This window comes from Ooceraea biroi, chromosome 7 (assembly GCF_003672135.1).
Source record: "Ooceraea biroi isolate clonal line C1 chromosome 7, Obir_v5.4, whole genome shotgun sequence".
NCBI classification, from domain to species: domain Eukaryota; kingdom Metazoa; phylum Arthropoda; class Insecta; order Hymenoptera; family Formicidae; genus Ooceraea; species Ooceraea biroi.
In genome coordinates this window covers 3,230,696-3,343,462 of record NC_039512.1, presented here as the reverse complement: position 1 = coordinate 3,343,462, position 112,767 = coordinate 3,230,696, and the positions used below count along the sequence as shown (strand labels likewise).

General features: G+C 39.5%; 12 protein-coding genes across 17 annotated transcripts; 11 read left to right on the top strand and 1 right to left on the bottom strand.

Annotated features, from left to right (window-relative positions):
* The first annotated feature begins 303 nt into the window (after positions 1 to 303).
* LOC105277724 (adhesive plaque matrix protein-like) lies at positions 304 to 2,904 on the top strand. The gene is made up of 2 exons (XM_011336311.3): positions 304 to 318; positions 911 to 2,904. The coding sequence occupies exons 1-2, from the start codon at positions 304 to 306 to the stop codon at positions 2,492 to 2,494; spliced, it is 1,599 nt and encodes a 532-aa protein (XP_011334613.2). The 3' UTR covers positions 2,495 to 2,904.
* A 7,467-nt stretch (positions 2,905 to 10,371) lies between these two features.
* Positions 10,372 to 15,469, top strand: LOC105277601 (DNA translocase FtsK). The gene is made up of 6 exons (XM_011336060.2): positions 10,372 to 11,953; positions 12,154 to 12,430; positions 12,731 to 12,939; positions 13,269 to 13,712; positions 14,787 to 14,992; positions 15,077 to 15,469. The coding sequence occupies exons 1-6, from the start codon at positions 11,657 to 11,659 to the stop codon at positions 15,159 to 15,161; spliced, it is 1,518 nt and encodes a 505-aa protein (XP_011334362.1). The 5' UTR covers positions 10,372 to 11,656; the 3' UTR covers positions 15,162 to 15,469.
* Positions 15,470 to 19,328: 3,859 nt separating this feature from the next.
* LOC105277602 lies at positions 19,329 to 22,094 on the top strand (the record flags this gene model as incomplete). The annotated part of the gene is made up of 2 exons (XM_026971051.1): positions 19,329 to 20,997; positions 21,260 to 22,094. Coding segments are annotated over 2 exons (2,259 nt in total), but the record flags the coding sequence as incomplete, so codon positions are not given.
* A 2,876-nt stretch (positions 22,095 to 24,970) lies between these two features.
* Positions 24,971 to 31,823, top strand: LOC113562306. The gene is made up of 2 exons (XM_026971322.1): positions 24,971 to 24,985; positions 27,116 to 31,823. Exons 1-2 carry the CDS (start codon positions 24,971 to 24,973, stop codon positions 31,361 to 31,363), a joined length of 4,263 nt encoding a protein of 1,420 aa, XP_026827123.1. The 3' UTR covers positions 31,364 to 31,823.
* Positions 31,824 to 32,980: 1,157 nt separating this feature from the next.
* LOC105277727 lies at positions 32,981 to 37,124 on the top strand. The gene is made up of 4 exons (XM_020031068.2): positions 32,981 to 32,986; positions 33,487 to 34,822; positions 35,177 to 35,644; positions 35,980 to 37,124. Exons 1-4 carry the CDS (start codon positions 32,981 to 32,983, stop codon positions 36,597 to 36,599), a joined length of 2,430 nt encoding a protein of 809 aa, XP_019886627.2. The 3' UTR covers positions 36,600 to 37,124.
* An 827-nt stretch (positions 37,125 to 37,951) lies between these two features.
* On the top strand, positions 37,952 to 39,669 carry LOC105277603 (tol-Pal system protein TolA-like). The gene is made up of 5 exons (XM_020031069.2): positions 37,952 to 37,969; positions 38,262 to 38,495; positions 38,634 to 38,830; positions 38,961 to 39,198; positions 39,366 to 39,669. The coding sequence occupies exons 1-5, from the start codon at positions 37,952 to 37,954 to the stop codon at positions 39,453 to 39,455; spliced, it is 777 nt and encodes a 258-aa protein (XP_019886628.2). The 3' UTR covers positions 39,456 to 39,669.
* Positions 39,670 to 45,432: 5,763 nt separating this feature from the next.
* Positions 45,433 to 53,011, top strand: LOC105277604. The gene is made up of 6 exons (XM_026971050.1): positions 45,433 to 45,557; positions 46,341 to 46,411; positions 46,505 to 46,740; positions 48,096 to 48,415; positions 51,720 to 52,170; positions 52,464 to 53,011. Exons 1-6 carry the CDS (start codon positions 45,537 to 45,539, stop codon positions 52,760 to 52,762), a joined length of 1,398 nt encoding a protein of 465 aa, XP_026826851.1. The 5' UTR covers positions 45,433 to 45,536; the 3' UTR covers positions 52,763 to 53,011.
* Positions 53,012 to 53,109: 98 nt separating this feature from the next.
* LOC105277605 (valine-rich protein) lies at positions 53,110 to 58,502 on the top strand. Its single transcript, XM_026971302.1, has 4 exons — positions 53,110 to 55,621; positions 55,847 to 55,966; positions 56,383 to 56,492; positions 56,600 to 58,502. Exons 1-4 carry the CDS (start codon positions 55,492 to 55,494, stop codon positions 56,795 to 56,797), a joined length of 558 nt encoding a protein of 185 aa, XP_026827103.1. The 5' UTR covers positions 53,110 to 55,491; the 3' UTR covers positions 56,798 to 58,502.
* A 3,566-nt stretch (positions 58,503 to 62,068) lies between these two features.
* LOC105277606 (proline-rich protein 4) lies at positions 62,069 to 68,056 on the top strand. Its single transcript, XM_026971049.1, has 7 exons — positions 62,069 to 62,150; positions 62,630 to 62,753; positions 62,897 to 63,066; positions 63,240 to 63,373; positions 66,440 to 66,467; positions 67,188 to 67,469; positions 67,913 to 68,056. Exons 1-7 carry the CDS (start codon positions 62,139 to 62,141, stop codon positions 68,054 to 68,056), a joined length of 894 nt encoding a protein of 297 aa, XP_026826850.1. The 5' UTR covers positions 62,069 to 62,138.
* An 811-nt stretch (positions 68,057 to 68,867) lies between these two features.
* On the top strand, positions 68,868 to 70,641 carry LOC105277607 (repetitive proline-rich cell wall protein 1-like). Its single transcript, XM_011336068.2, has 2 exons — positions 68,868 to 69,095; positions 69,595 to 70,641. Exons 1-2 carry the CDS (start codon positions 69,081 to 69,083, stop codon positions 70,312 to 70,314), a joined length of 735 nt encoding a protein of 244 aa, XP_011334370.1. The 5' UTR covers positions 68,868 to 69,080; the 3' UTR covers positions 70,315 to 70,641.
* A 570-nt stretch (positions 70,642 to 71,211) lies between these two features.
* On the top strand, positions 71,212 to 73,693 carry LOC105277608. Its single transcript, XM_011336069.3, has 3 exons — positions 71,212 to 72,307; positions 72,722 to 72,989; positions 73,281 to 73,693. Exons 1-3 carry the CDS (start codon positions 72,158 to 72,160, stop codon positions 73,391 to 73,393), a joined length of 531 nt encoding a protein of 176 aa, XP_011334371.1. The 5' UTR covers positions 71,212 to 72,157; the 3' UTR covers positions 73,394 to 73,693.
* A 153-nt stretch (positions 73,694 to 73,846) lies between these two features.
* Positions 73,847 to 95,948, bottom strand: LOC105277609 (1-phosphatidylinositol 4,5-bisphosphate phosphodiesterase). 6 transcript variants are annotated; one of them, XM_011336071.3, is made up of 20 exons: positions 95,650 to 95,948; positions 87,081 to 87,135; positions 84,285 to 84,514; positions 84,084 to 84,143; positions 83,434 to 83,571; positions 82,033 to 82,112; positions 81,476 to 81,611; positions 81,278 to 81,378; positions 80,661 to 80,827; positions 80,022 to 80,232; positions 79,295 to 79,553; positions 78,788 to 78,988; positions 78,464 to 78,659; positions 77,987 to 78,144; positions 77,695 to 77,901; positions 76,986 to 77,358; positions 76,571 to 76,732; positions 76,322 to 76,499; positions 75,553 to 76,003; positions 74,665 to 74,736 (listed from the first exon to the last, which is right to left on the bottom strand). In XM_011336071.3, the coding sequence occupies exons 3-20, from the start codon at positions 84,453 to 84,455 to the stop codon at positions 74,665 to 74,667; spliced, it is 3,321 nt and encodes a 1,106-aa protein (XP_011334373.1). In that variant the 5' UTR covers positions 84,456 to 84,514; positions 87,081 to 87,135; positions 95,650 to 95,948. The 6 variants fall into 6 exon arrangements, with proteins under 6 accessions (XP_026826726.1, XP_026826727.1, XP_026826728.1 ...); XM_020031139.2 differs by lacking the exon at positions 95,650 to 95,948 and having other exon boundaries at positions 87,081 to 91,679; XM_026970925.1 differs by lacking the exons at positions 87,081 to 87,135; positions 95,650 to 95,948 and having other exon boundaries at positions 73,847 to 74,736; positions 84,285 to 84,455.
* Positions 95,949 to 112,767: the final 16,819 nt, after the last annotated feature.

Genomic DNA, 112,767 nt, shown 5'->3' with positions numbered 1-112,767 from the left:
TTGATGGCGATCGAACGGTATTCTACACATTTTCACTGCTCCACCGGGGCGTGCACTATCACTTCAGAGCGTACATATAAGAGCAGAGAAATGTTAAACTAGTTTCCGCGATTTTTCCGGCGACCGGGTATAAAGGAGAAATTCGATGTCCGCCGATGTGTCATTAAAGGTGGAACCGTCGCGTTGGTCTGATCTGCGAAATCGTCGGCGGACGGAGTGTCGAATGAGCTAGCGATTGAAACGGTGGGAAGAACGTGGTCTTATAATTATCCGATAAGGGGCGATAAGTGAATTGTGACAGAGATGAAGCGACTGATGGTTAGTATCATAAATTAATAACTTAATTACTAGATGGGATTTTATCGGTTTATCGCGATGATTGCGTTTAGTTTCTTTTGCGCGGTCTAATTGCAGACAAGTGTTTTAAAAAATTCCCTCACGTTTAAAAATAATTTTGTTTTGTAAAATTTTTGTTTCGGGTTTGAAAAGAATACAGCTTTCGTGTGTGTCGGGGAAATTTAGATTTTATGTAGTACGTGCGTGTATACATATTTTTTAATGCCGCAAAATTAAATGCACAACAAACGCAGCGTAGTCAATTAATACATAGAGGAAATTTTATGCTTTTTATTAAAATGTCGAAAGAATAATATTTCTATACAAACTACATATTATGGCATTATCAAATTCAATAAAATTTTGTGCAAAACGACTGCATATTAATATATTATAATATAATAATATAATAATTAATATTTTAATTCTTCAACACAATTAAAAATTAAAAATTAGTTACACTTTACCTGTGTTCGATACGAGTAAAAGTAATTACTCATAATCTACTTTTCTAATTAGTATAATCACGTGAAAGTAGCAACGATATTTTACACAAGTACATTCAAACTTACAGATACTGCTGTTACTGTCGCCGGCGATCTTCGCCCAGCCGCATAAAGGCAAGGACCCGAACGAGGAGCCCTTTCTACCAATACATCCCGTCTACCCCTACAGCCCCAAGTTAATCAAGCGGGATGCCGAGCCTGAATTGATCTCGCAATTAACGCCGGAGCTGTACACGCCGAAAGTCGACGCCAAGGATTCCTACAGCTCCAGCTATAGCAACAGTTACCAAAGAGACTCTTATTACCCCGATTACTCGAACTCCGATTACTCTAAGACCGAACCGTCTGCCTCATCCGCGTACCCTACGTATTACAACAGCGACCCAACGTACGCTACCATCAACGCGTACTCCAACTCGCCGTACGCTGCCTACAATTCGTATCCAACTCCCGCGTATACGGTGAACCCCGCCGCCTCGTCATATCCCACGTCTTCGTATCCTGCCTATTATTACCAGCCGTCCTATTACTACCCTCATTACTTCAATCACGCGCTGTTCCCGCCGCCACCGCCGCCGTCATCGTCGCCATCATCGGGTGTCGACTATCACGAGACTCCGCAGGACGCGCCGGCCGAAGCGGAAAGCGATAAACAGGACAGCAAAGACAGCAAGGAGACTAAGACGTCGAAGGAAAGTGAGGCGAATCAAGACGCATCGACAGGCCAGTTCGTGGACGGTGGAAACTACATATCCGGCAGCTCTCGGGATCTCGACGTGCAATCTAGCACGTACAAGGTAGCTGGCCCCTACAACCAGTTGGAGCGTGACGTTCCTGCGAAGAGCAGCAACCTGCCAATCCCGTTGCCGAAGACGACGTACCGGGTGATCAGCGTAGCAGGACAGCCGGTTGGCCCGGATTACCCGCTGCCCCCGGCGTACGTGAAGGCGCAGCAGGTGGAGCAACTAATGAGCCAGACCCTGGCCAAGTTGCTGGCGCAGAAGACGCAGCAGCAGGCTGGCCAGCCCTACGAGGTCAGCAGGGACTCCACGAGTGGCGTCAACGACGCGTCTTATGTGAACCAGGACGCCTACAACCCGAATCAGGCGACGTACGTGGCCGTTCCGAACACGAGGTCCAAACCCGCCGTGACCTATGTCATCAACACTGACGGTACCGCTAAGGTCAACGAGGAACAGCCGAGCCTTCAAAGTTCGCTTGAAAGTTCTTCACCTCAAAGGACATCAGGCAAGAACGCGAAGTACTCGAACGTTCATTACGGTCGCAAGCCGGTTTCGTCAAGCACGTACGTGTCACGCGGGGATCGCAACAAGCATCATCATCATCATCATCATCGCGACAGCGTGGTCAGCAGTCATCAGCCGGATCAAACGGGCGATTACGGTGGCTATGACGGATCACAGAGTTATGGGGGCACTGTTGGCAGCAAAGAACAGAGTTACGGGACCTATCAGAGCCAGTCGAGCTCTTATCAGAGCAAAGATCCCGCCGTTGTAGCTCAAACACCACGATCGTACAGTTATCAGTACTCCGCTTATGATTCAGATCAGACGCAGCAGTCGTACTCGCAGCAAGATAAGATCAATGCGGACGACGGAAATTTTGGTACGAAGCAGTACAATAAGGGATGATACGCTGATTCGAATGGTCTTAAGATTTTGCGATGAAGAATGGAAAAGTGATGCTGTTACTGTATAAGAAGTAAACTGTTGTTGTTATATCGCTTTATCGTTATGGAATTGTTGTTGATTTGATGCGATTTCTGTCTCTCTCCTAGCACATTTTCTAGATAAGTTGTTATGGGTGTCTCGGATATCAAGCACTTGTTGTATTTATTAGTATAATAATCGTTAACATGTTAGTAAGAATTTGATAAGCACGATATAATTTGCAGAAATTATCTGAATTTCCGATATTTCCGAATTCCAATATTTAATTAAACGAATAAATAAACTCCAAAGGCTTGGATCAGAATCTACAATTTTTATTTATAAAACTGTAATGAACCATTCGTAATTAAAAAAATTATTGATATTTAATAGTCGATCTGTTTTTCTTTGATTTCTTTATAACTGCAGATAAGGGACAGTATGAGAACATTTTAATTATAAATATGTAAAATCAGTGACTGTATATGTATATATCTTTCACTGACGAAAAATCCAAAACTGAATAACAAATAAAAAATGTATGGATCGCTATGAATGATTCCGAAACTTTTTCTTGCTACATATATTTTCTTACTGAAAAATACATTTAAAAACAGCACTGAATAATTCCTTAAAATGTAATACAATTAAATTCCATTTTATGTACTACATGCATAATTTATTCGTTGAAATTTCAACCGGAAAGTAACTCAGAAGATCAACCACTCTATAATTTCTCGATTTTTTCAAGTACTCCATTTAAATAAGAAGTAAATTGCCTCTTTCTCTTAACGAGCACTAATAAGAGTGACAAGCTACGTTAAACTACACTTTTTATATTTTATATCGCGAGATATGTGAAACGCATACATACATATGTTCTGTATACTTTCACTAATTCATTAAGTCAAGCTAAAGCCGTTCCTAAATCAAAGCCGCCCGTCTAATCTTATTGATAGTTATGAATCGGCAAATGAGAACTCGACGACTCGACTCCGGCAAGTCCAAGTGATTTACTTTCGCGTTAACCGGCAAATGAAAGGCATGCTCGCACAGGTGTACGGTATCACGCTGCTTAATACGATTGTACTTATATCATCTCGTCGGGATCCAGCTTGATACTTTCTTTCGCGCCAGCAGCGAGTGCCATTCTTGCGTTATTGTGAAAACGCTCGAGGTGTTGATCGCAATAGTTTATGACACGCGAAAAAGCACGGATGCGGCGAGTTAATTGTCGTATTTTTTTCTCGCAAAAACGACGCTCTTTATTATTAATAAGCATTATCAAACTTCCTCGCGACAAAGATTCGGCAATCCTCGATAACATGGACTTCGTTATATATTTTTATATAACACAGCGAACTCTTCCTCGCAATCAAACAATCGCTACATTAAATTGGACTCGATATTATTCGGTGACGTAGATCTATGTATGATATGATTACACTTACGAGCCTTTCGACCTACCTACGGCCGATTTTTAAATGCCCGTTTTGTAGTCTTAAGTCATTTTAAATGCCCGCTAGTAATAAACGATCCTTTATGTTCCCTTTGACGTTTGTACTCCTTTCTCTCCGATGTAAGCGACGACGACGACGAGCAGTCAGTCGGTTTCCCCCTGCGTTTATTTTTGTACTTTACTTTCGTTCAATGAGTGACAGACTCCTTTCTGCCGTGTGTCCTACCTTGACGTTAAAATTATATGCATGTCTTCGCGGATCACGCAATGCACATGGAAAGTCCGAAAGATCAACATGCGGAAATTCATCGCGAGAGAGAAAGAGAGCGAGCGAGGGGATGGTGAATACCTCGATCTCGATCGAGATCTCGAAGATTGTGAATACATTGCGATAATGTAGTCTGATAATTAACAATCGCTCCATGTCGAACTCCTATTTTCAATACTTTTTACAATGTTACGGGTGTAAATTTCATTAAATAATATAATTTTTCATTCTTTTCTTACTACAGATTTGATTATAGAATATAAGACACGTGATTTGCTTCATGAAACATTAACGTTTTATTATCACCGAATACAGCAAACGCGCTTGAATCTGAAATCGTAGAAAACGTAGTGTTTTAATTACGCGCAGCCGCTCTTGGAAAGTTAACGTTTACGAGAGGACGATGTAAATTACGGTAGGAGCCTGCGACGATGCACAATGTTGCGTTATCTCGAAATTCTACGAGGCAATCGGACAGGACGCGCCGCATTTCTCCGCAGTCGCTGTCGTCGTCGTCGCCGTCGTCGCCGTCTTCGCTAATTAATCTTGCACTCGCTAATTAATCCCGTTACTGCCTTCTCCTGCCTCTTGCCCCTGCTCGTCCCCGCCACGCCGTGCATCTCTTTAACGCCGCGCTAATTGATCGTTTGAGGATTTCGGACATTCCCGCGCCGCTCGCGACGTTTTAACGCGCGTGCTAGTCACAGCTCCGCGCCGAGCGGAAGAGATCCGGATCACGGCAACATCCGGTTGATCGTTCGGGCGAGGCGCGCACTCGATGGAAAAGGGAAGTGAGGCTCCGCAAGATCGAGCCGCTCTAATCAGGTCCGGCACGCCAAAAGGCGGCGAACGGAATGAGGAATGTTCCCAGACCGCTCTTCCTCGCGAGGTTCACGAAACTCCGTTTAGTGAAGCTATCCCGTCCGTAAATATTCCGCATTATTGTAAATATCCACATCTTCCTACATTTTTCGATGTGATGAATATCTTGAAAAATTTGTAGAAAATGTGTGAAATGTATGTGCATGCGATAAAGATATGAGAATACGGAACACTTTAGCGATTCTTCAATGTTATCCTATAAATTCCGAAATTATCTGGGATAAAGAAAGCTGTAAAAATCTCATGGACGGGTAGATATTTAGTACACAAGTGGCATAAGTATGCTTTTAAATCTAACGGTAGGAAATAAGGTATGCAAAAGGCGTACACGTTTTTATTCAACGCTCTGCAAAAATGTAGGAAAAGAATTTCAAGAAATTACAAAATTTTACAAAATAATTTTACAAAGTCTACAAAATACAATTGTAGGTAAAAACAAGATAGTAATTAATCAGTTCTTTCAAATCTATTTGGCGTAATCGAAGTTACGAAGACGATTCTGACAATCGAATCGTACGCATTTATCAAATCGATCCTTTTGAAAATTCGAGATCGAAATTAACAAAACATTAGAAATACAATTTTTAGAAAATTCGAAATAAAATTTATGAGAACAAATTATGAATTAAACTTTCAGGATATATTTCGCGTAATCGAATACTTCATGCGAGGGGGTGTGACGGACCCTCACGACGATCCTGAGCGTTCGCGCGCGCCGCAGCAGGTGAGAGAGAGCGCCATGGTGCGTTTTACTTTATTTTGTACATTCCCCGTGCGCGCTCGCGCGCGTATATGCCGATATGGTCTGAAATAAAATAAAATCGGATGGACCAAGCCTGTTACTTTCTCGGCGCAGCGACTCGTCGAGCCCGATCGGCGCACCGGGTATACCTGGTGACCCGAAAGCTCGGAGCGCACTGCCGCTCGCACCGGGCGTAAATTCTGGATAACGAGGCTGCAGCTTTTGGCGACTGTGGTAGAAAGTCCGCTTGTGCACACGCAGCCGCACGATTCGCTGCTTTTAACCGAAACATTATTTTCTCTTTATGCTTATGAGCGGTCACGCCGTCGCGCAAGCCGACAAACATTACTCGCCGCGTTTCCGGCACTAGGAAATGTTATATTAAAAAAAGGAAAAAGATACTTTAACGCTAGGCATTAATTTATGTCAAAAATGCGCGCGCGCGAGAGAGAGCTACTCTTTGTTCGGCAGTTCTCTGCAATTACACGCGAGCTTGTTTCTTTGAGCCTGGATGAGCGTGGATGTGTTGGTGTGGTTTTATGTTCAGTTTTATTACAGATTATTACAGATTACAGAGATGATATCAGTATTAAACAAATTTTAGATAAATATTAGAATTTTAAATGATTTTATGATAAATATTTTTTAATGAACAGTGCATATTTTACTTCGATGATTTTTTAGATGTGAAGATTACAGAATAGCTTTTTTCAGAAAAAAATTACGAATGCATCTTAAAATTATATATATTAGAATAATGATACTAAAGTTATAAACAAAGCAGTTTTTATTCACAAATTTTTGTCCGAATAACGTATTAGAAGAAAGTTTCAGTTTCGTCTCGCTTTCAAAAAATTTATGTAATCAAAGTTGATCTCGGATGGATGGCATAATTGATTGCTGTGTCAATAAGATGCTACCAGAAAAAAAGTAAAGAAAGAAGAACAGAGAAAAGCATATCGATTTTATTGATTGAGCATAATGTATCCCAGACGTGTTACTTTACGATAGAGATACGCATGCGAATAGCAGTCGTATCTTTAAATTACCCTCGCATAATTGATTGAGCAAATTTCGAAAGCGTCCTGCAGCGCACGCAAATTCGGCGAGTATAAAAAGTTTGATGAATCGCGATCGCGCGACACACGATCGTAGGCGAGGATCGATCTCGAGAAAGCAAGCACGATTATTCCGAAAAGGTCGGGCATTTGCATTTTTTGTCGTTTCTCACTGGCTCGCGCGAAGCTATGACCGTCGTCGATGGTCATTGGATCGCTGCAGCGCTTCCGGATGTTCGCCGGATCGCTTTTCCCTCTTTCCTGCACGCTTCGTGCGTTCCATGAAGGGGGCACCGAATACCGGACTTCGAGAAAGTTTTCTGACTTAATTGCAGTTAATTTGTCCCAAGTGTTGCGCCGCGCTTTGCAGTCGACGATCGCTTGACCGGAGTTGCACAAGACCCGCCATCCACACCCGCTATCGGCGTAGAAAGTTCCGGTACCGTCTGGTTCTCTTCTTCCTCCGCCTCTTCTTATTGCTTCTCCTCCTGCTCTTCCCCGTCTTCCACTTCTTTCCTGCTTTGGCAGGTGGCCTGGGAATGCCCGAGGAAAGGGTCCACCTTTGTGCGACTCGATGGAGGAACGCCTCGGCTTCTGTTTCACGAGAGAGAGAAGGAGAGATCAACAAAGAGATCGCGAGCCATTACGAGACCTCCTTTCCATCCTGGCGATCCTTTCCCTTCCGTGACTCCCGACTGCATCGATCACTCATTTTTGTCAAGAATCCGCGCAAGAAAAGCGGATTTCCTTCTATCCTCTCCGCCCCTCCAGTTCTCCACCCCACTGTCTGTGACGGGATGGACACTCGCCGGTGATATGGGCTTTCCGTTTATGAATTTTCAGAACGCTTTGCCACGCTTTGATTGAAGCGATAAATCGCGTCGGTTAACCGCCGCTCGATCTCGATCGGGTGAACTGACGAAAAACTTTGCTCCGATATCCAGTGCAATCTTTTACATCACGCCGTAATGTAACCCCACGGGCTGTTGGCGAGGCAGCGCTCTTACCAATTACGTCATTTAACATGAAAATAATTCCTCGTTAGATAATTCTAACAGTCGCGGGACAAGTAATGCGAACTTGCACTATGTAATTATTACTTAATATTAAAAAGTATATCGTATTGTTTTATAATATACATATAATTCATAGATTATCGTGACGAATTTAAAATTAAAAACAAAGAAAATTATAGATATACGTAAAAATTGCATTCGCTGTATGTATTTTATACGTCATAAAGATATTTTAGCAGCAATATCAATTTCGGTGATATAAATGAAATACATTCCAAAATAAATAGCAATATTATTGTCGCTGTTTTGAAGACAATTTGCAGATCGCATTGTTATGAATAACGACAATTGTGTATAAGTTTATGTACACGAGTAATTTTCGATGATGATGTATCTGCTTGACATGAACTCCGAAGATACGCCTCTTTGAGCCGGAACGAGATCGCGTGCTCATATCTCATAGCTCAATCTCGCATACGACTGTTAGACACGCGGTGGTGAGAATAATCCGGCTTTTCCACAATTGCGTACGCCATTATATTGTTCAATAATCGGAAACTGTTACTTCCTGCAGAGGCCACATCGATCATTCTCTCCATTGTTCGGAAAAGGCAGCGACGTGGGCGCTTGTTTCTCATCACGAAGTCTGAATTAATAGACGTTCAATTGTACCGAAAGTCTCTCGATAAACATCACTCTGACCTCAAGCTGAACGAGTCGCAAATTGCATTTCCGTTTGCCAAAATTTCATTTAAGATGCCCAAATCGACCGTGTAAGCGCCTTGCGCAACGTCTTACGTAAAGATTTCGCTTCACCAGAGGACCGATCTCAGATTTATACATCCCGTATCTCCGCCATGGCGATGTAATCGGTCGGATCTGTATTCGTCCGATTTATTTTATATTATAATAATATTACATAGTTCGCCGCGGTCGCTCCCGCTCTCACCGAATGCGCGAGCTCGAAACGTACTGACTCGGCCGATTAGCAATTTAATGAACGGAATAATCGCGCGGGGATAATTAGCATAATTTTACAGCGAAAACGCGATGCCGGCGATATAAAAATTATGAGTGTCAGCGAGATGGTGTTACCATGCATTTTACCGGTAATAGCACTTAGCGCACCTCGTTCCTTAATGCACCACGTGCAAGCGCGATCGGCAATTCGCGAACGATTACACGGATGAGATGAGTGTATGTACGAATGTGTATGTGTGAAGGACGATAATAGTTAACACGCGAGCCCCGGTTTGATCTGCTGAACGATATATCACGTTCCCAGGAGATTGCGATTTAATAACTGACTTTTTCCGTTCCGTTAATTGCGTTCTAACGACGCGTCAAAGGTTCCATACATCTTCCTACCGGAAGATTGCTTTTCCTCTGTCGGTTTGATGGATGCAAAATAAAACGCTTCGCGAGCAATAACATTTCCTTATCTATGTATTAATTAGATGCTAACCAGTGTCTTCGATGGCGGAAGCTGTATGCATCCGGAATTATTCGATTATTTATTTAACTAATAGTATGTATATTTAACCATTATCGTTAATGTTAACCATTTATATACATTAATATTAAATTAAAAATTATTTTGATAATTATTTTAAGTAAACAGTCTTACTAAATTAAATTTATTAAATTAAATAAATCTTTGAATTAAAAATGTCTATCTAGAAATATTAATTCTCTCATCATTCTATTACGTAACGTTTTATTAAAAAGAATGTTGATTATATATAAATATTGTGACTGTTATATAAAAATGATTTCTCAGAAAGTTGAAAATAATGAATTCTTGGTATCGGTAAATGCATTGCGATGTACGCGTTGGGATAGTGAGTCTTTCTAAGGAATGAGATCCAGTCACGTGCTTTGAAAAGGCAAGGAAGCAATTTGTCGAATATCTTCACTTTTACTCGGATCGCGGTGTATTCTTTACTATGTGGTCCACAGCCGACACAGATTATCACACACGCTTTAATCAAGTGAAGTGTAGCTCGACAGGGGATGCAGCGGGTAGGGGTAAAGGCTATATAAGAGAACGCACGTCTGCTTCGGTTTTATAGTAGAGCTAGGTTCTTTGTGTTGTGTCTGTATTTTTTGATATATTTGCGAAATGGTGAGTATGCCGTCTCTTAAATATTTCTAGTCGATTAGTTCAGTGGAGTAAAATACCGCAGATTATATTACCGTTTGCGGAAGGAATGCACACTCTTGCTAGCAAAAAGCATGTTTTATAACAGAGTCTTGGTCTCTATAGATACTTGGTGTGAAAAACTTTTTCTTTTAAGGAGTATTCATGAAGCGAAATTGTATGAGAAAGTATAATATTATAGAAACAGATTCTGTAATCCATAATATATTATGTCATACTAAAAAAAATTTTATTACAAATTTGAAAACATATAATATAAGAGTTTTAAATCTGTAAATTTGGAATTTATATAAAATATTTTGTTAACTGATTTACCAAAATTGACAAAAAGTAGAATTTTTTATGTCACATAAGTTGTGAAAAATTGTCTATTGTGTAATATGTTTTAATTGCAATAATTTTTAGTTAAACAATTTTCAAAAAGCATAGAAATTTAGTATAAATTATGATATGCAAAAACCATTCTGATTATTAAATCTACATTATTAAAGTTATACTTTACTAGAAAACTAAAATTTTTATTTATACTCTTTGCTATATATACAATATCTTTAAAGTTGTTGTAATTATTAACAACATTATTATACATTACGTTTAGAGACATGAAATTAAAACTACTCATTTATCAAATTGAAAGAAAAATTTCAATATAACTATACACAATTCATAAACTTCATCATTTCATATTATAATAAAAGAACATCACGAATAACGATTTCAATTCATACATTTGTCCCACATAAAGTAATCGCTTTTGCAAGTAACAATAATCGGCAACGCTTGCATGAATATTTCCGTGTTCGTGCGTGGCTTGTTTACGACACACGCGAGATGTGCCATAACGTGCGCGAAAAGATGCATGCAAACGCAATAAAAAAAGAAAGGGAGAGATGTATACTTGTGTGCGTGCGGTGATACACTTGTTTGGGGGGGAGGGGAGTGGTTTCGCCCCATTCGAGATGGGACGGCGCGCAATCTATATAAGAGTGGTCCATGCCGGATGTTTGACCCAGAACTTCGCGCGCAGTGAAAGTGTGCCCGGTGCAGATACGTATTCGCCGGAAACGATGATGGTGAACGCATAATACAATTAGTCGATAACGGACGATCGTTGATCAGTTCGCGTATAAATGAATCGATTGTTATTACGCATTATCTCTGGCACTTGATCTCCGATTAATTTTTCGTTCGACATTTCGTTATACAAGAAGACTAATTAGCTTAATTAAACTCTCATCAATTACATGAGACGTTACATGATAAATGACGAAGGAAAGACGTCGCGAGGAATTCACGACTCAGCGACTCTCTCATCAAAGCGTGTCGAAATCGATTTGAGCTGATATCTCATTGGCATGGCGTAGTTTTATGTCATTAGCGTTCTCGAAACTTTTTAAATGCGTAATGGTATATTTTCTGTACTTATATGCATCAAGAACGCAGTTAATTTTTTGCATTGAAAATATGTGGCGATCATGTTTCTTATATTCAGAAATTGTAAACGTTACTGCAGACTTCTGCAATAATTAGATGTCTGTTTGAAGAGGGACGCATTCGTATGATCGATAGTAATTTTAACTTTCACCTTCAATTGCAGAAAATCTACTTAATATTGGGTCTGCTGGTAACGGCTGCGTGTGCCGAGAAGAAAATTAATTTAGAGGACATAGAGAGGGATAATCTGAGGGCAGAGAACATAGCTAAGACCGAGAACATTCGGACTGATGAAACGAAGTACGTCGTAAAACCCAACATTTATCAGCAACAGTATCAGATATCAAGCCAGTATAATGGTTTAAACGCTCACTCAGAACCGTACGTCCCGGTCCAGCAACTACAAAACATAAAATATAGCGTAAGACACATCTAATTAATTAATTCATTAATTAAAAACTTATTTTAATTAATACACATAACATTCTTGTTTATCTTACATATTTTGTATTACAAGATTTTATATTATAGAAACTGTATACTATGAAATTCTTTTTTTGCATTATATGCATTTTCTGTTTCTGTTTTTATTTATAAGTTTTTTAATTTTATTACGGACAGCAAGTGCCACCCGAAGCGTATGTACAACACAATCAATACGCCGTACACGAGGTGCAATATAAGCAGCCGAATCAAATTTTGCCACAGCAGAATCTTCCGCCGCTGCAATATTATAGCGGATATCAACAGCAGGCGGAGATACCCACCAAAAGTGTTGTTCCCATCGCTTTTGAATCACAACGATTAAATTATCACCCGGAAGTGGTTGTAGGCAATCATATCCAGAGTGTTCAGCAAAAGGCGGTCACGGAAAAATATGCAAAACCCATCAATAAAGGTAGAAATCAAAACATATAAAATAATTCTAATATATCTTTTTTGATTCCTTTGTTTTATTATTTATAACTGTTTTTAACTTTAATCAGGTCTACATGAATATTTTATTGATTCTATTACAGAAAATTATGAAACTAAATATTATACAATAAAGAAAGAAATGTTGCAATGCTTAAATGGTTAGAAAAAGTAGTATTGCTTAAACCTGAAGAAAACACAAATCATTTAATAAAGATTAAATTTGCTTTGCTAATTATTGAAAGTAAATGCATAAAATTTGAATACACTTTCTCGTTTGCAGAACCTGTTTACGTCGATATCCCGATGACTCAGTTGCTTTCATATTATCCCCATCTGGATATTAATTCCCTAAAGACCGTCGGATTGGCGCAGTCTCCGGCTCAACAAATTTCCGTACCCGTATATACTCCCGTGTACAGTCAGAAACAATTGATACCACCTGTAAAAACACCCTACCCCTCGGTCGTGCCAACACCATTCACAACCAAAGTGAGTTTATTATTAAAATTAAAAGATCTATTTAATTAAAATGTTAATTAAATTTTAATACTCGAATTTAATAATTATATATTTCTTTTATATAAAAAGACATAGAATAATGACATATAAGATATAATTATATATATTAATAACATTTTATAAATCATTATAAAATATTAAAAAAGAAAAGTTAATTTATTACTAAAAATTTTGCGAATATTTCACATCGGTTTGCGAAAACTCATTATCGAAAGCTTCCAATCGAAATTTGCTGCGTCAATTTGCAAATTTATAGCATAATATTAATAGCGTTTGTCATATTATGTAATGCGTTTCAGGTAACAAAAGGATTGTCTCAAACACTTCCGCTCCCGTCGAAAAAGCTCGCCTCGGCTCCTCCTGTGCTGCCGACACCCTTATATATCCAACCCCAACCCCAACCTCAACCCCAATCGGTCACTCAAGGAAAAACGCTGTTGCACACGCAAGCCTACATCGTGCCTATGCAGCCGCAATATGTGCAGCAATTAGTTTACACGCAGCCGGGCATAGTTTACAGCGATCCCACTGCCGCTTATAGCAACCTTTACACTCGCATACCAGCGTACATTCAGGACAACTCTCTACACGGACAATCGAATCAGTACCAGGAGCAATCAGTAGCAGTGAATCAGTATCAGACCCAGCAACAGATATACGTTACACCGACGATCGGTCAGGAAGCACCGAAGGAAGTCCTGCAGGAACAGATTGGCCAGGACTTTCCGCAGACTTACGTGAAGGTTTGTACGACAGATCAGACTGGTTACTAATTACAGGTTTCTATTTTCTTTTTATTTTATAATATTTTAATAAAATATTATATATATCTAATCAAAATTATACGGACAGTTGGAACCTAAAAGGCGGTTGCCGGTGCGTGTATTTCAATTACTCAATTTATATTAATAGAATAGTATAATATAATATAATAATAGTAGTATAATATTCTTTTGTATAGTTTCTTTAGTCTTTAACTATCCGCTGAAGAGGATCGAAACAGGATCCTCTTCCTCAAAAATTCGACGGATTTGTACTACTACAATTGAGTGATTGAGATACGCGCATCGAAAATCGCGTTACAGGTTTTGTTTACTCATATAATTTTGGTTGAAAATCAGATTGAATTTAATTAAAGTAGATTCGATATGATTGACGTTCCTGAGACAGCATGACGTTTACGGTTTGCGTGACTGTTATATTTATAGGGCATTAGTCGAGTCGAGTTTTATACTGAAAATAACAGTTTTACATAACTGACACTTTAGTCACCTAGGTAATTGGAGATTTTAATTACGAGTGACATCGTTAGCGGACTAATTAGCATAGTTTAATTAGCTTCCTCGCCGCGCAGTACCGCTGTCGTGTATCGCATACAACATGCATTTTCCACTCGCGCAATGGTTTTTTTATATTTTATATTTTTTATATTTTAACAAATAAATATGTGGCGTTCTTATAAAATGAATTAGTAATTAGTAACTTGCAATAGATAAATAATTACTATTATTGAAATTAAAAATAACAAATAAAAATAAAATCTACTAAAAAATACTATTAAAAAAATAGAGGAATATCCAATTGCGGGTTTTATAACAATTGTAATAATCAAAAGCGTAAAGATCACAAATTTCAAAGAGAAATAAATTGTAGAAATTTAATAGAATTTAATAGCATATAACAATTTAAAAATTTTACTACGTAATATTAGATATTTGTATGTGTGTATGTGAGAGCGATCGAGCTGGTTTAGAGTTTTCTTCCAAGCGTTTCGCAACGTGAGACAGTAACTTAAACTTTACCTGGCGTTTCAACAGCAGGTGGCCGAGGAGCCGAAAAGTTACTTCGTGCCGCCGCAATTGCCCGCTGAAAACTTTAAATCCGCCGTCACGCAATTGGAGCCCGTTCCCTCCGAGGATGAGCAACCGTTGCCGTTGCAAGATCACTCCTTGCCTTCGGCACCAAGATCGCTGCTGGACTCATACATCCCAAGCAAGATCATCGCCGCGCAGGACAGCGCTAGGTACGGCTATAAGGGAGTAACAAATGAGGCACACGTTAAAGTTTGTTATTACCGTAATTACCCGCCGTAATCGTGTCGTTATAGGTATAGGGAAAGGCCGATAAAACTGGAGGGGGGGTTTCTCCCGTCGAAAGTGAATTTCGCACTTAAAAAACGCAGGTCTGAGTGACGCGGCACGCCGTGTACGCCATAACGATTGACGAATGTCACACCTAAGGGTCAGTATCAGTTGGAGAAGTCGATTACGATTAAACAGTGCGATCACGACGAACGAGGCACACGTGAACGACATGAAGGATGTGCCGCCCGGGAAAGAAAGAGAGAGAGAGAGAGAGCGGCGGCATCATCGCATCTAGTCTCTCATCGAAGATTATTGCGCACATTTTTGTACTGTTTTCTTTTACACTTTTGTAGACGCCCTGCGGTAAAACGGCGTATTTTGTTTACGATTTTTCAATAAAATTTTGTAATGAAAGATACCTCGTGGCATTCATTTCTCAACCTGCAAAAGTCGAGGGATGTAACGTAACAGCTTTATAAATGTTATTTTGATATCTTACTAACTGGTTTAATTACTTTCATATTTTGCTGTCTTCGCGTGTACGTACGCGATGTTACTTGCATACTCCGCTCCATACTTAATTAATAATAAATCTATGTTTCTCGTATTTGCGAATTACTGATGAATAATATCTTCTTTATTTTAAGATATATGTATAAAATATACGTACAATATTTTTTATACATGTTATTTAATCAATTTTTACAAATCAAATATTATTTGATTCCTGCCCATACTAGCATTTGGATGCAATCTTACTATGTAAGTCGTATCGCATCATACAATTCTTTCCATATTCAAGATTTTCATTTCTTATTCTTTAAATGTATTTCATACATATTTATAAATAATTAATCATAAATAGTATATAATTTCTTTAAAAAATTCAGGTATGAGATAAATTAAGTCAATAAACCATTAAGCCATGAAAATCACGCCATATGGAGGCCAAATACACTTTTCTTCGCAGGTTTAGACTGGACGACAAGGTCATACTTTTATTACGACAGAACTAATGTATTACCTGTTAGGATATTATTAGACTGTCCACATGTAGTTATTTCATAAGTTTACATAACTACAAGACTCTACTTCACTCTGCCATCAAGTGAAAAAGGAAAATCGAAGCAGCACAAAATTCTATTTATTACCTCAACGATCAATGCGTTCAATAGGCTCGTATGAAATACCTACGTTGATTAGCGGCGAACTGACTTACGAAGTTACGAGCCGCATTGAAATGCACCACATTGACATCGGGAAACTACACACATACCATGGGAAGTGTGCCTAATCTGTCGAGGAACATGCGTACACGTAACTATTTACGCGAACGCGGTATATCAGCGTTCGAGTCCGCACGAGAAAGCTGACGGAGCGACGGAGATGAGCCCAACGGTGTAGACGCGCGGAATTAATCGCTTGAAATTTTCATTGCTGCTTCGCAACTTTATCATTATCCCCCGGTAAACGTGCTTTCTTTTTGCGTAAGCGTATGATTTACCGCGGGATCTTGCGCGCAGAGACGATGTGCGCTCGTACGCTGAAACATTGAACGCGCGCGGCGCACGTGGTACCTTTGAATTTATGATAATTCATGCTTCTGCTAAACAACGCGCCTTATAAAATCGCTGGATTTCTCGCAGATAAGGCTCTAATTCCATGTTTCAGCCTGGTGGTTCGCCGGCGCGCGATCTGCGGCGATCCACATTGATGCGGATCTGAATTATGGGGCGATGTGTGCACGTACGCGATCGCGAAGAAAGCTTGCACGATTGGCAGCACGCCGATCTGCCAGACGTCGCTACGCTACTGGCAGGTGTCTTCCCGTATCGAACGCGAATAGCGTTCGTCTCGCTGTGGTGAAACTATAATGACGGTGTCCTTCTCGCACCAGGGAGCGAGGGCATATAAGGTGGGATGTTCTGGCCTCAGCTTCATCAGTACCAAACACACACGACAAGTCCGCCAAGCCAGCAGGTTTAAGGTCGGTCGTCATGAGTCTTGCTAGAATACGCGTAAGTACCTGAATTGAAGTTATTCTGCACGATCAGCTCTCTGTGCTATCTTTCCCTTCACTCAAACCCTTCTTCCGTTTCCTGTCGAATGACTGTAACGTTAATAATGTTTATTACTGTCATGAAAGATTTTAATTGTGCCTCAAACAGAATTCTCGCACATCGTTGCATGTATTAATTACTGCAGCGATTCTTTCAATAATTTAGTAATCCTCATCAAAATCTGTGAGAGATTTTAAATGTGCCTCAAACAGAATTCTCGCATAGTTTTGCATGTATTAATTACTTCAGCGATTCCTTCAATAATTTAGTAAAGCTTATCAGAATTCGTGAAACTTTGTGACAATGTTAACAAGAGACAAGAGGTGATGGCTTTTTATTAATAAAATATGCTAATAAAATAGAAATGTATTGCTTTTTCGTATTATCTGTTTTCCTATTAACATTTTTCTTTAATTTTTATCTTATTTTTTACTTTATTCCATGGGAAGCACGTTTTACTAACAATGGCGGCTCATATAAGATCAATTATATTACCATTAACATAATAATTACATCCTCTATTTCTACAACAATATAATCGTAACAAACAAATCGTATCACCATTATGCTAAACCGATATTTTACGCGCATAATCCAAAATTAACTCCGGTGAGAATAATGTTATCGATAAAATTGATCGCACGGAAAGTTAGTGCAGTGTACCAGCTGTTCCACGTAAATTCAATAATCCCCTTCGATTTTGAGGCTTTAATGCCGAAAATCCGTAGGAAATATTTTAACAGGAATGCACAGGTGGAGAGCCACGCAATGTTGCTCCAAAAATTCTTTTTTCCCCGATCAATCGATCGCTTCCGGGATTCGGCCGGACGTAATTGCGGTGAAAGTGCTTCGGATTTTTCTCCGAGCGACGTCTCGTACGAAGAGACGCGACGATAAAGCAGCAGATACTCTTGAGTAAGTCAGTGAAAGTCCGTGAGGATGAGCTACGCATCATCCCGTCATCGAGCGGTCCGCTCGAGCATTTCGGCATTAGGTAACGAGCGGTTTCATGCCGCGACGACGCGACGTAACGAGATCCGCATGAAATTTGACAATTCCTCGATCGATTGCGACACGGCGCTCGCATTTCTTTTTTACGTTTGTGTCGCCAGCACGCGTAGTTGCGATTGACGAATGTCCGCACTTCGCCACTTTCGACCGACACGTGTCCTTTGTGAGCGTGTGTCGAATATTTATTTCGAAATTATTCAGGGTCATTAACAAAAATTAGTTTGCAGCTTGACGATATAACTGGTTTAAAGAAATGAAAGCAAACTCTGACACGCGATGTGTTCAATCTGTTCGAATCGAATCGGAATCCGATCAGAGCGTTTATGTCGATATTTTTATGTTTACTGGTATCACAAATGTTCAATAATTTTCGCATTTGCTTTTTTCTGAAAAAGGATTTTTGTATATGAAATTAAATATTATAATTATTATTATATTATTTTTCTTTTTAGCGAATTATCAAGTTTATTTCGAATATTTCCTTTTGGACAGATGTATTATATCTGAAAGTATCTGATTTTACAACATAAAATAATTGGACATTAAATTATTTATATTATATATCTGACGCTTTGTTTCATTTGCATTAGTATTATTTATACATATATGATACGCTTATCGCGCTTTCTTCGCTCACCTAGTTTCAATCGATATTTTAATGAAACATTTTCCTCACCGCATAATCAGTTTCTTTTAACTCATTGAGACGTCATTAGCAAATTCCTATCGGTCCGGTTTACGGTTGTTTGTACCTTTATCGCTCAAGCGGAAAGTAATGTTTTCAGCCATGTATCGTCATCTGCGAATGGCGACGTGGACGTTTGAAGAAAGCGGTGAAAATCGTAAGCGCGCAACGAATGAAACCCGTTTTAACGACGCGCCGAACGACACACTTGACTCTGACCCTACAAAAGTATCTTTCTTGCCCCTCTCGCTCCGATAACATCTCCTCAAGGACGCAATGCATTCTTATCACCATAATTACATTCATAATCGGATTATCGCGCTCGAAGGACGTCCGACAAATAATTCGTAAGCATGATGTCGGATTTACGCGCGTTTTAAAGTGCTCATTCTTGCTACGAAGAAATTCAAGCGGATTTTTCTTCGGGATTACAACGCGATCGCGCAAATACGCGCCGGGAGGGGAGAGGTGAAAGCGAGATCGCCATCGCCGAAGCATCGGGATCGATGACCAATACATTGTTACGTCTCTTTCTGGCACCGATTCCTTACACGTGGCCCTGACTTTCAGATCGCCGCATTCTTACTGGTTCTCGGACTCTGCAACGCGGAAACCACCGGAAGCGGAGAGATCAAGGTGAACGACTCGATCGGGCGTTCTGTCGGCACTGCCGACACCCCGAGGTCGGATGCTGGGAGTAGCGAAGGGGCGCGGGGAGATGATGAGGACGGGGAGGAGGACCTGCCAATCTTACCACCAATAATCTTGCTGGACTTTGATAACGGCACGCAGAGCGACAATGCGACCGATGATAAGTCAAAGCGCACCGTGAACAACGACCTCGGCTACGGCTTCGATCGGAACGCCCTGCACGCACCGCGGAAGTATAACTACTACTTCCCCGCCGGGAAGACCACCGTGAGCATTGAAGAATCCATCAGCCCGTTCTTGCCGCGGACTATCATCGAGAAGGTGCCGGCGAACGATCAGAGGTCGAGTTCCTTCTCCAGACCCGGGCAGCAGGAGAACAGGCCTGCCCCTGCAACGTCGACTCATCAGAATCCCGCGAACTTCCGCTATCACGATCAGATGAAATCCCGACCGGTGTTCGGGCTGCGAACGAAGCTGACGAAGATCTCCAGCCCCGAGCAGTACGGAGGATTCTCCCCGATCGCAAGACCCACCGAGACGTACGCGGAGTACCAGGGCGAAGCTTATGCATCCACCACGCAGCAGCCCGTAGTGTTCAGCCGCACGGAGGAAGCGGGTTACGCCACTGCAAGGCCACACGGTGGTCAAGGTTACACAGTGTCTGGCTCGAGTCGGTACACCTACGTCACGCCGAGTCCGCAGTCATATGTCGAGGTGCAGTCGCAGCGGTACCTGGGTCAGGGTAGCCAGAATACGATAAACGTGCAAGGTTACTCCAGACCGGCGCAGGCCCCGGTGGAATCATCGACACCTAATTCCGTCGATCCCAGCGTCTTCTTGGAGAGTGTGCAGTCGAGGCTAAATCCTCAGGATTATGCTCGACCGGGCACGAACGCGGTGGAGTCGTCAACGCCCACACCCAGCGAAGGTGTGGAGAGTGCAGGAGCGTTCGCCAATCTGCCCAGGTACACGGTGGAAAACGGCGTCCGGTATGAGAACAAGATATTCTGGAAGTATCCGGACGGCAGGGTGTCCGACGTGCCGCCCATGACGTACGAGACCTACTCGGAGTACCCATCATTGGCTGCGCTGCAGGCTGACAAGTCCTCTCAGGACGCATCGCAGATCTACGAGTCCGGGCCCATAACGAACAGCGTGCTGTCCCAGGGCCCGGTACAGTTCCCGCTGGCGCCGGAGTCGGGGAATCCGCCGACTCCGTTTATCTCGGCCGATTCATTGTCCAATTTACCGCAGCAGCAGGTGTACCGATTGGGCTATCAGAATCTCGTCAGCCAGAAGCAGATTGTGCCCCAGCAGAGCAAGGCTGGTAGTGGCCCCGCCCCTGCGTACACGGCGTCCTCGACCACTTCTCCACCACCCAGGAGTTCCCTCAGGTCGACCGGGAAGAATCAGAAGAACCGGCACGAGCCGCCGAGGCGACCGATCCTGAAGTACATGGTGAACAGCCCAGATCCGGAGTACGCTGCGCCTTACACCATGCAGAATGCTCCAAGAAGCACGCCGCCCGTTCAGTCAGGTAAATTGACACTTTACGTCTTACTGAATCATGTATTTGAGAGAGGAAAGAGAAAGATTGAAAGAGAAGAAAAGAAAAAAAAGAGAGTGGAAGAGAGAGGAGAGAAAGGATGATGGAGGGAGGGAGGGGAGGGGCAGAGAAATAAATTAATTTGACCAACGCTCGTCTGCTATGAATACGGTTTACGGCTATGAATTCTGTGAGTGCGCCGATTGTCGCGAATATACTATGAGCGATCGTTCCAACATTGTATTATTTTTAGCTCGCGGGAACTCAGCCAGGAAGACCAACGCGGGTGGCAGGAACCTGGACAACTATTCGAACTTGCAATACACGGATTTGCTGAACTACAACCCATCGATCTCGCAGTACATCAAGAACCCCACGTCCATTCTCAACGTACAGCCCACTTTCGTGCAGGCCGGGAGCTCCCTGATACCAGTGATCATCCTGAGAGTGGACGGCGTGCCGCCCATTCAGCCCAAGGCCACGCCGAACGTGAACTTGAAAGCCCTCCTGCAGCAATATCTCGTCCAGTATGCCAAGAGCATCGAGGAACTAGCGCGACCGTCCACTTACGATCTTGGTAACGATCAGTCCTCGAAGGACCAGGCATCGTACGCCACAACTTCTCTGCGGGAACTCGCGCGATTGGCACAACCTGGCGGTCAGGATCTTCTCGGCAATCCTACGGAGTCCTACATTGGCAAATCGAGCTATGAAACGAGCAATTTGGATGTCGAGAGGAGTCCCGCGGGAAGCAGATTCGGCGAGCGTACGGCGGCCAGACCGAAAGTCAAGAGCGTGCAGATTCTGGAGGATCCGAGATTCAATTATAGAGTTAAGAATTAAATTGCGCGTAATCGAGGAAGAGTAAGGCCGCGCAGGTATCTCTTGATTTTCGTGTCCTGTTACTATGAATTTTTATTTTAATTTTATCAGAGACATAATGTAAAGGCATCGCAAGTTTGAAAATGCACAGTCATGTTACTAATTGACATTAATAATCGCGATGAAGACGGAGAGAGATTTTAATTTAAGAGCAGGAGAGGTTTTAATTTAAATTGAAGTCTTTATTTGCATTGAAAAAGATAATAATTACGTTATAAATTACATTTAAATATAAAATGTAATTTAAATATAAAATTATTTATCTACATTTTAATATAAAGTTATATATTAATATGCAGATAAATAATTATATGGCAGAACACGAAAGTGAAGACGGAACGATTAATCGATATGGCGATACGATATTAGCTACCGGCAATGACACTAAACCCGAAATATAGAAATTTTCGTATGGAAAAGTATTTTCTTTTTGGTACTATTTTCTACATGAAAATATATGTATTATAATAATAATGTACATATATATATATATATCTACATATTTGGCACACTACCATTTAAATTTTGCTGAGACGCTTCGTGCCATGAAAAGATTTAAGAAAATGACAAGAGAAGAGAGGACAATCGATAATCGGACGCTATGTAGTGATAGTATTTAATATGGGATTGTGCAATATATTATAATGTATACAATATGTACCTGCGCTACTGATTTACCGAGGATTCGCGGAGTCTGTTACTATCTCCTATTATTCTCGAGAAAGCAGTAGTAACCAAAGCACACTCGCTGCTTTGCGAACGTACCTATGAAAAATTAGCCAAATTTCCATACTTCAGAAAGGTACCTTATAAATCATAGTGCTTAAGGTAATCACAACTTGTATACTGCATTATTATAAGCCAATAAAATAAGCAGATAAGGAGTGTTTTTACACAAATTGGGCTTCTATCATTCGTGCCTAAAACTGTTGTATTAATTCCGGATGCTATAAAAACTTCTTAATGTTCTATACTTTTTAAACCAACTAAATTTTCAATTTGCATTTTATTAATCATGTTTTGTTTCCTGAAAAAAAACATTTTCTATATAAAATTTCCGTATGTACATTTTGTGCTATATTTACCAGTAAGTTATGCTCCCTTAAATGTATGGTGATATATCCTATTAAATAAAGTTAGTTGCAAGCGTAAGTCCATCAAGAGTAGAAAGCTATGTACTAGCAGTTACACATACATATGTATATCTAAAAACTGTATTTAATCAGAATGTATAACTGCTAATTACATGTACATAGCTTTGTGCTTTGCTCTATTTCCAGTTTCTTTTGAAAACATTTCGTTCAGTACTTCTTTTATCCATAATTTTACGTACAGAAAGGATGCTTTAGTGAAAGAGACACGAGATCATTAAAACCGAAACATATCTTGCCATAAATGTAATAAAAAATACCTCTAACATTATAAAGAAAAAAATACAAGAAAAAAGAAAGGAAAAGTAGAAAGAAAGGAAAATTCTCTTCAAATTGGTCACAGAAAAACTATGTTTAACCGAACATCCGACAATTCCAAGACACCGTATACGGCACGCCACAGCAGCGTACGTACGTATCATCTGATTATCGGAAAAGTCGGTAAATACCCCTTTTACCGGAGCGCACTTGTTAACTTTTCCCCATGCGATCCCCCTACGATGTACATGTACATATAAGTAAAGTAAAAGTGTCCGCCCAGGTAATAGGAATTGTTATCGATCTGCGTGGTGCACATTAGCGATCATCGGGTGCAATTACGTTGGCTCGATATTACGAGCGGCGCGCTAAAAGCTCTCCCCTCGTGCGCTCTTCTCCATTTTTCCTTTCTTTTCCTCCCTTCCATAAGCGTAATTCCCGAATTAGCGTGAGGATACCGGCACGCTGGCGCGCGCAGATACGTATCGATGTGACCGGTGCCGTTGAACCAGGCAATTAACATTAATTGTCTGGCAGCCGTGCATAAAGGATGCCCAGCCCGCTATGGTCGCCGTTAATTCCACGTTTTCACAAGGAGAGGCTTCGCCGATGATATCTGCGCGTTCTCGACGTACACGCGCTGGCACGGCAATTAAACGCAAAGCGTTAAGCTCGGCCACGAGCGACCACCACACGCGGGGAAAGACTCTTTGTCGATTCTTCGTCTGCACGTCTGCGGACATGCACCTTCTCCGCGCCTCGGAGACGACGAACACGGCATCGAGAGGAGGAGTGGGCGCACCGGGCGTAATGCGTGTGTTCTAGAGCGCAGAAATCAGGCGGGAAAGGTACTGGCAGGCCACGGCGGGGGGAGGAGGCCGAATCCTCATCGTATCCTCCTGAGCTCGGACGCAGCGGACACCGAGATCTACGTGAGACTCCGGAAATGAAGAACGCAGCAGTATCGATGATTCATCAGCGATGGTCATCTGCTTGAATGGATCCCACGGTGCGTTTGCAAGTACCTGTGCTGATCTATCAATTGGCGGATGTCCCGCGATGGTTCCCATAAAACCGTGATTATCCCCTGCGTTTGATATATATCTAATAGATCGCAGTCCTTGCGCGCGAACTGGGAGCAGGGTGATTCCGTTGGTCGGACGAGCGCTAGAGTATTATAGAGTATTTGGATAGTGCAGAGAAGAGGAAGAAAAAAAGAGAAAAAAGAAGGGAGAGAGCAGCAAAATGATATCTCTGCTTCCGTAGATGGTGATTCCGGTGTGCTCGAGTTCCATAGTAATGATGAGCGGCCACATCCCGCGCGCTGCGCACGCCGGACAATAATTTCTCTGGGCGCGCTCGCGTGTCGCGAATGAAAGTATCCTCTCCGCAGCCGTGCGGTCTATAGGATAATATTTAGAACGATATTTTTCACTCCTGGCCACCGGACTGTATAAAGAAAATCGCGTATCTAGTATGTGGCTCAGTACTCGCGTGGAGGCTCGCCACGCAGGGTCCTTTACTATCCAGACGAGGATACGGGAACGGATGCTCGCAATCCACATGTGCAACGCAAAGTATATGTAGTGTGACACACACCGGTCTTTTTTAGTCGTGATTTCCGTTCTTGATCTCTGCAGGAGCTCCGACGAGAGTCAGCACGTTGGACAAAAATGATTTTGTATTATGTAAGTACTCGAATCTCTCGGGGTACTCTGTGACAGTGTGAAGTTCTTCGTTGTGCTGTGAGAAAATTGATCGCTTCATTCTCGTGCGGATAAATAAATAAATGAGAAAAAAAGGCTGATGTATTGAAAATTTCATACGATTCATGCGAGATGATGAACGTCATGTCGTGATATTTCCGACTCGAATGACGTATCTCCTCGATATATGTGAAAAGCAGTGTGAAATATTTTTGCGATTTGATTATTTGAAAATGCACATATAATATATATTTTACATAATATTTCATTTATATAAAATTGTATATAATATTTATATAGCATAAAATATATAAAGAGGAAACGTGTTGGAAAAATTGTACTGTTTTAATTGTTTTTTATGATTGCGTGACCACAAGATAATTTAGTTATTATTTCGAATTTTTTCCGTTTTTCTGGTATTGTACTGCACCGTTGTGGAAATATTGGTTTTGCACCGCAGCAGAAATTACATTGTATAATCTCAAATATTTTTAATATTTTTCCATATTTTTCGCGTTTTTAACATCTCTTGCACTTTTTATTATTGCGTGTTAATATGAGTATTATACTTTAAATACAATGTAATTAATGCATGTTTTTGTTACAGCTCTATTAACACTTTGATAATGGAATTAATAAAATATGGTTGAATAATTTTTTCTTCTTTTACTTTAAAATTTATAATAACTTTTGTAACTAACGACATAATTTTAGAATCAAGGCACAGTTATTTATTCTCATTTATTGCATGTATTAATGAAGCAAATGAAATTAAAAATAATAGTTGTTTTCCAATATTAATAAAGCTAATTTAATGTATATTTTTAGAGATACTTTAATATTTACATCACAATAGTTTTATGAACGCTTTTGATAATTACATTTTCATATAAAACTTGATTTAACATTTTCTATATATCACACAATCAATGTATGTATCTATCTTTCTTTCTCTCTCACTCAATTAAATAATGGAATTCGACGAACTGAAATAAATTCGAGACTGAGTAAATTAATTATATTTTAAGTTATGGAAAGATTACCACATATACTATATGATTTTATTGTAGTTAAACGCTTTCGAAATTTGATCGTCAAAACTACTGCCAATTAAGTAAAGACATGCGCATTAACGATGTTCATTTCAATCGACAACTTCGACCGACTTGTTTAACGGTAGGCATGAAGAATTACATATCTTAAATTGGCTATGTTTTCTCCGCAATTACTTTTCACCGACACTCTCTAGGCGGTCGGGTTGTGCATTAGTTTGTCGGTAAGTTTCTGCATTTTATAAAGGAAAAAGTCATTCACAATGCAGATTGTCCCGCGTGCATCAAGAATTGCATTTTGCTGCGATAGCGAAATTGCTAAATTAACAATCATGCTCGTATGGAGACCCATTACTGTCAAACGGACTCGAATGCTTATGAATCAGTGAGAAAGTCCACGAAGATTTGCTTCCGTGCACATCCAGTCCTTATTTCTATCGCACACGCTCGCATTTTACTTTTCTAGTCTGCTTTTCTTTTCTAGGTCATCTCCTTGACGAAACAGCAATTATCACAGCTTACTAACATGTAGCAGCTATCCAAACTTTGCAATGCATATGATGCTTTCTTTTTAGTAAAACTCGCCATGTTATAAGATATCGCAATATAAGATCTTTAAGATATCATGCTTTTACAGCATCATTATTTTCGGTATTTTATTGTTAGCTTAATATTAATTATGTTATTATGAAGTTAATTGTGTAAAATACTGCAAAAATGTATGCAAGTTTTTAATAAGAAATTCTTTAATTTGATTTATATAATAGTTTCAATAGTAATTCATTTATAACAAGCATTTTTAAAGAAGCAGTTTTAAACCAAGTTTTGCGTTGCACAAATCATTTTACATCATATGTACATACTATATGTATATATTATATCATATATTATTTTATATACTCTTTTTTAATATATTTTTCACATTTCTATATGTCATTTAGCGGTTTACAACATTTTTACTTAATTAGACTTAATTAGAATTTTTATGAAGTATACAAATTTGTCACTTTTATCTCAAATTTTTACTTTAAAGTTAATAACGCCTTTCCATTTCGTTTAGGTGATATTGCTATTTCTCAGCTGGCCGCTGTCAAGATGCACAAAAGACGTCGGCTTAAATAGCGAAGAGATATTCGATCAGCTCGCGACAGCGTCAGAAAATATAGCACACGCAACGAGACAAACGAACGAAAGCCTGAACCATCCTCGGGAACAACTTTCCAGCGTATCGTCGTCACTAGACGCAACGCTGCACTATGAAAACTCTAACGGTTTCGTGCCCATGATACCGTCCGTATCTCCATCGTACGATCCTGATTCGTCATCGTTACGGCCCACTGATCTCGGGGATAACCGGTCTGAGCGGAACAACGCAACGAATGCCGTAAGTGCACCGAATAACTCGGACACGAGGGACGAGAAAAAGCTCGAGGAGGACTTAGCGTACTCCTCGGAAGCGAGGATCTTTCTGAGTTTCCCTGGATCGCTGACCAACCGCAGGTCTTTCGATTTCCAGGCGGCCGGACCGAATGAGTTTGAGCTGCTGAAGGTCAGCAACGACACCCCCGCGGTGGCTAATTACAAGGATTTCTACGAGAACATGCGCGGCACGGTGAACACCGACAGCACAGAGATTGACGAGTCGTCCTCTTCAGGGCGCGGACAGCGGAGCAAGGAAATTGAGGGCTACGGGCACGGCTATGGGAACCCATACGCTCAATTCTACACGTATAACAACGCGCAAGATGCGAAGAAAACCACTTACGAGCAGGAGAAAGTCACCGGCAATTATCGTCTGCAGGATACCGCGAACTACGACGGTCACGGGCAGAGCACGACCAAGAAGAATGCAGCGGTGGCAGCGGCCCCGTCCTCATCAAGGACGAATTACGGAGTCAACGAACTCGGTAGCACCCACGGCGGAACTTACGACAACGTGGCGGAAGCGTCAAAGACGCATCACAGGTTCTCGAGACCGGTGGTGGTCGCCGAGCCGAGCAATTACAAGGTGGACACGAAGTTCAGCAGCCAGCTGAGAGGCGCCAGCTCGGATAATGACAACTACAAAACGTCGCGGAAGTTGGAATCTTCCAGCGCGGAAACGTCGGAGCACTTCGAGGCTTACGGCGGCAACGACAAGCAGCGCAGTTATGTTCACTCGGACGACTCCAGGAACTTGTCGGACGAGAGCGTGGAGTACGTCGAGCGGCCGAGGGTGAGGGTGCAAAAGACTCGCAGACGTCCCGCGTCGCAATCTGATTCCACGCGGAAACACCCTAAGGAACACCAAGTCACGGACCAAAGCACGGAGGAGCAGGACAAGGTGCATAAGTACAACTCGTCGAAGCTGAAGCCACAGCGATACCGGGTGAAAGCGAACCCGTGGGCCAACGATCCGACCGCGAGTAACCTTGACGAGAGCGTGGAAGACGCCAGGCACGACTCCCGCGGTAGCGGCGCGGGCACGAAGAGCGCGAAGGTGCACCACGCGTCTCGGCCGAAGCACATCGGCACGTGGAGCCACATCTCGCCGAGCCTCGAGATCTCGCACTCGAGCGGAATCGAGCTGGATCACGTGGAGAAGCCGAAGTACGTCGTCCCTGTCAAGGTGAACATCGTACCGTTGGCGAACTTCGATCACGCGACTGCGCTCGGCAACAGCCAGGGCTTCGACGTATCGAACGCGATGCTGCAGAATTTCGTGACCACCGCGCCGATCAGCGCCTTCAGCACAACTGCGCCCATCTTGAGCACGCCTAGTCCGGTCCTCGCACAGAATCTGCAGGCGCTGCAGAAGAACGTGCAAAATCTGGGGGTCTCGTCTTCAGTGCCGGACGTGATTGTCGGCCAGAGCAGCTTCCAGAATCCCGTGCAGACGGTTCTGCTGTCGCAGCCGACCGGCCAGATAAAGATCGCGGACACCTTGAGGACGAACTACCACCTGCCAAGCACTATGACGCCGGTGTTCGCTCTCACGTCTAGCCTGACTCCGGCCTTGCAGAGCGTGCCGGTTCAGAGTGACGTGACGCCGCGAACGACCTTTGCCGTGACGTCAACCCCTGCGCCGGTCGTTCAGCAGCTGCCAGTGAATCAATTGCAGCAGCTGATCGTACCGCAACCGACCATCCAGACATTCCTGCAAGCTCCTTTCCAGACAGGCTCGGGGTACCAGATCCAGGTGAATCCTCATGGACTACAGGGTCAGAATCTTGTCAATCATAACTTGCAGGTACAGAGCTTGCCGACGACACCGACGCTGCTGTCCACTCAGCCGGAGAGCAGGATTAACCCAGAGTCCGCGGATTCACAGGGCAAGAAGGACGCGTACTCCACGTCCGGTACAAACTTCCTGGCCTCGGCGAGTCTAACCGTCGGTCAAAACGAACAGAAGCAGGCGACTAACACCAACTCGTACTATCTGCAGCAACCGGCAAACCCACTGGAGGGCGTGGTGAACCAGGTGAACGTCAACATGACGCCAAAGACAAAGACGATCCTTCAAGCGACTCAAGTGATACCGACCATCATACAGCCCGGCACGACTTTGAATGGCTTGGCTGTGAACACGCAGCAATTGGTTCCAACTAATCACAACCTGCAAGACTCCAATCTTATCCTGCAACGGCCGCGAGGTTACATCAAGCTGCAGACCGGCAGCGGCGTGGACAATGTTGCACAGCAACAGTTACAGGTTCAGTTGAACAAGCAACTGGTGAAGAGCAACCGGTTGCCCAATGTGATCCTGCAGGCTGCCGATAGCACAGCCAGCCACTCGAACAGTGTAAACAATGCGGTCGGCATTTCTTCTTCAGGTAGTGCTCACCTTCCGAAGGTAGGCATGAAGAACGTGGAGATCATAAATCCAAACATCAAGCCAAGCCCGATCGACACGACTGTGAACATGTTTGAGACGATGCACTATCCGACCACGTTCTTAACTACGCCTATCCCGATCTTCAGCACGGTCACTCCAATCACTCCACATACCATCAATCTTCAGAGCTTTGTGGACTCGCTGACGGAGAGCGGCGCTAAAAGCAAGCAAGTTGGCACCTTGGACTTGAAGCCGTCGCAGAATCAGGAACGACCAGTGTTCAATCCCATAAACTTTGTGCCCAACGCCGACATCATCAAAAACCAGAACACTCTGAACAACAGGTTACCCACTAACGATCCTGTTCAGCAAGGCTTGAACCTAGTGCCAGTCATGCCTGGTGGAAACTTTTTCAAGCCGTCGCATACAGCGCAGAACGAGCTGGTGCTGAAACCAAAGCTGGCTTCGGACCTGCAGAAGTACGCCGAGGAGATGTTCAAGGAGTCCCTGAAGACGATGTACAACTCGCAGAAGTGGAACAACGACAGGAGGCAGCAGCAGGCGAGCAGCCAGAACAATTCTGAGGCGAGCGACTTGGCGAAGCTGAGGACGGAGCTACAGAAGTTGCGAGCTTCTCTGTCGGAAAACAAGTACAGGGACGTCCTCGAGGCGCATCAGAGCGAGAACAAGGTGCGCGCGACCGACGCGCCCAAGTTCACCAAGTCCGGCAGCAAGAAGCCGGAGATGCTGCTGGCGACCCTGGAAAACATACTGAAGACTCGACCATCAGGACCGATACACATTTTCCACGGCACTAACCGACCAAATCACAAGCATAAGCCTCCCGGAGATTCGGACTTTGATGGTGACTTCCACGATGACTTCGGCAGCGCCAGCCACTTGACGGAATATCTCACGCCACCAAGACAGAACTCCTTCCACAAGAGCCCTTTCCACGACAAGCCAAAGAAACGACCGGGATCATCGCGGTTCAAGAACGGACCACGGAAGCCGATAAGATCGAAGCACTCGCCGCCCAGGTCCGGATTGGAGGCATCCTCCAGCAACATAGACATCCATCTAGACGGCCCGCGTTATTACGAGTCACCATTCGAGCACGATAGCTTCGAATACAATTCTAGGCACCAGTCGTTCTTAGACGCGTACCCGTCGCTCACCACGTCGTCGCCGGAAATCTTCAGCAAAATTCTGCGCGAATTGAAGTCGTCGAGCAAGGAGTACGACATCAACCATCCCAGGATGCACAATCTCCTCGGCCTGCTGATGAAGAATAAACAGTTGCCGACCAGGAGCACGCAGAACTATTTCCGCGACAATGGCCAGCTGGGTCAGTACTTCGAGAGCCAGAAGCGCCGGCAAGCGCTGCAGTTCTTCGACGACAACCTGAGAGATTACCTGGAGAGAGCTGACGTTACGTCGCAACAGACGTCCGGCCCCAACAGGAAGGTCTATTCAGGGAACGGTGCCGCGTAAATCCGCAATCAAAAGTACAAGCGACACGTCGAACGCTCGCTGGATCTGCGCGTGACTCGTAAATCCGCTCGCGAGAGAAAGAAAAAGAGAGAGAGAGAGAGAGAGAGGGACTAGCATTTAGGTTGTAAGTACATTTACCCTGCTCGGCGATTTCTTCCCGTCCACTTTACGTATAATATACATTAATGAAAGCTGCATCGCGCGCGCCAGCATCGATCGCGCCGCTCACACTGGGTGTCTTAATTACAGCAAACGATATTTTATACGGAAGTTGTAAAAATCGATCGTGGGTTTCGAACGCGTTCGCACGGAACACTCGGGTTCGGGGGAAAGGAAATTCATCGATTGTCTTGGAGACGTTAGCGAGTACTGTATTACATTGTACTGTATTGGTGAGGATGGTATTGTATGTACATATTAACTTAAACAGAGAAATACACACGTATTGTTATTTTTACGGCGTTTTTTACGGTCTCTGCGTTTTCCACCCAATTTCTCTTCTCTTTCATTTATTATTAATTTCCTCGTTGCGGAGGACGTAAATCAGGAATAAAAATTGGATCATGTCTTTCATTGAGAAATAATGCAGCGGATTTAATTAGCAGTAAGTATTTAATAATATTATTCAACTAGCTTTAAATAATGAAATAATCGTGTAATAAAGCATAAATATTTTTTATTACTTTGCATTTAAATTATTTTTTGTTCGATATTAGAATCGTGTCAGTTAACAGAAATGTGTACGTTAAAGTTTTTCGGTAAATTCTCAAGTTATAGAAAGAAGGAAAGAAGCATTCACATCTTATTATGGCATATAAGAACCATTAGATTGTACATTTATTCGATGGAGCCAATGCACATAAATCCATTGGAGCGTTTTTATTGTGCAAGAGTCACTTTCTCGAAAAATAACCTGGAAATGAGACAGAAATTAGTTTAGAGGCTCCACTAGTTCACGAAACTATTATGATGGATATGCTCGCGCAAGTTTCTCAGAATAATGGCCAGTAATGCAATAATTCCTCTGGTAAATGGTGCGCTTATTATTACTTTTAGGAGATATTCAATAATATTTGAAAATGTGTATTACGTAGTAATTTATAAATGACTTTTCTTACCGAAATAGTTTTAATCACTTTTTACAATATAATACATAATAAATACTTTATATATTATGATAGTTATACTTTTTCCATCGCGTATTAATTAAATAAATTCAATTATCATTAATTAATCAAATAAGATCGCTCATTACAGTACAGATAATATGTCAATAATGATAAAATTTGTTTACTCATTACATTTTACTTTGCCGCACAATTATATTATAATCGATATCTTGCTGATAATAATAAGATCTCAAAAAGAAATGAGAGAAACATAAATTAATAATAAAAAGACAGATCAATGGCGCGTTATGATCATGGGCTTCACTGATCAGGGAGAAGCGAGACTTGACTCGGTTTTTCTCGATACGCTTTTTGCTAACTTTAGAAAAGCCCAGCCCATTCTGTTGTCTCGCATCAGTAAACGCTGAATATAAAAGATGAGAGAATGTCGGTCGCAGCCAGTTAACGTCAAACTTTGGTGTCTGCCCGTACCGACTAGACGGGTATCATGTTGGTACGTTTCTCTAACAATAGCCTCTTAACAATTGAACAACTCGATAATCAATAATTTTCAAATAATCAACGCTTTGATCATCGTACGTTTTGATCGTCGATCGTTTATGTGTAATGTAATATTATAACAATAGTGATTTTATTCATAACTGCGCAACCCGCGTTTGATCTTGTCAATATGTTACATTGTGTGATAGTATTGATTTTCTTCTCTATACACATTCGTGAAGTCAATAATAGCATTTTTAATTTATGATAATGTCGAAAATATTGATAAATCTTTGAAGCCACTTTTTCTACATCGTTTTGTGCACTTTCTGTAATTTATGTCACCTTAAAATGTAGATTACTCAGATTATTTCAGTTCATTATTCAAATCGTTACGCAGCACAGATATTAAAATTCTTAATTATCTTTAGAATTCATCAGAAATCAGTGATCTTCAGACACGTAAGATAAAAAGGAGTTTCACGTGAAAATGAGACGTGACAAATATTGCAGATTACAAACATCGTTCTCTTTATATCCGCGGTATGCTCCGCCACGAGCATTGCTACCTCGACTGGCACTTCTGTCGCAACGTTCACCAGATCGAGGCGCGGCATCGTGTACTCCAACCCCGAAATCCGCAACAACCACGACTCGATCATGGGAGTTCAAACTACGCCAAGAGTCGCCTCTCTTCAGGATGTCAACTCGGAGTCGCCTCATTACAGAGGCGTCAAGGCTTCAGACACTCAGAAGGTTCCCTACGCAAGCCCGAATCACTCTGGAGTCGGTTCTGCTTCTCATGCATACGGCAGTGTACCGCCAAAACGGCCGCTTCCTTACGGTTCTTCTTCTGCCCAGCAGATCGAGTCTCACCGGAAGAGTCCCCTCGCTTCCTACTTTGATACCTCGAGCACTCCGAATACGTACAGGGCGGCGACAAGCGCCGAGAAACCTCTGGACGCGTCCAAGCTGATCGTCTCGCCGTCGCTGTCGAATCTGCAAAGCGAGTCTTATTCACCCATCTACGATTCATTCCATCAGGATAAGTCGATTGAGTTGGCCGGCTTCGCGGACTTTGAATATCCGTCGTACACCGGCATCGGCAAGCTCATCTCCCAGGACTTTCAGCATCAGCCAGGCGCCACGTTATCCGCCGTACAAGTGCCGGTGTACAAAACCAGTTATCCTCTGTCAAAAGCTGGCGATTACGCGCGCACGTACGCGCCGAGCTTCCCGTCGAGCGGCGCAGCAACGTTGCATCAGTCATCGGACAAATCGACCCCGAGAACCAAGCAGAGAAACGAGGCCACCGTGAACGTGAATGGCAAGAAGATCACGGTACCAGTAATTCGGATACAAAGCAATCCGGACTTCGACGAAATTTTGCCCGCCTTCGAAAGCCAGCCGTTCCTCCTGCGCACGAGCTACCAGCCGGCCGAGTCCGATGTGGACTTCACCTTTGGACCCGCGTCGAAATTCAGTTTGACACCACAATCGAGAAACGTTTCGCCGTTTTTGTCCCCGCTGTCGAGCTTCCAAGGTCAGGTGGTGCCGATCCAAACGGCCGGCAATAGCGCGCAATTTCCGCGGTACAAAGGCGCCTCCATCGAAGTTTACCCCGTTCCGAGCAGTCTTCCGAAAGCGCAGGGTAGTTACGAGTCTCTTTATAGCCAGCCACAATTGCACTTCAGCAAGGAACACGGTAGTCAGCCGGTTAACGTACAGCAAAATACCGTGCAGTCGTCAATCTCGACGGAGGACGTACTAGACGACGTGGAGATCATCAACAAGAAGAACCCGGAACCACATACGCCTCAGCCTGACGAGGACGACGACGAAGATGAAAGTTCGTATCACTTTTTCAGTTTTATTGTCTATTAAGAGAAATTGTTGACGTGTACAAACGTCAATTTATACGTGTACGTAAATTTATTATATTGATCTTCTATTCTTAATTTAAAAATAATGCAACTTAAAATGCAACTTAAAATACAACTTAAAAATGCAATTTTTAGATTAAAGATACAAAGAAGGAGTAAAAGAACATCATATTTATATGAATGTAGTAATTAATAATGTAGTATAAATATAGAATAAATATATCTATTAAGATGGATTTATTAAAGCCGATTTATTATAAGAATTTCAAACTAGCAACGAAATATTTAAACATTTATTACGAAAAAGAAAATTATTTCAGGATTCACAAATCCGGAAAAGGAATACGAACACAATTCCGAGAATGACAGTGCTGAGCAGTCGGGCAAACATTTTAAGGAGCCACCCACGGAAAGCGACTTCAGACCTTCAACCTCTTTCCCCTTCAAAGAGTACGACGAGAAATTTGGCAAGTACAGAGCGCAAATTGATGATGAGGATTCCGAGAATAAACCACATTCTCGTTACAAAAATTATTCAGCAAATGATGACGACGAGGAAGACGAATCATCATCAGAGGATCGTGCTGAATATGTTAAATCCTCAAAACCATCACGTGATTCATATGAAGAAGAAGATGAAGAAGACGAGGAAGAAAGTCGCAAGCACGAGAGACACGAGGGATCCGATAATGACTCCCATAAAGTGGAACCCAAGCAATCCAAATATTACGGAAAAGACTTTGAGCAGGAATTTGAAGAATCTTACAGGAAAGAATTGCCGAAACATAGTAAGTATTGTTAATAACACAATAATTTGCAACTAATGTAGTCTAAGTAGATTTATAAAAATTTAAAAGTTTAAAATTCTGTTATTTAAAATAAATCGATAATTTTGATCACAAAATATCATAATTTTATCTTTGAGATTCTTGTATGTATAATTGTCATGTATGTCATATTTATACAAAAACATACAAAACTAATTATTTAATTTTTCGAGAACTAATTTCGAAACTAATTATTTTACTTTTACGTTAAATTATATTCTTTAATTAAACTACAAGATTTTACGCTTGTATATAAATATAATCTGTAAATAAATTAATTTCAATGTTATTTCCAGAATACGTTCACGTGAAAGAAGTGCCAGAGATAGACAGTTACAACAATCCGAAGCCTTCTAGACGGCAACAAAAGGACGACAATCGATCTCGCGTAAATCACGAGCATCGAGAAGAGTCAAAGAACTATGGGTCGCGAGTTTCTCATAGAAATCGCAAAACGCCGAGGACAGGCTATAGAGACAATGCGGCTTACGGCACGGATGTGTCAGCCAACAAGACGCCCAGAGTGATCTATGAAGAGTTCTTCGGATACAAAGACCCCGAAACCGGAAGATATGTCAAGCACGCGAAGACTGAAGCTGTCGCGATCGAGAAGTATTTGCCCGCAAAACAATCCCCCAAGGAGGACAATTATGTTCGCGCTACCAAGTATTACAAATTCAAGAATCCCAAAATCGCCGGCGGACTCGCTTACAAGAACAATCCGAATCTGTATCTTTCCGCGAACGGTTGGAAATCGGATAAAACTTTGCCTGAGGAAACGCTGCCCGGATCGAACGGCATCAGGCAATTGTCGGATCCTAGCGACGGGGCTTCCTTTTATGGGATGAATGTGGTGAACGGACAGACACGCTCTCTCACGAACGCGGAGATCCTTCGTGACTTGATGGGAATCTAACAAGTGTAACGAAGTAACCAAATATTAAATTAATATGTAATGTATCGAGTAATGTGTATTGTTTCGTTTAAAGTTCTCTCTTGGCGGAATCTGGGCGAATTTTCTATGAAAAATACCGTGTGAGGAAATATAAATGTTTATATGTAATGTAAATTGATAAAAGCGTGCGCGGATCGTGCTCGGATCGTGAAATAAAATGCATATTTTATATTCGTTAATGTGTATAATTGCTGTTATGCTCTTGGTTGTACACATTGTATATTTATGATTTTATAGGATAAAAATGTTTTCATATATTGCTTTTATCTTTTATGCTGGTTATTCATTAATTAAACTTTTGTTATATATGTGCTGCTTATTCAAGTTTATACAATGTTAACGATATATATAAATATAAATGACTCGTTATAAGTTATAACAAATGTCTCATTGTCAGTGTTTCAACGAGTATTATTAATTGAATCTACAAAAATATGAAAATTAAAAAAAATTCAAATTAATTGATATGTTACAGAAAATTTAGGAATATAATTTAGTGTGTAGAAGTATAATAAAAATTAAGAATAAACAAATTGTTTTAAATCGAGAACATAAAAATATAATAGCATAATAAGCACTTATTTCCACTTTTCAATATTTTAATAGGATTATTTTGAGTTCTTTAATATATAACAATATAATATTATTCCCTTTCCTGTATTTTATTATTTCATATTTCAATTATGTTATAATAATTTTGTTATTTTCATTAATTTTATTACAATATCAGTTTATGAAATTAATTTATATTCTTGCAATATTAATTTTATTTCCTTGCAAAAGTTATATTCATGTATGTTATATTAAAATAAAAAGCAGTAAACATTTCATATTTAAATAGTTTTATATAACAGTGTCTAGGAAAGTTAAATGAGTGTTTAAACAATATATTATACATATATGGCGACATATAAATAACATCTTTCAAGAAAAGCGCGCGAAAGTTTCCTCAACATCCATTAACTAAATTTATCCCACGTACACGGATATTAGGGATAGCGGAAGTGTTTGATACGTACTCACTTCCTGAATTCGAGAACGAGATATGATCTTTGTTCATCAGCTCCGAAGACGTAAGTGGACTCGTGTCCAGTGATTGTATAGTATACGCCTTTCAGAAAATTGTCATTAGGTAATGAAGACCTATAATTCTGTTTGCAATACGTGAACTTTTACGTATACCGGTAATAGATTTAATTAATTATATGATTATTCCGGGGATGACTAGGACATTCTCTCCCCTATCGTAAGCTGTATATATAGCAGTGATCCAGCGTGAAGAATTCAGTATCATCAGCAACATTTCTCGCAAGATGAAGATCTTCATAACGGTAATCAGAAATTTGGACACTATCGATTCCACTAACTTCAAATGTTTTACGGATATTTTATTATATCATATATTATTATATATTTTCTATATTTGAGACTATATTGAATGAAGAAAATTCCTTCTGGATTATCAGAATATTGATTTATATTTTCATTTGAAGCTTTAAACAATGTTTCGTAAAATTGAAAAAAATATTACTTTGTTAAAACTTATTTCGTTAAAATTTTTAATTTACATGTATTCTAATTTATACGTATTTTTACCGAATACGTTTATTTATATATATATAGCTCGTAGTCTTTTCTGCTCTTACCTCCATGGTGGAGCTGAAAGAGCAGTCGAAAAAGCAGAAGCGCGGAGTGGCGTTCTTTGGATCGCCCGACTTCTTTGGGATTGTGCCGGCCTTCGGTTCTTCGTCCTGGGCTCCTACAAGTTTCGCAGCTTCCGCCTGGAATCCGCCAAGCACCCCTGACGTAGCGCTTGCGCAAATTCAAGTTCAAGCCACGCACAATGTGGCACTCCAAGTACGTATAAACATATAATCACGATATTTTATATTCAAACACAGTATAATTATATATACGATAACATTCAAATATACAGTTATGATATTACATCGCGGGTGAGATTTCAAAAACTCCATTTATCTCCGCTGTCGACAGGCCCTGAAGGATCCGTCGCCTGGTACGCCCAGCATCGCGTATCCGCCGGAAGTGCTGAGGGCGATTCAACAGGCAAAGGATGCGACCAACAATGTTGCTATAGCGCAGCATAAAGTCGCGGAAGCGAAGCAGGCCGCGTTGATCCAACAGAAGGTTGCACTGGCGAAGGAGGCAGCATCGAGAGAAGCTGCTGCGAGGTAACAGAGGGATAATTAATGAATTTAGTCCTTTTTCTCGTCAGTTTCGTCCGACGCATTTTTTGTGATGATGCGTCTTGTCGCACGTGTCTTATTTTACGGTGCATTTTCGCGCTACTTCTTTGTGCAGATCGCAGGAGATCTCGCAGCACGCCGAGGCCGAGGCGAAAGTTAGTGCTCGTCAGCTCGTGGCGATGCAGCAGAGATTAGCCACCCTGAAAGACGCGGTGGCAGCTGCACAAAGGGTGGCGGCGGCGAGGGAGGCAGCCGCAGCCGCGGCGATCCAAAGAAACGCGGCGGAAACCGCCGCGGAACTGCAAAAGCAGGACGTTGACAAGCAGATTAGCCAGAGCGAACAAGAAGCCAAGGTAGTGTCATAGATACGTCTTCCTCTACTGCATTTTAAACGTTATGTATTCCATATTTGAGATTTTTTAATTTTAGATTTCGTTCTTTCTATGTTATATTTGTTTTTGTTTATAATGAAGATGTTATTGCAGTTTTACTAATATAATTGCGTTTGTCATGTAAATAGGAAAAGGACATACTAGCTGCGAAAGAAAATGCAGTTGCAGCTGCGGTTCAGCAAGCGAGTTTACAAAAATCTATTCATCCTTGGGGCTAGAAGCTGTATCATAATATGTTATACATTGTATTTACACGTATCAATATGAGTATACGTTACATGTTTATGGTTACATGGTGATGGTACATGAGGGGGCGTAGTCTCGTGAATATACACCTTTATAATTGTTATATGTCGAAATTGTTTCTTACTAATAAAAATTATATACAGTTTATTTTACGGATTTTTAATGAGTAATTATACCTATTTCTTGTATGAATTACTTTATCTTCTATCAAATGAAACCTTAAAATAATAGGTATTTTGAATATGCATAAAATTATATTTTTAATATTGATAAAATATATGAAATTAAAATAAATTAAACGTATGTTCTACGATCATAAAGTTTTTACATATATTCTCGGTAATGAAGCAAAATTATTATAATGTATTATTTATTATACATTTTTGAATGGAGTGAAATATTATTACCAACAGTTGATTGAGAAATCTATCAAGTCACATAATTGTGTAAATTGATCATTAAAATTGATTTGCACAGTGATATGAATAAGTTAATGTCTACATAAATGAAATTTATGCAGCTTGCATCCGTATTATTAATAATGCTTCTGTGGCTAAGGATTTTCTATTAATTTGAATTCACTCTTACCAGTCGATGATTACTTCTTACTTTCAATGATGTAACATACCGTCTACCGGCAAGAGAGAGTATTAGTTACAAAAAATATATTTACGAAGATTTTTTATTTCCAATCTTTAATTAAATAAAAATCTACTTGTAAGAATTCTTTATGTAGAAAAATTTAATTCTAGCAAAAGTGTTTAAACAAAATATTTGTTGTTATAAAGACATCTGATTTTGTATAACAAATTTTACATTATAATTTAATGACATTTTTCTTACCAATTCTTCTAATAGAAAATCTATATCAATATTTTTTTTCTCAATTTTATTTTATTTTCGATGAGGTTTAAATAAATATATATCCAAAGAATATATCACATTACCTAAGTAAACATTCAAATCAAGTGCAGCTCGAATGAACGAACAGTAATTTGCGTCCATAATAGTAATGAATAGCAGCATATTATTATACATTTGCAGAAAGTTATTAATGTAAAGAAGCATTTACAAAAAAGCACTTAAAAATAAAAGAAGAAATATTAATAGGTAAATTAAAGATACTAGATCATTAAGCCTTGGAAAGTTAATCTAGTATGCCGTCTAAGTAGTAAAAACAATATACATGACACGACTCCACGTATGCGTTTTCCTGGAATGAAAAACTCGAAGAATGTTGTTTTCCATTAATGAATGCGACAGAGAAATCCTCGTCGATTGTAATAAAAACCATGTCTCACTTCATTGGGACGAGATGCGATTGTGAATTGCGGATTACGTAACCCACGTGTTGTATTCGTGTGATATTCGATCATTATGTCGAATCAATCGGAGCATCGCCGTTACAGCTGGTCGCCGTTGCGTGCTCTTATTAGTCGCATGCGCTTGTTAGGCTTGGTAGCTCTTACTTGACTACAAATTGGCGGAATACAAGGACATTGTACGTTGAATCCGGATCAGAGGGTCGGAACGTATAATCAATCAAATTAGATGGATTACATTGGAATGGTTGGATACGTGACAAATCGACACTACCGATACCATGATATCGCGTTCTAAATATAGTGTGCGTTTAATCAGAATGTCGCTGGATTTCAGAACAAATTAGGGCTATTATAGTTATGTGTATCGCGAACGAAACGAGTTAAGTTATAATATGTACGTAATCATTATAATAACTGTATAGTTATAATCATTATATTAAAAAAGAAAAGATATTAGATCACAGTTAGTAGGAATGGCAAATGATGCAATAATTTTAAAATTACACTTCATTAACACGTAACGTTTTTTTTGAGGATATTATATATTAAAGTAATTTATATATATAACATCACATTTATTAGACACACATTTTCTCTTCTTTAATTTATTATATTTTGTGAGGCACCTAAAACAGGCCACCTGATATCTCGGCTGTTATTGGTGATAGAAAAAAATGTGTCAGACCAAACTTGCATGGTTTCGAGGGACACATAATTTGTTCTAAATAGTTTTTTATTAGGTGGACGCGTAGAGGTCATATGAAGGTCAACTTCGTTTTTTTAAATGGTACGATATGTTTTTTTACGTGCCATCTAGTAGAGCGTTTGAAGATGTGCACATTGATCTACGGGTCAAAATCATTCAAGATCACTGAAGGCTAAAATTTCTAAGTGCTAGAACTTTTTCATTTCTGAGTTTACGGTATTTTCAATAGCAGAGAACTCTAGGTAATATAAAAAATAATGATATGAACAACTCAGAATTTCTCGAAAAAGACAAAATTTCTAACGGCTAGAACTTTTTCATTTCTGAATTTACGGTATTTTCAATAGCAGAGAACTCTAGGCAATATACAAAATAATGATATCATCAACTCAGAACTTCGCGGAAAGAGAAAAAATTTCTAAGGGCTAAAACTTTTTCATTTCTGAGTTTACAGTATTTTTAATAGCAGAGAACTTTAGGCAATATAAAGTAAATTATTTTCCCTTGCAGTTGGCCTTCAGTGACCTTGAATGATTTTGACCCGTAGATCAATGTGCACATCTTCAAACGCTCTACTAGGTGGTACGTAAAAAAACATATCGTACCATGTAAAAAAACGAAGTTGACCTTCATATGACCTCTACGCGTCCACCTAATAAAAAACTATTTAGAACAAAGTATGTGTCCCTTGACACCATTCAAGTTTGGTCTGACACATTTTTTTCTATCACCAATAACAGCCGAGATATTCAGGCGGCCTGTTTTAGCTGCCTCACCCTGTATATTGCGAAGATCTGGTTGTAAAATTGAAAAAACTTTTAATTTAAGAAAATCAAAAGTTTTTAATTATTAAAGTAAAAAATTAATTCATGAGGAATAATCACTTCAAACTACATCTACCCATCAACATTTAAAACAGCAAGCATTTCGCTCTTTAGGGTGTTTCACACGCTCCAGTTTCGTTCTCCAAATTCCTCATTCGCCCCGTCTAGAGTTTCTCTCACAGGGGACAAAGAGAAAGCTCTCGTGTATCCTTCCCGAAGCAGGACCGAATCTGAGCGGACAATGGGCGTAAGGTCAGTGTTCAGTTACGTGGACCGTGACTGAGAGATCAAGTGGCTACAATATGCATCCCGCTATCGGGTGTCCAGATGTGGCTACTGCCAAACGTAAATAATACGGTTGTGCACACACTCGTTGAACATACCGGAACCCTTTCACTCTCGCCTCTTCCTTTCTTAGTTACTTATCCAGTTTCCCCGGTGCGTCCATCTCGTGCGTTGCCCGTCACCCACCCCTGCGCTGCCGTCTCGAGAGTTCTATGAACCAAGATGCAATTACGGTGTAAAGGAAAGTCGCTCGATCAAAGTCACTCTTTCCGTGCCCCCCGGGCTGCGCCGCGCCCACACCCCCGTCTATTTGTGAGGACAATGAAACGCTCTTTCGAAGTTGCGAAGAAGCAGCGAAAAGGCGGATCGCCCGTCAGGTCTCCGATGCGAATGTTGTATCTCTTAGTGGTATCGATGACAGTTCGGGAAAGCAGGAAAAACAAGATACACGTCGACGACTGAAATATGGATGGATCTCATGAGAAGCTCGGAAATTCGATCTGCCTTCTACCTACGCTTGATCCCGAAGCGTTAAAATGTTTTGCTGGGAGAGCTTATTTTAATAAAACTTTAGAATTTTATACTTGTAATGTTATTTAAATTATATTTAAATCACGATTTTTAATGCGATTTAATTAAATTGCAACATAAATGATTTAAATTACATCTCTTTCATATATTTTAATATAATATCTAATATCATAATATAATTATGATATTAGCACATTTTATAATATTAATATTAATCGAGATACGATCGAGATCGTCTCTTAATGATTGAGTTTTTATTAATTACTATCATTTCCTCTCAGAACGAGATACATATCACGAACAGAATTGCTGGAGCAACGAATGAAATTAATTGAAAACAAAATTAAGATCGGAAGAAAGTGATGTGGGAAGATCGGGTGACCTAGAGGCTGGATTTCTGAATGAACAGGAGAAGAGTTCTCGGTCCGATTGTCATTAATTTTTGCGATCGATCATCCGTGCTGCGTCGCCACGGATTGCCGCAGTAAACGCGATCGATCGCGAACGCCGCCGTATAACGATCGAGGAGGCTCCACCTTTCACAGAGAACCGGATAGCACTTTCATTGGTTACGTCTTTTTTCGCCGTTCTGCGGTCTTTTTGCTAGCTTCTCCTTCACCCAGTTTTATTTGCTTTCCTTTCTTATTGCGTGCGCGAGCCACTCTCACTGTGATCTAGCTTTAACCTGATTTTTTAATAATGCGTATTGGCGCAAAGTCAGGCGATACTCTCAGATGCACGGTTATTAATACCTGCAACGTGAATGACAAGATCCTTACTTCGTCAGATACTCTAAAAGTCTAAAAGAACACACACGTGTTCCCTCTTCGTACAACATGCTGCTCCTTCTAATTGGATTCTAAATGTATTTGTGCATTTCTTCTGTACAGCGAAACCGGTCGGAGAAACTCATCTTTTATCATTTCGAAATTACAAATAATTGATACGCGGACGAGGGATTTTTTTATTTTTGCAAAAACGAGAGATCGAGTGGATAACCGTGCGATAAATATATTAGAAATAGTCTATAATACAGCGAAGCTTCTTATTTTATCTTACGTCGATTTATTTCACTTGTGTTTACAATAATTCGATTAAAAAAAAGAAAAAATTGAAAATGCAATAACAAGTTGTTGAAAATATATTAGATTTATCGAGGATATGTATCACGCGCTTACTTTCGAGATAAAAGAAAGACATTGCGATGTCCTTGGCTTTTTAATTAGCGCGTTAATTCCTTTTTAAGTTTCCGCACGTGAAATTAATTTTATTTAATTACATCGCAAAGAGCACGCGTCTTAACGTGTCGCTGCGTGGAGAATGTAACTCGCGTCTGCGAACAGACACAACTCCTCTCGTACGAGTGACTACTGTGAAATATGAGTTTTAAATTCATACCTGCATAGAAGTTGCACTTTGTTGCAGAAAGTTAATGTGCGCGCACGGACGTTCTCGTTTCACCGCGGCATGTTGCTATAGACGTGTCATAGAAGAAGGATGAAGAACGCCCGTCGCGAAAAGAAAATCATCGTTCACGGTATGTGCAAGCTAATAACCAATTCGTACGAACATTCATTAATATTTATAAGACCGTTCCAGCAGTATGTTCCGGTCGAGGTCTTAATACACTTTATTGCTAAGAGGCCGATGGCAATCCACGGAGTGCGACTCGAGTCGTAAAGATCATTCGATCACTCTTGGAATCAACCCTCAGGGAGCAAAGAGAGCTACAATTGGTCGCTGCGTCTCGATCGAGCAATTTACGTTTGTAAATCCGTAACAATAATGGGCAATTTATTGAATTATTTATTCAGCATATATTATTTTTCTTTCGTACTAATCGGCACTAATGTTCTAAATTTATAGGTCAACATAAGCGATATCAAATTTTCTTTTTCTCCGAGAAATACTCATAACTAATTTAGTAATAATAAATGAACTATGTACCATTTATTATCTAATTATTACCAAATTATTTAGCTACATACATATACAAGAAAATTTATTTGTCTGTCATTTCTACGGTATAACAATACCAATCGCTCCCGCAGAGCATCTCTGCTGAGGATCGCTAGCAATTCCATAGCATCAGCTGCAGCGTTGATTCGCGGTCGGATCGCAAACGCGTTCTAATCTCGGCTCGACCATCCCAAGTTTCGATCGAGTAAACACGAGCGTGAACTCGTTTCCGATTTGTTAATATAAGTGCGGGCATGCGAGTCTGGTTTCCACGAGAGACATCGGCCATCCGGATGAGTAGGGGAGAGGGAGAAAGCGCCATGTATAAGAACGAACGGTCCATTGGAATCGACGCGTAGTGTCCCATCCGTGATCCCGTTCATGCTTGTATACGGTTCATCATCGCGACGCAATTTTTGAAAGATGCTCCGTCTGCACTCGCTAGTAAGTAGAAAAAGACCGATCGGACTGACGTCCCTCCGGAGGTGTGCACGAGGGGAGAATCTCCATGGGAATCTCGTGGGAGTGGAGATTCATAGCGCCCGATTCTCGCGCACGGATTCCGGTTTTATGGCGAACACAATAGCGCGAAATGGAAAGTGTCTGTCAATACTTCCGTGCGATACATGCGAGGACATCGATTCAAACCTTGTGGATCCCGGATGTTCCGTGAAACGAGTGATGATTCGGATCTGACAGCCAATAATCCTCCTTTTGAAAAAAAAAAAGATGAATGTTTCTAAATGATGTTCGCTCGTGAATATATAAAGATTGTATTTTTTATTTGTTTTGGTCTCACGTTTATCGTGGAGCTGATATGCAATCGGGAATTTCTTGACGTGACGAATAAAAAAAAAACAGTGACAAGCTTAAGTTCGCATTTAAAATAATTTCTCAAATATGTGATGTTATTTAATTTACATTTAAACATGAACAAATCCATTTAGATGAAAAGAAATAATACAATTTACTACAGATATTTAATACATGTATTTCTGAATTTTATTTTATTGGTTACGTGAAACAATTTTATTTTAATTGTATTTTACCATGAAACAAACAAACAACAATATCATAGCTTTTAAAGATAACGAAAGGCATTCTTAACGAGTAGAAATTTCAACAATTTATTCCTTCTTTACGATCTCTGTTATTATAATCTTTGTGAAATTGCATTATACGAAAACCGAGGCTAAGTTAAACTAGGTATCAATTTGATTGTTCCAGGTGCTCGCTGCGTGTTTATTAACGAAAACAACCTATTCCAGTCTTACAGAAGCTAATTCTGGATGGCATGGGTAAGTAAGCACGATGAGAGAATCTGGTCGTTGTATTCATAACTCCCGTGGCACATCTTATTGTGTTGCCACTAATTACTGCATAATTAATAGAGTGTCTAGTTATGGAACTATGAATTACGGCTCCACCGGCCACGATGCAAACATTCATCAGGATCTCTCCTCTTATGGATTATACTCCTCTTATGGAAATGCCGCTGATTTTCATGGAAAACTAAACCATGGATTTAGCGAAGCACATATTCAACATACGCTCGCTCAATCTGTGCCGATCAGCGAGCACGTGGAAGTCACGAAGCCGGTGGCAGTGCCGGTTATAAAAAATATCGGTAAGAGTTCTCGACAGTAATAAATTAAATAACAAATGTCAGGAAATGTTGCAATAATATTCAAAATTCCGAGAAATGATAACTCAAAGATTTGCTTATATGCAGCAACAATATTTTCGTAACACTATCTCAAATTTATAAGTGATAATTATTTATATTTTGTTAATTATTTGATAATGATATATAATGATAAATGTAGACAGATGATTATATAATATATATTAAATATTATAATAGCAATATATAGTCGGTAATAACAGATAAGAAATTTTACGTTTAATATTTATAATGCTCGTAATTAAATGGCATAGTTTTATCGGAAACAAAAGAAACGTCGATAATCACAACTGATAATCGGCAATTAAATAAAAAATCGTTTTTGCTTCATGCATTACGAACAGAAGAAGGAAACGCGTTCATCGGATATTTAATCCTATATTTTGAATTGACTGCAAAGTAGCAGCTATAAAAAGAATTCTTATCTAGTTTATCGACACGCGAGTTTGAGAGAAGTTGCACTTCCGTCCGAATGCTAAAACGCGTTACGAAACTTCGCGGCAGTAACGAACTTCATACTGCATACTTCACACTGCATTTCCTATTTTCTCAAATGAATGTCTATTAATGTAAATTTCTTTAACGTAGGAATTTCTTCTGTTTTATCAATTTTAAAGAAATTGACATTTACCGAAATATACATTATATGGAGCATTATATTTAACATTATGTCAGAATTATGCATTATCAAACAATAAACACTAGATAATCTTATCATAATCGTGAATTAAACAATCGTAAAGCTTCGTGATTGCGTAGCATTATTTGCAATAATATAAAAAAATATTTAAACAGTTTACTGATATTACATCATTAGCAATCAATTGTGACTCTTCTGCAATTTTTCGTTTCATATTTTCCACTATGTATTATTGGTCACCATTACGATGACCAAGATCGATGAAAATCTCATATCCTTAGTAATGCTGGATATTAATTTTCCATGGAGTTGTAAAATATCTCCATTGTAAGCTCTCTCATATAACAATACGAGGAAATCGATTTCTCTCCTCGAAAATTCCGTCTAAGAGATTGAGAAACAGATAACAGGCTCAATTTTTCTTCTTCTCCTATATATATATATATATATATTATTTATAAGGCTTAGTTTTTGTTACTATAATACACTATAATCATATAATAACATATCGTACCATACCATATAATATATTATAACACATTATAAAAAATATATGTATTATGATAAAAGATATTATTATAATACATAAAAATTATATTACTATATAATTTTTAGATCATACAATAATGAATGCATAATTAATATTTCCTCCCCACAGGCGTTCCAGTGGCGCACCCCGTCACGATTCCTGTACCCCATCCTGTGGCGATAGCCGTTGCTCAGCCATACCCTGTTCATGTACCGTACGCCCAACCTATCGCCGTGCCGGTTGTGAAGACTATTGCAATTCCGGTCGAAAAGAAGGTTCCGTATCCGGTGGAGAAGATTATTCCGGTGCCCGTGGAGAAGGCGGTGCCGATCACCGTGGAGAAACACGTGCCGGTTCCGGTGGAGAAGCCCTATCCAATCCATATACCTGTCTACAAGCACATTTTCCATCGAAAGACAAAGAACAATATTCACGCCCATGGTTGGGCATGAGGAAAGTTCTGGGACGAAAAATTGAGATTCTCCAGCGATGATTGAGAATTGATGGAATGAATGGCTTCTTCAAAAGTCGGATGACACGGATGCAACAAACGCGCTGTAATTATTTTGATTGAATTCGCAGGATACGCGATTCGTTGTTGTAACATCGTTGATATTGTATTTGTATATGTATAGATTTATATACAGTAGATGTAGTAGTATTTCTGTCTAACTTTTAGTTTCTATGATTTTTGTATTAAGCTTGTTGTCGATGAGTGTATTTCATGTTATGTCTGTGTTATGTCGGCGTGTGCTGTTCAGTTTCTGTTATTATACCTCAAATATTATAATAATTACATTTAATAAAGGTATAATTTTGTAATAGATGTGGAATTGTGTATTTAATATTAACTTACTCTTTTTATGAGATAGAAGCATTAACAATAAATTTGATTTATACAGAAATAAGTAATAAAGGAACATAGATTTATTATATTTGTATATCCAATGTTTCTTCAATCCGTTTTTGTTCATTTTCCTTATTTTACAATCTCTTTATTCTTTTGTCAACATTTTCTTTTTAATTTACTAAATCTCGATGAAATGATTAATCGCGAAGAAATTAATACAGAAAAATACATATAATAATATTTATACAAAAAGTATTTTTTTAAATACATATAATCAAATTATTATATAATAATATGCTTCTTAACATAACATTTCTAATTCTAGAAAGATTATACATGAAAATACTTTAGAAAAATTTAAATAATTTTATTCATAATTTTATCCATCATGATATACTAGTACATTTTCTCGTATCATACATATAAAAGTAATACAGTATAAAAAGTGATTGCAACACTTTATGTAAATCTGTTATATATATATATATATATATATATATATATATATGTATAATCGCAATACCTATAGATTAATAATAATATATAGATATAAAAATCTAAAACTATATATGATAACGTTATATAGTACATGGAGTTGACGTTACGTACATTACGTGGACGTTCACTTCCTTTCATTTCCGCGTAATTTTATGCAGATTCGTATGTTAGATGAGATCATAATATTATTCAAATTAGCAATTAACTTTATTAAATATTAAAACGTATTAGCGATTTATTGGAGATCGTTTCCTGGATAGTTTTTACAGAATGTCCTTACTTATGTCCCGAGCTAATATGCTTGATTTATTGTTGTATACGAGCTACAATTTGTATCGGATTCTTCGGAAGTAGTCACAGTTCAGCGAACCAGCAATTTCATTTCTCTTCCGAGCTGGAACGAAGCAAAGCGTGAAAGTATTTATAATTCCACATTTTTATTGTTTCTATTTTATTAAATTCACTTTTATTAACGTGATAGTTGGTTTAGAGTGTGTTTTTAATGTACTATGTCTTCATTGTATTAAATTTTTATCTCTTATATTTATTATCTATTATAAATATATCGATATCTATTGATTAGGTAGATTATATTCTCACAAATTGATGATTTTATCATCATCTTTGCAGAAAAAAATATTATACTTTCAACATATGTAATCAAATATTTTCATATTTCGTGATTTTCCTCTTTTTAACATTAAGTTATTAAGGCATTAAGCTATCAAATTCAAATAATTATGGCAGTTTAAGGGAAAATCGCACTAGAGCCCATACATTAAATCACCAGAGCGCATTAGCCGTTTTTCCTTGCTAATTACCATAATAATAATAATAATTTAGTGCGCCATGGCATCATTCACACGTTCGGCATTCTCTCTTCACGGTTAGAGATTTACCGTGCTAAACGCCTTCGCATGCGTGCATTTGTGCTCTAAGAATTCCTTCGCGTTTGGCTATCAAATCATTATTTGTCACATAACAATATTAATAGTTTCGTGGTTAGAAGTAATAAGATCTGCCTAAGTGAAAAGATGTATAAAATGCGCGGACATTAACGTCTTCGTCGAACATAGGCACTTTTTACTTTCATCTTTTAATCTTTTAACATTTTTTAATCAGTGACCATTCTATCATATTTGAAAGCTCTAAAACATATACAACATAAAAATCAAAGTTTGCATGACATTTATCTTTATAAAAGTATTTTTGACTATTTATCTTGTTATTTATTTTATCAAATTAAATTACATGACGCATTTAACAAACAGTAATTAATGATGATTTATAGTAGATCCAACACGCTTGGATTGATGCGAATGTTCCGGCGATTACGATACAATTATTGTCTCTATAATACTCTAATGGCGCAAAAACGCGCGGTAATATAACAAGAGCTATCAGTTAAAACCGCGATATTAAAGTAATCAAATGGACCGTGGCGAACAGCGGTCTCACGATGAACGATGTGCAAATTTAACGAATAGTGTGGAATATGTCCAATCTATGGTAGACGATGGTGGGGCAGAAACCGCGCGGTAAGCGCGCGGCGAACGTGAAAATCCGCGGACACTCACTGCATAAAGGCTGCAACGGGATAGGAAATGTCGGATTCGCTGTCAATGTGAAGGCCGCAAGGACATGGTCAATTATTTCGACGTCGCGGCCACGGCGAAACAATTGCGCCGGGCGAGTGTAATTCGCCGCACTGCGAGGCGAGACGAAATCACATCATCGACAGTGAAAGGCCCCGTGGTATATTAAGACGTGAAATGGCCGAAGATGTATCAGTCGTAGAAGAGACTTGCGCTGCCAGCAGCGGTGCACCGACCGAAACACTGCCCCAACATGAGCAGAATCGTGAGTAGACTTGGAAACAGCGTAGATTGGAGTAAACAGTGGAGAACGGCCGACGAGAATACGACCGGGCAAGCGAAGCCCTCTTCGGGACAATCAGAGATTGATCAGAGCGCAAATTCGCTCGGTCCTCTTTGTCTGGCTCGTTGTTGCTCTTAATGAGTTGAACTTTGTCTATCTTGTTCTGCTCTTGCTCGCCTGATTAGTGATCAAAAATCTTGGAGTCTTGGTACATTCTTGTGTTCAATAGATAATGCAGTTAATGTTTAATGTTTGCACGGTGCTTAGGATGTCTACGATAATGCGATCGATTTTGGATATTTATACAATGTCAAAGAGAAATTGTAAAAATGGAAATGTTGAGGAAGAAGTAATTTAAAATCGTTTTACAAATTTATTCTCATGTCATGTGCGATATGGACTATTTTTATTATTGCTCTATACATTACTGTATTCTATTATTGTATTTCATTGCTATACATTGCTATATCTTGTTGCTATACATACTTGTACAAGAAAAACACACTATGCGCTTTTCGTCCTCGTAGGTGCTGTTTTCTCTGCTATCCTTGGCCGCGGCCACGCCAGTGATCGTGAACCAGGACAACGGATACTACATGCTGCAATTGTTCAACCCTCAGCATGCGATTGACCGCTCCGATCAAGAGATCGCCGGTACTTCTGGTAGCAGTGGTTACGGTGGTAGTTACGGGGGTGGTTACGGGGGTGGTTACGGGGGTGGATACGGAGGTGGTGATTTCGGCGGCCATGGGGGTGGAGGATTCGATGGCGGCTCTGGTGGACATCTAGAGTCCAGCGGTCTTGACGGCGGTCACCAGGATTTCTCCTCCGGTGGTGGATTTGATGGTGGTCACGGTGGTGATGATGGCGGCCACGGGGTCTCTCTCGATGGCGGACATAATTACGTTCATAGTGTTCCCGTCTCCGAGCACGTCGAAGTGACGAAGCCGGTGGCTATACCAGTCTACAAACACGTCGGTAACGTGTCCACTTATTCATTTATTCTTCTCGATTGCAAATTATCGACAATTATTTACAAATAAAATTTGGAAATGATTTATAGATGTTGAGTAAGTTAAAAATTGTGGTGGTTTCGATAAATGACGTTACAACTGCTAACCCAAAAGTTTATCGATTTTTGTAAGAGAGGAACCACCATAGCTCTTTGACTCATCCAATATCTCTGTTGTTTAAACATACCAAATATTTTTAATACTTTTTTTTATTATTTCCAAAAGCTTCTCTTATTATTTTTATGAACTATGTTTCAGGTGTACCAGTTCCAAAATCCGTGCCAATACCCGTGCCACATCCGGTGGCAGTCGGTGTTCCGCAGCCCTATCCCGTCCACGTTCCCATACCGAAGCACATTCCCATACAAATCGTGAAGACGGTGGCAGTGCCGGTAGAGAAGAAGGTTCCTTACCCCGTGGAGAAGCACATACCAGTGCCCATCGAGAAACCAGTCCCCATCACGATCGAGAAGCATATTCCCGTGCCGGTCGTGAAGCCGTATCCCATCAAAATCCCCGTGTACAAGACCATTTACCATCACGCGAAGAAGCATTAAGGAATGTGCGGAATCTACGGAGAACTTCCATGGGGAAGAGAGAACACGCGCTATATTAGCCTGAAACATTGGCAATCCGCTTCAGTTTCTTCAGCTTAACGAAGTCCATAGATTAAGGCCACATTTACGTTAACATCCATGTTTCTGTTAAGGATGTTGGATTGAGGGAGCGAAGGTGCGGTTGATCCATACAAAGTTACTCACATTACGTCACATTACGAAAAAGTTATGGCGGTTACCCTATATCTTGAAACAGATACATGTCATCTGAGAAAATTTTTTGTAAGTTACAATTGAACATCTCGGTTTTACATAAGGGAACGATAAATAATTTTCAAACACGTTAAAATTGACGGGGAAATGGGAAAAGGTTGATCCAATCGCACATATTATTTATATTCATTCGTTTCAATATTTTGTGATAACGTACGCGTTACCTTTGCGATAAAAATCGTTGTCTAAAGACTGACTGTTTGCGGACTCGAATTAAAATGAGATATCGACTTTTACTTATTCTAATCCCTATGACGTCACCCCTAATCGTTGACAAGGAGAAAGTTCACGAAAAACAATCCAACGTTCGTTCCGTTGGTCGACTTGCGCTCATCGGCTGCGATTTGTTTTTTTGTATATACGTGTAAGAGCGCGCGCACTGAGCGTCGCGCTGCATTGTTAAGATAGCTCTTTTTTAAACGTTGTTGCTCTGTTATTTTTAAATAAAATGCTTAAGAAAAAGAACATGACACGTTTCTGCTTTTCCTACTCAGTGAAAGTCTACTATCGATTTCATCGTCGTTATTTTCGCGCGTATGCCAGAAAGTGCCAAGGCAATTTAATAAATCAAGGTAACGAGACGAGTTTAGATTAATTATGTGTAATTAAGCAGCACTGCTCTCATTTGCGATAATGACGAGCGACCCGAGTGAGCCTGAAATATCATATCAGTCATGGTCTGTATCAGTTATGTTATAAATATCGTATCAGTTATGGTCTGCATATGAAATATGCAGATAGCGCAAATGTTTATTCTAATTAATTAATAACGGATCGTTTTATATTCGTCAGCCATCTGCTCAATTTTGATGACTCATATGATATAGGGAAAGAAATTACATTTTATTATGTATTGTTTAAATGTGTCATTTTATATTATAGAATTTATAATAATTTATAATAATTAAATTATATATCATAAAATTATTGTTTGTTAAATGTATATTTATTTCCAAAATCAACTGAAGGAAATTAGTTTAATGTGTCTTTTAGAGGTATGTAAATGTCATTTATAGGCTTTAAATATGATTACTTTGCAAACAACACCGTAATATAAAATAATTATTGGCTGATTACGCAGGTAAAGTCATTTTTGATGTTTTAATCAAGTGGGAAATTTGTGTTAGCGATAATAGTAGTTAATCAACTATCGATTGCAATCCGTACGCGTTTCCCTACAAGTTTTAGAACGAGAGGAACTCGTGGTAGCGGCTTTCACTGCAATTTTCGATAAAAGCATCGGGAATTCCGTGGAAAGTGAACGTTAGATTGATTCGCTTGCAATTGACGCGATCATCATGATCGCACGCGGCAAATCACCCGCGACACATCAACAACATCATTGCCAGATCCAACAAAATAAATTGAACGATTCCTGCACTTCATAATGAGAAATGCATAATAAGAAATAAAGATAAAACAATAAGAAACAAGATGCAATGTGCAAATGAAAATATATCTAAGATAAAACAAGAAGATGAACAAGAAAGTTTATCTTAAACAGGAAAGCAACATTAAGCGATATAATACGTTATTATTAGTTATGTTCCATTAATTACTAATAATAATGTTTCAAGAGCATTCAATCAAGAGTACTTAGAAACTTTCTTTCTTTAATTATAAGTCTACAATGACTCAGTGATCTTTCGTCGCATAGAAAAATCGTGTCACTTAAATCTACGTTCTGCGCAAATGTTGACAGCTTCATAGCTGGAATTTCAACTGTGAGGCTGGAAATTCCAGAAATTTAAAGAAAGCGCAAAGTAAAAGCAACACTTCCATTAGCGAGAGATTTTTTGAAGATACCATACGTACTTCCGCATTATTACGAATTCGTGGCCCGGTCAGGAAGCCGAGTATCCAATATCCTCGTTGAGGAAACAAAATGATTGGAAACACGTAATTGTGCTGGCGGTCGGATATGAGGTGTTACGTACTCGCGGTGATCGCGAGTCAGTTCCAGAATCATGCCATCCACGGCATCCTGGTGAATGGTGTGGGGTATCATTCCAAAGAATAGTGGGGTTGTTCTTGTCTCCCTGCGCGGGCGGTATATAAGCTGGCGATCAAAAGAATTTATCCCGAGTGCACTGCTGATTCATGGACGACAAAGGCGTCTACAAGCTTAAGCGATGCAAACGATTGTACGTAACAAAAAGTTGTAAAAAAATTACCCAGCTGTCTCTCAATGAAGTAACGCGATGTCACGCGCACGAATGTCGCGTTTTAGCTTTGCAGTTGTCTCGAGACCGTAGCTTGACTGCCTCTACTTAAGTGAACTCACAACGTTGACGAAATACTGACGTTGTTCTGTGCTATTTGTGCCGCGCATAGTTTCCCGTTGCTCAAAAAGGCCGGGATTGGTAGAGAGAAAGTATTTCGACAATGTTCTCGGTGATGTTTGTAGTTTATCTGCAATTCTCAGTGATGTTCACTATTGCTGTTTGTTTAAGATTATGCTGCTGGGGGTGGTTACCTGCTCCTACAGTTCTGAATGGGGCTTCGGTGGTCATGGCGATGGAGAACTCACGCTAGGAGAGATTTCCATAGACCATGGCTTAGGTGGTCTTGAGCTGGGAGGAACAGGTTTGGATAAATGGTTCTTGGGTTCGAATTTACTATAATAAATGCATAATTTAGTCTTTCGTAAGTGCGCCTTTTACTTATAAATCGTGAATTAGCGACAACGCTGTCAACGTAGTTCGCTTATTATAGCACGTGATGTTGCAGCTTGTTATACTAACTGTTATACACGATTTGTCAGCACAAATTTTTCATGAGTAAATATCAGTGGATGCTTTTGAATTTCAGGCGGTCATTCTTTGGAATTCTTGGGCAACTCGCTACTTAATAAAGTTAGCGGTTGGCATTCTTCTTACGGCGATATCGGCGGTTCTCATGGCCACTTAATCCCCGTTGTCAAACATATCGGTAACGTAAATCGCGTAAAGATTTTAATATAACACTATATGTATATGTACATATTAATTGTTTAGTAACATTAAGTATTAACGCATTAAACATTAACAAAGTTGTGTTTTGAACCAAATTAATTATAAAAAATTTATTAATTCCAAAATAAAAAGTAATTTAAAAAACTTTAACTAGATAATACTTTAACAAAATTAAACTTTGAAAATACGTAATAATTGTACAAAACTTATACAGATCAGATGGGGTTATTAAATTATTAAATTATAGATTATTAAATTATTTGACAATATATCTGAATCAATCTGAATCAAATTCTGTTGCTTGTAATATCATAATATTTTATAATTAATAATAATATAATTTAATAGTGTAAATTTTTTAATAGTATAATTTTTCTTTTGCATGGACGATAGGAATACCGACGATCAAGAAAGTACCAATCAGTGTTCCACATCCAGTGGTGGAAACGGTTCCACAGCCATACCCTGTTGCCGTAGTGGTACCGAAGCCCGTGCCATACGCGGTAATTGCGGCATAATTAGTTTCAGCTGGAAATTAGCTTCACAATAAGATCACTCTCGCCATTATTCTCCCTCTTCTCCTCCTGAAGTCTGTCTGCTATGTTCGCAGGTGGAGAAGCCGATAATTAAGACGGTCGAGAAAAAGATACCGACACCCGTCGAGAAAATAATTCCGATTAAAATCGAAAAGCCGGTGCCGTTTCACGTGGTGAAACATGTGCCGGTGCCGGTCGAGAAGCCAATTCCAATCAAGGTCCCGATCTACAAGACTATCGTGCACAAAGTCAAGGGCCACAAATCGCACTGATCATAAATCTGCGCGGATTACACTGATTCACCGATCGTACAAGTACTGCGATATTCAATCTTATTGTTATAGTTGTTGATGTCTCTTTTGTACTTTTTATGTTTAATCGAGGATGCATGTACACTGTGTAAAAAGAAAAAAGATTTTGCATCATAATACGTTATTTATTTAAGTGTTGACAGCAACAAAATAGCATGTTCTTTATTTCCATATCCGAGTTTCTAAATGCCTGTTTCCATAAAATAAACGTTTATACACGGCACGTAGTTACCCAATCATTTCTCGTGTTACGTTACAGCTTGCCTGATACTAAACTCTAATATGACGCGGAAATCACTATCGGAAATAAATCACGTTTTATTGAATCTCTTATCAATATGCATTAGCAACGCCGCGCCGTCGCGCAAGACGCGAACAAATCGACGAGCAAAAATCGCGATATTCTCACTTAAACGGCAGCTTCGGTAATTGAATCCGCCACTTGAAATCTCGTAGCAAATCGAGAGGCGCGACGTTAACGGCCAGCGAGCTCGTTATTTTTACGATCACGTCATCGTAAATTCTTCAGATCTGAGAGTATCGCATCATATGTCATGAGAACTTAACATCAATTTCTCAGACGATGAGATTGATCTCGTGAAGATCAAGCCGTCTACTAACGAACATTATTAGGCCAGTCACGGTATAATGAACGACATGTGAATTTCATCGATCCCGGGATGGGTACCAGAGCTGCATGCTCAACGTGCGACTCGCGTCATTTCCTGCGTCTAACGTGGAAATACCGAGAGCGAAATGACGCGAGACAATCGACGCGGAACTTCAGCGCGGCTCGATCATTCTTGCACAACGAGGTGTTTGAGCTGATGATTTAGCGCTCCGTTTGAGCAGTTCTTAAAATAATTCTTACGACACGACCGGATATCCGCGTAAAAAATTACTTCTCGGACCACTATTAATAAAATACTGTTACCGTGAAGAATTAATTTCCGGAAAATGCGTTATTCACGTGTGTAGAACAGTATGTGTATGCGTGTGTATGTGTGTGTGTGCGCGCGCGCGCGCGTGTGTGTATGCTGAGAATAAAGAGCTCTCTGTGCAGGTTCTATCTACAATTTCTTAAACTGTGCTCTGTGCTTAGTAATGCTCAACGTGCTTAAATCTACTTAGCAGTATCGTCAGGACACATATCCGCATTTCACTTTCTGGTTTCCGTGTATTTCCTCAGTAGCTTTATCCGCATTTACGCACTACACACAATATCGCGTATGATACTGTTTGTCTAATTGCAAAAGTAAGACAGAAGTAACAGGGGATCTCGCGTCGCGAAAGAATTGACATGGCGAAAGTGAAATATATATATAAATCCCATTTTCCCCCTTTCATTTGGTGGAAAAGTTCGCGCGAAGGATACCATTTAATCGTAACATCCCCCTCGAAGCGTGGAGATAATCGACGAGCGTGAAGAACAAATGGAACAAATAAAGCGAGTTAAAAGAGATTGCATAACGCCAATGTCTTCCTGTAAGCTCGCAAAGAAAGGAAAAGAAGAAAGAAAATACAAGAGTGGCGAGCACAAACGCGGCAGCGATAAAAAGTAGCAGCGAAAGGGAAGTCCGCAAACCACTTCTTCGTCCAATCGCAGTGGTCGCTCGGCCGTAAAAGGAAGAACAGCGATTTCTCATACAATACCACCTGAAAAAAAGAAAAAAGAAAGAAAAAACGTGGAAAAGAAAGAAACGTAAACCTTAACGTTTTAATCCGAGCGGCATTCTCGCGGCGATAATGATAATGACCGCGGTCGCGCGGTTTTATTTCTTCATTTCCGATTATGCGCATCCCTCTGAGGTCGGGCCGTAATGCCCGCCATTAAACCGTTTTAATTTTCATGACTCAGCGATGGCATCAACGGGCGTAATACGAGAGCGAACAGCGACGATTTCGTTCCGTCCGGTCTGCCGCGATCGTTCCATAAACACAATTTTGCATATGCATTATCATGTTCATTATCATGTGCATTATAACGCGTAGCCGCGGGTGACATCGTAATTGCGTGCTTTTCCGGCGCGGAAGGGAATCTGACTTGCTTTAATTACGGGGGAGGGCCAGGATCGATCAAGCAAATTTGTGTATGCGCGAATAACCACGGGCAGTTCGAGCGGAATCAGGAAAAGATTTAATAACCTGATTTAATAGTTAATGTACGCGCGATCACTGCTTGTACAAGTATGAAAGGCACCTCTTTTTTGCGGTACAATCGCGCTGATTGGCGGCGGCAGAGCACACAAATCGGTTTTGAACTTTACTTTCGCCGCGGGCTTCTTCCCCTGCTGCGAAAACTTTTTCTTTCCACTTCCTTCCTCCATATTAACGGTAGATTCATTGATTTATTTCCGGCTCGTTATTACACCGCGTTTGCGTGAGAAGAGTTAAGAGACCCCAGTAAGGTGGATGAATCATATCCCAATTTTTTACATCAAATCTCTTTCAGAAGGCTAATGTCTCCTCTTTTTGTAGGTACGAAATGCTTGTGCCGCACGTAAAGGAAGAAATCCATTATATCTAGATTCTTATATTATTATGCATATATTTGTAATACCTTATATTTTATATTTGTATATTATGTTGCAATTATTTCTATATAATTTATATTTTTTATTTATATGACATTGTAATATCAATACTATAAAAATATATCGCATATTATAAAAATGTGCTTCTTCGTCCTGTTAGATTAATTAATTATTTAAATAATGCAGTTTTAATTTACTGAAGATAATAGAGATACACACATATAAACTGATACTATTATGATATTATCATTTCTGAAAACTACAAGAGACAAAGATCGAGTGGTTTAAATGCAAGATTTCCATCAATGTCGAGGAACATGATCGACTGGAGTAATACTTTCTCCAACGCTGAGGTTACAGATCAGGGCTTCGTTGGTCATTGCCATGTATATCGAGAACAATTGAGATCTAACTGAACCATCAGTCTGAGCCATAAACTTATAGTATAAATCTATGGTCTGAGCTGCGTCTTGAGTGACAGTGACATCGTGAATCTCCACGATGATGATCTTATATCGTACGATCGTAGATTCGTTCAATTTTCCATGGAAGGCAAATTAGTGACGTTGCTTTACCGTCGACACTAATTGAGATGAACTCCTTCGTTCCAGAGTCGCTCCGAGTAGTTTCTCCGCAAATTAGAAACGTGCATGTTTTTTTCTCATGCGAATGACGAATCTGTATGAATAATTAGTTAATCAGGAAAGCTCGTAGAGTAACAATGTACGCTTCGGAAAGAACCGATACGAGATTAGAACGACATTATAATGATAAACTGCAGGCCATTCCTTCGCCATTAAATGTTTTTCCGCGCTTGTCAGAACGTTCACTTTAATTAAAGGTTTTTGTATCGAAATAACTTGGAAAGCGCGCTCCGTGCTGATTGATGCACTCCGTTGCATCAATCAACACGCGAAAATAATTGAAAAAGTGTCTTGACACAGTAAACGTATGATAAACAATTGATTATTAAAATGTATTAAGATATATTCATGGAATATACTTTTATGGGGTATGGCGTAATGTATTATAAAACAGAACAACAATTGTGACTAATATTTGTCTCAGTCAATCTTAATTCTTCTTCTTCATTGTGACTGATGTCTCAAGAATCTTTGCATGAGACATTTTTATATGTGTAAATTTGTAAATTTTTATATTTATAAATTTATTCTTCAAAGTGTCGTCATCGTAAAAGGTGTTTATGGAATTATCTGCTTATTATTTTTTATTCATCAAATGGATCACGTCGTGCAATATGTTTCTCGTTACTAAACTCATTTTTTAACCAGTTTCACGCCACCTTTCACAATTGAGTACGTTTCGATCGGCGTTCCGCGCGAAACCCTTTCACGGGGCGTTGTGCTTCATACTTTCATTCCGACGTGTCGAAAAATCGTATCGTCTTTTCACATTTCTCTCGACAGAGATGTGCTTCACGTTCACTTCCTGGTGAGTCCAAAAGCTGCGCGCAGAGGGAACGTCGGCACCTCGCTGCGCGACTGCCGCACGGGATGCACTCCGTGCAAGTGAACGGAAATCGAATTCGCATATCCGGGCGCTCCGACCTTCACCGAGGCGTGTCGGCGTCGCGGAAAAAGATCAATGATAATTTTGATCCCGCGGGAATTAATAGCATGAATCGCTCGTAACGTCGATTGCACGCTCGCTCGAATTTTCGGGTCATTCACGTCGTAGCTATCTAATTTATGCGACCACTCCACATGGGAATCGGACTCCACATCGGGAAGTCTCCGAGAGCGTACACCGAGGCGTTCACTTCCGGTAAACGTTCCGGGACACGTTCACGCTCGCCCGAAGCTATCCACGCAATTCACATTCACCCCGTCTTACTTTTTGCACGGTTACCCGCGGAGTGCATGATTTCCTCTCCAACAATGGAATTGAAGCCGCGAGAATCGCGATGCTAGCTTTCTTAACTGTATTAACAGTCGCGTCCGAAATAATGACTGTTTCATCGCATCAGCATAGGATAAAGAAATTGCAACTACGTGTTTGATGAAGTGTTTACGCTGTTATGATGAATCATGTGAAAAATGACGAGGCGACAATGCAATTACGAATTTTACGACCGTGAATCGCGCATGCAATTTTATATTCATGTAGCTTCGTAACTTTATGGAAAATATTTTGAATTTTGCGTATATATAGAACGAAGCAAGGAATAGAAATTGATGAATAGATACATAAAGAGTTTTCTACGAAGTAAATTTACATGATTTCGAGTGATTTACAACTTTTATATTAAATATTCGGGAAATTAAAAAAAAATTGTATTTATACAAGAGAGAAAGTGAATACAAACGAAAGCCGAATACACTGTGAGGCGCTTCCTAATTTTGCAAAAGAAAAAAAGTAAATTTGCGCAAAGTGGCGCAACTGAGTCATGGATTGTTACCGTCTGCGCTTTCTCTGTTTCCGACGTTTTATAATATACATAATCACCGTGAGAGACTTCCGCGAGAGAACTACACGGTGCAATGGACCGTACGTCAAAAGAAGAAGGTAATGGCACACGTACATTCTTTTCATACTTGTCGGTGATAGAGCCTTTTCCAATATGTGACTACTGTTGCGTATGATGTATATTGCAACGTAATATATTCTGGGAAGGGTTGATAGTCTATGGCAGGATTTTAGTGAAAGGTGGTAGAATCGAAGTAAGTATATAAGCCCCGACCTTTGGGACATACGGTCACTCGACGCTCGACTCCATGCACCACCATTAGCCCCATAAAGACATCAACATGAATCAGATAGTAAGAGTTCAGGCATTAATCTGCATGCTGTGAAATAAATATGTGTTATACTGTGTTAAATATAGTTGACTGATCAAATTTGAAAGTGTCAGTTTTTAAATAAAAAAAAGCGAAATATATTTATTAGAGTTGAATTTCTATATTGTGCAGTAATGATGCAATTAATAATAAAATTAATATTATTTTGAGATATATTTACAAATTAACTCCAGAAATTACTTCGCCAGTGTTGTTTAATGTAAACAATTCAATTGATTGACCGTATCTAATTTACATTGTGCCAGCTACGGTCAATCAATTGAATTGTTTACATTATATTTACAACTTTTTTATGAAATTTTTCTTAAAATTTGATTAGCACCAATTTGATTATTTGATAGTATCTTTAGCTGTAACATTAATGCTAAAAGAATGAAAATTTTAACGTATGCATGTATTAATCAAACTGTATTGTGTATACAAATTTCGATATATTGCAGATTCTCTTATTGAGTCTCGCCTCATTCGGCATGGTGTTGGCTGGCCATCTCGACGAGGACCATGGTGGTTCAACGTACGAAGAGAAAACAAAGACCATAGAAATACCGATTATTAAGAAATATGGTAATTTTACATTAAAATTTTTCATTAATAAACTAATTAAAATTTATTAAATTTTTTTGAATTATTTTCTTCACTGCACTACTTGTACTCGAACACAAAATTGTTTAGAAGAAAGAGATACTATTTAACTTTCTTCATTTCAGCTATACCTATTCCACACCCTGTACCTGTCGAGGTGCCTAAGGAGATCAAAATACCGGTGCCTCAACCCTATAAGGTACCGATCGAGATTCCTCATCCTTATCCAGTCGAAGTCATCAAGCACGTCGAAATACCCATTGAAAAACCCGAGCCTGTCGTCGTCGAAAAGCATGTAAGTATAATTAGAATTTTTAATTTTTAATAGCTCCTCACTATATAATTGTATAGCCTTATTATACAATTTGTGATCAACAGGAAAATAGAATCAATAACAATTAACATGTAAAATTTTACGTAACAGATATATAATTGTACAATTTATTATTTATTATAATTATTCTACAGGTTCCTTACATAGTGGAAAAACCGTACCCCGTCTATGTGGAAAAGAAATTCCCTGTGCCAGTGGCGAAACCATATCCCGTCCACGTGCCGATTTACAAGCACGTGATCCATTATACGTCTAAGGGCAAAGGGTGGCATTAAGCCTCACGGATGTTAGGTATTGTCTATAAATCGCGTTCCTGCATCAAGAGCTTCTTCATCAGGACAATCCCTTGCAGTCGAAATGATGCATGAATGCAACTTTCCTTCATCCGGACCTTTTTGCGATGCTACGAGGAGTTCACGAGATCATTTAAATAATTAGAGATTTAAATAATTCTGTTGTAAGGCTCGTCGATCAAAACGGAAACAGGATGTCAACGCGTGCATTTAGACAATTCACCGAGCGCGGAAATTTATGGAATTGCGCGTCGGTGTGTAGATAGTTTTGTTATATATTTTCCTTTTTTTACTATTGTTAAGTTTGTATTGTCTTTATATGAAATCGTACTCGTTTCGTTGACTGTCAATAAACGATGTCAATCATACGTATTCTGTCCAATTGTTAATCCAAGTATTAATTAAGTAAATGTGATCTCATTCTGTGTAATACATAAATACATAAATTCACTTACATATTTATGCTGCATTAAATTTTGAAGACTATAATCAAGAACAAGTTTACGCATGAAAGCGCAAGATTGAGCCGGAAACTTGTCAATCTCGCTTGACGTAGTACTTGACTCGCCAAATACTTGCAGTTCTAATTAAAGAAACGCACACAATGCAAATACATAAAGTAATACTTTCACGAATCGCCACACATTCACAGATATATCATAACTACATTACACAAAAGTAAAGAATAATCTTAAAAATTAAGACGACTAAACGATTTACCGCACATATAAGATAAAAGAACAACCGAAACATCCAATTACCATAAATATCACCAAACCATCAGTTTAAACATCATTCCCCGCCTCCCTGAACGGTGATTAGAGAGCGGAAACTCAGGAGATCGACTGACTTCGTGATAACGAACAACGAGAAACTCATATCCGCTCTCCTGTCCGATTCGGAATAAGTTCTTCCGGTATGAGAGACCGTCACGCCTTCCTGTGCAAGAGACGAAGAGGAACGACAAGAAAAGTACGTATAACCCACTGTTTCATTTTCTCGGCCAGATCACCCAGATTAGGCTCGAGGGCTGCAGGGAGAGGGGGAGGAGGTCGCACGCGCGCGCGTCCGATCTCGATTCACCATAAAGATCGTGCACGTTCTTACACCGACAAGTGTGAAACCACTTTTACTTGGGATGCACTTTCACTGTTCCGCTCGGCGATACGGATAGCATCGCGCGCGCAGGATTCAAATTGGCTTCAAATCGGTCTCGCTCCCTCTCGCTGTCATGTGCGACCACACCCTTGTGAGGTGTACGACGCCTTTCATAGATCGGCACGTACGATCGAGCGATCTATGCCGATCTAGCGCGTGGAACGAATCATCCGATCAAGTCGATCGCGCTGAAGCGCGCGAGTTGCACCGTTTATGAGTTGTTTGCTTCTAATTATAAATAATAAATAACAAAAATGAAATAGAAAAACATTAAATACGAATGTAATGTCGTTATCAAGCAAGATGTTTTAAAAGGATTTTTATTGCAATTGTTATTAACAGATGTTTTATAATAAATCTAGAGAAAATGATAATTTAATATTTGTATATAAATAATCAACTTAAATGACTTTATTCAATCGTAAAACGTTTTATTTAATAAATCAAACGTCGGCATTTCAGCCAACTGCAATCATGCAATGTTCGTTCACAGATTGTTGAACACGCAAACTGGACCATGACATTACCACATTTATGCGGATCGCTTATCTTCATCTATCGCCGATACACGCAACTCGGCTATGATAATGGAAGAACGATGCCTGAGAAACGATTGCGTGCACCACCAATGCCGGAGATTCTTTCCCTCTCTCTCTTTTTCTCCTCGCATCGAGAAGCATTTTATTACCTGATTCATCAGAGGAAGACTAAATCGTCAAGCAGTAATAAAAATAACAAAGCGTGTAGGCTATCATTATACATCACGCTCGTATCTTCTTCTCTTTGTCTTCTCAGTAATAACTAGTTCAAACATATGGCTGTGACTTATTTCGATTTTTATTGCTACATTCCATTCTATTATAGTTTACTACGAATTTCCGGTCTATAAGAAAGTTGTAATACATACTTAGCGTGCGGATGAAAAAGTATTTACAACAGATATGATCTCTTTATGAATCACATTGACGTAGGTGATCATGTTCATCAATTATCTCTCAACGATTCCCCAAGTCGCATTTATCAAACGCGATTTCGTTACGCTACTCAAGCTCAAGTACAGGTAGCGGTGCTAATTAAAAACGATCTTCTCATTCTGCCAACTGCTGTCATGACACGATCACGAGCATGACGAGGATAATTAATTCGCGGACGCGGATAGCTCGCTATTCACCAAGAAATTCAGAAGGAATCATCGAGATCAGATGTATTGTAGTTCATCTATCTGGCGTAGGGTCTGGATATAACACTGCCAAGTCATATCTCTATAAATAGTTAACAAACTCATCCCTATTTAAGTTATTAAAATCGTTACTTATACATGGGTGACGCACGAATTTCCGCATGGATTCCGTCGCCTATGTATGAGTTTTTAACACAACTTAAGTAAGACAGATTTTATCAACTGTTTATCGAGACTGGATGAAAATAAGTTGAAACACATTATTTGTATAACGCATATTAATTTAAATGAATTTAAATATATATTAATATATAATGTTTAATTAATTTAAAAACCAAATTAACGTTATCACGAGTCCGCGCTCAGAACAGGCTAGACTAATTTAAGTAATGAGCTGGTCTAATTTATAAAATTAATTCTAAGCGAAGCTAATTCACCTGCGTTCCGGAGTTGGTGAACGTCAGAAGGATCGTCCGGGAGACTGGACCACTCTCTGTCTGATATTCGCACACAGATGCACAGTAGGCACTTGCATATACAAACGTGTATCCCAACACAGCGGGCAATCGAAGTCAATGTAATGAGGAGAAGGGAGAAAGTAGTGCCGGTATATAAAGAGTTGGCCGTGACTTTGAAAGCATCGCAGAGTCTGTCGCACGGACGCACGGGATCTCATAGAATCGATTGTCACGGTGCCTTGAAGCGCGAGCTCACCAGTTATGAAGCTGTTTGTGAGTACCTCTTCCAAAAGTTTTTGATATCAGATCGACTATAATGTCATCGTGAATCTCATGATCTTTATCATTAATTATGTCATCATGTAAGTTAGATTCTTTTGTAAAGAGCAAATCATACGTTGTAAATTATTGGAGTTTTGTATTTAGCATTTATTGATTAATTAAGAATGTTATTCTTTGGATATTTTATAACAATGTGATTATTCAATTTTTACGATCGATTTTCTAAAAGATATTTCGATTGTTCGTATGATGCTATTAAAGTTACTGTCGTTATCAATTTCCATGCAGCATAATCGCTTTTTTTTAATTATAATGATAGCCGTGTCTGTCCAAGTCTAATTTAATCAACTCGATTTTTGTGAGCCACAGTCACGTGAAAATGTTCCTTAGAAGAGAAAAATAGTGAAATATTTTTCTTTTGAGAAAGAAATACGATGTCGCAATTAAGCCAGTCTAAACGTGACAGGACGGCAATTAGTTATTTATTACGAAATTGCCGCGCTTTGCGTGACACCATTCCGAACATGGCCTGCTGAGATAGCAAGTAGGGTAGATAGCGAGTGATCTGTGCATTCGAGCGGACAGCCTCGTGAAACTGCTACCAGAAGAAGAGTTTAAGATCGCGGTTAGAAAGCGCATGGAGATCAGGCATCCCAACGATATTCTCGTTGGAAAACTTGGCTTTTAACGGTGGCTCATTCATGCTCGCAGGTGTTAGCCACCATGGTGGCCGTGGTATGGGCCTCCCTCGAGGAGGAGCACGGCGGAACTACCTATCACGAGACGTCGAAACCGGTGGAGATACCGATCTACAAGAAATACGCGATACCGATCCCGCACCCGGTGCCAGTCCCGGTCCCTCAGCAAATTAAGATTCCAATACCGCAGCCCTATCAGGTCCCCATTGCAGTCCCACATCCAGTCCCCGTAGAAGTCGTTAAGCACATCGAGATTCCGGTGGAGAAGCCGGAGCCGTACGTTGTGGAGAAAAAGGTTCGTGTTTTCGAAATAAATTCGCTAATAAATTCAGCTCGAGTTAGAAAAGTGTCGAACATAAAATTTCTCTATTTAATTATTAAAATAATTAATTATTCAATTTTATTTCATAATGATTAATTGTTAAAATAAAATAATTTCTCTTTTTCACGGAATATATATAATTATATTTATAATGTCATATTTTAATTAATACTAGCTATTATCAAGTATATTTTGCAATTCTCTCACGACACACATAATATAGATGTATGTAGAGAATGTTAGAATTAAATTTAAATTACATTTTTAAATTGAAAATGTTGGGATTAGCACACATGTATCAGAATATTGAGACATATTAAGAAAGAATACTCTCTGCAATTCTCTCTGGTGATATTGTTATCGAGAACGTGAATTATTGAATGTTACAACTGTTGAAACGATTTATTACGTTGCAGATCCCGTACGTCGTTGAGAAGCCATATCCAGTAACGGTAGAAAAGCACTTTCCAGTACCGATACCTAAACCATATCCAGTTCACGTGCCAGTATACAAGCACGTTTTTCACCATCAGAGCTCAGGACATGGCTGGAAGCATTAATTCATCCGAACGATTCTCTTCAGTATCGTTATGCCAAAAATAGCGACAAGTGTTATACGAATCGTAGATCGTAAGCGTTGTAATGTTTGTACATAGCTTGTTTTTATATATCTAATGTTATTTTTGTTTAAATAAATCGTTTTCCTTCGTAAATTCATCCCATGACTCATTCCTCAACCAGCATTTTAATTTCAGATTAATATCATCTTAAAAGTAATTAAGAGGCTCTTTGACAAAATAATAAACTCTAAGTAAGTAAGTTAAATAAAAATGAAAGCAAGTCACACAGCCTTAGTTTGAAAGTTTTTTGTTAAATAATTTTATTTAATATAATAAAATAATCAAATGACAATAATGCTGAAAATTAACTATTCCCATTATTACACCATAACTCCTAAATACGTGAAGAAACGATAACGTGATAAAAATAATAAAAATCATAGTGTACAATTTACAATAATACTTTTCTTCAAGTTCCCTTTTCACGTAAACTCCTTTAGTAATTTATTATCTCGACTCCAACTCTCTCAGCAATCCTCTTGCTCGCGTGGACTCGCAACGAGCGCGGGCAATAAATACTTCAGGCGTGTCCAGTTTCTTGTCAAAATGCGAATGCATCCATAATTACCGTAAATTACATATGTCAACGTTCCCACAGGCAACACCTCGGGCGATATGTCGCGTTACGGTGTCCGCCGCGGGGGCTATGGTAAATGACGATGAATAACGTCAACGACGGGGCGCAACGCGTTGCCATGCCCAAGAGGTGCACTCGCTTGCTTACGCTGTCGTAGAATTTATTCAGGAAATACCGGGGCGCGTGCGATTGCATCATGGACCTGGCGACCGCTTTTTACGCCGCTTAAGGGAATCACATTCGACTTCAGCTCGGTAAGAAACCTGCCCTCTCTAAGTGGAGCAAAAGTTTATAAAACCGAGGACCGCGACCGACGCGTCTCTAGTTCGGTCCAGGACTCTCGATCTATTGGTCGTCGCGAAATCCCAAAAAGGAAGGAAGGAAATCATGTTCAGGCTATTGGTAAGCATGTCCCGTAATATTCTTGCATGATGAATCTGGCCTGCGGAAACGAAATATTTGATTTTGGAGACGCAGAATATATTTTAATATATTTTGAATGTAAACTATCAAAAAGTGAATTTACTGGCGGATTAATCCTTCCTAAGTTATTCAGAATTTGGAATATTTTTAGAGTGCCATGTTATTCTTGAAAGATGCAGACTGATACCGATGAAAATGGCGCAAATAGAAAATACTGTCGATAAAATAAATCAAGATTTTAATGAGGACAAGATATTATACTTTGCCGTTTTTTAACGCTGCTTGGAAATATAATAATTAGTTAACATTTCCCATTCGACTTTCCGTTATTAACATAATAATCTCCTAAATAATCCAAAACTTCATGTGTATAAAACATACAATCCGAATTTCTTACTTAATGTCGCTCAGTTAACCCTGTCTTCCTCACGTCACCCGCAAACACCCTTCAGCACTGAATTCCTACTTGAACCCCCAGATACCATGTCTGATATGGCTGTCGACGGTGCGCTCGGACACCGGGATGCACACGGCCATGCCAGACGGGATGCCGTCAGAAACGGAGAAGATGTCTGACTCGATGTTACTGAAAGCAAAGAGGGACTCCATCCATCAGCCCTGCGGACCCGTCTACCCTGCGCACGTGCCCGCTTATTCACCGCCGCCCGTCTACGCTAAACCCTACGTCCAGCAGACCTACCTGAAAAAGGAGCTGGGCGTAGCTCCGTCTCACCTATCTCACCTGCAGTACATCCAACAACCACCAGCCTACGCCACCGTGGTGGCCAAACCGAGTGTCACATATGTGAAGCCGGCAGCACCAGCAGTCAACTATCACAACCCGCACCAATCGGTGCAATACATCAAGCCGATAGCACCGGTCTATCATAAACCCATGTTGTCGTACGCGCCGATCTACCAGAAGCCGCTGTACTACGCCCCCATGTATCACGGACCGATGTACCATGATCACGCGATGCCGAAGATCTTCCTGAAGAAGTACGACGTGCCGCAGGTAGTGGCGCCGATCTACCAGAAGCCGCTGGTACACGCTCCTGCGATCCAGTATGCGACGCCGAAGGTCGTCCAGGTGCAGGCGCCTCAGGTGTCTTACGTGAAGCCTGTGGTACACTCCTCGCCGCACGTCCACATCCCGCCGGTTCACAATCCTGTTATAGTTAATCCGCATTGCGTATAAGTTGATGGATCGATCATCGTAATCTGATAATTGATCGATGGAGTCTTCCGGAAAATTCGAAAATGAATGCATTGATGATGGATGATTGGGATTATTTCCCGTTTTGTAATCTGGTTCGTAATTTTCGAAAAGCGAAAAGTTAAGTAGATGAGTTATAATGGAAAATTTGGGAGGTTGTATGTAAAAATTGTAAGGAGATAAAGCAATGCGTTAATATAGCGGCAGGATTTATTGATACGTATTGCTATCACAATGGAAGAAAGCGGATCTGTCACGATCAGCGGGGAAATTTAACCGAGGCTGCAATAAAATTACTTTTCTTTTTCAATGCATTGTTTATTCTTTAGTAAATTACATTTTATGATTCACTTTATAGAACAACGCAATTTGACACAGGAACATTTCAATACTACTTTCCTTTACACGAAATACAAAAATAAAGTAGATTTGATTACTGTTAGTTTAATATTAATAGAGTCATACTGTATTGTTCTTTTCTTAGTTACGTTTTTTTCATTTTACTTGTATTTTATTTTTGCTCGAATTTTCGCATACACGTTGGAGAACGTAATATTCTACTTTATGAAACTGTCCTGCGGCATAGTAATTCGAGTAAAAGCTATGACGAAACCGTAACGGCTTCTTAAGACTATTATTATTAGTAATAACTGCATAACTATTATGCATTAGCGTTGTGTAAGAAAAAATAGAGAAAATACGTCGAATGCATGAGGAGTATTACGAAGGGAAGAAATATCGCGAGGAATCGTAATATAAATATAATATGGAATCTTCAAAGTTACAGCCTGCGCGGAAACTTGCAAGTCGAGAGTTTTCGCTACTTTTTCAAACTTTCGCCCACAGGAACAATTATGTGTATGAATTTCGTGAGGGAGTTATGGTGTGCAATCACATTACGAAGTTGCGGACATCTTCCGCTTATACATATCTAGATTGCGTCCCTCGCGAGATCATAATTCCTCGAGCCGCGGAATCCCATCGCCACACGAAACTTCGCTACGATTGTTCTCGAGGATTTCGTCAGGCACTCGCATCTCATCAAACGTTACAGAACTGTTATCATATAATTATACGGAATCCAAATTCTATTTACGAAACGTTATGTATGGTTACACGATCGCGATCGTACTTAAGAGTAACAAAGCACTCATCTAAAAGGAACTCGAGCGTAAACTCCTTTCGCAAATGCCAGAGAAACTGGGCGCATTATTTAAAAAGATCTATTAAGAGATATTAGATTTAGAACATTAAATGATATTAGTTTAACATTAAATGATAAAAAAGAATTAATTTTATCAAGTTAACATGAAATGATAAAAAAGAATTAATTTTATCAAGTTAACATGAAATGATATCTTTAATAACACTATGCAAGTACTAAAGTTATATACCGTTATAATACTGTAATGACATACCAACGATTCTCGGATAAACGAAACCAGTTGTGGGGCATGCTTTCATCGTGAGTTATCGAAAAATATCTTTTACACTTCTTTTCCTTTTATCGTATATCGATAGCAGATCAATTGCGTGAGATCGATACCGATACTGGAGCTGGATCTAATGGACGGGTGAGTTTTCCATGCAAGCCATCGCCGAGGATTTCGAAGAACCGCACAGTTTCATCACGCGCATTTTAACGTGTAACACACGACTCGGTTGCTGGAGGGTTGCGTAACTCGGCAATGAAACGGTGAACTATCCCGCCGTTTTGAAACGCGACGTACACGTGCACACTTGCGGGCGTAACCGTCCGATTTTCCCATACCCACGTAGAAGCGCGCCATATCGCGTCCACGCGAATCTACACCATGAGGCACGGATGGTAAACATCCGCCCATGGTGCACAATATTCGCATGGGCTTGCGTAACGTTACGCGACCGCCGTTGTATAAAATGGGTGCCCATGAGAAGGAGACCTCAGTTAGAATCGACCGGAGCGTCCGCGGTGAATTTCATGATGAGATACTGCGTGAGTGTGAAAATCCTTGGGAAATTGCGGAAGATCGAGTTACTTAGAAGAGAAGTTTAATTGTCGTTAAATCCCTCATTCGCATTGATTGTGAGCGAAGGAATTTCAGTCGCATTTTGCATTTTCGTGCATGGGAATTCTAATGACGAGTGATCAGAAAAGTCAATTAAAAAAATTGAATCAACTAAATCTAAAATAAGTTTTTGAATTATTTCGCAAAATATTAGTATTAACGTATAAAATCATTTGTTGAATTATTTTGCAAAATATAAATCTACGATTGCGTTATATTTTGAATTGCATTGGGAGAGAGAGAGAAGCATTGTGCAAATATCGTGCGAAAAATTTCGAGCAACGGGATCCTCTGTTTTTTTAATACGTTTATACAAAACACTTGAATTTATTGTGTTACAGTTGTTTCTGTTGGTCGTCGCTGTTTGCGAAGCGGGTAGGATACCTAGAGGGGTGGTTCACGAACCGAACTTTCAGGCGATTTATCACGGCCATGGTGCTACCAGCTATCAAAATGTGCAGGTTGACAGTCACGATAGCATAATAGTGCCGACGAATTATGGGGACCAGGCGGAGCTTCTGGATTTGAAGGACCATGAATACCATCAACCGATTATTCCAATTGTAGAGACTCACAACGATGTAGATCACATCGATATATCCGATTCAGGTACATAGAATATTTGAAATACTTGAAACGTATAATAAAGTAGTCTTGGCACATATAAATACAATTAATATGTTCAATTTATATTTTTTTTGTATTAGAATTATGTTATATAAATATATGAGTTAAATATATAAATTTCATGAGTCGTAAAAGAAAACTTATTATTAGTAGTTTAGAACAAGAGGAAGATTGGTGTCATGTAACTTTGAGATAAAGAGATGTGCTTCAAGAATTAGTACATATTGCGTCTTGCGTGACGATAATTGTAAGTAATTAAAACATTGTTTTCAGCTCCGTACGAAGAATTCACCATTGCCGATGTTAAGCTCAAGTCAGACGTGCTCAGCCATTATCTTGATCACGACGACGACAAACACGACTTCGATTTCCATTTACGGAAATGATTAAGGGAATATTATGTTCAAATTGAAAGGCAGTTTTATTTTTCATCTGATTAATTTAGGCAAAATTTAATTAAAAATTATGGGAATCTCGAGTGCTTGACAGACTCATTGCGCCGTCTAATAGTTAAAGAAATTAAATGCATTTTGTAAAATAATTTCCTTTATATCTTATCAATTTTATACTTTGTTGTTAATAGTTAATAGTAACACAATTTTCACGGCAATGAAAATTTTTATCAATGCGCAGACAATGCAATCTAGCCTAGGGGAAAATAATTGCAAACTAATTGTGGCTCGTAATCTTTTTATTTCATCTTGCTCCTTTATATCCAATATAGATATATTATATATATATATATATATATATATATATGTATGTATAGGATGATATAATAATTTATGTAAATAACATTGTAATTATAATTATAATGAAAAACAACAACATGGTAATCATTGTGCTAGGCTCTCGTTTCAAGTTTATTTACAATCCCGCGTGGATCGCCCCCGTGTAAGGGCTGATCACGGCTGATACGATCTCGAGATTCTAACGCTCTAATACTCTAAGTTCACAAGAATCAGCAGTCACGAGAACTATCGGCTAAGGAGTCCGGCCGTGAGAGCGCCTCTCAATCATCAAAATGTAATGTACGTGGTCTAAGAGTCGTCACAGTAATAGCAAGAGTCCCTCATCGGCATTAGGCATATATCGGCTCGCGAGTACAGGCAACAATCTCACATACGCGCGCACATACGCATACACGTTCTCCCCCACACTACGATTAGACTTCGGCAATAGCAAGTTAACAATCGAAAAATATTCGCTCGGACGAGTCGCGCGGCGGCTGGACCGGTCGCCGTTTCATCTCATCCTTGATCAAGATGTATTTTGCATATATGTATATAATAATATGTATATACCTAATACTTGACTAGATCACGTCAGCTTATATCTTTTCTGTTTTTTTTGTTTCACTTATTGACCATCTTGTCGTAAGTCTAGGTACTTGGAGACTACAGAGACGACGAAATATCCGTTTATAAAAAAATACTCGGCTGAATGAGTTAGAAACGTTAGTGCTGGTTGTTGCCCGCTCGACCCCGTCTCGCCGGCGCGCGCGGGAGCGCGAGGACGATAGCTAACAAAGTTTGATCCCAATTTCAAGTATAATTAACGATAGTAGTAAATTGTCTGAGAACAGTCTCCCCTCCCATCCCTCGACAGCGTGGATGCGCTACGGAGGAGAATCGTGGAGAAACTCAGCTGGCCCTCATCACACATAGAACTCGGCCAGCATCTTGGCCAGTTCGTAGTCCATGTCCTCGTTCTTGTACATATCCATAATCTGAAAAAGCCGTTTACGTAACAAGTAGTTATCTTAAGAAGTTATTAATTGCTTATTTGTGTATAACAAGTTTTTGTGAATCGAGGAATTTCGCAAGAATCTTGTATTCTTATGGTAATTAAATTAATTATTCTCTTTGTGATTTTAAGGAGATATGAAAATTAAGAAACTACAATTATTTTATGCAACAATTTGCATATAAAGTTGTATCACAATAAGAGAACTGGGTACATAACGAACAATGTGTATTTTTTAGAATTGTAGGATAACGACAAATGTACAGGGAGACAAATGAATGCGTGAAACAAAAGGAAAAATAAAATAAAAAATACCTTGGGGAGAAGTGTTTATTAAAAAATTGAATAAAGCATAATTATACGTATTTGTCACATAATAAAATATAAGAGGAAAACATAATAAATAAGATTAAAGTTTATATATATGTTTAATAAATAAAGTTAAACTAAATTATAAAGTTAAACTAAAGATGTGTCAGTGTACAATAAATTAAATTGAACATTCGGCTCTTTGTCACAAAACTCTGATGGTATATATATCATAACATATATATATATATATATATATATATATATATATATATAATCTAAAATAAAAGCGCCTCTCTACTTTTCATAATTCACCAGTCAAGTCAATGGAATGTTAAAACAGACATCATTATATCTCACTCGTAATCCTAATATTAAAGCCACGTTATTAAATGTGAATACACAACTGACTCGTATACCACAGACTTCCGCGAAAGCTACACTAAATTATCGGGAAAATCCCCAGCCTAGCGAGAATCTGTTGCCTTACCGCGTTCATGTCCTTCTGCAGCTCCTCCAGTTGCTTCTCGTGGATCACCTTCAGCTTCTCCTTCTCCCGGTTCTGAATCATCTGCGCGATCTTCCGTTCCTCCATGAACTTCTTCGTGTTGTTCTGCTGCTTCTCCCTCAGCCTGCCCTCCTTGATCCCGCGCGTCTTCAGGGTCTTATCGTTCATCACCTCCCTCGCGCTCTCCACTGACAGCCTCGCCTGTCGCGCGGTCATCTCCTTCATCTCGCGGTCTTGTCGCGCGGTCAGCTGTTTCTGCTGCGCCAGCTGCGCGGCCACGCACAATTTGCACAACTGCGCCCGTCGTTCCTCCAGGTGGCCGCGAACCAGGTCACGTTCCTCCCGGCGCTGCCTGTCGGCGAGACGCGACCATTGGGCCGTTTGTTCAGAAACGGCCCTGCGGACGATGGGATCCCTCGAAAGTTCCGCTTTGCTGTGATAGATATTGTAGTTTTAATCTGATCATTCTGTTATATACTCATTTTCAATCATCTGATCATTATCTGTCGTGTATATAATATATTAATTGCAAGCATTAATGATTTTGATTTGATCAATTTGTTAATTTAATTTTAAGATTTATAAATTCTCATTATTTTACATACGCAGACTGTCAAACTTCTTCGCAAAAGAATTGTATTTTGATTTTCTCATTTAGGTCAAGACGAGACTTTCGTTTGCTCATTTAAGAATAAACATTTAATTTACTGATTTGTTAAGCCACTAAGTTATTAGAGAAACTAAGAATTACTTTTTTCCTTTAAAAATCTTCTCTATAGCAACGCAGTGTTGCTTCTGGACAGTCAGCTTCTCCTTGTGATGCCTCTTTTTCAACGACTCCAGTTCTTTCTGCTGTTTTCGTAATACTTTTTGGTAACCCTTTTCCTGCCTCAAAGTTTCCAGCGTGACGGGATCGAATTTGATTTCTTCTGCAGCAACAAGATGACGTAAATGTGGATCCAACGCTCAACTGGCCATTTTTCTATAGTTTGCAACTTACCTCTCGGTTTAGACGCTTCGTGATGAAGAGACGATACATTATTTTTGTTGTCCATATTGTTCCTGCTGTCACTCTCTTCGATTCCCAGGCCGCGCATTTTGTTATGCGACATGCTCTCCGTTTTCCTGAACGCTCGTGGCGCCGTTAAGGCGTCCATGAATTCTGAAGAAAATTACAAATAGAACATTACGGGCGCATTTAATTATTACAGCCTTTAAAATCTGCTTAGAAAATTCGAAATAAAATATACGCGTTTACTAGATCGATCACTCGAATACACTCGAATTGTTTATTTTTGACGCAATCTGCATATGACCCATTGGAAAGAATTCGTGATTACGCAAAAACCGCTAATGAGTGCTAATGTCTAGCTAATTATGCGGCCAAAAGGCGCGGCGGACGTTAATCGTCGTACCTTGAAAGCCGTCCGGCACATAAATTTTAATCTCAATGTTACAAAACAGCATCGGTAGCGACATAGGAAAGTTGGCCTCGGTTCTCAGCGCAATATGCCGGTAACCGGCTTGCAAACCGTCCAGAGGAACGATTCTTTGTCCGAGCAGCTTGCCATTCGACTCGTCATACACGGCGAATCTCAAGGCGGCGAGGTCCGGTAAGACGACTTTTCTGAACAGGAAGGGCTCCTCATTGTAAACGGGATTCAGACCGTTCGCAGGAACCACTCGAGTGCGAAACTCCTTACGTATCGTGTCGGTTGGTAGGCCGTACATCTCAACCTCCACGTAGGTCCCAACTTTCTTGTCGGATAAAAACTGGCCCGCGATTACCTGTTAAGATATCATTAAAACAGCATGTTAAGAATTATGTTCGCACTAAACGAACAACAAGAGTGCTTCTTTACTTCCAAATTTCTATTCTAAATTTTCTCTCTCGTTTCATTATTCGACTTGTTAAGTATTACATGATTTAACATTAAAGTATTATTTATTAAATTATATTTAATTATTTAATAAAATCAAGTAACAAGTTGATGTATTAGCGTTCAGTACGTTGAGGTAGAATAAGTGCAATGCACGCGCATTCGTTCCTTGATATCTTCTTTTTTCATTTCTTTCTTGTTTTTTTTCTTCATTTTCTTTTCTCTGGTAATTGGAAAACCGTACCTGAACGCTGCATTGTGTGGCGATCACTCCATCCACGGGGCTCTCGGCGAAAGGATCGAAGCTTCTATCGGCGCGTCTCATGAAATCCGGCTTCAGCAAATAGCCCGAAGAGCCGTTGTACTCGAACTTGCCTTGATTCAGTTGCATGGGCAGATCCGCAGTCTGGAAGTTCAGCGACACCATTTGGCAGCCAGCGTTCCAGAAGACCTGTTTCACGACGATCGATCATTGAGGGACTTTTCTTCGTGTTCTTTGTAGCGCAGTAAATTGCACTACGTGCTTCTCGCTTTACCTGCGGCATATAATTGGAGGAGTCGGCGCGTGTACCCTTCGGATAAATTCGGCTCATCTGCCGCTTATTGTAATTTACGAACTCGATGGCCGACGTTTTCAGATAGTTCAGACCAGCCGTTTCCGCGAAGGAAGACATGTTGTGATGGATATTCTTTTCTGAAATAATAGTTTACTTTTCCAATCATCATCATCGCCTAAATTCTAAAATATAAATTATATTCTATATCTGAAGAAAAATAAATGTTAACTACAAAATATCATAATTTAAATTTTAACGTATTAAGAAAGATCTTCTCACTAAAATCTTTTTACATTGAAAGTATATATTTAGAGAAAAATATTATAGATAATATAAATTAAAAATTACATTTCGTTTATATAAATTGAAAATTGTAATTATATATAAATGAAAAAATTTTTTTAAATCTTTAGAAAGATAATGTATATTCTAAGTATAATTATTATTCCGTCTTACGCTCGGCGATGTCGAAGCCAAGAAACTTTATGGGTTGTGCGTAGTTGACCATGGAGGACAGCCAGGGGTGTACATTGGTGGTACTTCCGGTGTAAGGCTGAGCCGCCACGAGCTCTATGCTCTCACCGAGTCCCACGGAACCACTTCCGGATTGCTGCTGCTGAAGGACCGACGTCACCACCTCGGAAATCTCTTCCTGAAGACCAGACGACATCATCATCTCTTCTTCTTTTTTTTACGAAGCTATTCTAATTTTTTAATTCGGTCAAAGTGGAGAGGATGGATAGGGTTATCATTCGTGGCCTGAGGGACAATAAGGGTTACCTTTACCGGTTGTTGTTCCACGACGGCGGCGACGGTGGGCGGCGCGCTGGCGTCTTCCTTGACCTCGTCCTCGATCACAAATTGGCCTTGCTTGAAAAGCTCGAGCTCCTGCTTCTCGACTTCGAGCTGCAGCCGCTTGTTCTTAATGAGAATCTTGCGTTTCAGCATGCTGGGTGGCGGCAGCGGTACTCCCGACTCCAGCTGTTTTAATAGTGGTATCCATGAGGTCACATGTCCGAAAGAATTACAAGAGATTGTACACGATCGATATACCCCACGGACAAGTCGACATTAGAGGTCCTTTTTTGTTCTTCAGTTTTCTTTCCTTTATCTTGGTACTTTATCTTTTATTCATACTTCCACGTTTATATATTGCAATGTATTATGATAAGAAACATTTTTTAAAGACAATGTTAGATATGTTCAATGATTCGTTTATCAAAGACTCGTGTTACGGGATATTCCATAACTGCGACACTAATCAACGTATTTTGCGCAGGAACTTACGGCATAGTCTTTTAGTGGCTCCTTCAGCAACAAGTCACCCAATATTTCATCACAGTACTTCGCCAGCTTATATTGCTGCTTTTTGCTGCAATGATTTTCGAAGCTGAGAATCACTGGATATTCCGATGTTACGAAGGCCGTGTCTCTAACAGCATATATGACGTCCTTGAATAGGATATCAGTGCACATGGCTTTGCCGTGAGTGATTATTGGCTCCTCGTCCTCCCCCTTGCCGTCCCAGCAATCCAGTTCTACGCACCTTTAAATTATTTTGGACTCAGAACGAAAACAAATTAAATTCCTGGCAATCACTGCCTATTCATCACATTGTCATGAAATAATTTCCTGTACATTGTTCATTGTTATGTAATAATTATCAGGTCAACTCGCCAGTTAAAATCAATCGAGACATCGCGGGGAGAGGACTAATAATACAACAAAATCAATGCAAAATGAAATTAATATAAAAAGAAATTAATGCAAATATATAATAAAATTAATAAAACGCCGAACATCGATTTCTCAAAACGCGACGTTACTATCCGAACAGAATCACCTCTCTAAACAGCATATTCAGCATGATATAGCGTAATAAATATGCAACAGCTATTCGGAATCGGCAGTAGTATATATGTATTCGCGTATATACGTCGTAAAAACCGGAGGTAATCATCATTTCCACAGACATTTTACATAACTAACAGCGTATTCACACACACACACACACCTGCAGCCGGCTAGCAGAACTTGTCGATACATCTCGACGCTGCTCCTCCCGCCGAACTGCCGTCCGCTCAAGTACGTGTTGTGACTCGAGTTGATGTAGTAGTGTGCCAGCGATTGGTCCATATCCATATAAACGTCCAGCCTGTCGAGGAAGACCGGGGCGTTCTCATCCGACATCAGGTACCGTATGAAGCCGTCCTTCGTCATCGTTTCTGGAAGCGAGCGATCACTTTCTGAAGAAACCTGCCTTTCCACACGTTCGCGCTACCACCATACGGAGAACGTTGGGGAACCGCCATGGACCACCGCAGCCCATCTCAAATTCTTTTTTGTCTTTGATACTCCAAAGACAAACTTTCTTATTATCTTACGACCTAATAAAATAAAGTAGAATAAAGTAAACCGAGAGCTAAGATAAAATTTGATTGACTGCATCAGTCGAAGGCGGAGCTCTCGTTCTGTCAACGTTGGCTCTTTTGACATCTTGACACGTTTGCATGCAAAGGCGAGTGAAATATCTAAAGAGAATCGATGGTCCCGCATGAAGGTAGTAGACTTCTTGGCCTCAAGAAAGATCAGACCTCCAAGAAACGTTTCGCGGAACACGCATTCGAACGGTATTTATTTATCTAGCTCTTACTCTCATTGCGCGCAACCTCGTTCTGCTCATAATCATTGATAATCTCTAGTGCCCGTTTCTCGTCGTAGAGCGGGTAGAGGATCTCGTTCAGAGTCGGGTCCCTTTGCTTCTCATTGAGGAAGGTGATCAGTTGTTCCAGGTTAATCGTGTCGGCCTTGCCCTGCGTTCTGGAATTTTCAAGACAAATAATCGCGCGTTTAACTCGCGCGCTTACTTCCTGCCGTCTGTGTAACTAACGCAATACGCAGAATAAATAGCTGCGAAGCGTTGCGAAGAAGAAAGACGAGCAAAATGTTCAACGAATTGTTAATTTTGTTAGACATTTTATAATAAATATAAAATGTGAAAAGTTTCTGTGTATATTTGCTTACTCCTTTTACTTCCGAGAATATATTTAATGATATGATATAATATTTAATATTAAAAATTTTCTATTGTAATCTCGATTATTAAATATTAAAGGCGACAATTATAAAATATTAATGATAACATAATAATTACTAATTATTTAAAAAATATTATTTCTCGAGCATAGAGAAGAATATCTAAATATGTATTAAAAAAACATGCAAATATTTTCTTTTAAAACGTTTTACATATTTAAAACAAATACCCACATAGATTGAAACAATTCCTCTATGTCGTTCCTCGGGCAGATTTTGTGGTACAGCGCATAGAATGCGTCAAAGGTGAAATCGTCGGGCTCTATCACATCGTTCTAAACATAGAAATAACGCTCATAGAATCTTTTGCAGAAAAACATAGATGCAATCGGCGTAATGAGATTATCAACTCTGATGAGATTTTCAAGATACCTTTCCACTAGGTAGGCCTAACTCGGACAGACACTGATAAACGAGCTTTTCCGTTTTGCCGGACGCGAAAGTTCTCGCAACCACTTTCACGGGAACCTTCCCGTTGGGATCCACCAGCATCCTCAGCCGCATCCAGCTAGAATAACGTAAAGACTGCTCCTTTATTCGCGATTCTACGATCTTTTGTGCAAGTGTTCTTGTTCAAATAAATGTGCAAAATAAATCCGACTGACGTGACGTCTATTTCTGTAGACTTTATTCTTGATAAATATTCTGCAAAGCTTCTTAAATTGATGAAGCCATACAATACACAGAAGAAAATAAAAATTATTAGAACTGAAAGATAATCTGAAAAATGCGCGGAAAACTTAAATGAGATTTCTTTATCAGTTTATTACGCGTCAGATATTTTTTTGATGTCGAATCTTAGAAAACAACTTAGAAAATTGTGGCATATGTGTCGCTCGCTGGGACGGTTAATTATTTCACGGAGGCAAACAATGCTGCTGTTTGCGGACAGTTAGTGCAAGTATATATAAATGCGTTGGTAAACTCACTGTTTCTTCAGACATGTAAGCGGGCAAACGTTATTCGCTTTGACATTGTGCGTAATCGATCGAACGCCGTCCAACCATACCTATGACGACATACAAAAGTGACATAACATATTGTAGAAATGTTATATATGTATTGTTCTTCTTATGAAACAAGAAGAGAGATACAGTGGACGTTTCATGAAATATCAATCCAACTAAACTTGTAAAATTAAATAAAATTTTATCAATTATCGCAACGTCAACGTCACGAATAAAGAAAAGTTTATATATAATTTTTTTAATAAAAACTTTTCTCTTACATCTCAAAACTATCTCTAAAATATATCATGCCTCGTATATTTAAAAAAAATTATAAAAATATATTAATAACTCTATTATATCGTGTCAAGCAAGAATAATTATTTTAACAAGTAGCTGTTACGATATCATCATATTAATAATATTAAACATAACTGTATTTATTAGTCCTACCTCTCTCTCTCTCTCTCTCTCTCTCTCTCTCTCTCTATTCATGAAAATTCTCCCTGATACATTAAATAGTGCCATAATTTAGCACTTTTAACGTATTTATAGTCAACGCAGTAATTTACATAGCAATTTCGCGTTCAAAAAGACCAATGGCACGTAAAATTAGTACGAGTAAAGAGCTAACTGCTGCTAATAACATCTTAAACGCACGGTATTTAAGCACGGTATTTACGTATTACGGCTCCAATGATAGCGAACTGCCGAGTTTTGCATAATAATAGTTTAATGTAACAGGCGTGTGTACAACGAAAGGGTCACGGTAAAGAATTGTGCTCGATGTGAAACCGCGTGTGGCGCGTTCACGCTATTTCCGTGTTACCAGCCGTACGATAAAATCTTCCGGCAATATGCGAGCACGTAATAATAAAAGCGCGATACGTTGGACTTCGCGACCGAATCGCCAATAGTAACCGAAAAATTTCACGATCAAGCGATTAAAACGCGGCCACGATCGCGAGCCTCCCTTACGCCTTTTTATTTCCGCCGGTTATGTCAGCGTGTATTATTTTATTACGTTGCATGTCGCAGAGAGAGAGAAAGAGAATTATTGCCGACAAATCGCAGTAGATCGAATCCAGCGGAATTCTAACGGAACAGGACTTGCTTATTTATTCGCCATTGCTATTCGTGGAACGAAATACGGAACGAGGAAAAAAAGCCGCATAAAACTCGTCCGTTTAGTTGTGTTCAGCGTCTACAGCCACGCGATAAAAGTCGCTATGTGAGAAATGGTAATTTCAATGGTAATGATAACGCCGTTAACGCCGTTAGGACGATCCACACCACCGTATTATTCCTTATTTGACCGATTCTACCGGCATGCGGATACAGTGCGTTTCCCCTGTTATCACGATTGTCGGTGATGCGTGTTACCTTGGCTGTGGCAGGATCCGGACACACGACGTGCTGATAATTGATGTTCGTGTAATCGACGCCAGAACAGATGGTCAGACTTTTATCATCCAACTGTTCACCATGCTTACTGAGCAGCTTGTCGTACAGTTTTGGATCCTGTTGGAAACGTTGATCTATTAGCTCGTTAACGTGTGTTTTTCTTCTTTTCTTCGTGTTTCTCTAACGCTTTCTCAAGTTTACGCAAATTAGTTTGATCTCTCGACCAATCAAATCGAAAGGAATTGGTTTGCTTAGTTAAGAAGAGCGTGTTCGCCCACGAATATGTAAATTTATATCGTAATGAGGTTTGTAATAGGATAATTCAAGCTTAAGTGAGTTAACTAATTTTCTAATTCCAGTGAAAAATAGCAATAAGTGTGATAATAAATAAAAACAGTAAATATATTTATGTTCAACGTAAATACTTTTTAATAATCACGTTCAACATGGTTGCAAAAGACGTTAAAATCGATAAACTTTATCAGCGCGCGCACGTTTCGCAATTAAAACGCGAGCATTGGAAACGTATAAAATAAAATATCAGATTCACATTTAGCGAAGTGGTTATAATCAATTTAACGAATCTAAACGCTATCACTAACCGGAAGCACTGAAACAATCTCTTTTACCTTGGGAACTCCTCCAGCCCTAATGTCGCTCACTTGACACAGCTCTATGACATCGCCATCCTGCAGAGAAGCGAGACAGAGAATGAAATAAGATACGACCTTCCAAGAATCATGAGTCCCAAAGGATCTTCAAGCATACACTTAGTCCTTTTGTTTCCGGAAGGACAAAAGGATGGAAACGACGAGGACGAGAGAGCTCACCTTTCCCTCGCTCTGCCAATAGATGAAGAAACCATACTCGTCGACCTTGAACGTACAGTCGAACTCGATTTCCGTGTTGTCCTTCTCCTCCGTCCAGCGATCAAAGACGCATCCGGTACGGAGCGCTTCCGGCACCTCGATCTGCCAGTTGAACTCGAACTTCTTCGTCATCTCCGCGGCGTTCCACCGACTTCCGGTAGGGTCAGCCCAGATACGGCGTTTTCCCGGTTCTGTCAACAGGGATCGGTTAAAAGCATCACCCAGCAGGAGGAGGAGGAGGAGGCAGAAGAGAGGACCTCTGCGGATATCTTGGCGGATCGCGTGCGATCAAAAATCTCGAATCGAGAAAAAAAATTGTGCGTGGTACTTCCGAAAAAAACCCGACCGGAAAGAGCCTTGGAAAGAAACCGAGTTATTCATGCTCCGCGTCCCTCGTCCGCGGATTGTCCGACGCGAACTAGGATCGCGTACTTTTCACAGCACGCCGCGGTGCGTGTCATAATTTCCAAGTTCGAGCGATGTTTATTCCGCACACTGCCGCAGTCGATTCTATAATCGAGGCAAAAATCGCGCGTTCGTCAACACTGATCCATCGGAGCCGAGGAAAATCCGAATGAAGAATTCAAGCGCGAGCTTCAGCTCCGCGTCAGCGCGCTACAAAGCCGCTAACTAACGCGCTAATCAGCATGCTGGAGATTGCAATTAAACGGCACAAGAACGACTGGTAAAACGAACGACAAGTTCACGCAACGCTCGAACTTCGCACTGACACGCAATTTGCCTGTCTAGAAGTCGCTCGACGGTGCAGTTAGTCGGTTAGTTATTAGCCGACTGCTCGGGTGACCTCGATAAAAGCAACGCGCATATATATACGTAACACCTCAATCGAGTCTTCTGAGCCTTAATCGGGCATTAACCTCTCTGGAAAATGAGGCGGCGACGTTCCTTGACCTTTAACCCATCGGCCCATCGTGTGCGCGAGCGAAATTTAATTTTCAAATCGCACTCGAAATTTGCGTAAAAAGTATGGCACGTATATCGCGAAAATTTCGATGTTCATTTAATTGGCGCGTTTCACGTTTAATTATTACGACGCGGGAGTGCTGCTCTCATGCTTTATTAATATTAATTATCATTCCCGAATTTTATGCAGCAAATTATTATTATATGTCTACAACGTTCGCGGCCTCCGCTTTAAAATTCAACGGGCACGTAGAGAACAGCGTGTTATTTCCTTATTTGAAAACGTGCGATACAAGCTTGCTGCTATCATTATTCATACTTATCGAGTCACTGTCGACTGTTCTTTTCTTCGTTTTTCTTTTTGCTTATAATTTCCCGCGCGCAATAAACGTATCGCGAACATGTCTTCGCGACGGGCACTGTCGAGATAATTGCTCTTTTCTATGTGATTAAGCTGAATTTTCATCTCTTGAGCACGAATCTTTCTTTTCTCTTTCTCTCTCGCCACAGAATGAAAGTAAAAGTCCGCACAATCGCGTTGGATAACGTCCAACGATTCGTTGAAATTCACATCGATACTTCAGCTGTCGTCTCACATACTTTGCTTCATTTCCCTTCTTCATTATGCACACGATCTTCTCATTATTGACGCTTCATGATGAGCGTTTTTTTTCGACGTCACGTAAAAACTCCGAAGGAAGTCTTTGAACTTCTCTATCTTTTTTTTTCTCTTTTAAATATCTATTATCTCTATTATCTCTATTTTTAAGTCGCCATCGGGGCTAATCTCGGCTACGGAAGTGAGAAGAATAGAATCTGCAAAGCGAGAACGGAGCCGCTGCACTCGCGTAGAAAATTGAAAAAAGCCGTTGGGAAAGAAAGAGTAAAAAAGGACGTCATCGCACACACTTTGCGTACACGCTGAAACGTAATCCGAATAAAAACGGACAGTGATCTTTTTTTATCCACGACGCGACGTTACACGGAGCGCTTTCTGATGTTATAAATAAGTACCTTTTGTGAATGTTGACGAGCGTTGCCGGCCACTAACACCGTTTACAACATGTAAATTCGGAATGCGATCGACACTGCATAAATGTAACGAATCCGAAAAATGCTACGTGAAATATGAAAATATAACTTTTTCCATTGCAAAACGTTTGAGCTTACATGCATCATTCACGAGGAAACGTGCTGGTTTATAAGAGCCGAGTACTCCGTACATCGGAGACCGTTTCACGTCGACTTTTGGATTTTGGATAATCGATTGTTCATCACGGTACAAAGAACATTTTAGCATCGTTGCACCGATTAGCCTTCACGGCGGATCCGCCGTGCAAAATATACGAAGCACGTGTAAATGTCAATGTTGAAGACAGCTACAACCAAAGAGTTCTGTATGTCTGTACATATATACAAATTATTAGAATATTTATATATTATAGTATATTAATTATCGGGATTAATACGTTGTTAATCGCAAGAGTTTTTCATTTTTCAAGTCTCATTCTTAAGGATTTTTCATAAAATACTGTTCACCCCCATGTTTTTGCAACTTGCGATTACCACATTGTGTACCGAAGTTACAAGTTTCTAGGCGTTTTTTAATAAAAATATGCATTTGTCCGTTTAGAAATGAATTTCTCCGTTTAGCTTTTTTATGTAAATGTATTGCGATGAAATTCAAACGAATGTTTAATGTCTTAGCGTTAAGACGAACACGTACGTCGGCCATTTACAACGTTTTAGTGTAGGAAGATGGACATAATCGCTCTCACAATTTCTTAACAAATAGAGATGTTAATGTGATAGTGTAGTTGCAGAAATACTTACAATGTTAAGAGCGTCTCTTCCGGGTTGGCTTGCTCATTTTATCTCGCGGCTGCACCTACGACAGAAAAGGACCAAATAAATTTTAATGCGTTTCAGCATTATAATTAAAGATTTTCCTGCATTCGCAGTGACTCAAAACATTCGTGAAAGAAATTCGTTTGAAGAGTAAGTATAGACACGCTGTAGGCACAATTTCATTATGAAAATCTTGTTAAGAAGAGAAACAACCCGTCGCCTCCTGTCGCTTTCAGTGTTTTAATAAAAAAGATCTTCAATACGCCGAGCAAATCCGGAGCTATCTTTATTTCATTAAAAATACGTGGAACGAACAAGGGAAACGTCTTCTCTTGAAAGTTGACGACACCCGAGAAATGGAATTATGATCGCTGCTAAAATAACAATGTACGTATCTAAGTATACGATCACTGACGTATGCGCGTCGCTAAGAATACAGCATTTAAGTAAAAATCCATAAGTCGAACCGGATGCACCAACAATGCATGTTAACAATGCTTGACGCGAAATCGACAACCGTACCTCCATACCTTGCTAAACGCAAAAATAGCTTTCAGACAAATCTGATTGACAAATTAAAATTATAAATGTTTCCTCTCCACGTGGATAATGAAATTTATTTGATAACTAAATTTGCGTACATGCCGCGATAATTGCAGTGGAAGACCATCGCGGAGGTGCGCATATTCTAATTGTTTATCACAATGAGATGCTCCCGGTGTATGCTCTCGATGACCCAATTTGCATTGTAAATTATTTATAAACTCGAGAGCCAATGAAAATAGATCCATTGGAAGTGGGATCCGTTCCCTCGAGTATTCCTCGGAGCGATATCCAGTTTAGTAAGAGATATCCAATTGTGTTACCAATTTAGAATGCCAGTCGGCACTCATTTTCCACATAGTTATTCCCCCGTGTCCTCCCTGTCTCCTCTTTGCGCCATCCCATCTCGCTAAGCAACGTGTTAATTATATCTACTGGCAGACACGTGCTTTTCTGAAATAAGTTTCGCTCCTCGATTAAACGGGGGGAACTCAATTGATATCTCTGTGTAATTACGATAGACTTGCGTGGCAGAGTGGATTACGTAACGTTCAAGCGAAGCGTAAAAACCAGATAATGAATTTTTTATTGTTAAGTTAATTGTTCGCCTAATGATGTTTCTTTGTAATTAATCATCACGAGATGCATTTCTCGTTGTTTTCTTAAAACTGTTGTACGTCAAATGCAGTAAAAATGTAATGTCAACAGCATCAACAAAAAATAATATAACTGGAAATCTTCCGGAAAGCTTTCTGAGTAAATTATATGTATTAGTCAGATAAGAATCATAATATCTATTTCAGAGCGAATATTATTAATAAAATAGTAACATGCGACTTAAAATTTCGCAAGAAAAAGACGTAATCATGTATAATAATACATTACACTTTAGTTTCGTCAACATGTAATCGATTAATAATTCTTTAAATATTCTTGCTGGACTGGTTCAGTCAATCACGATGATTATCGATAAAAACACTTGGCTGATAATTAAACTGCTCTCGCACCGTCTTGATTAAAAATACATTAAGGTAATTGCAAAGGGTAGAAAACAACAACGTGTGACGCATCACTTCGAAGATTTTTATTAATAGGTGACGCGACATTTTCTCGCGCACACGAAGGCCAACACATTTAACATATCTTCTAATTGCTTCACTTCACCGTAATTTACTCAGTACCTTTCGAATAAATTAAAACTGAATTCCCGAAGTGCGCGATTCTTCTTCAATTTTTAGAATTCTTATTAGTATAAAAAAATAATCATTTAGATATTAAAACATATACATACGTATAAAGCGTATATCATAAATAAAGGTAAATGTGTATCGCCTTTACTATTACCTCAGTATTTAATATAATTAACCACGTATTTTACTATGCTGTTATATCTTGCGATAGCACTTCAATGTGCCGCACATTTTTATCATAGATACCGCTATCGTATCAATATGTGTATCACAACGGATATCCCAAACATTATCGCAACTTATCTTAATTGGTACACTGGGAAATGGAAGCTGCTCGGCGCCACGTTTCGTATATGTAGATCGTACGCCAACATGAGAATGCACTCACGATTAATTATTACACGCTTCGAAGTACAACCGTGAAAATATTTCCGACACGGGCTGCTTACGAAACATAACAAATTGTTTGAGAAAACTTGAGAGCACTAGAACGTACCATTTTCCTGATTAGATTTTTCACAATAATTACATATTTTCTTGCTATGACTATGAATAGAGGTTGATAAGTATATCTATTATCTTCGTATTTTCTTTGGCAGTTATTATCGTCATTAGAATTTGGCACATCCCTTTCTACGTATTTCACAAATCATATTACATATGAAACGAAAATATTTATAGAAAATTGTTTTAAAAAGTTTGGTATTTTTAGAAAATTCGGTATTTTTAGAAAGTTCGGTAATAATAAAATACTTTTGTTTTAATACGTTTTTCAATGTATCTCCAGAATGCGAGATTGAAACACTTTGGCTTGGATTTTCAGATATTATTAGATCTCAAACCATAACTTTCATCCTCGAATCTCAAGATATTTGATGAATTATCTGTGGGAACCTTAACATCTGCAATATACTTAAAATTTCTAAAATTATAATACCTCTCTCTCTCTTTGTCTTTCTCTCGCTTCTTCTCTTTCTCAAGGTTTCCGAATCTCAAGTGAAGTTTAAAATTAAAAATGATCTAAGTACAGAAATACGTGGTAAGAAACTATAAATGCTAGTGCTAGGCATATTGGCAATATACGTACATACAGCAGTGAATCATAAAATCATAAGAGCAAGTAAACACATTAATAAATAAGATACTTCAAGACGCAGAAGATTGCATGCCGTACCAATGAATCGTATAATTCATCGTCAAATTATTAATGTAATAATCTTTAATATAAAGATATCGTAATGCGCTATCTCTAATGCGCAACAATATAAAGAGACTTCCTAGTAATGTTCTTAAATATTGTATGAAAAATTGTATCATGTAATAACATGTAATCAGTACAAATAATTAAGTTTTCCTAAATAAAACCGTTATTCCTTTGTATCAAATAAATTTTATAAAGATATATGTCAATATATTATATCATATACATTAAAAATGTATATTCTCTCTCTGAATCCACCATTTCTTAATTATCCTCTTATAATGCGTTCAGAAGAAAAAGCCGATAAAAGATAGAGCTATATTGAAGCTATATGGTTGAAATTATTTTATCGAAAGTGATAAACGCCAGTAGTTCTGGAAGTGAAATCTTGCCAGATGGCCATTTGCAATATTAACCGCAACTTCCGAGAATTAACCGCATCCTCCCGGATGTTTTCTGGCTGCAGCGACGTATTTATCGTCACCATTAGTCTTACCGAAGGAAGAATTCGAATGTAGTCGCGAAGTTGCCAAACGATCAGCTGACATCGCAATTTCGCTGCGATAAAGTCCGCGCGTGAAAATCTCGATCGCGAAAAAGGATCCGAAAATAGCGGTTCCCATCAAATACACGGACACATCATGATGTTCCAAAGATATGTGAGTGTGTGTGTGTGTTGTGGAACCACGAAATCTTCCACGAGAACTCAAAGTCGCAATTTTGCTCCCAGTCTCGATCTAACTTTTAAACAATTATAAACGTCAAGCAAACTATGACAAATTTAATTTAAAAATTCTATAATTTTTTATTATTATTATATATAATAAAGAGAGAAATAAATAATAAAAATCCTCAAACATTATCGTTTCAAGCGTTTCTATCAAAGTAGCATTTAGATTATATGTAATAATTAATAATAAAAATATAAATCTCAATATGTCAACGGACAATTTCCTCCTTAGCGAGTCAAAAGAGTAGCTCTTGCCAAAGCTCAAACAGGATTTGTTAATTCCAAACAATACGTAGATTAAGTAGCATCGAATGAGGCTCATCTTGCTATTTAAGTTACACGACAGTGAGTTTAGACATGAAATATTAAAATCTTAAGGTCGAAAGTAAAATTTCGACGAAATTTCAAAGACGTTCAGCAGATCAGCAATGCACACGAGGCTCGCCATTAATGCGGACGCGTGTAGCAAAGCGCGTAATCGGCCACCGACGCGTTCTCAACGTTATGTGTCTATATGAACATCATGTGTATACCGCAGCCGTGTAAACAGGAACGGCCGCTACGAAAATATAATGTAGGCACGTCTGTGATTCGCGCCATGCCGCCGTTCGCCACTTCTCTTGGCTCTTGGTACGATGCTTGGTAGCGCTCTTGACGCCCTGCAACCCGCGCGTTCCCACGAGTTGACCGCGTTTTAACGACGTGTTACACGCCAAGTATTGGACATGCCCCCCATAGAACACGGCGATTCATTAACACGTTTTCTGTGCCCCGCGGGTCATCGATGATCTGCGATTTTCATGGAGCATTGTTGATAGCGTAAAGTGTTTCGTGATTACAAAGCGCTTAATGATGAAAATCGTTAATGGAAATGCATGTACGTAAATTGTCTATTTTGGAAAATTTAGGCATGATAATAAATTAAATTATATATATTGAATTTTCTGTTCTGGACAATTTATGATGAAACGATAAATTATATATTGAATTTTCTATCCTCTGGGAGATTTTTATGATATAGTAGTATAAATCATATATGAGATTTATACGATAAATTTTCTATTTAAAAAAAAACAGTCTAGAAAGTTTTCAATTCCAGAAAATTTATAGTACTCTGCTGTAAATCATCGATGGTTCACATTGCGGGAATTCGGAAAATCGCGCGACACAGTCTGAGCATGAAACGTGTTAACGGGCACATCGCATCGAGTATCGGTAAGAACGATGGCGAACACGAAGAGCATAAACTGGTAAAAATCTGGAGATGCTGAAGACAAAGAATTAAGGAGTTGCTGTCGCGAATTAAATCTCTCTCGATCGAGACGATTGCGCGGCCGTTGCCGTAAGTTGTTATTACACAACCGAGGCACAACCGAGACCTGCATAATCAGCGAAAAGAACACGAGGACAAGTTGGAGCAGCACTCATGCCAGAGACCCGATCGCGAAGTGACCGTGATTCAATTACACGGCGCGGATCAATAATTATATAATTTCCGGAGCTTTCGAGGTTGAATTACATCGCCGCGACATTGACCGCTCAATCGTTTAATATACCTAATAGCCACTTTAGCAAGAATAGAGGCAAATGAGGCTTATGACCTGAGTACCCCTGTTTTTATGTGTGTGAGAGAAAAAGAAAGAGAGAGAGAGAGAGAATCAAATCTGAATCTTTAATTGACTATTTTTATTAAGTTAATTTACTTAATTATGATTTAATGTTCTTTTTTTTGGAGGAAAATTGTGCATTCATTTATCCAAAACTATAAAGTTTTTTTAGAAAAATTCTTTCCAACGCCAGTTAGTAAATCAACATATAGTCTTCATTTATTCTTGACCAGACTGGCAAATACAAGATGTTACAAAATCACGACTAAGTACATTTTCTTTCAGAGAGTGACTACGTATCACTTGATAAGGACCTTAAAACTGTAGGTCGAAACGTCGTGATTTTGTAACATCTTGTATTTGCCAGTCTGGTCAAGAATAAATGAAGACTATGTATAAAGTTTTTCTTTACATATTAAGTTTTGCATATTTTTGAATTAACTGACAAAGTCTATCGGGACATTTTACGATTTGTTAATGCTTCGCCCGTACACAGTGCTACACGTAATTCTGTTATTATCAGCGAAGAATTTTACAAACACTCCCGACGAATGTATAATGTACAATAGATAATTTCCGATAAAAAAATGCATTATGCAATGTGTTTATGGCCATAATGCACGTAGTTTGCATCGTACGTTTGCATCGTGCGTTCCACATGGTTAACACGAGAAAAAGAGAAAGAAAGTGAGAGTGAGAAGGAGAGAGGGAGAGGGAGAGGAGAGAGAGAGAGAGAGAGAAGCCGATGATTCGTAATTCGCATTATCGTCGAGATTTACGAGCACGTTTCTGAGTGGTATGCAATTCTTGCCGGAAGAAAATGCAGATATTCCAGAGCACATTTCGTGCATGCTAAAAATATGCGTTCTAAAATTGCGGCACGGTCATGCGTGCGGTCATTTTGCATTATCATGCTATCAATTAACAACACTGTACTTTATCTTTATCTCACGAAAATGAAAACCATTTCGCGATATATCATTTCGTGGAACTGTTGCTTAATTGGACGACTGCGTCGAAATGTTCATGTTCAAATTTCTGGCGTGCTTTTCCGGCAAGAACGCTTTGAGGAACATGTCGCGGTTTTTCTCTGCGACATGCAGAATTCCGGAAATAATAAAAGAATAATAATTTTCCTGAGAGACAGCGAGATAAAGATTTAGCAGAGAGATAAAAGATCTTTTTACATGACATTTCAATTATTATGCTTTAAAAACGCTTTTCGTGCGTTTGTCTCCTGCAATCATCACAAGTTGAATTGTACAAGAAAAGAAGCAGGTATATTATACTTTCACAAAACTCATTACTTTTTCCATTTCACGAAAGTAAGAAGCCAGAAAGAAAGCGGATCACGTAATTTAATAGAAAGAGGAACATCCGCATCCCAAGATGCCAAGCAATTTCAGTCTTGATATCTACGACAAATCAAATCAATTATAACGATGACGTTCACAAGCATCGATCATCATTTTAAAAAAAAGCGCATCGTCCACGCGCGCACGCCACTGTATTCCGTCATCTCCTTGGTTTTTGCTGCTTTATTATTATATAAAACACTCGTGCAACGTCGACGCCTGTCCGAGGTTTGTGCCGCCGAAGAACAACATTGTCCTCGGCGATTCGACTTGGAAGTGTGACTTGGAAGAATCAGCAAGAAGGTATCATCAGATACGAGACGGATCATTATTTTCGTCACGTCTCGTCGACGCCGCTCGTCGACGGATCCATGATGGATCTCTGCGAGGTCGGGGACCAGGTGTCGGGAACCCGACGATCGACCTGACCCGACCCGCGAGCGTAAGCGTAAGCGTAACGAGCGCGCGACACCTTTTTCCCTACCTCCCTGCCTCCGTCTCCCTTCCTCTCTCTCCCCGACCGCCCCTCGTCGCGGAGTGTGGCGCCTCCGAGTCCCCTTGACCTCGAAAATCCCTCGGGAGGTCTGCAGTCAGGGTCGTGTCCCACCGTTGTCCCCTGCCCCCGCCTCCCCCTCCTTCCCTCCCTGCCCTTCAGCGTTCTCCTCTCGTCGCACCTACCTTGTGTGCGTCTTACGCGCGGTTTATCTCTGGCGGCGACTTATCAGCGCGGCATGCTGCTAATTAGCAAGTCGTCGTCGTCGTCGTCGCCTCGTGAAGGTCCGCGTACTCTCCGCGTCTCGCGCGTGTGCGCGCGTAGCCGGATAGCGTGTACCATCCGCGACGCCGCGCGTATTACGCGCGTCGCACGTATATACACGCGCGCACACAGCGCGTACGCATGTACGTATGACTATCGCGGGAGTGAGAGTAGGTGGAAAGATACAATGAGAGAGAAAGAGAAAGGGAGAAAAAAAAGAGAAAAAGCGAGAGCGAGTTAACGCGCGTGCACAGTACGTCCGATTAACGGTCGCCGAGCGATCGACCCGTTCTTTTATCGAGCAGTCTCTCCTTCCTTCTGTCTCTCTTTCCTTTTCTCTTTATTCATATCGCCCGTGAAAGTCGTTTTAATAATCGCTGACATCTCATTAGGTGCATGGCGGCACGTGTTAATCCGCTCTGAACGAGCGGAGAGAGAAAAAAGGAAAGAGAGAGAGGAAGTGGATCGCAGGCGTGGTCCGCGATCCTCGTAATCTTGATGGCCCGAACAATTAACACGCGAGTTTAATACCGCGCAAGTAGGAAACGCCGATACATTTAGTCGCGGCGCCAAGCTCATTCATGCTGGCTCAGCCTATATGCGTAAACTGGTTACACACAGGGCATCAAAGCGAGGGACCAGAGTCGATTCGGCGCGCCTGCCGTCCCGACGGCGAATATTGGTCCTCGCGTTGTCGGCGTCGCGTGCATTCAACGCCGAAAGCCGACGCTTCATCGCATCGGGTGAACACAAACGATTTCAAAACGGACGCTTCCCCGCTTCAGCCGCTCGAAAAGCCCACCGAAGTCCGCGAGCTCGCGCAACTCGCGCGAGCGACGGTGAGAGACTAGAAGCGGGATCTGCTTCTGGATTCAAATGGGATTGCGTAATTGGAGCGCGTAAACGCGAATTCAGGGAACCCGAAATCGTCACTGGAAGCCTCGTCGAGAGGGCATCCCGACGAGCAACGTGCGGCATCCGGTGCGTGTGCGTGCGTCGTGAGCGATGCGGCGCGCGTGACGCGTCTGGCTCGTGACCGCGCTCGGGAGAAGCGAGCGCGGACGTAGGTGACGTCGAGTGTACGCGGCGGCCGCGTCGCGCTCGCGCGCACACGCGCGCACCGTCCGCTGCGAGCCCCCGGTGGACTTTCGCAACGCGAGATCGGCCTTACCGCTCGTTCGGCTGCTCTCTCTTTCTGCCTCCTGCTTGCTGCGCGCGATTATCCGTCAAGCGACGAAAACGGCGGCGACGTCCCGGCCAGCAGCGCGCTCATCCTCTTCCGGCGAGATCCCCGCGCGCACACCGGACGGACACCACGCGCACCGGAAACCCCGCGGGCAGACGGGAAGTAACGCAGCCCGGAAGTACGTGCGGACGTGCACGCGCGCGCGAGAATCTCCGCTCCGTCAGGCGGAGGTCTTCCAGGCGCGACGGAAGAAACTGACGGTGCCGCACCGTCTGTTGACGGGCGAACCAGCCGCCTGGCTCGATACCGTCTTTTCCCCTCGCGCGCATGTGCCGCTCGTGACCGTGGCTCAGCTTCCGCCGTCGCCTGGTCGGCAAAAACGAGACCTGCCGCCGCCTTCCAAGCTCGTTGCATCGCGAATGTACGCGGAAGCGCGTTGCGCCTGCGGCACCGACGACGCCCGGAAGTCTTCGGAGTTGTTCGATTGACTTCGCGAATCTCCCGTTTCGGAATTTGAATATTCAAATCGCTGCATTTTTTCGCGGGTCTCAGCGCAGCGCTTAACTACGCGCGTGCGGCGCATGGCGAAGCGGTGAAGTTTATTCCGAAGATTGATGAAATAAAAAACTTGCTGCGAATGTTATAAAAGTTTGTTCTGCAAGTTCTCGTAGCGTCCTTCCGACTTGTTACATAACGAGTTCATTTTTGTTTTATGCAAATTTAACCGAATACAGCAAAAACTGATTAAGAAAATTTATCTTCTTGAATCCCACGCTTTGATTTGATTACTACGCTTTTCCGGAAGGATGGCGTTTTTGAATAGTCGGACCATCAGTTTTTATTTTCATTATTGAAGCAAAAGTAGTCCTTATGGAGGTGGATTCGACTTGCAATCTCTCTTTCTTTTCGAAAATTGCGCATTAGTGATTGATAAATGTACTCGTGCATTAACGTGCAGAAGAAAACATGAATTCTAACGAAATTTATTATAAATTTTTGTAATTTTAGTTATAATGCTGATTATGAGTTGCATAATTGTATGACTGAGAGTAATAGTAAATGTAGCAATAATTGCACAAGATTAATAAAACATGAAAATTAATATACATTTACGTAAACTTATATAACATTTCTAGGAGTGACTTCAAAAACTCCTGGACTCTTTTAAATTATAAAATTGGATTTGAGAGTAATAGTAAATTTAGCAATAATTGCACAAGATTAATAAAACATGAAAATTAATATACATTTAAATAAACTTATATAACATTTCTAGGAGTGACTTCAAAAACTCCTGGACTCTTTTAAATTATAAAATTGGATTTGAGAGTAATAGTAAATTTAGCAATAATTGCACAAGATTAATAAAACATGAAAATTAATATACATTTACGTAAACTTATATAACATTTCTAGGAGTGACTTCAAAAACTTCTGGACTCTTTTAAATTATAAAATTGGATCACGGCTCGCTGTTCTGTGTTCGAAGTTGCGACATGAAAAACCTTGCTAAGCAAAAGCTTAAACAATGTATTAACTATATAACGCACAAAACTTGAAAATTAAAAAACTTGAACTTGCGAAATACAAAACATTAGGACAAACATATATATATATATATATATATATATATATATATAAATATACATTCAATTTATATAAAATAAAATAATCTTTAATAATTATTCTTATTTATTACTTCAATTCCAGTTTAAAAAACATTTTGTAAAAATCATCATGAAACCATATATAACAATTAGTCACTATATCTATCACAACTTATATCACACAGAAATGCCGATCTTTTTGTAAGTAATATTGCACTATTAATCAATCTCTCGGCGAGAAGGAACGCGAAGAAAAGATTGATCGATTTTCTTTAATTAACGAAGGAAGTAAACCATCCGCGGCGCGTAGCGCGGAGTTTAAATGAAAAATGTTTAATTTAAACTTCGACATGCAACACGCGAAAGTATCGCGCCGCCTCCTAACGTTTCGATTTATATCACGCAGTCGGTTTAATCGGTAAAAGCCGCAATAAACTTTTATTTACTTCGTAAGCGCGTAATGAAAACGGTATCGAATAAAGTTCAGCGCGATGTTGGGCCAGGCCAGGCAAAACGAGAAAAAAGATTCGATGATTAGAGATCGGGCACGAGCGTACGATTTATAATAATTATCCGACTTGACTCTTTCTCGTTTCACTGATATGACGATTTCGTAACGCGATTGATACGAGCAGGCAGAAATAAGCGCATTTCGAGGGAGAGCACATCTCAATCATCGCGCTCCAACGTAGAATGAACCCGCGTGTGAGTCAGCGGATAGAAATATCTCACTTCGTACGATGCAGACAAATCGCGTGTAAATAAACAAGCAACTCCTATCTGAATCCGCGCTAATGAAAATAACAGCCGCCGACGTGCATACAATTGCACTTCGAGTGAAACGCGACCGGCCGCTTCGATGGACCAGTGCAGCTAATGTAACGTGTAACATGAGACGCCTCTGTTAGTGCAATCTTCGGCAAAAATGATTAAGGAGCTGTGATTGTACGGCTGTCGTCATCTTTTGTTATTGACCGCGTAGATATCTAATTTGTTAGTTATTCAAACGCTGGTAATTGTTACATCTCACAGCAATTAAGTAATTTCATAATTATTGATAAGTTTTGTATGTCAAAGACTGATAACAAAAATTGGAAATAAAAAAATTAAATTTATATACAGATATGATACGTACATGATTTGCTTTTCTTCTTTTATTCATAAAATGATAAATAATAAGAAGAATATCTTATATAAATGAGAGAAGAGAGACGAATCTCGTAACAAAGTAATTCGTTATCTCTGTTATCATAAGAGCCGTTAACAAGTCTTCTTTTTGTTTTATTTAAGCCATTACCTGCAAGCTTATTTGACTGAGTGTAAAATGTACAATAAACATTATCAAATACAATGTATCAAAAGATTACATAATTTTGTAGTCTTAACGGCTAACAATAAATGGAAGGGAGAACATTAAAGACATCTACGCTCTCTGTGAGGCTTTCAGCGCAGGCCGACAGACACATTAGGTCGGTAATATGGAGTGTTCAGGTGTACTGAACTTGCATTCGGTAAATTATCTTCAGCTCATGAAACTACGAGTATGATATCTTGGTAAATGGGTTTTTTTTCTTCGGAATTTATTATAAAATTTGATAATACCTGAGAAAAAGGATTTGTAATCTATTAATAATAATAATAAGATAAAAATATAAGAGCAAGTTTGAAGGAAATCTTTATATTATTAATATGAATTATTTTTATATTATTATTTATAGTTATATTGTAATATTGTATGATTATAATAATATATTCATATAATTATCGTTGGAATAATGCATTGAATAAAGAATATTTAATTAGAAAGGGCTCAGGAACTCAGTGAGTGCTCCTATCTTTTGTGAAATTAAATTCTATTAATTAAAATTAAACATTCTATGATAAATAGGAGATAATGTAAATTATTTGTATAATCTTTTAAAAGTGTAAAGTAAACCATTTTTTAATTTATAATATTTTTTCATAACACTGACTTATTTAATCTAGACGTAACACGAGTATTCACACATTTGCTCTGCACATAAATTCGAAAAATGTATAAAAAGAAAAATTTTTAATATAATTGCAAGCAAAAATATTACATTTTTCATTATTATTACGTCATGTCCATTCCTTTCGCTTCAGCTACTGCTTCATCGCGTGCTAACGAGAGATAGAGCGTGCTAAAGAGATATTGCATGTATCGTACAATCAATTTTATATATATGTATAATACCACATATAACATAAATAACGTTACACTTCGCACATCTCTCTTTCTCGTTTACCGCAATTTTGCGAATTTACAGTACCAATCAAACGAACACCATGTTTCGCGTTGTACTACGCGTTGCAATGGAGCGACACGTCATGTGTCGTGTGTGTACGAAAAAAAAGAGCGGCCGGATAATTTTTTTGCAGTTAGCCCATACCAGAATATACTACATGATGACCGCGATCCCGCGGGATTGTCGCTGACCGGCACACACAAATCCGGGACCAAGGTTTTTACATGGTCCACGGTAAAGCCCAGGTTCGTCTTCATTTTACTGCATTGCGTCGCTCCTGCTGCGAAGTTTATTGTCCTCCGGTAGCAAAGCAAAAGCGCAATTATATTAAATATCAAACGCGGCGCGCTTATTTGCATGTATCAAGAGAAATTCCTCTCATTATTTTTCTATGGGATAGAGTTTCCCTTTATCACTCGCCGCTTTGTTATCGAGGAAACTTTATACGCTTATTATTCTGATAATTACATTCGTCAATTGTTCAGATTCCCAGGAATGTTGTGTATGCTTGCATTTTATTTATTTTCATGTGCGTGCGATTGTTCTTATCGTCATTAAGTTTGTTATTATTATTAATTGATTTATCGAGCCATGCGAATGGATCGAGGATTGCAAAGCATGAGCAATTTATTATGTCAAATTCGCAATGAATATTAAAGATTTGAAATTACAATCTGTAAATCGTAGATTTTATAATTGATTTGTTAATAATCAATTGCTAGTTATTTATGCATATATAACAGCGTTTTATAATTATGCGATATTGTATAGATTAACTGTGAAAGAATTGTGCAGCAAAAGAGAATTAACTGTAATATGATACATAACTGTTTATAATAAATGGGGATCATATAATCTATAATAATTTTAAATATCAATGTTTGAAAAATTCAGCAATTAAAAAAAGCTTTTCTCTCTAATATTATCATCAAGAAAAGTTATATAACAAAAATATAATAATATAACAAAATAATTGTTCTAAGAAAATTATCCGTAACTATTATTCAAAATACTCGGAATAATTCGTATTGTACGACATAATTTATATAAATAGGGCGAACAGTTACGTTACAGTTAATACAGTTAACGTGAGAGAGGAAACGCAATAGTATGTTACATATCATCTTATAACGCATGGAGGAAGTTACAAACAAGCAAACTTTTTAGCTCATCATAGTAATAAAGTAATAAACTTCTTGATGAGTGTACGTGTATTTCACGCTGTTCTGCACCTGTGGTCTTCCTCTTGTTACCAACAAAACGAGTGAAACTGTTAATGAATTCTTGCGGTTTTCTTTTATTCTTTTTCGCCTCTTCACACATCTACTGTAATCCCCTCGCACCCTCGCTTACGAAATTAGCTGACATTCCGATTTTCCTGTGATATTACTTGGCATAAAACATTAGCCTGATGAAAGCCTATTTGACATTCGAAATGCAAGCAGCGCAGGCAACGCGAGACTTTCGCGTACGTGCGTACGATGCGTACGTTTGTGACACGCGGCGTACTTACAAGGGTTGCTTCTCTGAAATGACACATTGTCGAGAAATATGACTCGTTGCATTCCCGAGCGCAAGGATGCCAATTGTATACGCATACGTCATACCTGATTTTATTATACAGGGTGTCCCGGGTTTTAACCGACAAACTGCGGGAGCATATTCTACTAGTGAAAATAAGAAAAAATTCTTATATCGAGTTTGCTTAGAAATGCTTTATTACAAAGTTATAAACCAATATTGAAAAGAAATATGAGATAAGTAACAACGGAACATAGTGTAGAATTTGGAAGCTCGAAGATGTTTATGTTACGTGTATTCACATGTATTCATGTTCACTATGTTCAAACGATTCAGTATGATTGTTACTTTCACAACAGTAGCTGTTAGATTTCAATCGTCGTGTCAACTAGCAATTACTATCAGAATGCCAAAAGTGTTTTCAAATGAGGAATACACCGATATTCATTTCGTGTACGGATTCTGTGACGGAAATGCACGAGCTGCCGTACGAGAGTATCAACGTAGATTTCCTAACAGGAGAGTACCAGATAGATTTAAAGCAACGAATTACTAATTCAGTTACTGAGATGCAAGAAAATTTTCAGGAATGTCGTACTGTAACAAATTCTGTACTACGTCGATGTCTAGCTTGTATCGATGTGCAAGGACAACATTTTGAAATGCGTCACTAAATCATTGCGTACATAATTTTTATTTTTGTGAAAAAATCCGTTGTTACTTATCTCATATTTCTTTTCAATATTGGTTTATAATTTTGTAATAAAGCATTTCTAAGCAAACTCGATATAAGAATTTTTTCTTATTTCCACTAGTAGAATATGCTTCCGCAGTTTGTCGGTTAAAACCCGGGACACCCTGTATAAATGAATCCATCCTCCATTTTTCCTGAATAAATATATCTTCGGAACAAATCCATTGTATCCAGATATCCATAGTCATTTACAACAAAATGAAAAACTCGTGGGTTTGCTTTCCTCCATGTGTATTTAAAAACATTACCAGATTATGTAGAACAATATCTTCTTTATACGAATAATTACAAAATTCTAAGAAGAAATTTAAGGAGGGAATTAACTCTATTCTGCAGTATTCAAAATAAAAAAAAGGTTGACGTACTAATGCACTTGGTATATTAACATATAACGATATATTAACTTGAAATATTAATGCATGAAATATCGATCCATTGCCTACAAATCCCAAAAGTGCATTTGGATCACGCGGCGCTCCAGTTTCATCTGATACCCATGGATTTCCGCAATTTTCATGTTCATGTTTGAAAGTGCGCGTAAACCGCGGCGACAGAGAATTGAAAAGGTAATACCCCTTGTGTCTTGTACAACGCACGAGACCAAATGGGCGCGAGTATGTTGTACACGAACGAACACATGCTCCGTTCCGGACGTTTGCATCATCGATTTACATATATGTACATACATATATTATAATACATACGTTACACAGCGATGTCCTAGCGCGCCTACGCGTGAATTCCTCGCGGAATTGATGAGTCCATCGGGCAATTAGTTTCCTTCAATATTCCGAACTTCACGCGAGATTAGTCTGTTCTGTCATTATTACGTGTCCCTCCCCTCTCCCTCCCCTTCATCATCCTCTCCTCGATGCTTAGAATAACGTGCAGCTTCATAACTCATACACCGGGTTCATGATGGGCGCGCATAATGTAATATCGAGTTATGGCGTATCGCGGAAAACGGTCAAATTTGCCGTTCGCTATTACGTCGATATCGTCGAAATATTGCGTCAGCCGTCGCAAATATTTGCCAATGAGATTTAATACGTTTAATACGCGGTTTAATAAAGGCGTCGTGCGCGCGCGCATGTATGTGTCCGCGTAATCCATCTTGCCGGTAAAATGTACAATTAATAGGTGCCGAAATGCCGCAATCCTATTTGTTTCTGCCGTTTATTGCTTATACACCCTCTGCGCACGGCGCGTGTAATTTTGTTTTTATGAAACCCGCGGTTACACGCGCATGCGATCAACAACACCCCGCATGCGACTGCACTCACCCAAAATTAATTGCTAGTATGGACAATTCGTGTGATATTAATTTTACGCATTGTTATTCTGTTGGATTTAATTATCGTAAGGTTATTTGTCCCTCTCTTATGAGTTTTTTATTTCCTATTTTTATGTTTTATTTCTGCCCAGAATCCAGTCGCGAAAATTATGACCCGCCGAGTAAAGGAAATTCTTCTTTATAAATTTCTTTATTAGTAACATGAATATGGAGATAGTGTGTGCGTATGTACGTGTGTCCAGTTATAGTCGCAGTAACGCAATCGTTGCTGCCGTGATTCCTCCACCATAGATGTCTCGGGGAGTTATGACTATAAACTCATCCCCAGTTCACTCATAGTTCATAGTTTCGCCGGAACTTGGCGTAGACCGCATATCATCGATTTTGCACGATTTCCTTGTTCCAGCGCAGACACTTCAAGTTTCACCGGCAGTATATAACGAGATTTTGGAAATCCTGATAGCTACCGGAAATGCTGTCCCCTGAGACTTATAGGACGTTATTTCAATGAGAAATATTCGTAAAAAATATCCGATTTATGTCTCTTACAATTAGTGCTGCATTTGATATGTTTAATTAATTATTATAAATACATCTTGTGAGTTTACTTATTTAATTTTTATCACTGCTTAAAGCTGTTTCTTGAAAAATAAATTCCATAAAAAAATACTATTTATGTATATTCGTCCATAAATATCATGACAATATAATTCTCCTCGGATGTTCCTCGGAATTACGCTTATTAAAATATCTGAAAATCCAGCTGCATTCATAATCCGCCATTAAATTTTAAATGTTGTCCATTTCACATTTTACATCACCAGAAACTCCATTAATATTGCAAAAATATCGCAAACATATACTATTCAACCCGCGAATACGTTTCACGAGAACTCTCGTGTGGCCCGAGTTGCGCGCATAAGACGACTTCTGTTAAACCGCACGCGGAACTTCCGCCCGGGGAGCCGTATTGAAATGTGTTTATGGGGAAAATTTAAATCCGTATACATATACGCGCGGTCTGAAAACAAGACCAAACCGTTGACACTGAGCCGCGTTGTGTTCCGCATTATGCCGATTGCTTCCGCGTTCCTGAATGAGTCTTTTATATTCCCGGAGATTCCCGCAGCGTACACGATCCGCGTATCTTACACGCTGAATCGTGCAAGATTCAAACGTCATAAATGCATGGAACAGCGCAAAGAGCCCGGGCGCAGACTTTCAAGTTTATTCGCATAGAAGAGCGAGCGCGGTAAAGGATTCAAGTGCATACATCCGGTCGGATCTCAGAAGGCGCTCAGGTATTCACAGCCACCCCGCAGCCATTATTACATTCCGCGTACCTAAGCAAAAATAGCGCCGGCACTGTTAACGAATTAATATCGCCGAGATTGTATGCCAGGGCGCGCAGCGCGGCCTCCTCTCGCCTCTCGCGTGCTTGCGAAATTGTATCTCGCGCGCTGGTTCGCACGCCCTATTTCCATGCCCTTAGCCCCCTTATTTTCGCTCGCCGGAACTTCATTTACGCATGCTTTATAATTTCCGCGCACCTTCGCGTTAACAACATGCTTGTTCGCTTGTTAACGCGCAGTCCCACAAGCGCGTAGAAACGACTCGTGCATAGTCGTTAAGAGCAAACAATCGTTAATAACGAGGGTGGTTCGGGAAAATGTCATTAAACTTCATAGTGAAGCTGGGAGAGAGCTCGAGAAGGTTTCGGCTATCCGTAAAGTAACGTAATTCGGAAAACAGCTGTTTGCGTGCGACCACCCGATCGTAATTCCACCGAAAGGGTTACTATAGAAAATTTAAGCCGGGGTGTCACGGACGTAGTTGCATATGCTTGCACGCGTTACATTAACTATAATGCGCGCGGCTTTATGGGGTCCCGTGCAGAGTGCCACCGTATGTCTCACGTTTACCACGATAACGCGCCGAGGATCTCGAGATCGCGCTCTCTATTTATGATCGCCTCTTCTCACCTCTCTCTGCCTCCTCTTATCCCACGCGCGACGATACACCCCATGTAATGAGAGAACTGTGATGCGATGGAGATTAGGAGTAAAAATCTGATAACCGGTCTTTATCGCGATTGAATATTGCGTTGTTATGGCTAATTGAATCTGCTTTTATGGAGTAATTGAGACATTTTGGGAGAGATATTACAGCCGCAGCTTGATGCCTCCCTTCTTTATTGCGCTTACGACGTAATCTTGTCACTCCGTACATAGCTTGTTCATGGCGTTTGAATGTCGATAAGTACAACGTAAAATAATTCTTTTTCAATTTTCTGCTTTAAAATATTCTCTATACTATAGCAATAAATATTTAAAAAATATATTTTATATTAAAAAACACTGTATTAGTATGCTACAATAGAGTGTTGCATACTAAGTATTTTTTATGTATAATACTTCGTTAAACACCTTTTTGTGCACGCGATCAGAGAAAGGTATAGTAATTTATACATTATATGAACAAATAATAATTTGCATAAGAAAAAGGAATGTTCTAATCAAAATTGTATTGATACATACAAGCACATTTGTTTAACATGTATGAATAGTAAATGTATACAGAATGTGCAGAACATCAAAGTTATCTCGATACAGAAATTCGACAAAAACGAGTACGTGTTGATTTCGGCACGAAGCAACGAAACGATGTAACTCGCAACGATGCAACATCTATGTGAAAACGCATACGCTCTCTCTCTCTCTGTCTCTCTCTCGCTTCGTTTTCGTGATTTCGATTACGTGTTTTCCGTGGGTGTGCATGCATATCGTATGCCAATTTACAGAAGTGCTTTGTTTCTACCGTTATTAACATGCACGGCGATTGCACGTCCATTACTTTGTTGATTGTTGATTTTCAACGTACACAAGGGATTCATATTGACTGTCTTGCATTTATTTTTTAATGTCCTTTGATTAAACAACAACGCAATTTCGAGCACTCAATAACATTGATTACTGTTAACAAAGCAACAAAAAACACAGTTGTAATGCTTTTATGGCTTTTTAGCTATGTATCTCACCTAATATTGTAATATTACTACTACCAATATTTTCCCAGAAATTGTAACAATACAGATTCTTATTATATTTTACGTATATATATTCTGGAATTAATTCTAAAATGCTTCTGAGTAATTTAATAAGTTTTTTCTCTTTTTTTCTCTAAATAATTTTTTATTCTCATCAATTTCTTGATCTCATTAATTTAATATCTCCCTTCATGTTACAAATCAATCAATTATAAATTATAGTTTAAAAAGAAATTTAGATTCACTTAATAAAAAGTAAACGTGAGATGAATGTCAAGAAAATAAATAAATACGATGACAAATATCAAAAGATGAATATTAAAGGAAACACACATCTCAGAGGTTACACCGCATGATTGTAATTCTTTTTAAGTACGAAGCAACGTTTTTCAGAGCCGAAACCTCTCAGCTGCGCGGAAAAGTCAGATCGCTTTTTCCTGCACTTGGTTTTCGTGATTGAGGCAACGGTAAATTATTATGCCGCTACTCTAATGCAAGATGAAAAAGATATCCGTGCTGCTGGAATGGCGCTGTCTCGCAAATCCACCCCGATGTAATTCATTATCCCAGCGTTTCGGTGCAGCGCCACGTACAGCCCGTTAATACGGTACGATCGATACTTTTTCGTTTTCAGTATTTGACTTCGGCGAACCGTTTCCGTTGCCGCACCAATATCGATGTCTATGTACGCAGAGGATGTTACACATAGTCAGCGAAATTAAAATGTTATCTTTTGTCCGTCAACAGCGATTTTACGGCGCTTTACATATTTCATGCACGACATATGTTTCATTGACCGAAACCTTTCTTTGTTGAATATTTAGTAAATAATGATTAAATGCAGTGTGTTTCTTAGAGTTATGTAAATATAAGTTGTAATAATCCTATAAGTTATACTAATTCCTATAAGTTCGACAAAGCAAAGTTTTAAAACAAAATTTCTCTTATTTCTTACGATTACATTTGTAACATATATTCGTTATTAAAATATATTTTTATCGTTGTTAAATTACATATTTAATATTAATATCATTATACATTTCATACTATTACGTATTCCCATCGTTACTTAAAATTCGTTTTTGTAGTTGCATGAAGATTAAACTACTCTTATCCACTTATCATTCTTTCGCGCACTCTCCTTCTTGTGATTCAACGAATTCTTTCATCCGTTGTCAGATAATTCTTTTCAGATTTTTAGCATTCGCAGTCGGGATTACTGGCGATAAAGCTTAGAACTTTAATGGAACAGTCCTGTGAGGATCGCGTTTTCTTTTCTCTCTATCAAACGCTACGTGCAGCGTCCCGTAAAAGATAGGAACGAATAGACGAACTCTATCGAGAAAAGTGAGATGGCAGGCTTTTTCGTTATACCGTCGTGTGCGCGCGCTGGATTCTCATCGGGCAAGTTCAAGATCGCTCGAGATCGAACGACTTTCCAAAGCGGAACGTAAGTCGTGCGACAGTCCGTAAACTCGTTCGTAATCTGACGGATACGGAACGCGCCAGCACTGATATTTCATTCCACATCGCTGTCACCGACGTTCACCGTCACCGTCGTCTGTCTTATTCAAGCACATTTCCAGACGAGAGTACCTTTATAAATGCGCAAATGTTTTACGCAATTTCCGCTTGAGCAATAGTTTTTTGATTACATTTCACGCAATTATAGAGAACTAAAGGAGTATAATTGTGACAAAACCTTATATAAATTATATAAATACCAGTTATATAAATTGTTAAGAGAAATATAATTTAAAAAACATTATGTACCTAGATTAATAAGAACTAACATTTTTTATTACTCGTTGATTGTTAAAATGCTTAAAATAGATATTTCAAATGCAAACTGCAAAAGTTTTAAAAGGAGAAAGTTAAACATAAAAATATCGGAATGAATAAACAAAATTAAATGAATAAACAAAAATTTAAGATACAAGATGATTACATCATGAAGAGAATGCTTCGCTCTCTGTTTTCTCTCTGTCATATTATTTACAAATTTTCTTCTTTTTTTCATTTACAGGCCGCATCGTTTTCAGAACGTGATGACGAACGTCGCGCGCGGTCCGCGCATTTTCGCGATATTAATTAAAAGATACGGTAGATTGCGTCCGGCGAACAGAGGCTTACGGCATAGACAATGATGGCCAGCCAATTTCGCCCGTGTGGCCAAAACGTTCAATTAAACGGTTCGTAAATCACTATTGTCGCGCGACATAGGCACGGAACGTCGATAAAATTTGCAATTTCTAGCGCGTTCCCAGCACGAGGGCGGGAAACGCGTGCGAACTTATTTGGCGTGAAAGTGCGGGCAGCAGGATCGACTGCATTTTCCCCTCTGTTCGATGCGCTCGTTAGTGAATATCAAGGTCTTAATAAACGAGCTGTCTCATTATTCCTCCTACACCGCATTACTGAGAATTCCCGAACGATCGTGATAGTTTACACAAAATCATGTTGCATTAGGAACATGACAATCATTAATCGCAGCAATATTTTTTGTTCTCTGTTTGTCAGGATTTAATTAGTCGCGTTGCTGATGATAACGCATAACGCGTTTGACAAATTAATATCGTAAAATATGGCAGACTTTTTTGAAAAAGAGAATTATAAATAATTACGAAGATAATTTATCGTGTACTTCATATAAGATATACGAATATTTCGTATAATATGTTACATTTAATTACCAAATTTAACATACAATTCGCTAGCACGATATACATAGTACGCGAAAAGTACGCTGGCTATATTTTGCGCATTGCGCGTATACTGCGTCTTGCAGGCATAGATCTATCGCTGCTTGTGTGTGTGCTTTCCGTCCTACCTCAGGAATATTTCATGGGATCGCAATAAATCAATTCTCTTATCACCGCGCGCCACGCCCAGGTGACAATTAGCAAATAGTGCACGGAGCAGTACAGAGTGACGCCTCTCTCCTGTCTTCCGAATGAATTTCCGCATCGCCCTCGCCCAAACGAAACCTACATTTATCCACGAATTAGGCGTCGGATAACAAATTGCTTCAAGTACCTAAGTAAATACCCGGGTCGAGGCTAAAGTTGGAGCCGAACGCTCCAAGTCTATTTCGACGAGTTAGCGCGTTTTCAACTGAAAGAAAGTTTGCGCAAATCCTCTTGGGAAGAGGACTGGAATTGTTATTCGTTGGAATCCCGTTCAAGGTAAATCGGTAGAGCGCCGAGCAGGTATAGAAGACGGTAAGGAATTTTTAATGTTCCTGTACAATGCGCAATTTGCAAACGCGATGTAAATATGGAAAATAAATGCATGAACTTTAGTCTTCTTTTCTCAATAGTCCGCGTTTTATATTTATAATATATAAATGACGTTAATTGAAGATGTTAATGTTAGCTCTTCAAAACCGAAGGAACGAGAATACGTCTGAATTTTAAGTTATCTTTCTAGACTGATGAAAAAGTAAAAGTTCATATATTTACTTTGATATTTATAATGAACAAATTTACAATGCAGTCAAAAAAATTAAAATAATACAGAGTAAGATAAAATCGATGATGAGATATTCATTTTTCTATCGAATTCGAATTATTTATTTATTCAGATGCTTTTCGGTCGGTGCGAGCATCGTTATTGATCCAAGTGCGGTTTCTTTCTTCATCTACCAATTTTCCAAGCGATGTGAAATTAATATGTATACGAAGCAGCGCAGAATAATGTTTTGGTTCGTACGTATTATAAAAACGATATTACGGAAACCCGTGACGTCATTCCGTCTTGCAGCCGTACGTTTCGCAAACGATCAAAACGAACGGCGCGTAGCCTGCAATTTCAATTCGCTTGAAAGCCTTCGTGGTAAACTACCGTGTTGGCTGCTGGTTCAATTGCGCGCAAAACCCGCAAAACACCTGCCTAGGAGGAGCGCACGTTATAGAATGCATTTGCCTGAGCAATTAACAATGCCGTTTATAATCGGTAAAATGGTAAACGCACGGAAATGCGTGGAAACATCGCGTAATTATCAAACGACTGATGTCACCCGCTAACAATCGATTCGTAATTTATCGTATATACATTTATCTTAATTGAATGTCTCTCATTTCCAATAATAAATTCTTGACTCAATTTGGATTTTCCTCCTTTCTCTCAGTAAAGTTTTTAAATCCATAGTCTATATTATAAACATTTTAATTATAAATAATGGAAAAAGAAGTTTATTGTAAACTAAGTTTCAAGGAAATGGAAAAATGAAGCAACGTGTCATTCAATTAGTTCAGAAATAAATTGAAATGGAATTTCAAGTTGGAAGAGACGCTCAGTTGTATAAAAATATATTGCGAATAAAAGAAGCGACTTTGCAACAATAAATGGCAACGTTCTTTGACATTTTCGCTGACAAAGGATCAACCACAAATTAGTTAGAAAATCTGTAACATACAGATGGTATAGCCAGGCATGGATAGACAGTAACGAGCTGTGGCAGCACAATGAAGGAATTAAAAGGTTGTCTTTTGTATCATCGAATGAAATCTGTATCCTACACGCTATCAATATTTCATGCGGCCATTTGACATTTTCAGCTGCACTGTGATTTTTCCGCCGTGCGAATCCGTACATTGCGTGATGTTTTTTGTAAAATTTAATACTGGCTTTTCCGTAGCGTGAATATTAGCTTACCAGCGATATCAATACTGACTGTCATGCCGCTTTTGACAATACTACGTAATGTATGGATCGTGCCGAAAAAGTCAGATATTTTTCAATACGCCGCTTGCGTTTGTATTTTTATTTCGCTGAAGCCGACGAGTATCGCAATTGGATAAAGCAACGTTTATCTTCCGGAAATAGCGCGCGGAATAAATACGAACGCAAGAATAAATACGGAACGTGCAAAAGGCACGAACAATTGCAGCTCGAACAATTAGAGCATTCTTGGCAAATCACGATGATTAATAAGCGAACAAATTAATATATGAAATGCACGAATAAAACAATTAAATATACGAAATAAATTAATAAAATACATTAATCACGATCATCATTAGCATCGACCAATCGCCATCGGGCACTTTCAGGAACATGAAGTATTCAGAAATTAATATTCTAATTGGGCGGTCTACTCGTTGCTCAAATTATACGTCGCTTACGTCGTTTTTGTAAGCTTGCCAATATTGCGGATCTCTCGAGCTTGCCGTTCGCTCTGAAGGCGCTTAAGTAAAAACGCGAAAAAACTCGCGACGAATGTTGCTGCTCGCCTTTACGGTGCGCAGTTGAACGTTCTGTGCAAGACGACCCGTAATATTCCCCATAGTTCGCTCTTAACCCAGTCGACCTTCGATAAACGATGATACTTTAGTATCCCCGTGCGGCAGTCCTCATGAACGCGTGAAATACCGTCGCCTTAAAGTTTCCGACGCGACGCGCGACGGAGGGATGGAGAGGACAGGGGTGCGCCGGCATCTTCACCGCCGAGTTTTAAAGAAGCGATAGTAAAGGAGTAATAAAAATTATACCGCCGGCTTTTGTCTGCCCGCGTACACGGACGAATTACAAAACGGGCGTCTTTTAAATAAAATAAACGACCCATTAAGAAAGTTCGATAACTCGGCCTGCGCTCTCTCTCGGTTAAAGCACTTTTGGCGTAGTGCCCTAAAGTGGAGTGCCCTAAAAAGGACATCGGACTCAGCTTCCCAGTTCCTTCATCGTTTTTATTAGCCGAATAACTAGAAAGTTACTTATTTATCATTCATTTATATTCCTCTATTTTATGTTGCTTTTTCTTGGTACATAAGTATATTTTCCATGTGTGTTTGTGATTTTATTAGTATCAATTTTTTATTATTATATATCTCTTTGTTATGTTATTTAATTTTGTATTATTTTATTATTTGTATTATTTGTTATATGCAGTATATATCATGCAGTTCTTGCTAATTTTGTCGTTTCAATTATCCTTCTTAATTGATAGAGACGTTGGGAGACTTTTCTTTCTCTGACAATGTAATTTCACAAAACACTCTCGGAAATCAATTTACGAGGCCAATTATATTCAACCAAGTTTCAATGTTCTCGATTTAGCGTGATGGCAGCAAACGCGCTTGCTACGTGACAGACACGTAACAGAAAAAGCAAAGACAAATCCCCTTTTTCTGGCCGAGCGATCATCAGCTGAGTGCCAGTTCGCCACGACGAGAGCAGCAATCCACGTCTGTAAGGTGCGAAGCAAAGTTTGCACGATCGTTGAAATGCAGATGGCCTCTTCTTCGGGCGGCATGTCGCCCGGAGGACACAGTTGACTTCTCTTCCTTTCCTTTTTCTTTTTTTTACTCTTCCTCTGTTCTTCATTCCATAAGTCTTGAGAGTCTGGCGAAGTTCTGCGAGCACTAGTCTCCCCTCGTTTCCCCGGCCGACCTACCTTTTCTACCCCGCCCGATTTGTCTCCCCGGGTTGAAAGCCAAAAGAGCTGGCGGAAAACGAGTTCCCTTTGAAATTATATTCTTCGTACTGTAATTCATTCATCTGTGCGTAAAGGGCAACCTTTGCAATTGGCTGTCTCTCTATTGCTGAGCAATTTTCCTCGGAGCACCTCCTCGCTTCTTCTTCTTCTTCTTTCGCATCTGCATTTAAAACGCAGC

What these genes read in the sequence shown, in the direction of transcription:
- LOC105277601 (XM_011336060.2), top strand. Translation starts at nt 11,657, where the DNA reads ATGATCGATAGTAATTTTAACTTTCACCTTCAATTGCAGAAAATCTAC. An exon ending in TACAAAACATAAAATATAGC is followed by an intron (nt 11,954 to 12,153) that starts GTAAGACACATC and finishes TATTACGGACAG; the next exon opens with CAAGTGCCACCCGAAGCGTA. An exon ending in CAACACCATTCACAACCAAA is followed by an intron (nt 12,940 to 13,268) that starts GTGAGTTTATTA and finishes AATGCGTTTCAG; the next exon opens with GTAACAAAAGGATTGTCTCA.
- LOC105277727 (XM_020031068.2), top strand. An exon ending in GGACGACGACGAAGATGAAA is followed by an intron (nt 34,823 to 35,176) that starts GTTCGTATCACT and finishes AAATTATTTCAG; the next exon opens with GATTCACAAATCCGGAAAAG. An exon ending in GAAAGAATTGCCGAAACATA is followed by an intron (nt 35,645 to 35,979) that starts GTAAGTATTGTT and finishes TGTTATTTCCAG; the next exon opens with AATACGTTCACGTGAAAGAA.
- LOC105277603 (XM_020031069.2), top strand. An exon ending in TCGAGAGAAGCTGCTGCGAG is followed by an intron (nt 38,831 to 38,960) that starts GTAACAGAGGGA and finishes TTCTTTGTGCAG; the next exon opens with ATCGCAGGAGATCTCGCAGC. An exon ending in AGAGCGAACAAGAAGCCAAG is followed by an intron (nt 39,199 to 39,365) that starts GTAGTGTCATAG and finishes TCATGTAAATAG; the next exon opens with GAAAAGGACATACTAGCTGC.
- LOC105277604 (XM_026971050.1), top strand. Translation starts at nt 45,537, where the DNA reads ATGCTCCGTCTGCACTCGCTA. An exon ending in TGCTCCGTCTGCACTCGCTA is followed by an intron (nt 45,558 to 46,340) that starts GTAAGTAGAAAA and finishes TGATTGTTCCAG; the next exon opens with GTGCTCGCTGCGTGTTTATT. An exon ending in ACCAGTCTACAAACACGTCG is followed by an intron (nt 52,171 to 52,463) that starts GTAACGTGTCCA and finishes ACTATGTTTCAG; the next exon opens with GTGTACCAGTTCCAAAATCC.
- LOC105277605 (XM_026971302.1), top strand. Translation starts at nt 55,492, where the DNA reads ATGCTGCTGGGGGTGGTTACCTGCTCCTACAGTTCTGAATGGGGCTTC. An exon ending in TCTTGAGCTGGGAGGAACAG is followed by an intron (nt 55,622 to 55,846) that starts GTTTGGATAAAT and finishes TTTGAATTTCAG; the next exon opens with GCGGTCATTCTTTGGAATTC. An exon ending in CCCCGTTGTCAAACATATCG is followed by an intron (nt 55,967 to 56,382) that starts GTAACGTAAATC and finishes CATGGACGATAG; the next exon opens with GAATACCGACGATCAAGAAA.
- LOC105277606 (XM_026971049.1), top strand. An exon ending in ACCGATTATTAAGAAATATG is followed by an intron (nt 62,754 to 62,896) that starts GTAATTTTACAT and finishes TCTTCATTTCAG; the next exon opens with CTATACCTATTCCACACCCT. An exon ending in CGTACGTTGTGGAGAAAAAG is followed by an intron (nt 67,470 to 67,912) that starts GTTCGTGTTTTC and finishes ATTACGTTGCAG; the next exon opens with ATCCCGTACGTCGTTGAGAA.
- LOC105277608 (XM_011336069.3), top strand. Translation starts at nt 72,158, where the DNA reads ATGGTAAACATCCGCCCATGGTGCACAATATTCGCATGGGCTTGCGTA. An exon ending in ATTTCATGATGAGATACTGC is followed by an intron (nt 72,308 to 72,721) that starts GTGAGTGTGAAA and finishes ATTGTGTTACAG; the next exon opens with TTGTTTCTGTTGGTCGTCGC. An exon ending in CATCGATATATCCGATTCAG is followed by an intron (nt 72,990 to 73,280) that starts GTACATAGAATA and finishes CATTGTTTTCAG; the next exon opens with CTCCGTACGAAGAATTCACC.
- LOC105277609 (XM_011336071.3), bottom strand. Translation starts at nt 84,455, where the DNA reads ATGACGAAGAAGTTCGAGTTCAACTGGCAGATCGAGGTGCCGGAAGCG. An exon ending in ATTGGCAGAGCGAGGGAAAG is followed by an intron (nt 84,144 to 84,284) that starts GTGAGCTCTCTC and finishes GCTTCTCTGCAG; the next exon opens with GATGGCGATGTCATAGAGCT. An exon ending in TGGCTTCGACATCGCCGAGC is followed by an intron (nt 78,145 to 78,463) that starts GTAAGACGGAAT and finishes CTATTATTTCAG; the next exon opens with AAAAGAATATCCATCACAAC.